At 40.2% G+C, this 144,179-nt stretch overlaps 8 protein-coding genes across 14 annotated transcripts in view; 3 read left to right on the forward strand and 5 right to left on the reverse strand.

The window, feature by feature from the left end:
- Positions 1-5,207: 5,207 nt before the first annotated feature.
- gins3 (GINS complex subunit 3) lies at positions 5,208-10,744 on the reverse strand. The gene is made up of 3 exons (XM_068313823.1): positions 10,486-10,744; positions 8,175-8,408; positions 5,208-6,003 (listed from the first exon to the last, which is right to left on the reverse strand). The coding sequence occupies exons 1-3, from the start codon at positions 10,654-10,656 to the stop codon at positions 5,773-5,775; spliced, it is 636 nt and encodes a 211-aa protein (XP_068169924.1). The 5' UTR covers positions 10,657-10,744; the 3' UTR covers positions 5,208-5,772.
- An 803-nt stretch (positions 10,745-11,547) lies between these two features.
- znrf1 (zinc and ring finger 1) lies at positions 11,548-64,892 on the reverse strand. Its single transcript, XM_068312003.1, has 5 exons — positions 64,499-64,892; positions 30,329-30,424; positions 18,523-18,628; positions 17,463-17,546; positions 11,548-16,543 (listed from the first exon to the last, which is right to left on the reverse strand). Exons 1-4 carry the CDS (start codon positions 64,890-64,892, stop codon positions 17,489-17,491), a joined length of 654 nt encoding a protein of 217 aa, XP_068168104.1. The 3' UTR covers positions 11,548-16,543; positions 17,463-17,488.
- Positions 64,893-68,097: 3,205 nt separating this feature from the next.
- ldhd (lactate dehydrogenase D) lies at positions 68,098-82,925 on the reverse strand. The gene is made up of 11 exons (XM_068313882.1): positions 82,568-82,925; positions 78,067-78,179; positions 76,851-76,992; positions 74,913-75,054; positions 74,241-74,400; positions 73,964-74,163; positions 72,567-72,695; positions 72,006-72,133; positions 71,633-71,723; positions 70,493-70,604; positions 68,098-69,082 (listed from the first exon to the last, which is right to left on the reverse strand). Exons 1-11 carry the CDS (start codon positions 82,760-82,762, stop codon positions 68,902-68,904), a joined length of 1,593 nt encoding a protein of 530 aa, XP_068169983.1. The 5' UTR covers positions 82,763-82,925; the 3' UTR covers positions 68,098-68,901.
- Positions 82,220-88,778, forward strand: fam169b (family with sequence similarity 169 member B). 5 transcript variants are annotated; one of them, XM_068313886.1, is made up of 10 exons: positions 82,229-82,273; positions 83,433-83,520; positions 83,835-83,977; positions 84,667-84,769; positions 84,840-84,925; positions 85,779-85,941; positions 86,410-86,592; positions 86,957-87,082; positions 87,254-87,315; positions 87,825-88,778. In XM_068313886.1, the coding sequence occupies exons 3-10, from the start codon at positions 83,849-83,851 to the stop codon at positions 88,152-88,154; spliced, it is 1,182 nt and encodes a 393-aa protein (XP_068169987.1). In that variant the 5' UTR covers positions 82,229-82,273; positions 83,433-83,520; positions 83,835-83,848; the 3' UTR covers positions 88,155-88,778. The 5 variants fall into 5 exon arrangements, with proteins under 5 accessions (XP_068169989.1, XP_068169987.1, XP_068169986.1 ...); XM_068313885.1 differs by lacking the exon at positions 82,229-82,273 and adding an exon at positions 83,062-83,301; XM_068313888.1 differs by lacking the exon at positions 83,433-83,520 and having other exon boundaries at positions 82,220-82,273.
- A 5,549-nt stretch (positions 88,779-94,327) lies between these two features.
- On the forward strand, positions 94,328-99,711 carry arpin (actin related protein 2/3 complex inhibitor). Its single transcript, XM_068313889.1, has 6 exons — positions 94,328-94,562; positions 95,197-95,272; positions 95,513-95,645; positions 97,256-97,462; positions 98,153-98,310; positions 98,909-99,711. The coding sequence occupies exons 1-6, from the start codon at positions 94,471-94,473 to the stop codon at positions 98,915-98,917; spliced, it is 675 nt and encodes a 224-aa protein (XP_068169990.1). The 5' UTR covers positions 94,328-94,470; the 3' UTR covers positions 98,918-99,711.
- A 145-nt stretch (positions 99,712-99,856) lies between these two features.
- Positions 99,857-118,539, reverse strand: anpeplb (alanyl (membrane) aminopeptidase-like b). The gene is made up of 20 exons (XM_068313881.1): positions 117,685-118,539; positions 115,391-115,533; positions 115,079-115,215; positions 114,787-114,907; positions 112,830-112,984; positions 111,888-112,001; positions 111,534-111,677; positions 111,304-111,369; positions 109,855-109,920; positions 109,559-109,707; positions 108,261-108,340; positions 107,837-107,970; positions 105,578-105,633; positions 105,313-105,460; positions 105,022-105,110; positions 104,085-104,192; positions 102,811-102,978; positions 102,519-102,659; positions 101,233-101,296; positions 99,857-100,717 (listed from the first exon to the last, which is right to left on the reverse strand). The coding sequence occupies exons 1-20, from the start codon at positions 118,290-118,292 to the stop codon at positions 100,571-100,573; spliced, it is 2,838 nt and encodes a 945-aa protein (XP_068169982.1). The 5' UTR covers positions 118,293-118,539; the 3' UTR covers positions 99,857-100,570.
- Positions 118,540-119,391: 852 nt separating this feature from the next.
- On the reverse strand, positions 119,392-123,489 carry si:dkey-12e7.1 (uncharacterized protein LOC557553 homolog). Its single transcript, XM_068313454.1, has 4 exons — positions 123,253-123,489; positions 121,934-122,568; positions 120,484-121,112; positions 119,392-120,206 (listed from the first exon to the last, which is right to left on the reverse strand). Exons 2-3 carry the CDS (start codon positions 122,462-122,464, stop codon positions 120,525-120,527), a joined length of 1,119 nt encoding a protein of 372 aa, XP_068169555.1. The 5' UTR covers positions 122,465-122,568; positions 123,253-123,489; the 3' UTR covers positions 119,392-120,206; positions 120,484-120,524.
- Positions 123,490-132,834: 9,345 nt separating this feature from the next.
- The window catches only part of chka (choline kinase alpha), a 22,001-nt gene continuing 10,656 nt past the window's right edge, over positions 132,835-144,179 (forward strand). For 2 of the 3 annotated variants that reach the window (XM_068314031.1, XM_068314032.1), the window contains exons 1-5: positions 132,835-133,317; positions 134,256-134,364; positions 136,370-136,423; positions 143,486-143,599; positions 144,162-144,179. The exon at positions 144,162-144,179 is cut by the window's right edge and continues 116 nt beyond it. In XM_068314031.1, the coding sequence (XP_068170132.1) occupies positions 133,055-133,317; positions 134,256-134,364; positions 136,370-136,423; positions 143,486-143,599; positions 144,162-144,179 (558 nt within the window). In that variant the 5' untranslated portion in view covers positions 132,835-133,054. Of the gene's footprint in view, positions 133,318-134,255; positions 134,365-134,937; positions 134,999-136,369; positions 136,424-143,485; positions 143,600-144,161 lie in introns of all 3 variants that reach the window. The other variant, XM_068314033.1, reaches the window with a different exon arrangement.

A 144,179-nucleotide genomic window follows, 5' to 3' on the forward strand; every position in this document is an offset into this window, starting at 1 on the left:
AGGATTTAATTTGATTTTCTGTACTTCAGTAAACTCTGTCTCACAAAACATCAGTATAAAACTTTTATGCCAATATTGCTCTGCTTATTTGAACATTTAAAAAGTACATGAAGTGGTTAGCATTTTTGCCTCATAGCAAGAAGGTTCTGGGTTCACTTCCTTTCTGTGCTGAGTTTGTATGTTTTCCTATTTCAAGTGGGTTCTCTCCGGGTTCTCCGGCTTCCTCCCACCCCAAAAAAATGCAACTTAGGTGAATTAATTAATTCATTTTCAATACCTGTTTCTTCCACTGTTGCGGTGTTGCGGGTCATCGGGTGCTGGAGCCCATCCCAGCCCACTGGGTGCGTGAGGCAGGGCACACTCCAGGCGCGATGCCAGTGCATCGCATATATAGGTGAATTGGTCCCATCAAATTGATATACATTAAGTGTGAGTATGTGTGTTTGTCCTTACTCTGACAAGAAAATGGATGGACAGAAGATGTCACCAAGGTGGGTTCTCTCCGGGTTCTCTGGCTTCCTCCTACCTCCAAAAACAAGCAGTTTAGATGAATTAGCCCCAAATTGATGTAGGTGTGAGTACGTGTGTTTGTTTGTCCTTATTGTTGACAAGAAAATAGATGGATGACTGAAGTCACGAAAGAGGTTTTCTTTATTGAAACATTCATTCCCTGAACAAAATGCACATCAAAGTTTGTAAAAAAGAAAAAAATACAAAAGATAGAAGGAATTTGGTGAAAATAATGAAAAATAGCAGAGGGCCCACGTATATTGTGTACAATTTACATGGGTATGACTGATCATATGTATTGTATGATTGGTCATACACTGCTTTGGTTTTTGTTATGGTCATACAGATTACCCTCCTCTGTTCACTCTATTTGTACCTTCTTCTGTGGTCTCTGCTAAAGTGGTATGAACTAATTGAGAGACAAGTGCAATCTGTTCACTTTCCTGTCTATGTAGCTGGTGAAGCGAATGCCAACAACCACCGATGTTGCAATCAAATAGCTGAATGATGAATCCTTAATCCTAATCCTAATCCTAACCCAAAACTAACACCACTAGTTTCTCAAACAGCCATGGTGAAGCCATGGTCTGATCCCTTCAGATCTTTCCTAGCACCTGCAATAGTAAGTTAATGGCTAATATTTTAAACAGTGTCTTGTTGAACACCGTTGATGCCAAAGATGCCCAGCACCAGTGCTCAGTTATCTTTGCCTTTCTCTTTTGTTTACTTAACCTTCTTCACTTCTGTAATTTTGGCAAGCGAGTACCTCACTCATTGCTATACATTTTTCCGCAGTAGTGTTTCAAATGTAACTTTTATTTTAAAATGAGTATTTTCCGCTCCTGGTTTTGAATACTGATGTAATGTAATGTCTTGTTCTAACTGGTTTAATGACCATATATGCCCCTAAAATTGCTAATGTGAACCTATAAATGTTACTTTGACATGTGGGTCCAGGAAAATTTAAGAAACTTTTCAATTATGGAGTTTAGACTTTCCCTATAACAGGTTAGGGAGAACCTGAAATGCCCTGTTTGCTGATTTATTGCTTAGCAGTATTACTGATGAATGGTAAGATTGATCATGTTTCTTTTGTAGTTTTTTTTAATTATTTATATTTTCCACTAAAAAATAACATTTTTTCACTCATGTTTATGTAAAAATGACACATGTAAAACTGCATGCACGAGCACTGTGCGAGTGTTGTCATGCTTTCTTTATGCTTTCTTTCCTTAGGGCTGAGCAGCGTGACAGGGGGACCAGCTATCTCATCTTCTCTGAGACAAGGTTGGGCAATGGGCTCGACGCTAACATCAAACTAAGCGGGTTCTCCTCCATACAAGCGGACCAGGACACAAATAGAAAGAAGGTGAACTAATTATACGAACAACAGATGGTGCCACCCAGGACATGTGACTGAAAACGAATCTATGTAATCGAGATCTGAAAATAACATCACTCATCTATTCCACATACAGGGGCTCCTTCTTTTCCTTTCAGTTTTTCCCTTCAGGGGTTGCCACAGTGAATCAGTTGCCTCCATCTAACCCTGTCTTCTGCATCCTCTTTTCTCACACCAACTACCTTCATGTCCTCTTTCACTACATCCATAAAGCTCCTCTTTGGTCTTCCTCTAGGCCTCCTGCCTGGCAGTTCAAAACTCAGAATCCTTCTACCAATATTCACTATCCAAACCCTCTCAGTCTGTCCTCTGACTTTGTCTCCAAAACCTCTGATGTACTCATTCCTGATCCTATCCTTCCTGGTCACTCCCAAAGAGAACCTCAGCATCTTCATCTCTGCTACCTCCAGCTGTTTGTCTCTCTGTCTTGCCAACCTGTATAGATCAGTCTCTCCCTCTGTACCAGGGCTTTGAACCAAAATTTTTTGCCAATCGGTTCGTTCCGAACAAACACGGAATTATAACGTTTCCGGTTTTGTGTTCCACCCATAAACTGACAATCCTGGACCGGTTAGAACAAAAACATAAAGTTCCCGAACCGGTTAATAACATTCCTTGTAAATATAAATATGTAGGTGCCGTATTTTGCGCACCATTAAACGTGCTTAAAAGTCTTAAAATTTCTCAAAAATCAACGCTGCACCTTTTAACATTAAGCGTCTTATGTGTACACTGAGTTCAGAAATCTGAAAAAAAAAATTAGTGTGACTTTAGTCAGCCCTCCGCCAGATCGGCCCTTGTCCACCGACATAGGACGTATTACGTCACTACGTACGCCGGCATCGATAGACCAATTAGAGAACATGACGCGAGGCTACGTCCAGCACACCTCCGGTAGGTACCGGCATAGGGCATATGATGGTACTGTACCACAGGCATGCTGATAACCACATTTTTTTGGCTAAAGACCCCCGATAATGACGTCAGCGAAGAGACACGCGTAGGACGCAACATGTAAACTCCAGGCTATCAGTTCCGGTTATTCCGGTTCACATAAAGAGACCGGGGGGCTTTTTTCACGCTTAGCCATCTCCCTTGATCGTGACTCCATGCACACCCACACCACCGCCTCTGTCAAAAACCACGTCAAGCGGCTGAATTCGGAGCTTGTCTTCCTCCTGGAGGATTAACGAAAGAATCCCAACCGCTGGACATCGGTGTAAACAGAGCCTTTAAGGTTAAGCTGTGTGCGTCGTGGAGCGATGGATGAGAGAGGTATCAAGAAGAGGCAAGATGATCAGAACTGAAGGGGTTGACCTACCAGGGGGCAGGATAGAAGACATCAAGGACAGCTACAAATACCTTTGAATCCCACAGGCTAATGGCAACCATGAGGAGGCCGCAAGGAAGTCATCCACAGCCAAATACCTCCAGAGAGTAAGGCAAGTCCTGAGAAGTCAACTGAATGGCAGAACAAGGTCCGAGCCATCAACATGTATGCACTGCCTGTCATCAGATACCCCGCTGGGATCATAAGCTCGCCAAAGGCGGAGATAAAAGCCACAGATATCAAGACGAGAAAGCTCCTCACCATGCATGGAGGGTTTCACCCCAAGTCCAGCATCCTGAGGCTGTACACTAGGTGGAAAGAGGGAGGCCGAGGACTAGTGAGCATCAGGGCCACTATCCAGGATGAGACATCAAAAATCCAAGAGTATATCAGGAAGATGGCCCCAAAAGATGACTGACAGACAGCACAGAGGCACTGATCATGGCAGCACAAGAACAGGCCCTAAGAACAAGAGCAATAGAGGCCAAAATCTACCACAGCAGATCTGACCCAAGGTGCAGGCTATGTAAAGAAGCTCCAGAGTCGGTCCAGCATGTGGTAGCAGGGTGTAAGATGCTCGCTAGCTCAGCATACATGGAAAGGCACAACCAAGTAGCTGTCATAGTGTACAGGAACATCTGTACCCAGTATGGACTAGAAGCACCCAAATCCCAATGGGACATACCACCGAAGGTGGTTGAGAACGACAAGGCTAAGATCCTGTGGGACTTCAGCTTCCAGACTGACAAACAGCTGCTGGCTAACAATCCAGGCAAAGTGGTGATGGACAAAGAGCAGAAGAGAGCAGTGGTGATAGATGTGGAGATTCCAGCTGACGCCAACATCAGGAAGAAGGAACACAAAAACATTGAGAAGTATCAAGGGTTGAAAGAACAGCTGGAACAGATGTGGAAGGTCAAGGTTAATGTGGTCCCCGTGGTAATAGGAGTACTTGGGGCAGTGACCCCCAAACTGGAAGGCTCCAGCAGATTCCTGGAACATCTGAAGCCTCAGTCCAGAAGAGCGCAGTCCTAGGAACAGCTAAGATACTGCGCAGAACCCTCAGACTCCCAGGCCTCTGGTAGAGGACCCGAGCTTGAGGATGACACACAGATACCACCCCACAAGGGTGAGAGGGACACTTCCTTATATACAGTATACTGTGTATATATATATATATATATATATATATATATATGTATATATATGCATATATATGTATATATATGCATATATATGTATATATATGTATGTATATATATGTATATATATGCAATCCTAATAGGGTGACATTGATGGTAGAGCATCTGAGACCTCTCCCACCGCAAGCTCACATGCTGGTCCTGAACTGGTCACCAAGCCCAGGTCTGGAGGAAAACCTCAAGAAATGAAGGCACCTCAGCGATTAGGAAGTCTAAATCTGAGTTTCATTTAAAGTGAATCAAAGATGAATCAGGTGTGACCTGATTTTGAAACTGAGAGGTACTTCATGGGTACTGAGTCACAAAGTACGACCAGTTCTCATATAACTGCTTTATTTGTCTTTAGTGACACATAATTAATAATGATATTAACCATCTATGTGAAGAGACTGACCACATTAATTAATTTTCAATCATTATCAACATAATGTTGGAAACAAATTTCAATATTCAGCACTTTATTCCTATTCATCACAGTAATTGTTAAATTTTCAGATAATCACTTATGTCACTCCCTTTCATAGGAAGTGTCCCATTTTCACGAGCCACTGACAAACCCCCTTATAAATCATGAACTATGTTGTATCAAGTTTCAAAAAAGAAAAATCTAATAACATTTTTAAATAAATCTTGTAGCATTTTGAGCTAATGACCAACTCTGGGATTTTTAACAAAATTATAACCATTACATATCATGAACACTTCAATATTTTAACTTTTCTATTGGACTGTCAGTGGACAATTATGACGGTCTCATCCTTAAGATGAATGAATAAATGAATTAAAATTTGCAGAAATCTATTGATCAGCAAAAAACTGGCATCTTTGATATTTAAAGGTTAACTTTTAATATGGTGATTGATACTAGCATTTGATTTCTGACATGTGAAGATCACACTCCTATCCATGCAGCAGTCAGCTTTCGGAAGTGACCTCTACCTATCTGCACAATGCAGCTGCATTTATGTGGTAATCATTAGACAGAGGTATATCTAGTTTATTACAAAAGTTTCATTTTGACATTTTCAAAGAAAACAATCATGATATTAAACAGAAAAAACTAACATTTTAAAAGCTCTAATCAGTAAATTATTACAATATTTATTTGATGGTGAAAACAACTAAGCAATACTCAACTACAAAATTACAAAAAGTGAGTATTTATACATCCATTATCAACTTTTCCATTGCTTTCAAATTTCACATGCACCGCACACTTAATTTAATTTCACAGACAAATGGTCATTATTCTGTGAAATGGCCATTGCTACTGTGAAGTGCTGACTATGCCCTGACCACTGTCCGTTTCTTTAAACTGGATGCTGAGGTCATTGCTGTAAATCGGCCATCTTCCTCTTGCGGTAGTTGAGAACCAAATTGGAGGCGGTTAGTTGTGACGCCTGACCTTTCTCCCAGCTCTGGAAGCCATTGAGGCCGCTCTGCCCTGACCTGAACAGAGCTTTCTCCAGACAGTCCAGACGCTCCACCAGCACAGACGTGTCCTCATTGTATGCATTCTGAGAAGAGTCCATGGTCCGTCTGAACCGACCAATGAATGTCTAGATAAAGGACAACATCAAAATTGTTACCAAATACAGAAGAGGAAGAAGACTGTCCATACCACTGCCAGAGTAACTTAACATATTTTACACATAAAATATGAACATATGAATATTTCCTCTTTTTTATCAGGCAAAAGTTATTTGTCAGTTTGAGCAGTATCTGGGACACAGTTTAAAGGGTCTCTATAGAAACAGATTCATGCATCATTTACACAATTGCCAGAAAAAAACAAGATGCTTACAGTCAGGAAACCTTCAGAACAAGTTCAGTTTGCAGAGTAACACTGCATCAACATGTGAGCTGAGAAACACAGGGTGCTAGACAGGATTGTGGATTCTCTTATGGAGTCAATGTGGGTAAAGACAACTAATAATAAAGGATAAAACTTGGATGTGTATACATACATATCTAAGATAAACAGTCCTCTTTCTGTTTATCTGCCAGACAATAAAATTAGATTCATCCTGCCAGTAAGAGCAGCAGCACCATCTACCTGTAGTAGTGTGCTAACACTAAGGGATTTAATGTGACACCAGCAATGTAAACACTGTCAAAGCCTTTTGGTTGAATGCGCAGTATGATAGTAGACATTCAAATTGCAATCAATCGATTAATGAGTATAATTTATCATTTATTTAACTAAAACCTCAAACTGCTTGGTTATTGAAAATTGTTACATACTGTATGTCTCAATCATCACACAATTAAATCCATTTCCATCAGCTGAAAACCCAGAACCCCTCCGAGACTAAAGTCTTGTTTCAAAGAGGTGTATTGGTAAAAGACTTCATTATATTCATCAGCATAAATACATTCAGATTCAGTAATGATTCTATGAATTTTGTAAATGATCTCTGACATTATAACTGCCACCATCAGGAAGGGGCAACATTTCTCCTGAAAAAATGACCTTCATGAAATGATCACTCCCAACCGTACAGGATGCTGTGGCTGCACCTGGCCACAGGTAAGTGTTGTAACATTTTGATTATATTTGCCTATGAGCATGAGTGAACTCAACTTGTATTTGTCTAACTAGTTAGCTCAACTTCAGTCTGTGTATATACTGTTGGAGATGTGCATATGGAACGGTGCTTCTCGGCGTGGGTTGCAGCAGAAATGGCAACTAGTCAGATGTGGTGTCAGACGTTTGTCTCTTGAGGTGAACCCGGTACATCCATGCTACCTTAAGTCACATCCTCTCTGTGACAGGGGCATGCAGCAGGTGTGGACAGACAGAGCTCATTAGCATTTAATGGTGAAGGCCGGAAACAGCCTTTTCTGAGTAGAGATGATTTGAGTAACTTTTAGACAGCTGAAATTCAAGACCATGGATCAGTTTGAGGCAAAATATTTCAAATATAGTGTAGCTACACGTCTGACAGGTGAGTGAAACAATACGGGACCTTTAATTATTGAAAAATACCAGATATTGTCTGGAACATGTCCAGGGGTATACTGTATCTACATACTAAAAATTATTTTTTTATATCTATGACATTAAATCCTTGCACTTTATTAGTAACTCCTCATGCTAAATGAACCCTCCTATCTTAGTATAAGTCAGCACTTCTCAAATAGTGCTAGTGCAGAGCTTCAAACCTCGTTTTGAAAAGCTGTGTCTAAACAACCTCATTGTAACCATTAATCCTGACTTCATTTTGATAAAATATGAAAGAAAAAATCAGCACAAATTGTTTTATTCATTTGTGTTTTGTAAGTTCAAACGTTTCAAATATTGTGCTCCTCAGTTAATGTTGCTGAACTGAATTTGAAATTATTTATTGATTTTATTAAATTTTTGAGTATGAAACGGTGCAATAAGATAGTCAAGAACATTTACAGTTTAAACAAGGCTTTTCTTTAAATTTCAGGCAAATTGTTGCACTAAAGATCTTTTCTGTTATAGACTAAAAAAATAATAAAATTAAAATTAATATTTATAAAAAATTTTCTTTATCAATTGAACTATATTTCTTTTTTGTCTTCTTTAATGTTAATAAGGATACAACGTTATGCAGAGGTGTACTTATAACAATTTTATAGACAATTGATATTAATTATAGCCGCAGCGGAGAGTGGGGGGGGGTGCATATTGTTTTCCTCTTGATAGGGGGGCGTAACAGAAAATAATTGAGAAGCGCTGCTATAATTGAATAACGTTCACCTGCAGCAATGTCTGTCCAATCTCTGTGTTCTCTGGGCTGTCAAAGTGCAGCATCTGGGATCCCAGGCCATAGTAGTAGGGTCCCATCTTATGTAGGTCCACCATCTTGGGATCAGCATTGAACACAGTCCTCCAGACCTCTCTGTACACCTTTGGAAGCTCGACTGACAGCACTCTCCTCTTTTTCTCCTGCAATCCCTTGGAAAGCCACAGAGGCAGCTCCATCTTTGTACCCTGAGATAAAGAGAGCAAACTTCACAATGGAGGAAATGTGAGGACACCTGGTTTTTGACAGCCACACTGCAAGTATTTGAGTTATTCTTCATAAACAATAGTTGCATTTTTTCACAGAAAATATTTTGGTCTTAACAATCCCTTTGTCCAACTCAAGAATCTAATTGGCTATGATAGTGAGACAGTAACACAGCATGAAGTTATCAGAGGCTGCAGAGATCACTGAAAAAGTCATGCTTGTATTAGGGTTAGGGTTAGTATCAGAATTGTATCAGAATTGAAGGGGTCCTATTATGAGAATATTTTTTCAGGTCTCTACAAATACATAGTGGTCTTCCTACCAATTCCTAGAATCCGGAAAACAAATGAGCCCTGTATCAACTGTACAGCTGCAAAGTTGTTCAAGAGTCCAAAAATGGTTCATTTCAGATCAGCGGCCATTGTGACGTCATCCACACACACAAACACACACACATGCGGGTTTTATATTATTTACAGTTGCTTATGAGCGTGACTAAAATCAGTTTGTATTTGGCAACATATTTAACTCCGCTTTGGACCGGGCACACACGCACGTCTATTGTTATAAAGTAACTAGCGGGAATGCATGGAAATTACTCAATAGAAAAATAGTAGAAAAAAATAGAAAAAAATAAAACTTTCTTTTCTTTTCTTCTTCGCTGTCACAAGAAAACATACCGCTGTGTCCGACGAAGACGTAACGGCTCCGTGTGTGTGGGACTGACCAACGCGAAGACTAAGACCGCTTTGGACTTATGGTCCGGCCATCCGAGTAGACGTCGGCTTCATGAGTTCTGCATCGGGGTTCCCCAGATGACAGCGTGAGGTCTGTCACGATTAAAGAATATTAACCACTATGTTTGACAAAGCCAAAACTTCTGGGTAGACGCCGGAAGGTGACAGCGTGAGGTTTTCAAGTGAGCTTATTCAAATATATAGGTAGGGAGGTAGGTAGGGAGATGGATGGATGGATGGATGAATTGATAGACAGAGAGACAGATAGATAGATAGATAGATAGACAGACAGATACTTATTAATCCCGGAGGAAATTGTACATATCCATGATGATGATGATTTAATGGGCTGTATCTCATTCTTGAGTATGAGTTATTTACAGTATTGTTAGCAACGTTTGTCAATTGTTGTTTTTCCATTTGAACGTGAAAATTTTTTTTTTTTCCTATATTGTATGTATCAGGGAGGGTGACTAGAGGGAGTGCAGGAAGGTGGTGATAGACTGTGTGGGATGATGTCAGCAGAATGAACTCCGGCTGAACATCTCCAAAACCAAGGAGATGGTGCTTGATTTCCGGCGGGCACCCCCCTCCCCACAGCCGGTGGTCATCAGGGGCAAGGAGGTGGAGGTTGTGGAGAGTTAGAAGCACATGGGGCTGCAGCTGGACAGCAGACTGGACTGGTCATACAACTTGGACTGTGTGTACAAGAAAGGTCAGAGTAGGATGTATGTCCTGAGGAGGCTGGCCTCCTTCAAACATCAGCTGATCTGCTCAGACTGATCTACCAGTCCTTGTGTCCAGTGTGCTGTCCTACGCCATTGTGTGTTGGGGAGGTGCCGTCAGAAAACGGGACACCAAGCGCCTAGACAGGCGGAGGACTGGTTCTGCGACCGGCCTGGACCTGGACTCCGTGGGGACTGTTCTTGAGAGGAGGACCATGTCCAAGTTTAGATCGATCCTGGGTAACACCACCCACCCCCTGCACACTTTTGCCCAACACAGGAGCTCCTTCAGCGGCAGACTGCTGTCACCGAGCTCCTCCACAGAGACTCAGGACCTCCTTTGTGCCCCCCGACGTCAGGGGACACAACCACTCTTTCAAAAGGAGGGGGGGCAAACAGGGGGTGAGGGCAGGGATACACTGTGGGGATACTTAAGGGGTTCCTTGGTGTTTATTTTTGTCACCTTAAGTCATTTGGGACTGCCGAGTATGTATATAAGTTAAATGATATACCGACCGAAAGTTACGTTATGTACCTGTCATAGACATTTAGCATTAAAGAAATGCATATCGCCACATCTGGTGGTCGTTACCAACCTCTGGGATGTCCTGGGAGTCACTCGACTTCTCAAGGAATCCAAGCCGGGGGAAAGCGCACTCTGTCCGGACAGGAAGTCTCTCATGAGACAGCAAAATATCGTCAAGAGACAGGAAATTCTCCTCCATCCCCACGCCGGGCTGTACGGGTAAATACGACCGGGTGTCCATTCTGCGCCCACTACAAATCAAACGTAGATTTATAGCCGCTTACTTCACTGAAGGACGTAATAAATCTCTCATGTCGTGTTTACCACAGCGCTTCCTCACTGTTTTGGCGCCTAGGATTGCTAACCAATGAGAGCGCTGCTATTGTCTAGACAAGAGCAATCGAATCAAGTTGCGTCGATTGGTGAAAAAAATCCTGTTTGTCGTGTCCTGAAACATTTAAAATAAAGATAAACATTTTTTAACCAAACGATTTCTGAATTCAAATGTGATCTTGTATAAAGTTCAATTGTTATAACTAATATAATCAAAATAAGGTAATTAATTAAAAGCCGAAAGGAAAAGAAGTAGTATTTTTCTATCTATCTATCTATCTATCTATCTATCTATCTATCTATCTATCTATCTATCTATCTATCTATCTATCTATCTATCTATCTATCTATCTATCTATCTATCTATCTATCTATCTATCTATCGTCTTTCAGAGCTATCCATCCATCTATCCATCCATCCTCATCGTCATCGAGGTCAGCTGCAATTCCGTACATGTGCTTTAGATGGCAGCAGGATTCCATCACCAATTCCACTTGCTTCTTGTTACTCAGCAGTTAAAACACTTGAAAATTCAAAAATAATTATGGCAGTGATGATGGGGATTAAAGGAAACAACAACAATGATAGGATGTTTGTCTAATAAGATTTACAAAAGCTTAGAATTTCATTAAATATAGCTGAAAAACAGTTGAAAACTATTTAAATGATTATTGTATGTTGTTTTTATTTTGTGTTTTCTTTGATTTTACATTGTAATCTTGTGTTTTCCCACCTGCAAGGGTGCTATCTCTTCTTCAAATGTACACAAAAGGATAAAAAACTCAGTCATCTTTCGTATTTGACATTTTTAATATTATATATTATTACATGTGTCATTATTATTACTCATCCCACAGGTTGCACATCAAATTCATCAGACATGTTAGTCAGCACGCCTAAAGAGCAGGCAGCCATTTACATCCTCAGAAATGAAATGTCACAAACGGAAACAAGTCAAATTAAATTAAGTCACTGTCAATGAAGGTACTGTGTTTACCTCTGTAGCTGCGTGTCAGCGCTTCAGGGGCCATATTATTGAGTGTAGCAGTAGTCTAAGAGCCTTTTTAAATATTTTCTGGCAAAAGTAATTTGCCAGAGAGATCTTCCCCTTCCCCTAGCTGTTGGCCATGAGCCACAGCGAATGTTCTGTGTCACACAAGAAGGCAGTGAGGTTAACAGTTAGCTTTATAATTTGGTTTGCTAAGATCTTACATTCTTCTCCTATCACTGTTCTGCACCTTCATGTTGGTTTCTATTTATGGTGAAACAACTCTCCCCTCTGTCTCTGACCCCCCCATGTGCCACGGCCTTGAAATAAAAAAATGGACGATCTCAACACTCACCATTTGAAACACTTAATTTGTAGAAGTACTTGGGAGGCTTTGTAAGCACATCATATTCAAGAGGGCTTCAATGTTACACGCTAAGAAAACTGAACATTAAAAGAAAGATCAGTCTCCACTGACAGCAAGAAGCAACTGTTAATGGCAAATCATGGGTGACCTGACATATTATCAACTTAAGTTACAATGGAGAGCTTTTTAGGAAGTATTTTCATACACTTCCATCAAACACAATGCATCATTGACCCTAATTTGGAATCATTTGGAGCATTCACTCTCATGTTAATTTACCTGTGGGTTATCAAAACCAATTTCTGAGAGAATGTAAATGTTAAATCCACTATTAATTACCATCAAGAGGCATAAAATGGGTGTATCAAAGATTTCTCATAAACTTCTGTCTTCCATGGGTGGAAACAGGGCTGGTCCTAAATGTTAAAGTGAAACAAACCTATAATAGAAGTGTAGGGGCCAAATGATGCTCCTACAAGAAGAAAAAACCAACAAACTGAAAGAAGCTAAAAAAAAAAAAGTTCTGCAGAGCTTATGATAGCTGCAGAAAGTGCTCTTGTTATGTTTACTTCATCATGCAACATCTCTATAAATGCATGTATCTATTTTAATCTATTTTTATTAATGATAAGTGTCAGTGCAACATTAGCATCAGGCTTTTAGCTGATGTTTGACTTTAATCACCTGCTAGTTCCTAAGCCATTTGGGTCTGGGCCGTTTGCACATGGTGGGTTCATCAGAGGGTTGGTTTTTTTCATATAAGTACAGCTGCCTGAGAGTTGGCTGATCATTTTTTGTGGACTCCTGTTTAAGAGTGACTTCTTTAATATACTCACACATGTGATTTATTGAATCCTTAATAACAGCTGACAAACTGATATATATCTCCAGTATCGATCAAACACTTTTGACTGCTACTGTCTGCACCTGCATTTGTTGTGATCCCTTGTAATGCAGTGCTACGCTGTGGCCCGTGTTGACTTAACATCTAGATTGTAGGGGAAACTGAAATCCTCAGTACAGCCACGTCGTGTGATGGTTAACAGGCTCCACTAGGAGTTGACTGCATCCATTTGATTTTAATTTTAAACTTCCTGGTATTCACGCCCGTAAAGGTGACTGTAGGAAATAAAACACAGGGACCAGTGTAAGTGGTGTCACCTTCACTGCGCATCATTTTACTTTAGTGCAAAGTTATACCTCAAATCATATGGTGATGAATAAATTAAAAGGTCTAAATATAATGAACAGATATCTTTTGCATAAACACATACAGCCACAGCTCTCAAGGTTACACCCCAAACAGAAGATGACCAATGACCTCTGAAGATTTTGGGAAAACCTCTGATGAGTGATTTGCCAGTGATCATGGTTTTCCAGAGTAATGGGATTTCACCGACATCATCTAGGCATCAAGTTGGGCTTTTACAGATTAACAAATAGTTTGAAACTGACTAGCGTTTATATCATCTGTATAGGTCCAGTCATTCATGAGGGAAGGAAAAAGTGGAATGTTTGAGGGAAAATTCCCCCTTATCACAATTGAATTGAACAATTTGATATACAATGTGCATTCCTGCATCAAAGCTTGCGACTTCATTGTGGATTTTTGGTAGGCAGTCACGTGATGCCGTATGCGCATCCTATTGGCTGACGGCATTCAGAAGTGCGCTCGGTTCCGTGAGTCTCGGACTTATGTGTGACACAAAAGTGCTTTAAAAAGTGGATGAGTGTGGGAAAAGGTAATACAGATGGAAGGTGGTTTAATATCAGTATGGGGTCATAAATGTTTAAATTACTGTAAATAATAAAATAGTTTGTAGCTCTATCGCGGAATTTATTAATCAAGTGTGGTTCATGGAAAGCAGTAACCGCAAAGAGCGAGGGCGCACTGTGTATGTTATACTCTATTTCTGGATCAATATTTGTTCTGTTGATATTTATTCAAACTGACTATAGCGTTATCAGTGATATATCTCCATTAAAGTTGAAGGGCTATGGTTGGTTGGCTTGAGTACAGGGAAGCATGAGGAGAACCATCAACTATGACTACAAAGGTGTATTTTGACTATTAAATCCTACTACGGCTTGAAATTCTGTTCCGTACTCAGAACTCATTCAGTACATTGAAGTTCGCTTTGGAATTCTGGATCAACTTAAGATGAAACAACAAAAACAAACAAAAAAACAAAACATCATTCATATCCCAACAAAAATGCTGTCTGAAGTGATTACAACTCTGATTAGTATTTCTCATTTTGTCTCTATCATGGTGTCAGTTTTTCTTTCCTAGGATGGTGAAGGGATGGCCTTCCCCTTAACATGAGTTGTGGTCATGGCCTTTCTTGGTTGGCTTGTTTTAAGCATGACAGCATGAATGGAGGCAAATAATCCTTTACCATGGTGAAAAGAAATTCTCCTTCTTTGGCCCCATTTTCATTGCAATGAGAGCTAAGGCTTATGGGTGTTGTATTGTTTAGAGCAGTCTGCTTGCCATATCGACACAATAGACACAATTTCTTTCCCTAATGTCCCCAATTTTCAAGATCAGTCATTATAGTAACCACGCAACTTATGCGATACCTACACATACATACCACAGATCAATTGTGAAATGGCATTCTGGGGAATGCAATTGAATGATGTGAGATAACATTTTTGAAAAAGTTGACACATTACATTCAAATACCAAAATAGGTCTAAGTGTGTTAAAAAATTGTGACTGATGTAGGAGTCCGAGATGATTCGAAGGTGTGTTTTTCCTGAGACTTAACACTATGTCCCATTAATGGCAGGTGTATATATTAGCAGATGATGGGAAACCCAGGGCTGATTGACTGTTGTCTCTGGGTCGCAGGATGAAGGTAGACAATTTAGTCCATTCTATTGTTCACAGAAGCATTGTGAAAGTCTTCATACATCACCTCTCTGCATCCTGGAGTGTCAATAAAACCTCACATTATTGAAATAAGATATAAAATTATTAAATATGAACAAATGAATAAAGAATCCCTATTCAGTGGATCCACACTGGGACCACTAAGCCTTTTGGGTCTGGGTTCCTTGTGTCTCCAGTCAAAATCAGCTAGAACTACTCTACCAGAGACACAACGTGGGGAGCTGACAGTAGCTTAGACCAAGAGGTTCCTCTAGTTATCACACACACAAACTCACATGCACAAACAGTCATATGCGCACTCCGATGCTGGACGCTTTCGGCAGAAAGTGACTCATCATGATCAAGTGAAAAATCTTGCAGAAAACCCCCCCCCAAAAAAAACAAAAACAAAAACTGAGAGAGGTCAGGTGGGTAATTTACAGTGTGTCACGTCATCACTTCTCTGTAGCTGTAAACATCAGCAAAGTAAAGGGAGGACTGCCAGTCGCACACACTGGTGACACGGACATCTAAACTGTAAACATTTCAATAAACACTCACCGCTGTCACACTCATCTTACACACTATGTCACTCACACACACACTCACACACAAAACACACACACAATGTACATACACATACAGAGTGAAGCCTGACACTGACGTCCCAAGCGCACGTTACACAGTAGGAGCGTAAACTACATTGCTGCCCCTTCCTCCCAACCTATTACAACTGGGCATGCTCAGATCCCTTCTCCCCACCCCATCCGTCTTTTAGTTCCAGACTCCATCTTGATCACACAAGACGAGCCAGCGTCCCAGTTTTTTACCCTCCGTCCCTCGCTGCCTGCTCAGGTGTGCGCAAACCAGATCCAAGATGGATTTTGAGAACCTCTTGATTTGGTTAATGTAAATCAAATCATTGAGGAGGGACAGAAATTGAGGTTGGAACAATGAGAAAGAAGCATAGCAGGAACCGGTCTGTTAATGTCACCACTAAATAAGTCTGCTTCTCAAAGCAAGCTTCTGCAACTGAACAATCCTCTAGGTGTCACGTTCTTCATTGTCCTTCTTCTTTGTGTGGTGTCCTTCCTCTTCCATCACACCCAATCCCCGCACTGCTTCCTCTCTACTCCCCAGTTAAGGCCATGACAGTGCTGGACACAAAAGACTGACAGGCCTGGATCCAGATACAAGATGGAGTCCAGCTGCTGGAAACCTGAGCATGTCAGGGAGGCAAATGGCCACTTGCGTTGGAGGCAGGTGCTGAGGCAGATGAAGCCCTTTAAGGGACTCTGTTAGCTTGAAGAAATGGGAGGACAAGGAAGGAGGGCAGGGTGGTTATTAGAAGTCTCTTCAGTAGATGAAATGCAGGGTTTGGGAGAGGCTCTCCAAAGTACAGTGGTTTGAGAGTCACTATTTTTTTTTTGGTTCCGTTTACATGGATTAATTAGCTTGGTTAAGATGATGGATTTGGTCAGGATAAATATTGATCGCTTTGATTGTTTCATCAGATTTGGTTGTGTCTGTGTCGAGACATCGCTGGCAGGACAACACTGTCCTGGAGAGAGACAGGCGGAGGAAACAGAATTATTTGTCATTAGTGGCTCACAATGTGTAGAGAAACATTTATTTATAGACGAAAACTGTCATTTTACAAACATTTTGTATATTAGTATAAATGTGTACCCTGGAAAACATTTTTGAACAAATTAATTTCAGATCCATAACATGAATATCATTACAGTAATGTATACATTCATAATAACTTATATCCATAGCAATGGGGTCTTAAATGATGAAAACGGTGAAAATTATATTCTGGTTCTGGACTGACATCTCAAAAATAATACCAGATTGCAATGGGTTTTATTTATTTGCAGCAACTGCAGGATAAATCCTAATGATGACCCTCCAATTTTCCAACAACAACACAATTAGGTCCAAATGTTCACTTATCATGTGAATTATCTAATTGTCTAAATCTGTTTTACCTTATTCAAGTTCAAATATATTGCTACACAAAGAATGTCAGACTCTAAGTGAAGATGGACAGACTGTAGTGACACTTGAATGATAAATTCAAGGATCCCTCAAGACAAATTATGGGGAACAACTGCAAATTAAAACAATAGATTACATAACATTATATATTATATATGTTTTGTCTCTCTTTCACAAAATTTGACATCAGCTGCTCGATAAGAAAAGCACTGACGTGGAATACAGCCTCAAAGGGCTGTTAGCATCTTCCTACTGTATTTATAGACTCTTATTTCAGAGTTATTATTTACATTATTTTTTAATATGTTTGAGGACCTCCTATACTCATTTCTACTATTAATTTATATTCAATAAAATGCATGAAATGCATCATTTGACAAAAAAAGGTTACAAATGGACCCAATCTCAATATTAACAGATGGCTGAAACATGCATAGTCTTATCTTGCAGTGATTAAAATACGGTTTAGGTCTCACCTTGAACGGTGTAGTGGGCCTGATGGTCAGTCAGACGGGTGTTCAGGACAGGACCGATTGATCTCAAACCATGAATCTATACAGCTACAGGTATACACAGACGCACAGACAGTAACACAGTGAGTTATTCAGTCAAATGCTATGTCAGCGTTAAGTTAGGTGAAAGATTCACAGTTGATTAATAAAAAGTGTACAGGGGTGAAGAAAAGCCATTGCTAAATGCTAACGAAAGATGGAATACGTAAAATAGTAAAATAACTAGAAATGTGATGCAGCCAGAGATATCATAAGATAACGATGGTGTTGAAGTTGTAAATGGATTGAGTACAGTGGAGAATTGCTGCTAAAGCAACACAGACATGTTGGAAGGCTTCCATGCACTCCTTCATTAGCAGAATACACAAACAATATACAAACAAACATTACACACTCACTTGAGGATATATAACTTGTCAATTAGCATTGTCACTACGTTTTATGGATCCAAATACCCTTATTTCTCTCGCATTTGCACGTGATTGGAGAGGATTTTCCAGTTAACGGGAGGTAGGATACCATGAAGAAGAACTAAATGAAAGTTCTGCATTTAATATGTGATTTGAGTAACATGGTGTAACCAGAAAAAAAAGAAAAAGAATAACGCTCCATAAGAGAGTTGTTTAATAATAAAACCAAGATAATACATTTATCATGTGTCATGTTGAACGTGAGCTCATTTTAACTCATCTATATTCGTACGGCACATCATCTAAAGTGACAGGAAGTACTAGTGCTGATGGGTAATACCACAGGTAGTGACAGATAGACACTTGAAAAGCAAGTTGCTCCCATTTGTCTGTGTGGTAATTATCCATAGATATCAGGTACTTAATGTGACTGTGATTTATCATAGTTTAGAAATGCTATTCACAGCTACTTGGTATACTACGCTTTTTCTTAATTAACATCTACATCAACAGCAACAGGTATTGTTCATCTTTGAGAAATATCTTTACTGGAGTAGAGTTAGTGGATTTAATTAGAAAGAGTGCAAAATCATATAATGGGCAACGGTTCAAACCTTTTGTGGTAGATGCACAGGCACGGCAGTCTGGCTATGGTGTCTCCTTGCTGCAGTTCCTCTAGACAGATCACACACTCCCCAGCATCCCTCGCCAAAACGTCATCTACAGTACACACACACACAGACACAAACACACACGCACACATTAGATATATTAGTATGCACCAACAATTTCAGACTACATTGGCATATCAAACACAGGAGAGAGCAGTTAGGAGAGCAGACTGATCATGCAGAGTGTGCTGGTAATGTTTTGCAGTTTAAGCCTTGAGTGGTGAGGACAAATGAAGTAACTCCACTGGTGGGCTGTGCATTTCATGTCCAGGCCTTCAGTGATTTCCTACTTAGTCCTACCTAAATAGTACTGCTATATAAACCCCTGATAATACCATCAATATGAAACCAAGGCTTGAGAATCCAGACAGAATCACACTTTTCACACTGCATCGACCAAAACGAAGACCAGATAACTAGATCACAGATACCCCCAAAACTCTATATAAAAGGCAGATTTTAGAGTTTAGTCAACAGAATTTATCAACAACAACAAAAGTACGTTATACAACTTTAACTAGTTTGTCCAATAAACTGCACACTGTCATCGTTTCATACAAGAAACCAATGAGATGATAAAGAAAAAAAAGTATTCATTGAAAATAAAAGTAAAGAGATCATTTGCCTTTGTTTTTCAGTATATGCAACAGCAAAACAATTAAAGATGTTGTACCACATGATTTACATTGTAAATTGCAGATGATTAGAATTTACTTCTTCCTTTTTAGTGTCTTTGCCAATTTATTTTGTTACCATTGATTTAATGCTAACAAAATAAAATGACACAGACATTAAAAATAAAAATAAAATACTTGCACTCACCAACACAGATCTCCTCCAAAACGCCTGCTTATTTGAAAAATAAGCAGCTGTTTCAATTCCATCAGTAAGTCTTTTTCTATCAAAATGGAGGCTAATTCTGAAAGACAAGTCTGTCCAGTCATGTTTCTGCCATAAGTTTAATAGACGATAATGCTGAGCATGACAGCTAAACAGGAGGAATGGATACAAGCATAGTCAGAGCCAAACAGGCCTGTGTGTAAATTGTCCCATATTCTCAACTCAGACTTCTGATCTGAAGAAAATCGTGAAGATCAGCAGGACTTTCCCCCTTAGAATCAGCCATGGCATACATTACACTCATTTCTATTTTAAGTTGGGGATGATCAAACATCATACCCTGTCTCGGGGTAAAGCTGAATGCAGGTATTTTTTTTCTACAGTACTGTAGCCCGAAACTTTGTGATTTTAAAATCTATTGTGAATCTGGCAAAAAATGTTGTTGATATGTCAAAGTCATTTTTAGCATGCCCACTCCGTGAGTCCCCAGATATACACAACGGACACCAATGGTGTCACAACATGCCGACCCCGGAAAATTTTTTAGAAAATGGGGTCGTTTTCCTGCATTCTGGTGCATTCTGAGGGCAAAATCTTCCGTTCAGTTTACCTACAAAAATACACTAAAGTCAACAGTTCAAGCTGAACTATCTTTATTTCTGTCCTACTTTATGCAGGTATGAATGTGAGATTCAACAATTGAAAACTTCAATTCACTATGTGAAGATACGGTCATACAAAATATTACTCAATGTTTACTTGCAATTTTTACTTAGACTAGAAGACATTTTAACTTTGACCACCACCAACACCATTGGTATGCCATAGTTTAGTTTTTGGGTTTTTTAAATACGATAATATGATTTTTCATTTCAATTTAAAAAGGCATGAAAAATAGCAAGCGAGGTGAATACACATTTACATGCATCAGTGGTTATTCCTGCCGGTCATAGAGATCACCACTCCTACCCCCTCCCAGCATTCACCATTTGTTGTTCAATTAGAATTTGAACACAAAATCTACAATAAAATACTGGATTCTTAATTTCTTTTGCTCGATCGTCCTCGCCTTGTCGTACACCAATTCGCGGGTTTAGCTTGTAAAAATAGAATCTTTTTGTTTTTCATTGGACGAGAGGCGTTCATGACGAGTGCATATTTAATGATCGGGAGCGTTCGGGACACTTTGGCTATTTCCGTCGGCTATTTCCATCGACATCCAAAGCTCTTTGTATCAATCCATCTGTGTGACTTTTAACTGAATCAGAAAGAAGTACACCATCACAAACATTCAACTAAAGTCCAGTGAGACGGATGTGTACAGATCCTTTCTAAAAAACACCATCTCGTCTTGGTGCTCTACACACAAATAAATAGGTGGTTTACCTGAATTATCGTATTTTATCTCCATTTAGGATAATGAGCTCTTTATTTCTGGTAAAAATGACAGTATCTCTAGAAAAATTTGAAAACAATTTGACCAAAGGGACATCATCTTAAACTAAGGTATATCATCTATGTACCATCACAGCAATCTATTTAAAGGATGACAAGTAGTGCAGTTTGATGACATGGTGTGTACCGCACTGAACATGGCCCACAGGAAGCAAAAGAGATTAGACAAGCAAAGGTAAAGGCTATAAGTCCATCTCCAAGGAGATTGATGTTCCTGTGACCGCAGTTGCACATATTATTCAGAACTTTAAGGTCCATGGGACAGCAGCCAATATCCCTGGGTGTGGCCCTAGGAGGAAGACTCTGCCTTATTCAAATTGACCAAACGGCAACAAGAAGTCTGCTCGTTTTACACGCTGCACTGATAGAGGAGTTAATCAGATGCTCCAGAGCAAACTCAAGCGTCCTGTTGGGTTTGTCCGTCTGTTACAGCGCTTTGAAATGTCTGCTGATGTGATTAAGCGCTAAACAAATAAAGATCGATTGATTGATTGATGACATAATATGGATAATACAAATGGTAACCAGAAAGGTCAGGACAACCTCCAAAGACATTCAAGGGGAGTCCAACAACAAGGTACATCAGTGTCAGTTCACAACAACCATCATTGTTTGAGCCAAAGTGGATCTGATGGGTTCTGTGTTCACAAACACAGAACTGGAGCATACCAAGAAAAGAACACTGTCCCTATTGTGAAGCAAGCAGAAGGCTCGGGTATGATCTGGTGCTACTTCACTGCATCTGGAACAGGATGTCTTCAATCTGCAGGGTACATTGACTCCTAAGATTAGGAAACATTGGACTACCCTGAAGTGGCTTTCTATTGATCCCTGATCTAAACCCTATTGAACATCTTTGAAACAGTCATATCCACACTGCTTGGCTGGTGCTGAATGTAATCAACTCTACTCAGTTCAGGTTCGGGAGCAACCACATCTGATAGTTAATTGCTGAGGGAACAAAATAGTTGAAGAGAAGATACACTTGACCAGGGAGGAGGGCAGTAACAGTAGCGATGTACAGACCACAGGGTCTAGTGGGGATCCAGCCGCGCAGCTATAGTTCTATCAGGCTCAGCTGTACTTGTAAAGCACATGTGTCAAAGTCAAGGCCCGAGGGCCAAATGTTGCCCGCCACATCACTTAAGGTCGCCAGCGACAGCATAAAAGATCAGTGTCTAAAAATAAATAGATCAAAAGTGTGCTTTGAGCAAAACCACATTTGATGTTATTATTCTTTATTCACTTGGATAGTTTGACCCTTGATTGATGGATTTATGTGGGGGTTTTTTTCACAATCTGACAAATGAAAATGATTTATATTATAACAGAGAAACAAATAGACACATTTTTCTGTGCAACTGTAATGTTTGTAACTTGAATAAGTAATAAATTCTGTTATTTTAAATTAAGGAGTAGTTACATGTATTTTACATTACATTGAGTTACATTTATAAGCTATATCTGGGCCTTTGAGGACAGCCATTATGCTGATGTAGCCCTCAGTGAAAATTTGCAGGGGTTTGACACCCCTGTAAAGCATCAACATCCGCCTTAAACAACTTGTAAGTAGTGCACTGTCGACTTAAACTTGGAGAGGGTGATGGTGAGGAGTGGCCGCACCTCAAGGCGAGAAGGCTTGGACTTGAACAATCCAAATTATTGGACTGTTTTTCTTTGTTGTTTATCTTTGTTTACATACATGTAATATAACTTTTGGAAGACTTTGGTTGCACATACTACAGAATCAGCACTATGATAAATAAAAGCTTGGAAAACTGATTCATAGTACTCTCACTTATGAGCGCTTCAAGATGTGGCTTTACTGCATCGCAGATTTTTAGTAGGTAGTTACATGATACCATACACCTATGCTATAGGCTGACAGCATCAGTGTGTGTGCTGCGTTCCGAGACTCAAAGAACACAGCGCACTTCCGTGTACTCAAGAAATTATGAGAGAAACATTTTTTCAGGTCTCTACATTTACATAGTGGTCCTCCCTAACCCTACCACCTCCTAGAATCTTGAAATTAAATCCTTCCTGCATCAATTAATATTTGGAATTTTAGGAATTCATGGCCCGGACAGAATCAACACGATTTGATTTACTAGAGCGCCAATTGTGATGTCACAAATGATGCTGATTTGAACAATCCTGAGTCATATTTGACTGTCTACCCGGATATGGGCGAATGAGCAGTGTGTGGTAAAGACATGGCTCAGAGCTACACACTGAAAGTTCCTCACAAGCTGTTGAAGTCAGCTAGCATTTGGCTAACTAGTTAGCTCCGCTTCAGTCGTGTGTGTGTGTCCACTAATGGCATATCTTCATCGTCATAGTGAACACAGCTGTGTGTATCCAAAGCAACTGCATCGCTCACTAACAAACAGCTTCACCCTTTCATTTACAGCCTAATAGATATTTAGCTGCTGTGCTGTTAATAGATGTGCTGGCGCTGCATCCAGGGTGTACCCTTCCCTCCGCCCGTAGTCAGCTGGGATGGGCTCCAGTAACACCCATGACCCACAAAGCAGAAAAGCGGCTGTAGGTGAGATGATTACGGTCATCTCCTCTAGAAGAAAATGGTTGTGTGGATTTATTTTTCTACCACATGATCCTACATTCTGCATCTACAAGGCTAATATTAAAACACAGGGAAATAAGAATTTGTTTTTGGTTAAATGTTTTAATCAGTTGCACAATTCATGATTAATTAATTTCTTTAATGTAGCTCAGCTCAGTAGAGTAAACATATTAATCAGTTTGAGCACATTCATGAAAAGAACATTGACTGGATAAAAAAAATACTGGCCTCAAAACACATGAGCAAACATAAAAATTGCTTGTGCAACGGACATGGGATGTGGAAGTGGAAAACCTTGTGGGGGAGCGTTACTGCTTTGTGTGCATAAATGTCACCTTGTTAGCATGGTTGGTGGCTTTCTCTAACAGAGAAAGACAGCAGTTCATGGATATATTGAAGATGATGATTCTGTTTAATGTAAGCATGAAAGCCTTACAACTAAATGTGGAATTTTCAAGCTTCCCAATCTTTTTTCCTCTGACCTGAGATGTGGAGCTAAATTAAATTCTGAAGTATAAATCTATGAAAATTAATTAAAATAATGAGGTGGGTAGAGCTGTCGCAGCACAGCAAGGCAGTTCTGGGTTTGCGTTCCGCTCTGTGCTGAGTCTGCATGTTCTCCCCATGTCTGCGTGGGTTCTCTCCGGGTTCTCCGGCTTCCACCTCCAAAAAACATTTAACTGGCTGTTCTAAATTGCCCGTAGGAGTGGATGAAGCGGTTGATGATGAATGAATGAATGAATGAATGAATGATGAAGTGCAACTTCAGATATACTGTTTCAATAATTATTTCTTTTCAGTATAATTTATGTATAAGCAACATATTGACGAATGAGTCTCATGTATTTTGTATACTAAATTACTTAAAAGAGAAATTTTTTTGAATGAAAAGAGCTGAGACAAAAAAAAATCATCCAAACATCTCATGAACCACTGATGTGTGTGATAGCAAAAAAATAAAACTAAGGAAAAGACTCAGCAGGTTCTATACCTCATCAATGACTCGTCCAAACCTTGCTCAGATGTTATTGAACAGGAAACATTGTAATCCCTCTAATCATTTAATCATGACTTTATTTATTGAAACACCAATGAAGCTTTTTTTTTTTTTTTAAACTTTTTCCAAAAGTACAACCAAGTAAATGACATTTGAAACTGAGCATTAACCGTCTGGTTGCGATTAATGATTTTTTTTTTTTAAATCAACTGATAATTCTGGTATTGCACAATATTAACAATTATATTACAAAGGTGTTACAAGTTTCCATTTAACAGATCCATAAAATACAGAATGACATGACATTAACATACATTTAAAGCGGTTTCTGACAAAATGATCAATTTTAAAACTGGAATTTTGCTTGAGACTGGGACATACTAATTAGCAGTAAGAGGGCCACATGCTGACCAGGACAGACTACTGCCTGGACCAGGAAATCATTTTCCATTTCGGACTATTGGGTCCTTCTGCTGCTAGATGGCTTCAGTTGGCTGCTAACAGATGCTGCTCTGTTTGTCCATGAAGAATGGACAAACAGTATTTAGAAAAGTCAAAGTCAATATTTAGAAAAGTCAATGGAAAAAATGTACTCATTCACTGATTGATTGACTGTACTGTTTATTCTGCATATGCAGAAAAAAATTAAAAGCATATTGAAAAAGAAAATGAGAAGAAGCATAGCTTGTTAGCTCTCAACCCTTTGTCTAAATATACAGATTGTTGTGGTTTAGTAGATAAATATTATAATCCCCACACATGAATATATTTTTGTTACCCATTTTTAATACCATGCTTTCCATCCCTTCCCTGACCTTGTTGGAATGTACACAGATCATATCTGATGCTATAATTTTGTATATAAACTTCAGCAATAGAAGTGGATTATGGGTAGTTTATCCTTTCGTTGTCCTGATCATTATTGTAGTAATAACACGTGTTGTTTATGCTGGAGAAGAAGATATTGTCTGGATCGATATCCTGTTTCTGTCCAATGTGCTGCTGTCACTGTATTCCTGTTGCTCATGTTCCTGTACCCACTGCTTTACATGTCCATTATCACTCAGAGCCTTATTTTTGTATTAATTCTGGTTCCTCCACTCAATTCCAAGTGCAGCCTATTAGTATTAGTATTTTGACCTCCTCTGCTGATCTAATCAGCTGGATAAATATCTTACAGTCTCTAGGCCACATGCTTTTTTTTAAATTTTATTTTTTTAATTCTCCTCAGGTAATGTGCTTTTTTTGCGATGTCAGAATTAGTCTTCATCAAATGTTCATTAATATACACATGTGTGCCTTTGAGCATCCTGCCCAGTTTTAGGAAATCAATTAGCAAATCTCATGGTTTGGCATCGTTGTTTCTTGCAAGTATCAGATACAAACTTCAAAAAGGTTGTGGTCCAGATCAATCTGTATGCATGTAGGCACCTGTTTCTTGGTGGAGCTCTCATCCAGCACACTGCCAGGTTCCCCCTCTCTGCTTGCAGACACCGCCCTTGCATAGGACCATTGGTTAATTGGTATTCCAGTGAACTCAATGTCATTTATTCTGGTGTTTTGCTTTAAGTCTAGGATCCAACTTTTGAGGTAGGCAAGGCGCTTGCATTTTTAATACATGGCACCTTCTCCTCGTCAACCAGCGCTAAAATGTTTTTCTGCTGCTTCCTCACAGCAGAAACTTCTTCAAAAAGGAATGAACCCTTATTACACTATGAACGCGCCACCGTGTTCAGGTCGCATGATGTTTTTAAACCATACGTAACAAATAAAGACTGTCACGTGGATTGCTGTGCACATGTTTACACAACAGTATAGATGTGAAACTGTCTGGTCAAACTTCATGCCTTTGCACCAAAAAGTGAATGAATATAACTATCAATATCAAGAAGCCCACAGCAAGTATTTGCCACAAGGGTCTAAGATCACTGAAAGTGCTCTGTATATATAGCAGAACAGAAAACATGCATGTATTCTTCTTGCAACATACTCTGTGAGGCTGGTGGAAATGAGAAAACTTAACACTAGCACTTCAAGAAAAGACACCCACAGAAATCTAAAGTTGACAGATTGCAGATAAATGTGAAGCCTTTTGGGCATTTAAACGTTCAATAAAAGTGCTTGGTACATTACACATAAATTACCACAACTTAAAATACATTTATGATTTGGTGGCAGCTGTTCATTCTTCATACAGGAAGTTAGATTTATTTTTTTTTAAAGTAGATTTCAAAGAAGACTGTAAACATCTGACCTCTGCATACGTTTTGGCAACTTCATCCAGAGAAAGCAGTTCCTTTACAGTCAGATGATGATTATTTATAATGTACAAATGTTTAGAACTCATTTTAACTAAATAGAAATACTTTTTCTTCCTGGAGAAAATATATGCTGATATTTCCAAGTATCAAACTGTTCGCGCCCTAACTGCAAAGGACTTGTTTTACTGCAATATTAAGAGAAGACCCATGCTCCTGAGGAGCATTAAAAGAGTGAAACATTTACTTCTGGGTACATGCTCAGCAATTAAAGTCCTTCTAATATATTTGACCTTTTTTGTGCATAATTTACCTTCTGAAGATACTTAAAGGAGAGCAAAGAATGTCTCTCAGGACATAATTAAGAATAAATCTGAAATGCTCACTGGAAAGAACTTCCAAACTATTCTTCTGTCGAATAAACTGTTGTAGAAAATGGATAAACATCTGCGATGTATAGTTAAAATAATTATACATATGAAGGCATCAGTTCTTAGCTATACATCAGAGGTGTGTGTGTGTGTGTGTGTGCGTGTTAGACGTTGGTGACTACCACCTGGAAATCAGTTATGAGTTAGAGGAGTTTCTCTTTGTTTCTCTGAACAACAGCACTTATTTCCTGCTGACCTGCTTCCGAGTCCTCTGATAACCTCAGCTGCAAACATCTGTCCTTTCTCTTTGTCTGGTGTTTTACTCACACTACCTCCTACCCTCCAGCCTCCATAACATTCACCTGACTCCGCAATGAGCATGTGGCCCCACTCCCTCTCTATGAGAGGGCTATATTTAGGTAGAGGCATTAAAATATCATCATGCAAAGTCAAAGCTTAGAAAAGATACAGCGGTCAGCTCACGTGCCGCCTTTAACCCTCATCTGCTTCACACAGACTCATTAGAGGTACCGCTACACACACACCACAGATAAGATGGCAAATTTACAGACACAAATAACACTGTTGGTGTGTGTGTTTAAGGATATTTAGAGAAATTTAGAATGATTGGAAGATTCAGAGAAATAAATAAATATGGGTTATTTACATATGCATTCATACTGTATTTTCAACATAGCATTCATGAAATGCGGGGCGAGAAGTAAAATGCGCTCTTTGTAAAAGTCCTAAAGTCGTCTTACAGTAAAAGTTCACGATGACCTCACACCTCTTCTCTCCTTACACGCTGTCATGTAGAGCAGGGCTTTGTGATCACTTAAAGCTGCAATCGAGTTACGTTCTTTCAAACACAACACTAAGCCAAACACATTACAAAAACTAACAACATGAACTGAAATGTGTGTTGATATCAATCTCATAAGTCTATTAAAATGACGTATCTCTGTTTGAGCCCAGCTCAAAATGTTGGTCCAACTCTTCTTCTTCTATTGTTGCTGCTTTCTGCTGACACCTGCGTAAAGCTTATAGTACCGCAGGTGAGAAAGTGAATTTGTAGTGGTTGGCTGGTCTGCTGGTGATTGACAGTAGACCCCTGAGCATGCTGGGAAATGAGATAAATCGCTGCTCGGCCCATTTTATGGGGCTCAAAAACCCCAAAGAACAGAGAGAGCGACTAAAATTGCAATGATTTTGCACAGTTGGCACAAAAACTCACAGACAGACACAAAAACCAAAGAGACAACATGAATGGGACAGACTGATCAGCTGGAAATAAAGAGCGACTGGACATAGAGAGTAGTAGGAACAGACAGGAATTATGGGAGACTTTCTCCTTCTACGCTGTCTGCTGTCAAGCCATCGAGGTACACCATCATTCACAGTTTCACTCTTCTCTCCGTTTCTCTCACTAAATCTTCTTCCTCTCACAAGCTCTGAATTCAGCTGCGGATTTAAAATCCACATCTCAGACCAGCTCCTCCACAAGGTGACCTCCAGCCCGTAAACCTGACGTAAATCCTCACAGTCTTGAATGAAACAACCAACTGTCAACCAAAGAGTTGCGAGCAGCAATGCACAGACATGGCTGCTGTCAATCATGTGTCTCCAGGCAACCGGGAGTGGCAGCCCAGACCATAATGAAAAGAGCTGCCAGCTCAAGGAAATGAACAGCAGTCTGGAAGGTAGACAGCGTGTTGGCAGCACTATTTCTGACTTATTTCTGCTAGATTTGGTCATTTTGATTTCATTAATTAGAGCATTGAAGGTTATAAAATAAATACGAACAAAAGCCATTTAAAAATCTCTTTTAGAAATATTAAAAGTTTTCCAGAGCTGATCTATATTTTTGATATTTGCACGTTGGGTCAGTCCGTTCAAGACAAGGTATTTCATCTTGAAGGTTCCTTCAAATGTGGCTTTCTAGGAATCGTTGCGGCCCCCCCCATCACAAGACATTACATTGTAATCATGGTATTTGATGAGCTCAATCATTTTGGCATCTCATCACCGGTCAGTTGACAAATTGACATTCATTTGTTGTAGAAAATCACATCAGCTAACAGCAGGCATCATCCCTGCACAGACCGTACAGAAACAGAGCGATGACCATGAAAGGTGTCAAGTTGCAGTGGATTGATTGAGAGAAAGGAAGCATGGAGAGACGGTGAGGGAGGAGTCGACAGTCACAAACAGCAGCACAAACACGGGCGATCGATAAAGCAAAAAATGAAAAGACCTTGACACAACAGGCTCGCACATTCCTGCTCCGTTTCACACAACGGATGTTTTACATAGAGTGAGACTGAGCAAAGCTCTAAACATCAATGCTCCTGGTTGTAAATTTAATTTGCAGTGTGTTGTGTGGATCAATTCAAATATTTAATGTTCTAAAACTATACCATGAATTACAAGGAAGATTTTCTGGATATTCATTTTCCTTTTCTTTTGTCTCCTCTGATTAATTAAGGTCAGAGAATTTCATGTGTTATAAATTATTGATTGGAGTATGTATTAATTTAATTATTAAAGTTAATTGTCCATCATTATTAGGGAACCTGGACACCCTCCATTGCATTATTCATGTGGTCATGAATAGGCTGTTCAATCATTCCATTGTTTGTTCTTCTTACCAGTCTGTGTTGATGAGAAGAACAAAACCTTATCAATTTGTGGTTGGTCATTTGTGATCTAATATTTCTTTATTTTTCTTTAGACAACATTTAATTATATTAATTCTGACAAACTGGTAATGAAAACTTAATAAAGATCATTTGACTTCCAAACCACTTTCAAAACAAACAGAAAGCAGAAAATTACATTTTAAATGTCCTGGTTTGTTTTTTTTAAACACATTAGGAAGTAAATCATAGTTTTCCATTAGAATTCCACAACTGGAAATTCCAGTGTTTTAATAAGGTTTGATTGTGATGGGTTAACTATTTTTAGAAGCTACACTGAGCACAACATTAAAGTGATTTGAGATACATATGAAATTGATTGCCATATTTTGCAAATCAAGGAGTAGGTCAACAATGCCTGTCTTTAAATACACCTACCAAATATTTACCAGCACAGCAGCAGTGACAGGAGATTTGGCACAATGTTTGGAAGACTAATACATCTGGAAAAAAATCATCTTAATAAGTTATAATTACATGTGAGCAGATTTACAGTAGCAGCCTGTTGAATATCTACAAACCAGTGAAACAAAGGCCTCCTTTACCATTGTAGGAGAGGCGAGGCTTGCTTAGACACATGATGAAGTGAACTTCCATTTCATTGGATGCCACAGACTTGGAGCAGACAGGACACTTGAATCCTAGAAGGGACAGCAGAAAACAGATCAGTGAAAATTGGAAAAATAACAAATGAGTCATGATGTGTTTGTTGAGCACCTGATGCCCATGTTTAAAAAGCACATTTCATGTAACGGTTATTATAAATGTCTTGAAAACTGTTTCACATTTAAATGGTGATCCCTCATCTCATCTCATCTCATCTCATCTCATCTCATCTCAGGAAACTAGTTTGAACCAACATATCACCCTAATTGCATCATGTTTTCCTTCTCCTACACCAGGGCTGTAGATTCTGCACTTCATACAAGGAAACAACACTAACACCCGACTTACAAACACTCGTAGATACGAACAACCGCGCGCCGCCATATCCAACTATTGTTCCCCCCTTCTGCAAACCACTGTGAGCATCTTTTAAAGACGCTGGATCACCACAAAGATATACTTCAACACAAATTAAACGTGCAAAGGGAAATCGGTTTGCAGCTGTTAGTCAAACACTTTGCTGGCTGCACCTTCGTAATTGCAGCAAAGGTTTAGTGATTGTTCAGCCAAGAAGATTATTGCATGCACACTGAGGCCATAGTTAATTCCCACACTAGCCTCTCATTCAAACCTGATGTGCATGCTCAAGCTTAATTTCCTGCTGTCACTCTCTGGGGCTATCGATTGAGATAAGAGCTGTTTCCATCGGCCGATCACATCTATCCAATAACACAGCGACACACCTTTATTCTTCATCTCACTGTTGTCTGCAGATATTACATATTTCTATCCTCTTCTTTTCCATCACAACCCAATCTCTTCAAATTCACCTACTTCATCATGACATCAACACGGCGAGACTCAGCAGGGTAATCGGCCGCCACCACTGCCAGTACATTGCCCCCACCACCGTCGAAATCTTCCTGAAGAGTTTGAGAACCAAAGACCTTTCGACAGACTAATTATTTTCATCTGTTACAACAAACTTTTATTTTACATTTAATTTGACTTGCCATGTCTCACTTGATTGGAATAACTTTTTGCATTTCTTCATTAGATTTGGAGAAATTACTTTTGAATCTCGGAGACAGTAATAATAAGTTTTATTTTTATCCCCATTCTTTCAATTAAACTATCAATACATTCGTGAAACTGTGTAAACATTTTGAAATTGCTTACATTGATTTAATTAGCCTTAATATAACATGTTTTGTTTGCGATAGTTTAACACAGAACACAGAATTACATCAATCACCGGTTCACATGGGCCCAGTTTGCACAAAGCTGAAAGCAGATATGACTGCTGGTTGATGAAGGAAACATCTAGCGAAAAGGAACACACCTTTTGTGGTTTGATTATGCAGATTTAGATTTTATGGAAGTTTCCATTATGGGACCAACAAGTTCTCAAACTATGTGGAAGCTTGATTGTGATTTGAAACCTTGGTGCGCCTTCATATGCATTAGAGTCTTTTTCACACAGCCTTCGGTCACAGACTGGGTATATAATGTAAAATAATCGTTAGCATTATACATTTATAATTTTTTTTCCGTGCTTGACCTTGAGAAAACTAGGTCAAGGTCAAATTTCAACTTTTATACTCATCGTGGATTTTTGGTAGGCAGTCACGTGATACCGTATGCGCATTCTATTGGCTGACGGCATCAGGAAGTGTGCTTCATTCTGTGAGTGAGTCTCGGACTGACGTGAGACACAAAAGTGCTTTAAACAGTCGATAAGAGTGTGGGAAAAGGTAATATAGATAGAAGGTGGTTTAATATCAGTATGGAGAGGGTCATAGACGTTTAAATTACCGTAAATAATAAGATAAATAGCTTGTCGTTCTATCGCGGAATTTGTTAATCCTGTGTAGTTCCTGGAACCCATTAACCGTGAGGAACGAGTACCTTTTTAGGGACGCACCTGATGAGATATAATCACAAAACAAAAAGCAACATTTTCAGGAAGCCAGGGGCACAAAAATGCGTAGGTCAGGTAAAATGTTGAATTCAGGGGTGTCGCTGGATGTTGCAGTCTCTGACTTTCTTGTTATATATTTTTAATAGTCAGCAAAAATGATGAGATATGCCATGTTAACATAACAAAAATAAATCTGCATCCAGCTCTGCCTCAAACCCAACTCTTCTTTGGCCTTGGTCCCATACCTCCGATAAATGTGAGATCTCTTTATTACTTTATCAAATAGTGAGAACAAAGCTCCAAAAACCACTTGATCCTACAGTTCCCAAAATGCAGCAGTCTTTTATGACAATAGTTACCCTCAGGGTGAATCTGATTTTTTTTTCTTCTCTTAACTGTTGTGCGTGTGGTAAGGCAGATGTTTACCATGTACATTTTTTGCTTTCTAGCGTTTTGACTCATCTCCTTCCACCTTTCATTTTGAATTTTGACCCTGAGTTTAAAGATAATCCCAAGATTCTTAATTTCCCTTCGGGGATCAAACCAGTATATAAAATTTAAAAAAAATTTTTAAAAAAAAAAGATATTGGAGAATTTCTATTAAATGTTGAAAATTTATCGCAGGAATAGTGGAGATATTTGTTGATCAAATGTTATATTTTCTAACGTCATCATCATTTACAGTATGGGAGATGGATGGGAATATGAGACCTGGATGGGAGATGGGGGTTATTAACAGTAACCATCAGCAATAAATTTGACTTCCTCTGTCATCTCAACAGCCTAACAGTGTAATGAATCTTTATCTTCAAACAGGTATATAGGACCAGGTACAATTCCTGAAATGATTAGGGTCCTTGTATGCCTTCCTTGTTTATTGTAGACTTTCAGACTTACCATCTTGATCCAAATGTAAATTCTGAAGCAACGCCGAGACCAGAGTCCAGATAAAACTCCTAAACCTTTAGTTTTAGTCCAGATCAGATAATGTAGTATCCAAAATATCAGGCTGTCAACTCAGTGATAACAACACACTGCATCACCATGACAAACCAAAACACAAACGTATACAAAGTAAGAACACCAGGTGTCAAAATGCTTGTAATAATAACTCACAGCTTAAACTGCCGATGATACGGCAATTCAACTGCTGTTTTTTAATAATGTAATTTCAAATTTTAAGAAATCAAAAAGGAAAATTTAAGATGCAAACTGGAGTTGTGTGAAAATCTGACTTCTAAATAAATGATTTCTACACAAGCGTTATTTGTCCCTGACCTACATTACTCATTTTTATGAGACAATGAAAGAAAAGCAGGAAATGATGCAGAGTCATAGGCGACGTGCATACCAATGAAACGCTCTAGAAACACGTAAACATGCAAAAAGCTGCAGAGTCTGAGCTACAGAAGTACAGTAGTTGTACTATTTGTTACACACGCAGACAGATTCACTACACACTGCCCCCCTCCACATAGCATCTGACCCACTTTTCCCTTGGCTTCTATTTTCAGATGCTCTATAGGGACGAGCATAGAGAGAGAAAGATGGAGGAAATGAGAGGAAAAGAGGTGCAGGAGAAAATGAAGGAGTGTAGACATTTGAGGAGAAGTGAAGTGTTATGATACAGGGCCCAGAAGGACTCTAGCTGTACAGTCTGTGTGAGTGTGTGTGTGTGTGTGTGTGTGTGTGTGTGTGTGTGTGTGTGTGTGTGTGTGTGTGTGTGTGTGTGTGTGTGTGTGTGTGTGTGTGTGTGTGTGTGTGTGTGTGTGCTCCTCTGCCTTCATTGCAGCACCACAGATCCTGGAGTCCTTCAATTAAAGGGGACAGTAAGGTTTGATGACGACAAAAATAAATCACATGGACCGATCTTAAATTAACTTTAGGGGACGCCCTTGTGAGAGGGTGGACCCCTAGCCGGTTTTGATGAACCGAACCGTGTACAGGAACGGTTTTACGTCAAGTTTGACACATTTGTGTCACCCAGTTTTCTGTGTCATCACTGTGTCCTGCAGCTGATGTCATTCAACTACACACAACACGAGTCACTTCAAAAAAACAGACCCATGAGGTTGTGTGTTGCTTTCAAGCAACGCAGCGTGGACACCACATGGAGACTCTGGAGGCAGCGGCGGTCAAGGAGCAGTTCAGGAATTTAACGTCGGAATATCCAGTATATAGGTGGAGGTCAAGAAGAACACTCACAACGGATTCCAGACAGAGTCCAGAACACACACAGGTTCAGAGCAGGAGGTAATAAATACGGAAACACCAAGAGAGTCACGTCCATGGAAACGGTTTATATTCACAATTACAGGAAGAAAACATGAAGAAAAAGGTTTGAACAGGCAAAATATGGATCAGCCACAAGGGGATTAATAATTCATTAATAATTCAGAGCCTGTATCCTTTGAAAGATAAAAGTAGTGGATGTTAAACACCACCAACACCAGCTGATCGATTAGCTGATTATTGGCTGTATTTAAAGTTGTTGCACTGAGAGCTGTGCAGTGGAGGCAACCGAGATAGAGTTGAGGATTAGTAAACACACTTAGTTATAGTAAAGTAGTGGAAACAGTTACATGTGAAACTGCTGTCACTGTAGAATTAGTGGCAACAGCAGACGACAGAAGACGCTTCATGTTCATTACTGGAGTATGGGAAGAAAAATGTAACCCCACGGAAAGACCCATCCCAACCTATCCCAAGAAAAAGGAATCTTGGGATAGGTTGGGCAGCATTTGAGGAAGTCATTAAAATGGAACAGGCCGTGTTGCGCTGCTGTGCTGCATCTGGTTTTCACATGCAGCCCTCTGGCGATGCAGGCCTTGAAGTAGGACACAGCTAGAGACGACGCATAGAGACACGGGTGAGGACGACGAACAGGTGGAAGCAACCAACTATCCCACAGGGGGTGAAATAGGACATGGAAAAGAGGTGGAAAATGGAAGATGACACTGGAAACAGGAAACAGGAAACAGGAAATGAAACTCAAAGGTATAAACTATTATTTGAACGTTGTGGCAGGTGAGGGACTGGAAGCTGTTCAGGCAGACAGAGAGGTCCTTAGTGTGTGTTTGGTGTAGCGCTGATCACTCCGAATATTGCAGCAGTTGTGAGAGAGACCTGGAGAGACTCTGCCTGTTTGACATGGTCTATAAAAGAAAGTAAAAAATATCTTTTGAGAGCTGAAATAAAAGAAAAGCTATAAAATCAGAGTTTATGAAAGGATTTCCTTTCCCAGGGGCACCATGTGGGCTTTTGTCCGAGACAGGAAGTGGACTATTTAAGCCTACTGGGGTCCAGAAATCTCCTCTGTAAGTGGTTCATGTTCTGAAATCATCACTCAGTCACAATTGAGAATGTGTGGGTCCATTTAACACGTCTAACAGTACACAATCAATACAAACACGTTGGGCAGGTTGGTCTTCAGGCTGAACACAAGGGAGCAGGGCTGAAAACAGTTACACAAAATGAGTTCACCAGCTTTTTTTTATGAACAGGGCATTTGTCCCACAGAGATAAATTCTGTGTGGGAGCTTCTAAAACAGATCACAAGGCAGCCAGTGAAAACTGCCACGTGAGATGCTCACAAAACACGGCTGTTTCTAGCTGGTCATCCTTTATTGTTTGGCGTTTATCAGACAGATAATTTAGTAAATCAGTTGTCTGTATCTAATAGTCACTAAAGACAAATACACATGTGGATTTATAAATAGCTGATAAAGAAATATTTGTACATTTTTAGGAATTGTAGAAGAGTTTAAAAAGAATTACCACACCCATCCGGGCTCACACTATTTATATAGTCTAACTATCTGCAAAGATAAACGCAAAAAAGTAGAAAATATTGCTCCATAAATCGTTGATAAAGGTTTGCAGCACCGCGTCTGAACTGTCAAACACAACATGGAATAAACCAAAGGAAGAGTTTACATGAAGCTCATTTGTAATCATTCAAAGCGTTATTTCAACAGATATTTAATGACACTATTTTAACTATTGTCCAAAAAAAACCACGAGTATAAACAGCAGAAGTTACAGCCCTTGAGCTCACTGACTTTCTTTTCTCTTTGCAGTGACCACAGGTGCAGCGTTCATTTCGTCTTCTGCTTTGGGAGCACATGGTTGAACTTAACTGCCAGTTTTTGTCATCCTGTTTTCGGCCTTCCCTCGGTGACGTTTGGTGATGAAAAACATCAGTGAATCAAAGAAATATAAATAAATCAGTGCTTCACTCTGATACAATAATTAACATGCAGCCAGCGGTGGGGATCAAAGCTGGAAAATGGGCCAAACACAAAATTGGTTGTGAGGCTTCCAATTTGGATTCCCCTGCAGCTGGTTCATCGTGATTACATCTCTGTAAATCATGATTTCTGTCTGGAAGACCAGAGCAGTCCTCCTGATTGGTCATATTTAACTGCAGATGAGTTTTCACATGGTGGCACAACAAATGGTATATATGCATGCTGTGAATGACTGATTTTAAACCCGCATTAGATTTTTTTATTTCACTGCACTGTAGTATCTTCCGTCCTGTAACCCAACACTGCTTCCAGAGATGAGCACATACCACAGGATTTGAAAAAGAAAAATGTAATATTTATTTTGACAGAACAAATGTCATATTTCTTTGGTCTTGGATTTTTTTCTTCAACAGATGGATGCCTGAACTGCTGTCATTGCTTCAGATGGGACCAGGCTTTGGTAAATATCAAAAGAAGAAAATCTGCTTTCTCCAGTTATTACACATTGTGGAAAGAAATAACCTAAAAGTTTGTTATTAACTAATACTTCCAAAAATTGGCTATATATGAACTTAAAAAGACAATTATCATAAGTACATAACTACACTGGCATAATATTTTGAACATAAATACTGTCAGATATTGAAATGTCTTAATATAAACTCCCATTCATTTTATAGCTGAGATGTAAATGAAGCACTGAGAGAAATGCATTGATGCTGTTTCAACACTGACAGGTTGGTCTTCACAGAGAAGGAAAAAGATCCAATGCGACTCAAATGATGAAAATGATTATATAATGAAATTGAATTCTGAGAAGTGTTGGTCCAGAGAAAGAACTGCTTTATTACAGATATTCAGAATCCAAGATTCAGTTTAAGCCCAACAGGTGAATACTTTAATAATCACGTCCATATGCATAATTAAACAAAAAAGAGACGACAGTAACAGGCTCATAAATCACATGTGATTTACCGAACAGCTTGAAAGCTTAGATAGATTTGTCTTTAATAACCAACAAACGTGTGGCAGCTTCAGGGTTAACATTAGCATGACATTTCCCACTACAACATATTGTTCTGTATTGTTACCATATGTGCTCTATAATAGAGAGGCTACAGATTAAACATGATGGCCCTGTATGTTTTGTAAGACAGGATTGACTCCACTGGATTCATAGCGTTTGTCTCTTAGATTGTTTCCTCTGTGCTCCTCAGCGGTTCACATTTTTTAATCTCTCTCTTACATTGTGTTAATACTGTAATTTTTTAGAATGCACAACAGAGCAAAATGGGGCACTAAATTACAATACCGTAGCTGTAAAGACTGAGAGCTTTCCATTGTTTCCTTATGTGGATTACAAAAAACACATTCATATCAATTTCTTCACTCCTATTCCAATATTTGTTGAGTGACAATTTAACTGAAATATCATTTATTGGCTTGTAAATCTTACTGAAATGTCTTTGCACTTTTTGATGTGAGGAATGTAATTCGTTATATGCAAAGCTCCCATTCAGACCTATATGCAATCAGCCTTTGGCAGCAATTCTCTGAGACACCATCTCACCACATAGGAATTGCATGGCTATGCAGTAACAGTAACAGAGGCTGAATAGATCGAGCCATCAAACACTGTGAGCTGAAGTGCTATTAAATGGCACCATGGAGACTTATTCTTGTCAAACCCTGCACACACACATTCACACACACAATTCTCGGGCAAGGTTGTTCAGCTCAATCTCAGGCCAATGCATATTTCATCAATGCTTGGCAGCCCAGCCTGAGACCCCTTCACAGCTCCAAATAACCGCTGTCCCCTGATGAAGACTTCAAGACAATTGTGCATCGGAAGTGCAACGGAGGGTCTGTCAGCAGAAGGTGAAGCTATGGTCCAACAGTACAGCTACACTGGAATTGAAACGTTTGCACCAATGGCTCATTTTTTATTAAACCTCTGTCACTGGAACCAACGTTTTTTGAATGATATATGACGAATAATGTAAAGGTGAAGATTGAAATTAATTGAATCTCCAGGTGAATCCAGATCTGGAATGGGCTTCATGTTACATGTGAGCCAACAAACTAGTCGCTATCCACACATTCAAGACCCAGGTGCCCTTTGTAGTACACTGTAAGAAAAGGCTTCTGCTGCATGAAGGCGCCGACACACAGGTTTCTGGTAGATGCATATGCGAAGATTTGTTTATGGGTTGTCAGACAAATCCTACTCACAGAATGTGCCTAAATTAAATTTAAAATCCATGTGGAGGAAAAAATGAATAGAGCATCAAAGCTGAAAAGCTAAATGCACCACTTCATTCTTTGAGTGTTGTGTGTGGAAGTTTTCTGATGAAATATTTAACAGTTTTTGAGTTATGCTCCCATAGAAAAAATGATTTGTCGAATTGAGCCCCCCTTTAATTTATTTGTTTTACTTGTGACAGCGGATTAAAAAATGCATCATAAAAGTCATAGGATTTGACCAACAGTGTTTCCGTGAGGAGGGAAGGCCAACAGAGCAAAATGAATACAAACATTTTATTGCCACTTCATTTAAATCCAGCATATTAAAGCTTTATGGTTCCACTGCTGCATGGCTACCCTGGCAGATAATTGTATCTGACTCCATCATTTTCGCTGAGGGTAGTGCAGTCGTTGTTTAAACACCATTGCAAGTCAATCAGCCGCTAACACACACTCAATAGATAATAACACAGTGGTAGCATTAGCTTTCAACATTTAGCATTAGACACTGGTCAACAATTTACTGATGAACCTTTAGATGGTAGAATCACTTAATATGCCGCCTCACAGAAGTGCTTTATTCTACGACTGTTAATGGACAGCGCCCTAGCATGAGAGACTAAGTGAAAGCTCCATTTAAACCACGATATGTTTCAGTTGTTACCGATCTATATACACCACCTATATGAGGTTGTATTTGAACTCATTGGATTTCGACTAGCCTTTGGTAATGGTAGGTTTTAACGAAATTCTTTTGTTTCGTTTTTCTTTTTTCCATAGGACGATAAAAGCATGTCTATTGCGTTGAATGTACTTGTGTAACTTCAGGGGTCGTGAGTCACTTCAGCCGGACTTGTTCTACTGTGATCGCTGGCTTACTTCACCTCATCCTTGACTGAACATCTCTGAATTACCTTAGAGTCAGAGTTCCTAGTTTAGATAATGTTAGTGGCTCTTATCACTCAGCAGAGTAAGCCTCGCTGGGGCTAATAATCTGACTGTGCGTGCGTGTTTGTGTGTGTGTGTGTGTGTGTGTGTGTGTGTGCGTGCGTGCGTGCGTACGTGCGTGCGTGCGTGCGTGTGTGTGTTCCATCATTTAACTTTTTTTGACACAATTTTTGTTTGATCGTAGGAGAAAGAAGAAAAGGTTATCACTTTGGGTTTGACTTTATAGTAAGCATTCCAGTGCAGACAGAGGTTTACCCATCATGCTTTGAACATTTAGCTCCAAGGTCAGGATGCCCCCCCCCTCAGTTCACAAATTTCTGCCTTCAGAGGTCCAACGTTGCAGCAGCTAAGTGCTACAGTCTCTCTTGAGCAGTGCCTTTCTGACCAACATGCACACCTCTGGTTGAATAAAAATGCTGTTCCACTCAGAAATATTGCTCTAAGTGGTTGTCATGTAAAAGTAATCAGCAGTTTTTGTACACAGTGACTAATACTGCTGCTACTGTTTATGGGTTTTTGCGCACCGAGTTTTTCTCGAGGGGAGGCTACCATAGCCCTCTGATTACAGGGTCATGTTTAGGCCAAGGGTCAAAGAACTACAAAGACAAAGAACAACTATTTTCACCTCTGTTGTTCTCATTTTTTAATGTAAAATTAGCTTTTTTTGACCTGACCTTTGAGGATGAGTAATGCCAATCTCTTAATAAGGGTAAATAAATATCAGTTCTTCATCATTATTGATCATTTTCATACACTCCATACAGACAGACGCTGTTCGGCCGGCCCCCCTGGCAGGGACAGCATCTGTTTGAATGCACACACACATCGGCTGTCACACACTCGTCACAGAACCTGACCGCTTTTTCTAAAAAGAAAAAGTAATGAAAAATATTCTATTGTATATTTTGCATTGTATTTATCGTTTTTTTTATTTTTTGTGGGACCCATACACACACGCACACACACACACACACACACACACACACACACACACGCACACGACAGATATTACTTTTCCTTCATCAATGCAACAAACGTTCTTATTGGCTTTGTTGGGCTACTGCATGTTTTTGAGTCACACAATGAATAACGTGTGACAGATTGTCGGACAACACAATTAGACGAATATACTCCAAACAAAAACATCTGTGATGCCAGCTTAGCCACAGTGTTACTAGTCACAGGACCGGCCTGGCTCTAAGCTGGTCTAGTCGGGTCTGTTAAAAGTTGTTTTGATGACAAAGATTAATAATAGGCCTCTCTTCTTTCCTGGTATGTCAAAAGGCCTCGTCGTCAGGATGGAAGTGTGATGTGGTCTGGATCTGGCCCAGGGGCTTCCAGACTCCTGGTGGACCAGGACCAGGAACATGTGTGCTTCAAGCTGAACCTGAGTGCTGCAGCAACTTGCTCTGGCAAAGATATATTTTTAAATGAGATGAAAAGACATCAGTCAGCAAACACTGGCTCTTCGTTAAGTCTCTCACCGACTGAAGCTACGTCACTTTTTCCATGGCTCAACACCTTAAAAAAGACTTTAGTGAAGACTCTCCTAAGAAATGAATGACTGTGAAACTGTGCAACCCAGCAGCAGACTAATATGATTAAATCAAGGATCAGACTGTCTAATAATGATGAGTAATGTTAATAAGAGTATGCCTGGACTAGAGATAGACAGATCGCGAGGAGCCAGCCTAAATCAAACCAGTGCCTGGGAGGATAATGTCTGCACAAACAACTCCCCCAGATCAAACCATAGTACTGTAAAATCCTATCTGTACTCAAACCTCACATAAAATATCTACACTACAATAATTTAGGAGCAGATGAAGGCTTGGTTATTGTTTCCAGCCTGTTTTCTGTATTAACTAGAGATCCTGTGGTTGAAAAGTGTCAATAGCTGCAAGGTACAGAGAGACGCTGGATGAGGAAGGGGTTGTCTTTTTTAACTGTGCAGTAAAATAAGGATCACAACAGTCCGGGGGCAGAGGGAGAGATGAATCATCCAGCCATCTACTTCATGGTGCAGAAGTGAGGAGGAGGAGAAGAGGACAGAGGGGGGAAATACGGAGGACAGTAAAACAGAAAAAGAGGAAGGCGAGACAGAGAGAAGATGAAGGAGAATTTGATGAAACACAGTTCACAGGGGAGCGATAAAGAGGAAAAAGCAAGGATGTGGAGACTAAACATGGCGAGAGAGAGTGAACTATGGGACTGGGCATGAGGAAGCAGGAGAAGGGAGTACAAGAGAAACGAAGCAGGAGAAAGGGTGAAACGACAAAGGACTAAGGAGCAAAGAATAGATTTAATGAGAAAAATAAATACTGAAAAAGAGAAAATAAGTAAGAGTGGTCCAGCATACAAACAACAACCAATTTGTCTGAAGTAGAAACTGAACATCAGGCTGAAATCAGTGATTCAGCTCATTGTATTGAAGTGCTTTGTTCAGTGCAGATGTACAGATGTGTATCATGCATGTGTTCCATTATTCTGCCAAGGCAAAAAAAAAAAAAATCACTTTCCCCATACACAATCATCACTGAGTTTTATCCTAATTTGATCCATTTGGTACATTAATTACAAATTCTAAACTGAGACGTTACGGTAGGTAAACGATCAATGAATTTTATCACATTTTATTCACTTGGAGTCATGATCAATAATCTGTGATGTAATTTAATATAAAGTCAAACCTTAGACAAACTTGAAAGAGCCAAGAATGTTTTCACATGCACTATTAATTATTAACCTTTATCACCACAATCTTCGTCTTCGGCTTTTCCCTTCAGGGGTCGCCACAGCGAATCAGTTGCCTCCATCTAACCCTGTCTTCTGCATCCTCTTCTCTCACACCAACTACCTTCATGTCCTCTTTCACTACATCCATAAACCTCCTCTTTGGTCTTCCTCTAGGTCTCCTGCCTGGCAGTTCAAAACTCAGCATCCTTCTACCAATATATTCACTATCTCTCCTCTGGACATGTCCAAACCATCTCAGTCTGGCCTCTCTGACTTTATCTCCAAAACCTCTAACATGTGCTGTCCCTCTGGTGTACTCATTCCTGATCCTATCCTTCCTGGTCACTCCCAAAGAGAACCTCAGCATCTTCATCTCTGCTACCTCCAGCTCTGTCTCCTGTCTTTTCCTCAGGGACACTGTCTCTAGACCAAACACCATCGCTGGTCTCACCACAGTTTCATTATCACCACAATATTGTACTTGATTTTTTTTAGCACAAGCTCCTTGTTAAATTAATGTAGCCATCCAATTGGCTGATTATGTAAAGCTTGAAATAGAAATTAGGATATTAAATAGAACAATTTTTACAAATCACCAGCAATGTATATTGTTGAGCCTTGAACACTAACCATGATCTGAGACCATCACTTTGCCCACCCCTAGTCTGTATAATCGTTCTGTGTGGATCACGTATGTGGCCCACTCTTGACTTCAACTCCTCATAAATATACGTGTTTAATAAGGATAATTCACACAACCAGAGAAGCCAAAACCACTGAAACTACTTTGTTCATTTAGTATCAGACCTGGTCTACCAATGACGACTTTCTCATCAGCTAGCAGCTCAGATCAGACAGAAAGGGACATCACAATTAAATGTTGCTTCAACCATTCACTGTCCCACACAGTCCAGCAAGGGGTTCACCCTCTAGTACTATTCAGAAGCTTGTGTCTGCATTTAGACACTCTTCACGAATATTCACTGTCTCGATCGCTGCTTGAGAATTGCTCAAATTCTGAGAATGCTGGCAGGGTAGTCTAAAGCCATGCTACTTTTCTGTACTTCTCTGATTGAACCTGCAACTCTCACATTCCAGTCTTCGTCTGTGTGCTTTACCATATGTTTCTTTATTATTTCAGTAAATTTACTTAGATCTGTCTTAACAATTACTAATTGACTAAATCTATTAGTGAGCTATCAGTCAATAGTTGATTCATCATTAAACACAAAATGCAATCCCAATATTAAGATCCCGTGTGAATTACTGGTGTACCCCCACAACTCCAAGTAAACCATGGGAACCATAGCGGTCTCTGGACAGTTTCACTAAGGTCGATCTTATAAAACTGTTGAGACAAAACAGATGATAATGCTTCAAGGTAAGTACCAGACTTAAAGACAATTAAAAGGCTCGATAAGTGACACAAGTAGAAACGCTTCGTGGAGCACGTCAGCACGCTAAATGAAAGTCAATGAGGGCAAAGTCAGGTTAAATGGGATGTGCAGATATAAAGGATAGTTGCTGGTTTATTCTCTTTAAATAAAATACTGAAACCGTTTTTTCCCCTCTCTCTCTATTAGGGAGCATCAACCGATTTCTCGAAAGAAACTGTTTGGACAACTTTGATCGACGCCACGATATTCGGCAATGGTGAAAGTGGCCTTTTATAGGGAAATGCATTTACATTTTTCCTTAAAAATTGTAAGTTTTGTTGCAGGCTGGCTGTTTGTTTACCTGACTGTGGTGTTTCAGAGGCTTGAAGAGGCAAACCTTTGTAAACCGGTTCTAGAATCATTTGAAAACTCCACAACTAAAACACAGCAACCTGTGAAAATGATGATAGCACAGCTTCACTGAGAGCAAACAGATAGCAGATACTGGCTAACATGTGCTAACAAACGCTATAGAGGAAACAACAACAAAACAAGGTTGGACTGTCTGACTTATGCTATTCCACCATCTACTGCCTTGTCATGCATAATACAACATTTTAAACCATTTTGCCAATTGCTGTGAATGATGATTGTTTCAAAAACTTTTCTGTGTGAATCTAGAACTTCTTTAGAAGCAAAGAAAAAAACAAAACAATCAAACTTGCTGTCATGGAAACACAGGTTGACTCTTCATTTGATAGTAGCCTCAACTAGTATCAAACGTCAACAGTCTTAATTTAAATATGCATTGTAAACACTGTTAGCTTGTGACCAACACTACTGCTGACATCAAGACAGTGTAGCTACAGTTGCTACGGTGACCCTCATTTGAGGACATAAACACGACTATATGAAGAACCAGGGGCCAAACAGGAGGTCAGTCTTCACTTTCTGTGTGACAAATTAGATGTTGTCTAATACAGTCCGCCCTCGCACATCTGCGAATCAAAGCGCGACTTCATCTCATCGCAGATTTTTGGTCGGCAGTCATGTGATACCATACGCGCATTCTATTGGCTGACCGCATCCGGAAGTGCGCTCGCTTCCGTGAGTCTTGGACTTTTGTGCTTTAAACAGTCTATGAGAGTGTGGGAAAAGGTAATGCAGATAGGTGGTTTAATGTCAGTATGGGGAGGGTCCAAAATGTTTAAATTACCATAAATAATAAGATAAATAGTTTGTTGCTCTGTCGCGGAATTTATTAATCACGTGTGGTTCCTGGAACGCATTAACCACAAAAAACGAGGGCGCACTGTGTACCTTACTTACAAAGTTGGTTTACAAAAAGATCCAAAAACTATGCATGATTCTCACTGCATGAGTGCTGAAATATACACTCCATACTAATTCTTTGGGTTACTATGCCCTGTTTTATTATTGTCGTTATTTTGTAAGATCTACCCAAACCAAGGGAAACAGTCCATCCGGCAATGCAATAAATCCTCTATATCATTAGTACAAATTAATCACAGTACCTGTTGAAATTCAACTGGAGTGTTAACAAACTAAAATGAGATGAATACATACATTTATAACTTCTCTTACAGCAAATTATAAATGCTTAAAGACTTTATAGAACACATTAATAATTGAATAACAAAGCACAACAAAAAGCACAACATGAAGTCATTCCAGTGCCAGTCCATGTAAAGCTGAGGGGACTTTGCAATCTTTGGATATAGAGCAACCAAATGTTAAGAACGCATGGGCGCGCACACACACATAGTTCATAGCGACACCTGAATGCAGATAATCTCTTGAGGTGCAAAAAGCAGAATAAGAATAATAAGATTTAGTTATTGAATGAAGTCAAACCAGAGATCCGACCATTGAACAATGGAAAACAAACAAGAATACAAATGTCAATTGTGGCTGCACTGTGTTTTTATTTAAAAGTTAAAAATATTGAACAATAAATAATCTGAAAAGCAGTTTAATATTTTCCTGTCCATTAAAGGGTGAATAAACGGGAGAGGGTTGTGTCTGCTGTGTCATTACTGGAGTGATCTCACGTAGCAGGAGAAGCAGCAGCTCCTACATCCAATATCCATATCAAACATTATGTGTTTGATATGGATATTGGATATAGAAGCTATGGAATAGAGTTAGCACTGACAGCAGAGGTATATCCTCCCAGGGTAAGAGGCTCCATGAATGATGTGAAGGAAGTGGGGGGGGGGGTTGTCAGGAGTCTTCTTAATACTTACTATCTTAATTTTCAACAATAATATAAGAAGAATGTTGCATACTGCTCATTACCCACCTCAAATTTCAGGTGAAACTGCTAAACAGATTTCTACTAAAGGTGGTACTGTGTATTGATGAGGCAGGAGTCAGGAGAGAATCCATTTAATTATGGTGGTGATCCAGGCAGACAGATGGCTCCAGGAATTTATCAACTTTTACGTTGAGTTGATCACTTTCCTGTATTGCACAAAAGCTATTGCACCAGTTTGTATGAATCTTTATTGAGGGGTTTATTCAAATTTACCGAAGGTATGCATTTCATTCTAATTGAGCCATAAATAAAGCCTTGCTTGGATTTGCCAGCTTCATGCGAAGATGAAGGAAACTACTGTATATACTTTGCCCTTTGTTGGCTGGTGCAGTCCAGGTGCAGCACTGCTCCCACAGGTGAGTTGCACGCTCTTTCATCCTATAAACAACATCAACAAAGTAACAAACACCAAAATAAATAAAAACGAGACATGTTACAATAAAAACACAGCAAAACCTCAGATTGTAGTCTATTTTGTTCAATAACATCAGGATTTCTGTCATTGTCACCTCATTTTTTCCAGTATTTGGCAATTGTTGGGGCTCTGGCATGAAATAACTAGCAGTATATGACTCTGGAGCATTGACTTGTAAACATGTAGACACAAACACAAACAGAAACACTGCCAAAGCAAAAGAAGAGGAAGTATGACCGTCACCACTGTCACCACCATAAATGGTCCCAGAAACTGTTGTCTTGATTACGTCACAACCTATAACACATCTCTCTCCAACAAACTCTCCTTACCTTACCAGAAAGACTAGCAGTTTCCATGGGAACAGGACAGAGCATGAGATGAGAGACAGATGAAAGGATGTATGCTGGAGGAGTGAGGAGAAGAAATGAAAAATTGAGAAACGTCTATTGTTTTGTTTGCCAAACAGGAAGATAACGTGACATTGGAAGAGTGTGAAGTAGCTGAAGAGAGAAGGGAACTGGGGACGATGTCTGAGGGACGAGAAAAATATAGGAAAATGTTGAGAAAAAGAAAAGACAGCTGGATCTGTGTTTCAGGTCTTAACGATTCAGGGACACAGGGGTTAAATTGGGATGTTTGCTCCACTGAGAGTCCCTGAATGCTCAATTAACCCCTAGGAGCTCTCCTCTCCAGAGAACACAGTGACAGGGACCTGTAAACAGCATGCCGAATATAACTCAGAACAACAATCAGTGTACAACTTCAAACACACGCCATGCTGTTCTCTCAGCAGTCACCAGGAACTGGTACATGAGCAAAACTGCAACACGGGCTTGATTAACTATTTCCGTCGTGAATTACACTGAACTTCAGGTTAACAATATTTTTTTTCAAAAGGTACCTTTTATTAATCAGAATTTTAGAATATTTTAAAATTACTATAAAACCAAGGTCTGAAGAAAAAACATCAAGAAAGAGAGCAACATTTACCTTTTGTCCTCCACAATGTGAGTTAGTGATAGCTACTGTATGTTAGCTTGTCAGCAAGTTATTTAACAGAACTTGATATAGATTAGAGCACATTTATGTGCATGAAAAGATCATTATGTTGGCGATAAAACAACTGAACAGTCAAACGTCCACTATATTTACTGTACAATATCATACATAGTGAAGATGAGGAGGATCCCCAATGAGATGATGTAGAAGTCTGACCTGTGTGAACCACGTATATACTGTAGACGTACTTCATTCTCAGTTGCTGCCAAGAGCACTTCTCCCCTGCTGGATTGCGCCTACATAAAAAAAAAACTGAATATACTACAGTACATTCAAGACGTTGTCCCCTGTAATTTTTTCGTGATTGCAACGGACTACGTTTAAACGTTCGCATTGACTCGAGCATCAATTTCCTCCCACGTCATCTCCCTCTTCTTTGCAGCTGCAAAGCCGTTGCTCTTTCTGTTGGAAAATGTCTTCAAAGTTGGCCTGCATTTATTTTAGATCTGGACTTCGTCTGCCATAAAGTACGCAAAATGTTTTTAGTCTGTCGTCATAGTGACGACAGACAAAAAAGATCGGGGTGCAAAGCTCAAGACATTTTAATTTCTCAACCTTTCAAATCAAGGGTGCAGGAAGGGGGAACAATAGGTGACCACTATGGTTGACAGATCATCTGTTTGACATGCTGGGATGTCTTTCCCCAGAATTACTGGTGCCCAGAAACATTCAGGACATATCACAACAGGCTCTCAGAGAAATTATTTCAAACAAGCCCATCCACTGTTTATTAAAAAGTCTTTAACTAAGTCATTCCAGCCACCTAAAGCTGAACACAATCAAATATTTTATACATTAAGGGTATCCTGTTTTCTTTTTGATAATAAATGTTATTTTGGGAAATGCAGGGAATAACTTAGTGGAATAAAAATGGGCAAAACAAGGTGAAGTGTGTGTAGCTGCATTGACGCAATACAAGATGACCATTTTTTGCTGATTAAAATCAAAGACATCCGACGCTGCTTGTATGTTTAATCAGAGTCAATTTCACAGTTGTGAAAATGTGACCCTTTATTACATGTGGAACATTACATGGCCATCTCTGAAATCAGCAACCTACCCTGATCTGCTGACTGCCCAAATCAAGATGACATTTAGGCTCTGTCCATAGCAACAATCACCATGCCCACCGACTGGGGCCCTCACAGCTAATTATTGGCCATTCCATCGTTATTACTGTGCATATGGTGTTGACATGCACAGTAGTACCTGATGCAACCTTTGTGGTTATTATGAATGCTTGTGTGTAACATTTAAATATCTACAGTCTGTCAGACTGTCTCTTTACTCCTTTTTTCTCTAAAAACATGCTTGAAATTGTCAAAGTCATTCGGGGTTGAGATAACATTTGTGAACGTGTAGAGAATGTTATGTGTTTCTTTGGTGATAGTTTTCCCATGAGGCTCCTGAGTTTGTCTAGAAAAACAGCAGTGACGGTTATCTGCGTGGTTGTCACAGCAACAACAACCCAAATCTCGCCTGCCATCTGAACTTCGTCTTTGTCATCTCGCTTTGTCCCTGCATGAACGCAATATTAGCATGTGTGTGTCCTTACATGCCTTTTCTGCACTGCACCGAGTTAAAGTTGAGGAAAGATGGGGAGAGTGTTAAAGAGAGAGAGAGATGCAGAGGAAACTGAAATAAATTGCAGTGCTGACCTATATTCTAGAATCCCGCAACCAATTCAGCAGCACAGATGTTCTCCCATTGCCCATGTTCCTGAAACCGTCAGCTGTGAAATCCAGCCACAACACTCTGCTGTATGGAAGGGAGGCTGTGTAATTGTGCCAGTGTCCCTGTGTGCCCCACGTACGTTACGCATCAGCTGTGTTTTATTTGTTCGTGTGTTGTTGCAGTCGTCGTACGAGGGTCAGTGTTGCTTTATTTTGCAGCTTAAAAGAGTGCTTCACTGACTCCCATCTCCACCTATATGCGTGAGTGCTCCTATGGACACTTCTGTACACTTGTTAATAATCTCTATTTGCCAGGAAGACTCTTTTCATCCCTTCAAATCTTAAACCTGATGATGCAAGCATCGGCTGAGCAACCGCGAGGAAGACTTATTTCAGACATCAGACCTCTAATCATCCTCTCCACCAGACTGGAGCGTTCTGCATGAGCAGGAAGAGACGTGGAGTAAAAAATAAAATCTACATGTCTGTTCCAGACTATGTCGGGGTTTAAAATATGTTTCAGCTGTGTCACATTTGGAACTGTTAGATTGTCTTGTAATGCATTGCATAGTTAGGTAGCACGCACATCAGATAAAATTGGTAGAATGGGTTGGTTGCCTAAAATAACAAAATAAAATTGTATTTTTTTCCACATTTTCACACTTTCTAACAAATAAGTGTTAAAACAGATAAAAGTCTGTATGACAGAATTTTTCTATACAATAGTTTCAGCTGCGTTAGAAATGAAAATTATATGGAGTCTCACAACTCATACGGAATGACGAGATGAAGTTTGAGCCTGCCTCAAAATTAACTGTAATAGGTTATTTTGTCCAACCCAGGGTCAGGATGTAATACAATAAATAATTCACTAACTATCATGTGATGTAAGATGTGAAAATGTTAGTTAGTATTTATTTCACGTCAAGTAAAATGAGACCAATTTTCACTACAACTAGTTAGCCTTGATTCTCTAATGTTTTTATTAAAAGAAAGAACCTCAAGATGGCGTGACTTTTTCTTCATATAATTTTCAGACAGACTGTAGATTTCAACCTTTTGGTATTGAAACAAAGTGGCAGTTAGTGAACAGTCGTTTTAGGATTCATTGGTGAAGTATCTTAATATGGTTGCTATTTAAAAAGTAAAGTGTTGACCTGCAGGGTTCAGAGCCATAATGGTTCAGCCTATCTTAAGCTAATATGAGCGTTCCCTCATATAGTAGCATTATTAATATCTGTATTAGTGTCAGAACAGAGACGACTAAAATAAGTATATACCTCAGTCATCCCTTGGCTTTCTTTCTGTTTGTGCCAGCGTTGAAAGATAACAAGGACACAAGAATCGTATGAGTCAGCTGATCCTACATATAAGCTTGATAATATCTTATTGGAATGAAAACAAGATGGCACTATGGATCAATAAACAATGACAGGACGTTGGAGTTCTGTGAGGTTTAAGCTGTTAAAGGTCTGGCGTTTAATGTCTCACAATTTTCATGTTTTTAAAGATCATTTTTAATGAAGATGTGCACTGGTGGCGGCACGGTGGCGCAGTGGTTAGCGCTGCTGCCTCACAACACGGCGGACCCAGGTTCGAGTCCTGCTCTGTGCGGAGTTCGCATGCTCTCCCCGTGTCTGCGTGGGTTCTATCCGGGTTCTCCGGCTTCCTCCCACCTCCAAAAGCATGCGCTTCAGGTTGATTGGCCGGTCCCAAATTGACCATAGGAGTGTGTGTGTGAATGGTTGTTTGTTTGTTTCTATGTGGCTCCGCGGTACACTGGCGTCGTGCCCGGAGTGTCCCCCGCCTCACGCCCTGAGACTGCCAGGATAGGCACTGGCTACCCCGCGACCTGCGTTAGCGGATTAAGCGGGTTGGAAAATGAATGAATGAATGAATGTGCACTGGTACTACTTAAAAAAGATAATAATTTTAATGAAGACCACGTGTGTAACAGTATGATGTTCTGTATTTAAATGTACATTTTCAGAATGTATGAATTAAGAAAGAGAGTTGACCTCTGTTACCTTATTCAGAAAACCTCATGATAACCAGTGGGAGCTGCTCAAGTGTCAAATCATATGTAAATTTTATTATTATTGACATTGAATTAAACAGCAGCAGGTAGTGGATCGATAATGTAAGTTATGTGTCTGAGAACAATGCAGATGGAAGGGGACAGACAGTGATGGGGATACAGTTAGTGCTTTGCAGCTCAGATGGTTGAACTCTCAGGAAGAAATGCATCCTTTGTGAAAAGAATCATCAGCTCACTCTGTAAGTGACAGCGAGCTGTTTGCCTGAGACAGCAATAGTTTACACATTGGAATGCCATTGAATGAGACTGGAACTCAAACCTCAAACAACACCAAACATTTGAATTCAAATCACCTTGCCCTGTAACCATACTTTAAGATTAATGGATAAACAATCAGTAGACCATTTGAATGTGACGGTTTCACACCAAATCTTCACAAACTTCAACTCATAAATTTACCTGATTTTACTTTTTCCATAGATATTCTTGCACTATTCCTTGAAATCAAAATTTAAAGGGGTCCTATTATGAAAAACACATTTTCAGGTCTCTATATATAAATAGTGGTCCTCCCTAACCCTACCAAATCCTAGGATCTGGAAGACAAACACTTCCTGCATCAATAGATATAAAACGAAATGCAATTTAAAGCTCCATTTCATAACAGCCCAGTACCTGATGTCACACCCAACAAAGCCAAAGTTTATGGTCTAGCAGAATGAACAACAAACCTAACGCCTGGAAACAAGTCAATGTCAATCAACCAAAAAAATGAATGTAAAATACAGTGATGGATGCAAAAAGATGCATCACATTCCCATTTGCCAAGCCTCAGGGTCTCATCCCATTAACAAGGCATACGATGCTACAGAGGTAACATTTTATTACAGCTGCATTAATCAATATTACTAGTGTACAGTGTGAAAAAGAAAACCTAATGGTGACAACCCCACAGAAAATTCTGATTCAACTTTGCAGCTTCACAGCCCTGTGATGACAACGGGCTGATGACTGCTTTCTTTACTGCTCTGATTCTATTTTAAAGCTTTCACTGGTAATTGTTTCCAGCTACATCAATACTTTCCCTTCTTCAAAGGTTAATATTAGCAACCAGCTGCTGAGCCAAAACTAAACTAAAAGGGGAAGGGGAATGAATGTTGATGCTATGTTAATCATGTTGCCAGAATAGTAATAGTCATATCTACATTAATTTTGAACAAATAATGATCCAAATGTCAAAACAACATCTTGACATTGTTGTCTTTTTGTGGTATGATTGACACTAAACAGCACACAGTCCCATCCGATCGAAAGTCTCTCCTGGTGTGTCATGTATATGTCATGCTTTCAGTGCAATACCATCTTTTCTGGTTTGTCAAATGAACAGCTGGGCTTGCAACTGTGGTTAACGGTGTGGAAACTTTATTGTCTTGAATGCTTGATTCATGCTTTCAAGTGTGTTACACTGAAGTCCAACAATAGAGTCTGATCTGTAAATGAGTCAGTCCAAAAAGCACATCCACATGAAGGTATTATTCAAATGTCCACTGCTGTTACAAACGGACTTGGTGATGACACTAGTTGTGGGTGCTGATAGAAGTCATTGAACTGTGAGGGCTATTCTGTTCAAACATGCAAGGTGATTAAGCTTTTCCTGCTTGCGAGTTAGCACTTGGGGATCTTCAGTCAAGGTGATCAAGGAAAGACATGTCGGCCAGAGGAAGGGTGGAAATGCTGTATTGATTAATCACTGATGCTGTATCGACATGACATGTCAATAAAGAAGCAGAATGAAAGGCTTGTCGATCTGAGATGACTGTGTTTAAGTGATGGATATAATGATCAGATGTTTACTAAAACACTGGTTTGTACGGTAGAGTACACTAAACCCATCCTAGTGTTGGTCTGTTGGTTTCTCTTAGCTGCTCTGCCTCGGTGCTATTATCCCGTGAATTACTCAATTTTGATAACTGAGAATATAAATAACCAAAAACCTACTTTCACACCATTTCCAAAACTCAGATTCAACTGGAATCGATAAAACATTGTAATTTTCAATTTATAATAACATATAATAAGTGTACCGAGCATGCACGTGTACAGATTGGTAATAGTGGCAGCCAGTTTACTACTTCTAAACTAGTTGAAGTGATTCCACAATATGATCCTAAAGCAGCAAATAAAACCACAGCAAAGTGGGGTGAAAATACTGAGTTGAAAACTGTCGTGTCCCAAAGCAAAAATTAGCGTTGGGATCCTGGTTTGGGGTTGTCGATTGAAATCTGAGGGCTGTCCTCATCAGCTGGTCACTTCTAAACGATAGCAGAGTGAAATATCTTCATTATGAGACAGGCATCCCGCTGCCGTCCTTTTAAATGACTCTCTGTGGAGCTAAAGTTCATTTGTGCTCATCAGTATTCAGTCTTTACAGGTTGAACAGGTTCATCCATTCAGTCTGAGCAGAGCCACCAGCCACCACCACCATCAGTTTCAGGCGTGTCTGTCTTTCGCTGCTGCTAAAGATAGACACACTTTAATCTTTTTTTTAAAAAAATCCATAACTCTAGAAATTAGGCAATCAACAAAATAAATCTTTGCAAAAATGAATCTTTCTTCATTACTTCCCTTCTTTGGATGGAATGTCCTCATTAAAGAGTATGAAAAATAAATCCCCTCTTAAATCACTTGTAAATGATTTTGGATGAATGTAAATATAAATTAGCAGCTATACTGGCATGAATTAGCAGGTAAACATAGTCATTCATTCATTCATTCATTCATTCATTCATTCATCAATTCCTTGAGTATCTCGAAATATTAATAATAGACTTAGCAAAACTTTGCTGATTTTTTTGGTCCAGAATTGAAGCAATCAAGCTAGTTGTGAATTCATTCTTCACTGTTATAAAGGGGGAAAAAATTATCACTCAGTTCTACATAATTGTATAATTTTGTAGAAGGTGTGAGCGTTGAGGAATTTAGTTAAACCAAATACAACTGGCTTTCAGCCAACATTCTTTGTTCATACATGTGAGGCTCGTGAATGATTTGTTATCATGGCAACAGCAGAAGCCCATGTTGGTAATTACTGTATGTCTAAATGATGTCTTATATATCAATGGAGCATGAGTGGAACAAGGTTTACAAACAGCACATGACGGTAAGATTCATATTACAATTTTTCATCACGTTTCAACCAACAACAAAAAAACAACAGAATATGTTGAAAGACTTTTCCCGCCGTCCAAACCTCAGACGTTATTTTGATAATGATATAATGGCGCTTCTTTCTGAAAAGCCATCATCATTCACAGACACAACAGTCCCTCTCTGCGAGGGCTGATTCACACACATGCAAGCAATCATACATTCGGTAAGCAGCCAGAGATGAAAATAGGCTCTAATATGAATGTGGAGTAAAAGCATGAATGAAAGCTGAATCCAGAGAACCGTTCATGTTCCTGAACTAAACAGCAGCCATTTAATGTCATTTGTTTGATCTCTACCTGCAGCGGACCAAAGATGGATGGGATGCTATGGCAACCTGACTGCTGCTGCTCTGTGTGCGTGTGTGTGTGTGTGTGTGTATGACAAGATGAAATCTCAGGGCGACAAACACTGATACACACGACGATGCCCCAAGGGCAAACAGTGAGGAGCACCTGTGGCCTGCCTGATTAACAGCCGCTTTAAGGAGCAGAAACCTGGAGTGTTTTCAGCACAGTAAGGACACAACATCGACATGATCAGCATGAAGTGACTCAGACCCTGGGCTTTTTGTTTTTTATTTTTTTGCCTTAATGTGACAAATCTGATTTCTTTCAAGGCTGTATGAACATTTTTGTGACCATTAATTTCAGTCCCACATTATGTACTTCCACTGTGTGACCTGCAGAGCATCCTTGACCATTACTTGTATCAGGAATCACAGTCACATCCTAAAGAAGTTCCATTATGGCTCAGTAATATTCCTCTTTTTGTGATGCTTTGGGATTTTTTCAACTTTAACATATACGCCTTAATCCTAAAGAATGTCTGTCTACACACGCCAAAAAAAGGAGGCTTTTCTTTAGCTCTAATTTGTCAGTTTTGACTTTAATACTTCATAATGGCATCAACTAGTAATCCTTAATCCTAAAAAATTCTCCAAAATTATGCAAAAGTATACTGACCCCAAAAACACTGCTGAGGTACAGCTGAGGCTCCTCCAACAGCAGGTCATTGTTTGTCCAGGGCAGACGAGAGCTTCTCTCTTTGAAACCGAGATGACCTTAACCTTACTTTATGAAGGTGTGAATGCAGTGTCTTTTGTGTGTTAATAATACCCCTCTGATGAATTATTGATCCAGGACGTTTAAATTCATGAATGTGTCCAACATGACTGAAAAGACAAACAGCAGGCTTTTGTGTGTGTGTGTGTGTGTGTGTGTGTGTGTGTGTGTGTGTGTGTGTGTGTGTGTGTGTGTGTGTGTGTGTGTGTGTGTGTGTGTGTGTGTGTGTGTGTTTATTTTACTATGGAAATCAGATTAAACTGCAGACCTGAGTGATTGTCGCCAATGGATTGTTTTATTCAAATTAAGCGTGGCTGATGTCAGAGGGTAGTTCAAGGTGGCATGGTTGTTGTGTGTGTGTGTGTGTGTGTGTGTGTGTGTGTGTGTGTGTGTGTGTGTGTGTGTGTGTGTGTGTGTGTGTGTGTGTGTGTGTGTGTGTGTGTGTGTGTGTGTGTGTGTGTGTGTATTTTCATATTCTAATTATATAACAGCGATCCATCCGTCCCATTACTCTCCAGCCCTGCTCTGATGGTAACTATGTCAACAACACTCTCCACCATAAGAGTCAAGGTCTGACAGTGACTCTTACTGTTTCCCTCAGATGCCCACGAGAACACACTGCTGCTGCATGTGATGTAAGACTTCTCCTTAACCTCAAAGTACATTCACTGAACCATTTATAATTAGAAAATAATCATTTGTAACCATTCAGTCAGAGGGTTTAGGGTCATATGAGGTTGTGTTCCCTCAGGGCTCTGCCAAGATTATCTGGACCATCATCATTACCCCAACCGACCAGGAGATGTGAAGAAAAAAGACTACAGGTACCAGGAAGAAAGCCAGAGAACGCAGAGAGAACCCACACAGACACGGGGAGAACATACAAACTCCAAATAGAAAGAACCCAGAACCTTCTCGCCGTGAGGCGACAGAGCTACCTACCCACTGCACCACCGGGCCACCTATTGTTTCTTCAAATACTGCTTATCTAAGGGGATAAAATCTGATCAAAGTATGAATTTGCAACATTTGAGTCACTGTACTGTACTTTAGGTGTTGATTGATGTCTAGACACGTACAACTGTGACATGCATGATGATGGAGGAAATGCAGCAGCGGTCAGTGCAGAAATCAGCGCATCTCTCTGTTCTGAGGGTCATTCTCCATCCCAGAAGCAAACTACAGCAGCGTATCACAGTTTCTATCTCCAAATGATTTCCAGTCTGACCTGAACATAAACACACACTAGTAAACATAATAAACAACACAAAAACATATTAGTATCACATTACCATAAGAATATAAAGAAATATGTTGGTTCTTGGGTTATTAATTATGTTGCACAGCATTTAAAACCCTAATAAACTATTATTGGAAAAAAAACCCTACCGGTTTCAACACAGTGCGTTCACAATTTAGCAAGATGTAGTTACCGGTCTACTTTGACTTTTTATTTGTTCTGTTTCGGCTGAGATGTTGATATCTCGTCCCTTTATCAGTCCCTTTATATCTATATTGTTGGATAAGTACCAATTATAAATGTAACAGAAAGCCTGATTGATATATTACATTAATGAGTCACACACACACACACACACACACACACACACACACACACACACACACACACACACACACACACACACACACACACACAGGAACATAACCTGGGTAAAGACTGATTTCTGAAGACAATGAGTTTCCACAGAAACATTAATTGAAAATAAAGAATCAAGCTGAACACATTTTGACTTTGAGTAAAACTTTGAGTCAGACTTTCAGGAAATAGGTGACTAAAATTATTAATTAGTTCTGAAATAATGATCTTTTAACAGCAAATACACATAAAAAAGCAACATACAAATAAATGATTCATGACAAAAACGTTCCCTTGCAGCACAAATACACATCCATCCATTTTCTAATCACCGCTTTATCCGCTGCGGCGGGTCACGGGGAGCTGGAGCCTAACCCAGCGCATGTTTTTGGAGGTGGGAGGAAGCAGGAGAACCCGGAGAGAACCCACGCAGACACGGGGAGAAACATGCAAACTCCGCACAGAGCGGGACGCGAACCTGGAACCGCCTTGTTGAGCGGCGACAGCGCTACCCACTGCACCACCGTGCTGTCCTCAGCACAAATACGTGTTTGTAATTCATCGACAGACAGCTCTCAAATCAGATATGACAGAACATCACGATGCATTTTTGTCAGTTGACAGATACCACGGATGCTGCTGATAGAAAACAGTCAAGTTCAGTCTCCAATCAGAGGGCTAGGAGAACAGATATAACTGGGCCACTATTTGGCAAGCAACATATCACTGTTTTTATGTAATGAGTTAAAGCATCCTGTTAATATTAGCATTCCAACTAAAGGACTTATGTGATCTCCACTCCATACCATCACACTGTCTCTGCTTACCGCAAATTAAAGGCAGTAATCAAACTGAACGTGGTGTTTTCAACCTAATAAATTAACTATCCCAAGGAACTTGTAATGCATGCAGATTAACTCCTGTGTTATTCAGCCTCTGTGCGAAAAGTCAGAAACCACATAACTCCTATAAACTCAGTGTTGGCTGAAGACAGTCTTCACATGTTTCTCCCTACCATGAAAGCTATGTGGCGCGGTCCATTAAGACAGATCTTTAAGGTAAGAAGATAACATCTGAAGAGTGGGGCCTCACCTTAAGTATGTGAGGTGGTCATTCAGCTACAGCTCATCGCTTTGTCCGGATTTAAATAGACATTTCAAAAACAATAGCAAAATCTTCATGGTTCACAAGAGAGATTTCTTCCAGCATAAATGAGTACGAAGCACCAGACATGTGGAGCACAACACTTCTGGCTTACTAAAATATTATTCCTGTTTGAGGATTAGGACTTTTAATAAATAATAGATGGCTCTTCATTAAGTCTGTACAAACAAGGTTTTTACAACTTGGACAATAACCAAATGCATATGTTGGTTGCATTTATGTTACCCTACAGTTCCTAAGGCTAAGTAGGATTACAACTACATCAGTTCCAACAGATTCACTTTGGATGTGTCTCTAACACCTTCCTCTTGACCGGCGTTCCTTCCAGTTGTCCTCCTCAGTCACAGACAGCAAAAATAAACTCCCCAGGGTGGGAAATGACTCCATGTGATCATGCATCATGCCGCACAACATTTCACGTAAACATGCCAAAGTGAATTCTTAGGATTACCAAACCATATATACGCACTATTTATACTTCCATTCAGCATCATACCAGCAGTCCAACGGTTCCCCCAAGAGTTAAGGATCAGTCTGCAGAACTCTTCCCTGCTTCATTTAAACATATTGAAACACTATTTTTGATCAAACCAACACTTTTTGTCTGATTGCAAATTGCTGCCATCATTATTACGATCAATGTAATTGTTAATATTGTTGTCTTTGTTGTTATTATTCATTGGTTTTTGTTTTTCTTGTTTTAATTGTCATTATTTTTATCCTAAATAAAGTAGAATGCTTTCCTAGATTTTTGTTAGCCGAACTGACATGAAATACATCCGAGGGCTAACGCTAACACATGTTTTAAGAGAGCCAATATTCTGCTTTCTTTTGAGGCCCAATATTATTCACAGCTCCAAGTTCTGTCTTATGAACCCACATTTCCAACATAATGCAGGGTCACTACAGTTGAGCATGCTCATCACTTACTTTCTGCAGGAGCTCTTTGACTTGGCTCCATCAGACAAATGTAGATAGGGTATTGTGGTTTGTTTTTCAAATAGGGTTCTATTGCCTCTCTAACTTTATCCTACAGCAGAAAAAATCTGATTCACATCCAGAAACCCTCAGTGGATGGAACATTTCTGCCGGAGCTAGACATGAAATAAAACGGGTTGAGTGGGGGAAACAGATGTCTAGATGGACGAATGGAGACAAATCCTCCCTGTGGTCCACAGGCCAAGGCCCACAAAATCACTTCTTGGTACCACCTGAGGTGGGAAAGTCTAGTATTTATTTTTATAGACATATTCTGACACAATAACTTTTGCTGAATGGCAGCTAAGTTGTATAAATCATGACTTTTTTATGCCCAAACAAGATGACAGGCATCTGGAAAAGTAAAACCTACATTAATATTGAGAGAGTACCAAGAACAAAGGCATTTATGATCTTCACACAAATAAACAATGGATATATAGAATAGTGGAGGCGGCAGTAGCTCAGTTCACCATGTCTCGGTCTGGGCACCGATGGAGGGCCAGTTCAAGGCCCATGTGGACCAAAACTTTTTCGGAGTGTGAACTGACAGTGGAGAGGTGCCAGTTCACTCCCTGAGCACTGCTTGGGTGCATGACATCGTCCCCTTTATAAGCTACTCATTGGGTCAATGGAATTACTATATATCCCCACCTATAGTATGTATTTGTATAAGCTCACTTGAAAAGTCTCACGCTGTTACACTGTCACCAACTCCACCTACTACCTGTCAATCAAGTGCCCAACCAATCACGGCACCCAACCAATCACAGCGCATCTGCCAGAAGGAATCACGTGAACAATAAGGCATCTGCTATGTTAAGAGAAGAAATAACTATACACGGACTTCCAAGTTAACATAATTTTAGACTGTCATGACTGTTCCAACAATTTTCATGTTTTTGAGCAGAGTACAAACACCAGGAACGACTCAGAAAACAGCAACAAATTCTGACAGGTGCCTTTTCCTTTAACGTTAGCTCCTTTCCCAACCTCACCATTAGTTATCTTTCTTTCTCCAGTCAGCCTGCTAACATTCATCCACAGCTTCGCAATGCCCGCCCAGCGCAATCCATGATTTACCAACACAACAAGTTGTTACGTCACCACGTTGATTTTGGCTACATTGGGTGCGCTTGGTTTATAATACCGATACATTAATTTTCATATGTTTGGTATGAAGTCTGATATTATTGTTTTATCAAGGAATTTCCTCGGGTTCCTGCTAGTATATATATACATATGTGTGTGTGTGTGTGTGTGTGTGTGCGTGTGTGTGTGCATGTGTGTGTGTGTGTGTGTATGCATGTTAATTACAACAACAACAAAAATCAGGACCAACTCCAGAGTGGACCAATAAATGGGGATGAATATAGTCGATTTCTACTTCTTCCTTCTTAGTCACGAATACCAAAGTCATACAGGAGAATACATAAATGTTGTAAACTACATTGATGTCTGCATAAAGCTGGTCAATAATACATATAATCCCGTGATTGGTATATGTAGGAACAGTTATGTTATTGTCATCAAACTCGCTGAATACTTAGATGATGTTAGCAAGATTAAACAAGTCCAATATCACTAAACAATGTTTATAAGACTTCCAGTAATACCACAAGAGTCACTCATCAAACTCTTCATCTACCTCCTCATCTGACTCCCCATTTTCAAGTCAGAGTCCAGGTCACCCTCTGCTCAGTCAGTTTTGCTGACTGCAGGTCTGTAACCTGCACACATCTGTGCATTCAGTCCATTTGACAGGCAATGTGCAGCTAGGCAGTTTGCTTATAATGTAATTTAATGAACTTTATTAATCTCATAGGAAATTATTAGTCCACTCTAGCACACACTGGTGGTTAGTCACATGCATATATATATATACAGTATGGTGGGTACAGGCCCGTAACACACTCACACACAAGGGGCTGGTAGGCCATGCAAGTGGTGAGGAGGTAGAGCAATGAACAGCTCCTTTGCGGTGCGACCCCAATGAGCAGCTTATAAAGGGGATGGTGCACGCACACGTTTATATTCTAGTAGTTCCAAGACTAAGTATTGTGCAGGTGGGGAGCTCATCCAGTTTTCCATCATTGTCTGTTCACCCATATTCAGTAGGGCTTCGACCAACAGCTGCTTCTTCATTTGCTTGTTGAACATGCATGAACAGAGTCTCTACATTGTGGTAGCTGACTGGATTCAACCTCTCCCCTCTTAGTGCAGCAGAGCTGGTAGTGCAGTTCATTCACCTTAAAAGTGTAGATATTTACAACATATATGTTGCATTTTTTGGAACAGTTCATCACTCACATTCCATGACTGGCCATGTTCAGTAAAAATCTCTTGGTAGGAAGCTTCCATTCACGCCATTATCAGGGCATTCTGCTTCTGCTTTGATTTCAGGTGACCTGGATTAAGGAACATCTTAACAGTTGATGTCTCTCTGACACCCTTTAGGGTCTTCACTAACCTTCGGTTACTGGTTTTCCTTGGCAAGTTTCCTTCTGGACAGGCAATCTGGTTAGACGAAGAGTCTCCTTTTGTTAATGCTATAATGGATAATGCTTTATCAAACTCACGTTTAAGGTCTTGCCTCATATGCTACTTGGTTGACTCCATAATCTTTACAATACCTTGAGAGTTCATTGAGTCACAGATGAGAGATGAGACATCACTTGAGGTTGGCCAAGAAGTAGTGGTGGGCGGCTCGATCCAAGTATCTATAGTATGGATCGGTACGAGCCTGGTGAGATCGATTCTTTACTTTAAGTTCCACTCTTGTTTGCTATGCTGCGGTTTTCGCAATGAGCAAAAAGCCAGCTCGCCTGATTCACCGTTCCTGTGACAAAGCAGAGCAGGCAAACTTTGCTCCTCCCTCTAGTCTTTAGATGTTAGGTCGTCACATGACGTGGAAAAAAAAATTGATAATGAAGCATTTTCTATTTTGTTATAAACTTTGTCCTACTTCTGTCCCGGTTTTTAACTGCTTGATAATAAAAAAGTAAACATCTATTAAACATCTTATTTATTGAAACGTATCAGTTTCAGTATTGGCGATACCAATATATTTACTTGGTATCAATCAATACCAAAACATGCAGTATCACACACCACTACCAAAGAGTTCCATCCTGATGAACAGTGGATGCTGTACTCCAATTGTGTTTGCTTCGGTAGTTGGTTGCTACTTGTTTACCTGTGGCCATCTTTAATTAGTTTTCATCTGTGCATTATAATCACAAATCATCATTAATCCTAACTGACAGAAACAGAGAATGAAAATCTAAAAGCAATCCACTTAACATTTATAAATAGTGTTATTTGTCTTAACTAATCAAAAGTAACTCAGGCAAAATTATCTTAACAATCACAATAATATATCAGGGGTAAGGTTAACGTTTTAAAGGCCTTAATTGACGTAAATACAACCTGCATAATATTGAACCATCAGTGCTTGCCTCTCATGTGGGGAAATTATCACTAACAATCAAGCTGCTAGAAACAGAAGGAAAACAGATAGTGACAATCTATTCATCTAGGTAACTGCCATTGAAAGCCAAGTGATAATCAATGAAAGACTAAGTATGAAATCCATGCCCAGGAGCTAAACATGCCGTCTTTATGCTCTTTTTTGCCATAGTTTAACCACAAACCACTGTCAGGCAATATCTGTAGCACCAGTATAAATAAATAGAGTAGTGACAGATGGAGAAACATGTCTGCTGCAAGAAAAGTGAAGCAGCTGCTCCTTAGGAAAGGTTGTTTTATTTTAGTCCTATAGTGGAAACAAATAAAATGGCATCTTTGAGGTTTTGCCACCGTGGGCAGTACCAATAAGTCCTCCGCCCATAGACGACTGTACCCATATTTATTTAGAGCAGCCTCCACCTTCATATGGATGAACTGTCTGCCTGTTCTGATGTCATCCTTCTTGAACTCGAGGTGTGCAGCCTCACCTTTGACGTATCTCTGTTCTTGCTTGCCTCCATTGTTGTGATGTGTCCTTTTGTTCTCTGGCTGCTATGATCTTTTTAGCTATGACAAAGCAGCTTCTGACCACACCCATGTGTCAGCCAACAGTAGCATAGGAAAAAAAACTCCTTTACTACTTTTATTTTAAGATGACTTGGAATCTTCCAAATGTACTATATATCCATGTGGACAATAGGTAGAATAAAAGAGCTGAGCTGATGATACCCAACTTCAGAAAATTGTGACCTCAATGAGCTGTGTGTGTGTGTGTGTGTGTGTGTGTGTGTGTGTGTGTGTGTGTGTGTGTGTGTGTGTGTGTGTGTGTGTGTGTGTGTGTGTGTGTGTGTGTGTGTGTGTGTGCGTGTGTGTGTGTGTGGCTGTTGGCCTGTCAGGTTGTGTCACACACAGAAATCCTGCAATAAAGCAAGAACAGCCCTACTCTGCATTCTTCTCTTTGCCTCTCTCCTTCCTCCTTCCTTCCCTGTCTCACCTTCTTCCATCTCCTCTCATCCTCTCTAATCGCAGCTAATTGAATGAGCCGGATTTGGCAGCAGGCTTATTGGTGTCGTTTCAAACAACAAGGAATGACCTACACTGACAGGACAGAGAGAAGCTACAGTGGTCCATTCACCAAGTCCCACTACTGTACGTCAATTTGCTAAAAACGACCCAATCTCACTACGTTCATGAAAACTCTAAAATAGACCTTTATATTTTAAAGTCAAGCTGTTTATTTCAATGTGTTTGATTCTTGATCATCTATATCAAAGTCTACAAATCTCCCAAGTCCAGTTGGACCCACCTCAGCCAACAGAACCAGAGGGAAACCCAGTTTCAGCTGTGCTTTATAATTGCTGCTCTGACATCCAGAGACTGATCCAGAGGTAATCTAACGTCACCGCATCGTCTCGGTCCTTCCAGGTAAACAAGGTGTGCGTGATGCAGGTGTCTGCTGACGTCGTCAGTCCACTGGCGCGTGGATTACTCACCAAAATGTGTCTGATGGGTGTATGTTTGCGTGTGTGTGTGTGTGTGTGTGTGTGTGTGTGTGTGTGTGTGTGTGTGTGTGTGTGTGTGTGTGTGTGTGTGTGTGTGTGTGTGCGTGCGTGCATTCCGCCCTTACCGCTGTGCGCGCTGAACCAGCGGGGTGCGATGTGCAGGGGCAAGGTGTCAGCCAGCGACCCCCGGGACCCCAGATAGAGCACCCCGTCCGTGTGGTGCCCTCCACCCCCAGTGTCCTGGTAGCCGGTACCGTGGGTGGCGGCGGTGGTACCCCCTGAACCCCCTCCGGCTCGATCCGAGTCCGTCCCCCTTGGGGTGTAGAAGCCGAAGGGCACGGCGGGACTATGCTCGATACCCATGCCGGCCACGGAGCTCACCGACCGGCTCCGCAGGCCCATGGTACCGCTGGGCCGGTAGTGGCCGAAGTGGGCCGAGGGTGGCACCGCGCTGTCATCGGTAGAGACACCGGGAAAAGCACCCCGGGGCCGACCCGCCGTGCTCTGCTTTCCCCCCATCCAAAGCGGGAGGGAAGTGAGTGGGGGGGGGGGGGGTTCTGGGTGGGTGGAATCAGGAGGGGGGGCTCGGCTCGATCGGCGATGGGTCCAAAGAGCCGAAACAGGCTTCCGCCGCCCTCCCCTCGCTCCTGTCTGTGTGTCTGTCCGTGAGTCTCGGCAGGTTCGTCAGCTCTGACTCTCTGCAGGCTCCTCAGCTCTGACTCTCTGCAGGCTCCTCAGCTCTGACTCTCTGCAGGCTCCTCAGCTCTGACTCTCTGCAGGCTCGTCAGCTCTGACTCTCTGCAGGCTCGTCAGCTCTGACTCTCTGCAGGCTCGTCAGCTCTGACTCTCTGCAGGCTCCTCAGCTCTGACTCTCTGCAGGCTCCTCAGCTCTGACTCTCTGCAGGCTCCTCAGCTCTGACTCTCTGCAGGCTCCTCAGCTCTGACTCTCTGCAGGCTCGTCAGCTCTGACTCTCTGCAGGTTCGTCAGCTCTGACTCTCTGCAGGCTCCTCAGCTCTGACTCTCTGCAGGCTCCTCAGCTCTGACTCTCTGCAGGCTCCTCAGCTCTGACTCTCTGCAGGCTCGTCAGCTCTGACTCTCTGCAGGCTCGTCAGCTCTGACTCTCTGCAGGCTCGTCAGCTCTGACTCTCTGCAGGCTCGTCAGCTCTGACTCTCCGCAGACGCAACAGCCCGCTCCCCAGCTGAGCGCAACATGAGCCCGCCCTGACGTCTGGATTCACCTCACCCGCAGACAGAACCTCCAAACTACCAGGGGTATGGGGGTTGGTGGGGGGGTGGCAGCAGCCGACAGACCGGAATGTCAATCAGATGCGCGCCTCGCTCCCCCTGGCCGTCCCAGCCGATTAGGACGGCTGAATCATCGCAGGCGGGTTCGCGGCGACGACACGTTTCTCCCGCCCGGCCCGAGTCACCGCAGCGCCGCAATGTTCCCTCCGCTGCTCTCCGCTCATCTGCTCTCACGCATCGTGACAACTGTTGCTGAACGTCTGGCCGCCAAAACAACTGTCTTATCTTTGACCTAGGAACGACGTCCAACCCCTCCCTTGGTCCGTCCGATCCGAACGTCCCCAAACAGCAGCAGCGTTCCCCGTGGAACAGGGTCACAGTCTCGGCGATCCTCTGCGCGCAGATGGCGCTCCGCTGATCTGCGCTCCGCCGCCGCCGCCGCCGCTGATACCGGCCAGACAATGGAGGAACCCAGTGCGCAAACTCCAACCGTACAGACAGGATGGGAGACAGCGCTGGGAGAGGGCAGCCTACACTTTATTATGCATTAATCCATAATCGGACAATCAATAATGTTGTGCTGTAACCTTGAAAATGCTGGAATCATGGAGTATTCTAACATATGAGGCATCAGGGAGTCCTTTTTTTCAAATCAGCGAAATGTGATTCGTTTCATTTTCATCGAATTATCTGAGAGACTAAAAATCTCAGGACTTCATCTGGTAGTAAAATGAAATAAGATTATGACATGCCCCATAACGTCATTCCCCCCCCCCCCCATAATTTTCTGGGAAAAACTTCATCTTGTGGGAACAAAGTAGAATCTTTTGGGAACAAGTTACAATAAATAATTATCTAACACCTATTTTCGAACGTTATCCTCATAAAATCATATCGTTTGTTCACAAAATAAAAGTCCTTATTTGTAGAAGATTTATAAGGTGATGTCTGAATATTTGAATATTCCACCAGTGGCGACTGCCTGTTTTGCAATTGTTTTGTTCATTTTATTGTATGGTGAAAATTTAACAGATAAAGTCAGTCATTGTGTGGTGCCTTTGTTCATCTAGAGTTATTTGAGATAAATGTAAAAGAACAATGTTTTATCTTTTAAGCACAATATAAAAAATACTTTTTTCATGCCTTTATATCTATTTATATTTGTGATTTTCACTGTACAGTATTCACATAAACAAACCCAAGATGAAGCAGTGAATCTTCTTGAGTGGAGCTGAAGCATAGAAACGCAGATAACCTGTCTTTTCTCCTACCCATGATGCCCGTCTGCTTCCAACCACCAGGATAATGTAGTCAGTACCGAATCATTTTCCACCATATGCTGTTATGACCATATGTTTGGGATTAGTGGGTCACACATTTGTTTCCTATACATTATTAGGTCTAATCTCTGAAATTGTGCGTGTGTGTATGTGTGTGTATGTGTTTGTGTGTGTTTGTGTCATATTAGGCTTGCTTTGCTCCTTGATTCTTTTCCACTACTCTTTTATACTCCAGTCTTCTTGGCCTCGATACCCAATAAGGTGAAATACTTACTGCAATAGGTGTTAATCTATCCTGCTGTGATGACAGCAGGTCTATAAATGGTCTCCTCTCTCCTCTGCAGGCATGCAAACACACACTTATATACACACACACACACACACACACACACACACACAAACTCAGCAGCTGCACACATAAACCATACACACAATCAAGTCAAATGGTTCTAATATAAATATGTGTCCACAGGGAGGAATCCATAAGCCTGCAGGCTGCAGGGCATCTCTATCATCCAGTGGTTCCAGAGCTTCCTGCCATCAGGAATGGACAGGATCATCCGAGGATACAGGTGGAATTCTTCTCATGGCTCATTGGTTTAATAGTAAGTATAAGAACAAAAACACAGTGTTTTATTATCTAGTGGAACGGTAAATGTTACGTCAGGACATTCTTGAAGTGGATCCCAGTTCAAGTGCAGTATAAGCATCTTAATAAATATGAGGGTGTGACTTGAGAGTCACATGTTTAGAACCACTTTGACCTTTTGTTTAGTATTCTTCAGCTCATTGGCAATGGAAAATACATCATGTCCTAATGTTTTATACGTCTACTGCAAAACATAAGTCAGAGAACTACAATTGGATTACCAGTTCAGGTGAGAGGGTTTTTTTTTAAATCATCCACCAGGATGCATTTATTTTAAAAAATGTGGAAACTGCGCAAAAAGAAAATAATCCTGGCATGATGTCATGTCAGACAGTTACAAACTACTTATTCATTTCTTGATTAATTAAAAAAGGGAATAGTTTATTTTCATTGATTAATCGGGTGTACAACATTCTGAGTTACAACTCATAAAACCTTTAGAAATGAATTACGACAAGAGTGAAAAATTATTCAACCAATCAGACTGAATTTATGTAACTTTTGATTATTGTGATTTCAGTAAATTTTATTTCCAACATTAAATGTTAATTAAATGTTCAATCTGTTTTATTTGAGCTTGTTGAGAACAGGGTAAAACTTTTATTCTTAGCAGTGACAGATGTGTGACGGAGCCTCCACATGGTCAACATAAATAAGGACATGACCTTGTTGTCATCTCTGTTTGCAGCAGCCCCGGGAGGCAACAGCTGACTAAAAGTGACACTGTCAATCAATCTTCATGCACACACGTGACAGCATTAGCCCAGAAGGAAGGAAATAGCAACACCGAGAAGAGATTCTGGTTTATCCAGGCTATAACACCATGAACTCATTTCACTGGAACCTATACACAAAATTCATCAGAAGATTTAACCTCATTAACAGTAAATAGAAGAAAACTCTGAGTGGTATTTATATTTATACGGACCGCAAATGAACATTTAATGTCCCACCGTCAGCTGAGGGGAAGCGCTTCTGACACTCTGTGGTGGAACAGAGGAATCGCCTCGTTTCCATCCACAGCACGATGCTCACCGATCCAGTCTCACTGGACTACTTTTCCTATTAGACAGTTTGTTTGACCTTTGTCAGCTTTTACTTCCTATTTAATAATACATCTTCTTAATTCATTTATAATTAATTAATAAGCAATTCTCATTTAAACACATGATTGACTCAATCGCATCGATAACGTAGAGCCAATCCTTGGATGCTCTGTTTCATCCAGACGTCCTATACACACAAGTGGCTCAGAGAGGGTAATTGTCCTCTGACAACGGGCTCTGACCAGTGAACAAGTGCAGCGTGATGTGATTCTGCTTTCTGTCATTTTCACTCAGACTGACGCGATGTTCAAGGTTTTCCAGGCAACAAGACTTTTCCAGGATTCATCAGGTTCTTTGGATCGAGGACATCCTTGATCCCCTGCATGACCCTCATGGTCGCGGGTCCCATCTCCTCCTGCAGCAGGGCTCTCTTTCCCAAACCCACTCCGTGCTCCCCTGTACACGTACCATCCATGGCCAGGGCTCGCCTGCAGGGAGCACAAACCACACCATTTCACTGCAAAACATCTCACTGATATCAATGCTTGTATGCAGTTATATGTAGGTATAATATGTATATGTATTCACATACATTTAATAATGATGATCTTTCTCAGTCATCTGCTCTAATTGGCCTCCTGACAGTTTAAATATTCATTTTATTATCAGTGTGAGTCAATTGAAATTCAGAGGAGGTAGACCAACAACAGTTAATAGAGGAGGGGGAGATTTGTTCTCCAGCGGTGAGGCAGGCAGCTTGATCCCCGGCTTCTACAAGTAGGTCACCACACCTTAATATTCAGGATTGATTCGAAATGTCAATGTTGAAACTGGCCTGTCTGAAAGAACTGGAAGCTTCTTCAATGAGCCACACAAATGACTAAAAACAACATTGTTTGTGTATCACTGATGGTTATTAGCAAGCGTTCATTTGTCTGCTCCGGGCTGCTGTAGAAACGTGTCAATGTTGTGGACAAAGAACTGCTCCAGCTACATTTCTGCCAATAGACCCTCCATTTCTGATTTTTATTGTCAAAAAATAAGCATCAGTGGCTGCATGTGTGTAATTCTGTGTGTCATGATAATAATAATCTCCCAGGTCCCATCTGAATCAACTCCTGAATCATAACTATTCAGCTCTGCAGGTATTGGTGCCAATCTCCATCCACACCGCTGTGGTCTTACCCTTTGACACCCACAGATGACCCAGACCCTGGTCCAGCCAGTGGCCTTCAAAACAGAGCTGAGAAGATTGCAGATGGATTTACCCAAAACTCACCATTTATGGGCAGACGGCACATTATCCTGCAGCCTTATCAAAACACAACACTAAAAGCGAAGTCTTCTGAAATCAATAGCGTCTAAAAAAGATGGGTGAGATGGAGATCCCGACGGGGAGTTGCATTTGTCTGAAGGTAGGTGGGCAGACTGAGAGGGATTAGGAAAAGTGTGGGGAGGATTAGTGAGAAGAGAAAGGAGTTGAAAAGAGAATGACAGAGGAAAACAAAGACGAGTCGCTAAGAGGGAGCAGCGAAGCCTGTCGACCCGTCTGGCTTTGAGGCAGAGCATTCACCGGAGCCTGAAGCATCCCTTTTTGAACCATTTAAAAACAGAGATTAGTGTTATTATGATAATTAAGGATTTGGGTGTATCATTCATGCTTGTGTAAATAAATGAATTCAATAAAACTGAACCTTGTCCAACACTATTAATGCAGTGCAGTAAATGTTACTTCAGGACATTCTTTAAGTGGACCCCAGTTCAAGTGCACTAGTTTTCAAAAGTTTGTAAAACACCTCCAGAGAGGAAAAGTCCCCTCTAGTGGAAGGTTTGGGTTCCGAGGACAGGAGAGGGGAAAGGGGAGAGGTTCAGGGTGAGGGAGAGGGAGAGGACTTCACCTGGCCAGTCTCTCAGTGAACAGATGAACCCTGTGGACCTCCTCCTGGTCATCAGGGTCCATCAGCAACAAACAGTGGAAGTTCCCGTCACCCACATGACCCACCATCGGACCTAAAACGGAAACATGTTCCATTCAGTAGTGTGGAAAAATATTATCTACATCTAAATTTACTATCTATACCCTCCATAAAAAGCCATCAGTACCATTATTGTATTACTAGTATTATATACTAGTACTGTGTTAATGTCAATTAGTTGTCAATTGATATTGATCCTTATAATAATATTAATACAGTTCCATGTGATAATGCACTTTAAAAGTGAATGTAACACAAGAATCAAGACTTTTATAATACAACTTCAATCATCTGCAATTTCAAGTTATTCAGAATGAAAAAGCAAACAGCTGGATCTATTTTTGATCTCTATTAATAAAAACATTGGGATATACTATGTCAAAAATATGACATAGTTCAGAGACTGAACCCCAGTTTGGACTAGATTCTAAAATACTTTCTGTTGCATTGGGTTATATTTTAATACACAAAGAAGTTTCAGAGCACGTTTCTATATAAAATTTTTATGATTCCTATTCTATTGTGTATGAGTGCTCATTCAAAAAAATAACCTTAAGTGAATGTAATTAAATCACGTAATAAAAATGTTCTTAGTGTATATTATAACGTATGTATTACATAACTGACATTATATGTTATAGTATCAGTTGCAAAGAAAATTGAAATACTTGACAGCGTTCCCCACTGCACCAGCCCTCCCTCACATCAGTACACTGACATTAAAATGAATAATGGCTGGCCTGTCTGCTGATTCATCACTTTCTTGTCACTAAGGCCACTGCCACTCTTCACTCACTGTCCTCTCGCTGGAATTTTGCTCATTGTGGAAAAAGTGAAACGTTTTTTTTATTATATCCACCCAATGATTTAGGGAGGGTAAAGATGTTCCGTGACCCGGCTACACATCTACACGCATTCATGAAATCAGGACAGGACATTTCCAGCAGGCGATCCCTGTGATGTAAAACCATAACAATGACACAAACGAAGCCTTTACCCTTTTAATGACTCATCAGAGGTGACTCCACGCCATGTTAACAGCCTTCATAGAGTTCTCCTCACCTGTGATCCTGTTCTCAATCAAGTCCTTCTTTGTCTCCACTATGATCTGAGGAAGTTGGGAAAGAGGCACACACACGTCTGTGGAGTAGGCCTGTGGGGCAAACACACACACACACAAACACACAGAACATAAGGTCAGAGTACTGAAACGACATCAAACAGCCGTCCTTTGCAATCATTTGGATTCAAATCTTACTGTTACTCCACAGAGAGGAGTAAAAGTAAGATGAGAGATGATAACATGACACAGCCAGCTGAATATGGATTCAGCCTTTTGGCATTAGCAGGAATGAACAATGGTTCATTCCTATGACGCTGTAATGTACATCAAGCTGAGGGCTTCACACCAGGTGAAGAGACAGACGATCTCTACCTTGCAGCCAGGTCTGATGGCCAGACACGCGTACCAGGCGTTATGACGTGCTTTCCACAACCTATCCCGTGTTTCAGCATCCAGAGCCCACTGAAACTCTGCACCGTCATTACTCTGAGTGATGTTCTCTGCAGAAACACATGGAAACATACGATCTTCTTTACCGTGAACAGGGTGGTGTTTCAGCAAGTGCTTGATTTTTCCTCTTCAAAATACTGTACAGATCCAGAGCCTGAAAAATTAGTTTTCTTCTGTCCAAAAACAGAACTCAAAAAACATTCAGTGTCTGTCAGAAATACCCCCTCCCCCCACCAGAAGATGGGGGAGATGATTTTTTTAGCTGCAGGTTATTCTTTTACGGAATCATGCCTCAACACGTCGATGTTCCAGTTTGGGTAGGATACTGAACATCACCAATATCACTAAATAAGGAATAAATCCCTCTCCCAGGCCCTGCTCATGAATAAATCACTATCTACCTGTTTATTCTAAACATCGCATTTCTCATAACTTAAAGTAAATTCAGATCATGTTCAAAGGGCGGCGCCCGTACGCTCACACCTGTGGTCCTGATCTGTTCGTTCAGGCTTTGCTCAGAGCCGTGGAACTCCAGGAAGAGGGTCGGGGTGACCGGGTAGGAGAGAGAGCTGAACTTGTTGCACGCATCAATCATCGCATCGTCCAGAAACTCTAGACACACACACACACACAAGAAATGTCAGTGTAAAAATAGGCTGGTCATTTTTACTTTGTGGTTAAACCATTTTTCCAACAGCCTAAAAGTGATATTGATTCTTATCTTCAGAGCTAATTTTATGATACACCCCTCCCTTCTGTATTCTCCTATGCCTGTATGGCAGCTACTCGTTTCCCCCAGCGGATCAATAAAGTTTCATCTCTTCTTTGATTTGTCTTGAAACTGAGTTTTCCCAAACCCAATCGCTCTTTTCTCCATCGCTATGTGGTTGTTTACTTTCCATTAAGTCTAATGGCATCGGCTCCTGGAGAGATAACTGTAGGTCACTGAGTAAGCGCTGTTCTCTGAGTGAAGAGACCGTGTTCATACAGTAAGGGTCCGTTTTACACCAGCAGCAGTGTCTGCTTTTAAGGCTCTCAACAGGTAGATTTTGTTGTCAACGTTGTCTGTGAGATGGGTTCCAGCAGACAATGGAAGGATGGATGGACGTTTCAGAGACTTTCAAAATAATGTGACGTGTGTTGGTCTTAAATACGCTCTCAGAGGAGGCCGGTAATCAGATCTCATCACCGATAGATCTCTAGTTCAACACTGTGTTTAGGTTTCAAAAACATGACACCTGATGTCGTTTCCATTCATTTTCCGTACTGTTTTCCTCCGCTTTCGTGGGTCACGGGGGTTGCTGGAGCACATCCCAGCAGACTCGCAGGCGTAAGGCGAGGAAACGCTCTGGACATCTGATGTCAGTCAGTGTCAGTTAATTCCAGCAGACATCTGGAGCCACATTTAGACCAGAGTCCCATGTGGTCAGTGATGAACATTATCGAGGGGGGGGGGGGTGATGACTGATTATTTAAGCCTGTAGGACACGACTTTGCTGTTATTGTGTGACAAACAGCTAATTAATGAGCGTTTTCACCCTCAGTTGAATCGTGTCATGACCACACACTGGTTGGCACGACGTGTGAGAACTTGAGAAGGAACAAAATATCAGATAGGAGTCATGTGATCTGTCCTGTCTGCCATTTATTGATTCTGATGTTAATTCACATCCAGAGTTCAACAGGAAAGTACTGTCAATTTAAAGCAGCGGCAAGTGGAATGCATTCTTATTTGTCATAAAAGCTACACAGTTAACCCTTTCTCAGATGTAGTACATAATATTACTGTGTATTACATACTGTAATATACTGTATTAAAGTATATGCCATGAGCATGTTGCAGTTATGTATTGTATGGACGCAGTGTCTTATCTCCTTACCGATGCGAGCGATTGGTATTCCTGTTTGGAGAATCTGCACTGTGCTGTCCACAGCAGCCTGGACTGAGGGAAAAGAGCAGACGGCTGACACCATGGCCTCTGGGATGCCATAGAGACGCAGTGTAGTCTTGGTGATTATTCCCAGGGTGCCCTCCGACCCCACAAAAAGGTTTGTCAGATTGTAGCCAGCTGATGTCTTCCTTAAGATTTGCAAAGAAAAGACAGGATGGACGGATGAGAAGAGATGAGACACATAAAGCCGTGTTTTAATGAGTACCTGGAGCGCCGGCCCTTTCCTGCCGTGTGCATGATGGTCCCATCGGCCAACACCACCTCCAGGTTCAAAACGTTTTCCTTCATAGTTCCATAACGCACTGCGTTAGTACCGGATGCACCGGTGGCGGCCATGCCACACAGAGAAGCATCAGCACCAGGATCTGAAATATATACATGACATTCACAACCGATTAAAAGATTTGCGTCAGTTTTATCTTCCAGAATGTGTCCTAACCTCAACCAAGCAATGGGAAACAGATGTGCTATGACTGCATTTTAGTCCCACAGAAGATGAAAACATGTTCAACCTCCCAGTTCACCAGAATGGAAAACAGTTACTGGTAAAAGCCTGATGTGACTGACCAACAGGAAAACAGAAAAGTGAAAGCTGCCCCTACACTGGTCTGACGCTGCTGGCGTAAAAAAACTGACTAGACTGGCTGAAATGTTGGCAAACACAGAAATCCAAAGTGATCGATGGTGTAGTAAACACAACCAAAAACAGAAGATTTTTTTCTGATTATCACTCTGAAGTTCCAGATTGTTTCACCTCATTCATGCAGGTTTACAGTGTCGTGCTAAATGATGCTGCCATTTTAAAATCGTGGTTCATCTGAGCCTTTCCATTAATTAGCTATTGATTATTCCAGTGAAAACTTTTTGTGTGACCGACCAACAGGAAACCACAGGCCAGTGTCTCGCAGGTAGACATTGAGGGCCATCCGCGTCACTCCAGGCTCCACCGTCACGTCAAAATCCTCCTGGTGGAGATGGAGCACCTGATCCATGTTCCTCAGGCTGACACACACACCACCCTAAAGCCAGGAGAAGGACACACAGGGACATAGAAGGAGCACTAACACACACATATAGTAGTATGTGTAAAGATTACACACAGTCGCAGAAGGGAAACGTCTGTACATGGGTACAAACATAAACACTGAATGAATGAATGTTTGTAGAGGAGTGTAAAGATATCAGGTGGACGCAGTCCATTTATTGTTTCTGCCACAGGCCCTCATGCTGCTTCCTCTAGCGAAGGAAAGTCCGCTGGCAGCAGTGGACTTGTAGAACATCTCAGACATTCTGAGGAACCAACTGAAAGATCCGAAGTTCTGCTTCCTGCAGAACTTTTTCTGCAGCCACTCCACAAACCCATCAGTGTGTTATCATTAGTGATTTTGTTGGCAATTTTGTTTATGCAATTTTACTTTAGTATCATTATTAGATTTTATAATGTTTAGTCAATATTACTGTTTATTTACTGTTGGTCAAAGGAACAGTTTTGAATTGCTTTGTCATTTTTATTCTAGAACAGATCCGTCCAAACTTTTTGTAATGAGGACCCGATATTTAAAATAAATTAAAGGTGCACATAAATATTCTGTTATTTTACATTTTAATTAATATGCAACAATCAATGATGTTACCATACGTAGGCATTCAGAAGAACACAACAGGACGAAAAGTTCTGAAAATTCGGAAGAAACATTCTTCAATTCTGTAAACTACAACTGTGTGATAACAGACGTGTTGCTCTGGTAACACATTAACAGATAAACCACTCACAGTAACGTGAAGAGTAAAACTAAGCTCTGGATCTCAGTACGTGTGACAGGTCTGGTGGGAGTCACTTAGTCACGATCTCAAATGATTCTTGTTCAAGTTCACAACAAATAGTCTACTCATACAAAAATGTGGAGACAAACAAGTTTCAGCTTGTCCTCATCCAGCTGGTGGTAAAATGACACGAGAGAGAGCTGCCGATGATTCTGTCAGGGGTGTCCAAACTGTTTCACTGGGGGCAAAATACAGAAAAATAAACGATCTTCTGGTCCACTATTAGAGATAACATGAATGAAATCAGTCAAATATTGGTAAATTATTCAAGATAATTTACCAGTCTTTAATAATAATAATAATAATAATAATAATAATAATAATAATAATAGTAATAGTAATAATAATAATAATAATAATTTTTTTAAAACAGCCTACATCACAACTTTCCATTGATAGATTTTAATTAATTTTGTTACAAAATGGGTTAACAGCATCTTTTTCAAAAAAGCAGCCTCTGATTGGTTCTTAGTCACGATGGAGACCCCTTTTCACTCCCCTGTATAAAAAGGGAATATTTTTATACATGAGGGGATGAGGGGGTATATTTAAATTATGAAGATAATGTATTCTTTGATTGGGCACACAGCTGTGTCTCTGGACATTTGCTGCGGGCCAATTAAAAACTGTGAGCTGCAGTTTGGACACCCCTGACTTGGACTGATTTTTAACCACATCCAGCTTCCAGCCAGTGAAGACATCTAATCATTGGCTTGGGAATCTGAAACCTAGCTATCCCGAGAGAAACGTGGATTTGGATTATAATATAAAAGACATGCACATATTATAGTTTGGGTTGTATTTATGCATTTTTTTAAACAAAATTTTAGTACAATTTGTTCTTCACAATAAAATATTTCATCAGTAAAATGGGTCCTCAGTTGACGTCTCATCATTTTGTGTTGTCTTGTCATTTTCTTGTCTAGTCATGTATAAAAGGTCGTTGCTGGAGCACGCACACACACATACACAAGGTCTCCCTCTTTCTTACCTTCACTGCACTGACCCCGCCCTCCAGACCAGTTCCGGTACCGAACGGGATCATGGGAAGTTGATGCTTATAACAGACCTTGGCTAAGGCGCTGACCTCCTCCACACAGCGAGGAAACAACACCACATCAGGGGGGTGACATCTGGACAGCAAAGTGCAACACCATCACTGACTGAGCTTTTTATTTACAGTTTTTGCAGAATTTAGTGGGGAAGACGTGTGTTTTTACACATGAATCACTGAACTCAGTGCAAATAACACACAAAGAATTAGTACCATAATGGAGGTCCTTGTTATACACAAAGTCAGATAAGCTTTACAACATTTTAGTTTCATATTAAAAACGAGACACGAATGAATCCTTCAGGTTCTGTTCAATTCAGCTTTGAATTCTGGGCTCAGGCCCCAGGAGGATTCCTGTGTCCTCTTCAGGCTGACATGTGTGCTGTGTCTTCAAAGCCTTTCTTCTGTTAGTGCCTCAAGAGTCCTGTTTGCCTGTTTTTTAATATACATGTAAATATATTAATATTGAGTATGCCCAAATATGAGCTAGCATCTTATCCCGTCAATGGACAGATTTTATAATTAAGAGGAATCGAACACCACAAGACCTAGAACACGCTGCAGCTCTTCTGCTCTTATGCTTTATGGGATGAAAGGGAGGTAGAATTGATATTGGCCTGCATGGATGGACTTTAGTTAATAATGAAGTTTACTAGGGGTCAATGCCAAACTGTGTGAAATGATGCCATTCAAGCGTGATATGAGAATAAAATATCAGTGCACAACATAGATGGTCTGAATAGAAGCAAGAGACTTGAAAATATGTAGCGAATTGCCCGTCATTTATTATCAAGTGGGTGCAGGTGATGACCTAAAACAGGTCTGCCTCAAACCAGAAGCTTTTGACCTCAAATTCTATTATGGACTTCTGACTGTCACAGCATTAGATTGATCATTTATTATGAATAATGACCACTTTCTAAAACTCTTTCCATTTCTCACAGGACTCTTAGTAAGAAAGGATTTTTGCAATGACCTCTTATCTGACCCTGGACTTCTGCATTTTTTCTTCCACCAAACCACTGATGCCTGTAAAACCTTTTTCTAAAATGTTTAGGTATAAATACATCTTTATTTACTTTCCATAATACTGAATTATTTTTGCAATCTAGTACGGTTACAGCATGTCTGTGTGACACAGGGGGAAACTAACCTGTGTGCAGACTCATCTCTGCCATGTTGCTCTCTGACAGGCCGGCCCACTGACACTCCATCTTCACCACATATGGACCTGAATGCAGACAGCACACTGTCCACAGCAGCACCCTGGAGACACACGGGTAAAATATCTGTTCATTCACATCTCAATTGAAAGTGTAATAAATAAAAATCAAACTGGCTGCGATGTTTCTCTCAAATATCAAGAGAAATGCACCAAACTCTGTTACGTCTGATGTTTTCCTGCTTGAAAGTCATGAAGTAAGACACAAGCATCATCTGGAATTCTTCAGCACACTCGCATGTGGATGATCAACAGATCTGTGTCACAGGGGAACAGTTAATGAGTTCCACAGAGAAGTGACAGCTAACGTGGTGAAAAGGCTGCAGCCCTCATCTGGTGCGGAAAGTGGTTTTACCTTTGTAACTTAACGTTATGTTTGTTTTGTGTTTGCCAGAATATGATTTTTAGGTCTAGTTGGCTGTGAAAACAGGAATAAGTCATTTATATTGTACACAACTTATTTTTTTTTACTGTGAAATAAGAATGAGGAATATTTGCACTCCTCCTGCCCCTCCTCCTTTTTCACATTTTTCAACATTATTACTACATTATTACAAAGACGTCCTCCTTTGTCAGGGCTGTCCAGTCCAGCTTTTCTCTATCGCCCCCATTTGTCTCAGTAGACAGTAAAGGTAGATTTTCAACATGTATTGCCATTGCAAAAGGTAAGCGATCATCTGATGCTGTCCCATACAAAAAGGTCATACGTCCTAAAGAAGCATGTACGTCAGCTGTACGTCAGCTGGCCCAGGCCATGATGTAGAATGCCAGGCCTCACTAATGTAAGCGTAAATGCCCGTGGATAACACTTCTTTGCTAGACAAGATGAAGTTGTTATCCTGACAGAACTGAATCCTGTGATTGGCAAATTATTAGTTGCTGTCTGAAATATCAACATTCACATCCCAGTGACATTAACAATGGAAGAGCCTATTCAAAGCCTATTTAAATACTGGTGATATGCACATTCAGCATAATGAATTCCTTATCATTATTAGCAAACTGCATTGCAATAAACCAGTCAACATCTATCCTGGCCACATTGATCAATGAGTCAAACTTCTTATTCCATAATATATCTACACCCCCCTGGTATCCTGCCTCGAACTATTCCCATACTAAGATCAGTAGTAGACTCCTCAGCCCCGTGAGAGTTATCATTGAGGGACTTTAAGTTTTCCAAATCCTGCTTTGCTAAAAGTGTCTCTTGTTGACAGAGTTCTCCAGCAGACTGTTCACAACTATGCTGCAAACGCTATCCCCTGCACTGTGTCCCATCTGCAGGCCACAACAGTTATAAAACCCAAACACTCATAATTGTGGAGTTAACAACTGCCCATAGCACCAGCAGCAGAAGCAGGATTCCACCCAATAACTCCGGTTTATGCGGCTCACAGAAGCGCCGGACAAACGCTCCTTCAGGCCAGAGGTCCGGGTTCTACAGATCTCCAACATCGTCACATTCAGCAGTTACTTTAAAAGAGCCAAAGCTGCCGTGAGTGTCAACACTCACCAACTTGTGTGTTTTGATGGTACCCACGGCTCCAATCCCAACAATACCATTGCTGGATTACTTTTTTCTGCCCGTTGGCGCCCATCCGCGAACGCCTTGGGGCTCTGATGTTTTCCCTTCTTCACAACCTGACTCCACTGGGACGAGCATGGCGCAGATGCCATTCTACTAGAACAGGGGTCGGGAAACCTATGGCTCGCGAGCCAGATGTGGCTCTTTTGATGGCTGCTTCTGGCTCGCAGACAAATCTTTAATTCTAAAAAAATTGTTTCATTAGACTGCGCGGCGACTACAATGCCAGTTGGCTATGAGGCAAGCAAATAGACTATTCATTGGCAAACATACATGTTGCTGTGTCTATTTATTTAATTATCTATATGTCAATCACGTAGGTGCTGTAAACGAGGCAGAGACAGTCTGGCCGTATTTTGCTGTTGAAAATAGAGGCCGATGTGCACATGCGCAAAAGGGTCCGCACATAGGCTTTTTGTAAAATCAGGAAATAAACTTCCCTCGTTTTAATCACGTCAACAGCAGCTAATTTGAGAAACCATTTCAAGAAGATGGCTAAAGGGAAAAAAGCAGTGTTGTACTTTTCAGCAGGAAAAGACAGAGGACTTTGCCTTTGTGGAGAGAGCAGGTTCTGCAGAGTGTCTAATCTGTAATCATAAAATTGCATCCAAGAAACGGTCAAATATAACGTGGCACTTCGACACAGGCCATACTACATTTGTGTTGAGATATCCTGCTGGGGACAGCAGGAAGAAAGCATGTCAAGAGCAATGATCAAGACTGCAAGATAGCCAGCAGCAGCTCCGTGTTTGGACCCAACAAGGTGACTGCAATTTGGCTAGCTTTGTTGGCACTTTAGCAACTGTCAGCAAAGGAAAGCCATTCACAGATGAGGACTGTGCCAAAGCATTCATACTTGATGTTGTCAATGAACTTTTTGACAACTTTCCGGATGAAGACAAGATAATTAAACAGATAAAAGGCATGTCTCTGTCGGCATGAACTGTTCACTAACTAACTTCACCCTGACGGAACCTCCTTAAGGGATCAACAAAGATATACTCTACACTACTCTCAGCTATCGTACCATCAGGATGTGAACTCAAATTGAGGCAACGCAGGTGAAGGACATAAATGCGGCATCATTTTTTCTCTTGCTTTGCATGAATCAACAGACATAAACAATTTATCCCAGTTCAGTTCAATGCCTGCATGAAGCCTAACCTCACCACGTGTCAACCAGACTACACAGCCATCAGCTAAACCACATTATTGGTAAGAAATACTCACTATTGATTAGCAACAGCATAACAATGTTATGCCGTACTAGAACCTTTCGCAGCCATTGCCTTCTCCACGTCCAGGGCAGTCTTGGACGTCGGCGTCTGTCCGGCCCTTGTCTTGCTTTCCCCAAATTTACATGTCAGCTTCGGACTCATGACTGAATCTGGGCTGAACAGTGATTTTACGTGTGCTCAAACGTGATCTCATGAAATGCTGTATCTAAATGAAAACAGTAATCGTCACATGGAAAACTCACTCTGGTGATGTTCGCCCAGTTAATCTGACGACACTGTAGCAAGCAGCGGCTGTAAGACGTCACCCGTCTGCTTGGGGCCATGAGCAGTAGCATGTTGATGGAAGTCAATGCCTCACAACAACCCGAGCTGCCTCAACTTGACCACGACGTCCAGTCGAATCCTTTAAGAATTAAACAGGAGATGCAGATCATTATCTATGAGAAACCCTTTTCTAGTTTACACATTTAAGGTCATTTCTGTGGGGGCTAAAATGTTTTCCACTGTGACTTTGAAGAACTTAAAAAAAACTGTAAAATACAATAATTAAAACTTCTGTTTGCTCGCTAATGTCAGCTAGGATCGTCTAACAGCGGCTAACATTGTCCAACAGTGTCCTGTCTTCTCTGCTCATTTCCCTGTTTTCCCCAAACTCAGTCAAAGCAGGTGCTTCTTGAATTTTCCAGTGTTTTAAAGGAAAGTTTGAACAATCCTTTCAAAGTTGTAGATATTTCCTGAGTAACAATGACACTGTTCAGGAAAGAGACGTTCCTTTATTTATGTGAAAATATATAGTCTTTTTTTTTTTTTTTTCACGAGTGGAGTAGTCAAGAGGATCGACGGGTGATTTGGGTGATTGGGAGTCTTTACCATTCATAAGGGGGTCGTTGACCCACCCACCCTCGTGTCAGCTGTTATGGTGACCTTCTGTTATGGAGTCTTCCTCCTCCTCCCCTGTTCAGAGATGGTTTCCTCTCCCAAACCATCTGTCTTCCCTGATGAAACCTGGATTTTCCTGTCCTCAAAGCAGTGGCGTATCGTCCAGGGGGGGGGGGACTGTTGAGTCTATCCTGACCAGACTTCTTTAACTCCTCTCTCTTGAACCATTTTGTCAAACTGGAGAAACCCTCTCTGAACAGAGGAGGAGGTGAAGACTCCATTCATCAGCTGCCACCTTCAGCCCCAAAAAACTACAACAACCATTCACACCTGGGGCAGCTGACAGATCACATGGGGGTGGGTGGGATCCAGCGGATCGTGTTCCTCTCCTGGACTCATCTCGACCTGGACGACCGAGCACCGACACGGACAACAGGTTTAATCATTTAGTGGCAATCCAGATTATTGAAAGTTTCGACCAATTCTGATCAATTTATTCTCGGTTAAAAAAAAAAAAAAAAGCAAATTGCAGAAACTATAACAGTTAACAAAAGTACGAAACTTCACTCAACGCGACCTCCACAAACAGGTTTCTAGCTGAACAACGCCGAGAGTCTCCAGGAGCGGTGCCGTGGGTTTTCACGTCATGACTGACTCTGGGTCGTGTGCTCAAACCTCATGAAATGCTGTATTTGAATTTAAAACAGTAATCGTCACATGGAGAACTCACTCTGGTGGTGTTCACCCAGTTAGTCTGACGACACTGTAGCAAGCAGCGGCCGTAAGACGTCACCCAGCTCGGGGCCATGTACAGTAGCGTGTTGACGGAAGTCAATGCGTCACGCAATCCAAGCTGCCTCAAGTTGAACACTACTTCCGGTCGAATTCTTTCAAAATTAAACAAGATGTAGATAAGAAATGTCATTTCAGATAGTTACAGTAATAGATTTACTGTATATTTGCAGGTGTATCTCTTAAAATCAGATTGTAATCACAAAGTAATTTTTGCCAGTTACTGCAGAGAGAGAAAACTCTATATATTCTATATTGTACATGTAAACTAAACTCTTTGAAGCATTTTTTAATTAAATTTGCTAATTACCACCTCAAAAATATAAAACGATGAAAAATGAAGAAAAAAAACCCCGAAAATTATTTATTTTTTTATGTCAACTTAAGTCACGATTGACGCAGGAAAACATCACGAATAAACTTTTCTATGATTCCAAGCTGGGCATTTTAGCGTTTACTGTTTTTGGTAAGACTTTTACTGTCCCATTATTTGTCGACTCTTATTGTGAAGTCGATGATGTCGTGTACTTCCGCTCGTTCCAAAAGTCGCTGAACTCGAAAGCGTTTGAAATGACGTCACTACGTCGGTCCGGTCGGACGATGGCGCTGCAGTTCAGAGAAACTCTAAGACAGCTTGACGAGTGGACAGAGGCTCCAGGTGGAGGAGTGAAGGTGAACGTAAACATCAGATCAAACCATGTCCTTTTGAAACTTCCGGTTTCGGGTCGTGAAAAGTTCAGTTGTACATATGTCTGCTTTACTACACGTTATAGCGATGCTAAGCTCTCCATTCCACCCACTAGTGCCACACGTACTGTTAGCAGGAACAACACGTGTGACAGTAGTCACCGACACGAAACGTGGATTTAAAGGCTTCTTAACAAAATAAGTGTAAGTACAGAGTACAGAGTTACGCCTTGTTATCTGAAAGTTAATGTTTAGCTCAAGTCAGGTTATCGCGTTGATTACTGTAACTTATGTTGACCGATGTTTCTAATCACAAGGAAATAGCAATTGTGTTAATACCTCAGGAAAATACATGAAAATAAAAGGAATCTTCTGAATCCTGAATGTCGAAGGATATTTGTTCTCTCCTGATGACTGCTTCAGTTTGCATCCCAGTCATGACTGATGTTATTCCTTGCATTAATGCAGGGGGTGTGTTGGTTTTTAACTGGTGCTCATATGTTATTACCCCTAAACAGGTGCATCTGAGAGGATGTACCCCGTGGATCTTCCAGCTTTGGATGAGACTGACCTGACATCAGCATCTGAACTGTATCTGTCTGCTCTGGAGTCACCAGCTCATCATAACAATGACGTATTCCAGTCCTCACAGACGTCAAAGGTACCATCTCTCATAATGTACCCTCATAATGATGGTGAATGTGGTTTTTACTGTGTAATTATAGCATCAACAGCATCAGTGTTAACTACCTTTTAGTGTTGTTAAAGGATGTAATGATGCAAGGAATTCTAGAAAACATACTGCTAAATTAATGTCATGCAGTAACATGTTGTCAACTGGAGCAATGCAATCTAAGAGACATAAAAGGCCATTTCTCCATTTTAATTTATTAGAAAGTATTGTAGGGGTATTGCGTACAACAGAGAATCATGGGAAGGTGACGAATGGGAGCTCTTAAATTTGAGGCCACTTGTAACTGAAAATGCAATTTCTACTGAGTGACATAGGCTACCTTAAACATTCATTCATTCCTCTCCAATGCTCACTTCTTCCATTGTGCTGGAGCCCATCCCAGCCGACTTGTGGTGTGAGGCAGGGTACGTTCATGGCGCAACACCAGTGAATCACAAGGTCACATACAAACACGCACGCACACACTCACACCTACGGGCAGTTTGGAACGGCCAATTCACATGAAGTGCATGTTTTTGGAGGTGGGAGGAAGCCGGAGAACCCAGAGAGAACCGGGTTCCAAGCAGTGTATCTGCTTGGAACATGATGGAGGAGGTTTTTCACTATAGATGATACAAAAAATGATGTGAGTGAAGAACGTCTTCCTGTCTGCTCAGGTAGTGATAACAGCAAGCAATGTGAGGCGGCTGCAGCTCTTTGAAGATGACCGGGCTGACTGCACACTGCTGGCTCTTCACCTGCCCGACGACCCGACACAAGGTTTGGAGCTGAACACATCAACACTCATCGGACACACGAAGAAAGACCGACAGTCTGTTTTCGTTTTCAGTGGTGGCGTTATACCTGCATGAGCAGTGGTGGGATGTGAAGGACATCTTAAGAACAAACAGCAAATCCAGAAGTGGCTTGCTGATGGTAACTATGCTTTGGTTTATCTGTTTGTCAGTCACAACACCACAGATCAGGCATTCCTCCATGAGTTTGAAGAACATGGGAAATGTATTACTGTCTGCTTTTCTGATCATTTAGTCAATAAAATGTAAAAGAATTAGTATAAGAAAGAGCACATAAACATTAGTGCACCTCAGTCTCTGCCCAGGGAAAAGTCTAACCAGGACATTTTGGTTTTATGTCTTTTTGTGTTTCGAGTTGAATTAGTGTTTTACAGCAATGTCACACTTAATGTTTCAGTGATGTCTGGTGGCTTGAGGAAAAACGAGAAAACTTCTCTTTAAACAAACAGAAACTTCATTGTTTGTAAGGATTGTAGTTATTATGTTGTCAGATGCTTAAAATAACAATGTGAGTCTATAAATGAAAAAAAACAAGGACTTTTATTGGATTTACTTCGACCGGCACGTTTGCCCCAAAGGACTTAATTACAGCCTTTCTTTCATGACTTCGGACTGAGGCAATCGACTGGACGAACTCCAAAGGTGCTTGTGTCCAAAAGCATTTTACTCTGCAGCTGTTGATATCAAGCTTTGGAAATCCAGAATAAACAAGGAGGTTGTAGACGCATTAATTTGGAAATCAGTCTTGCCATGTCAGGCAATGAATCATTGAACTGCAACCACGGTAACTCCCTGCTTCCATAACCAGCCTGTGACACTGAACGATTTCTCATCATCTGTTGGTGTGCAAGGAAAACTGAATATCTTCTCATTCATCCTATTTGTTCACTGCAGCCTGTTGATTTTTAGGACTTGTTTTCACGTTTGTTTTCATCTGTGCTCTTTATCATCTAAAGTTAGCGTGTTTTTTCCAGGTGCAGTCGCTTATGGAGAGGGTGATTGTGTTCCTGCTTAGTCAAGTATTGGAGAGGTCCTCAGAGGAGGAGGCATTGTTCTCCCCTCACCCCCGCAATGAGTGCTGCAAACTGCTGTGGAGAGAAGGCCAGGCAGTCGGCTTTTACACCATCAAACATAAAGGTATGATGGAAAAGTAGCCTGAGGGAGGGCTTGTATGCCTTTCTGTTGCCCCACTTTCATAGTTGTTCCTCCTGTAGGTCCAAATTTATTTCGCTAATCATGTGATCTTGAATATAAAGTAAATAATTGTGTTTTGAACTTATGCAGCGCATCACAGTGATTAGCTCAGATTTGAAACTTCACTTATTTTCACGTCAAAGTGAATCAAATTACAGTATTATTATTAGTTTTGGAGACGATAATGTACATCAGTATACTGACAACAAATTTGCAATGAATGTACATGAAATACCTGTTAAAAAATACTGACCATAAATCAAAACTAGGTTTGAATTGATGACAGGATTATTATGTTGGATCTGTCTTTTCGTACATTTGTCTAATAAAAGCAGCCAGCAGACGATGTCTTTACACTGGATTGATCCGATGGTTGTTGTCTATGACACGATTCTCTTGCCCATATTTCAGGCAGCCTGTGTGACAGCTGGAGCAGCCAGAGCTACCTGCTGCCTGTTCTGGACACAGTGCTGGTGAGGAAGAGCTGGAGGAGGAGAGGCTTTGGCCTCCAGATGCTGCAGGACTTCTGCTCCCTGTTTAACACAGAGACGTTTCTAGGAGTCAGCGCTCCATTGTCACCAAGAATGGCAGCAGGTCAGCTGAGGTTCTCCTTTATAACCCCTCATCCCCCCACAAAGGTCATTTATTTATTTACATTCTGTCTGTCAGATAGTTTTTTATATCAAGCACAAAAATGCACATTTCCCATCATCCTTTGTCAGCACTGCACATTTGTGATGTATATGAACAGAAAAATTAAAAATGCCCTCATGCACTCAGTGAGGGCATGTCAAACAACCAAAAAGCTTTTCATTTTAATTTCAAATCCCAAACTTCCCGACTATGCAGCACTGTGGGGACTGTGGGTATTTTACTAACTGGACTTCCATTTTTAAATGAGCTCTCTCTTTACCAAACATATCATCCGGCTGTGTGTTTGTGTCTCCTGTGTGCTCAGTGTGCCGGAGGTTCCTGCAGCAGCATGAGGAACATCAAGAGCGTCTCTATGAGGTGGAAGCACCAGGCTGCTGGTCTCAGCGAAGAAACATCTGGCTCAAACTCCAGCTGGGCAAATATTCCCTCTGTAAGAATTTTTAAATATCAATATCAATTTAAAATTTTAAATATCAATTTTTTTTATTTTTTAAATAAATCTGTCCTCAAGATTCCAAAGATGTTTTTTTTTCTCCACTGATCTACCTTTAATTATACCCTGTGTTGTATACGTGGTCTAATTTGAAACTTGTCTCTCTAGATGTCAATGAGAAGAGAATTTCAGCATCAGTAGAGAGGAATGAAGAAGACTCATCTCAGAAGGTAAATATATCATTTATAGTCCGCTCATATTCATAAGAACCCTCTGTTAGTGTAATACTTATCCGTACAGCAGAGACTTCTGTTACATTTTTCTTTTATGTACTATAACAAAAAGATGCTTTCCCATATTCAACGTCTATTAACATTTAGTTCAAACATCAAACTAAAAGATAGCTGTTGTCTAAGGCTTTTGTACACAAATGGGTCATTGTTGGTATATAGTGCCTTCCTTACATTGATGTGTGGAATTGCTATTGCAATGTGATAGTTATTGTTGCCCATGGTGATGCCATCATGATGCAATTATTGTGTGGTTGTCCTTAAATGAAGTAGCAATGAAGCTTAGTGTGTTGATCTCTGAATCAGGAACTGGGGTGGGTTTAGGTGATTTTTCTTCTTTGTTTTTGTTTGTTTGTTTGTTTTTGTCTTTTTTGTTTTTTCCTTGCCTTGCCTGAAATAAATGAATAACTAAACTAAACTAAAAATCCTCCAATTATGGTCTGTATCAGGTTCAGGCTGACAATAGTAGACTGAAGTCGGCGTCTCTCCACATCGACATTGAGGACATTCCACCACCTATAAGCTCCTCTATGGAACAAATTAAAGCTTGTGATTCAAGCCAGGGAGGAAGGTCCCCAAGCAGCAAGATCTCTGAAACAGGATGTGACCTTCCAGCCCACACTGATGATCTGAACTCTGGGCCTCCCACCAGACCAGCGAAGTCCCGAAACACAAAACAAACTCCAACGTCCAAGTTATGTCACTCTGCAGAGTCCGGCTTAGAGAAATCAGAGGCAGAGAAAACACAAAGAAGTGTCAAACGAGTCAGAAGGTTTTGAGTTGAATCACGGGACACAAACATGGGCATTGAGCTCAGAACCGACCTTCAATGGGAACTGTTCTTACACGTCTAAACCCTTGGTGTGTGGTCAGTCTGTGTGTGTGTGTGTGTGTGTGTGTGTGTGTGTGTGTGTGTGTGTGTGTGTGTGTGTGTGTGTGTGTGTCACGGACTAACTTGACAGCTGACGCAGAACATGACCATGTAAAATGTCAAATGTGGTTTGTAAAAAAGAAGTATTTGGATATCTGTAGAGTTGCCTGAATTAGTTTTATGGTTTTATTTTCTTTAATGTGTTTTTTTTTTAAATTCAGTTGGTGGACACCAAACAAGTGAAAAAAGAATTGATGCAATTTTAAAGGTCCCATATTATGCTTTTTTTAAATTCATGTCATTCAGATGCCAGATGTCCAACTACACTGTATTTGAAATGTCTTGCCCCAAAGTGATCTGTGGTCCTAAATATCTTTGATTGAATATTGATAAAATTACTTCCGCCCCGAAACGCTTGGTGTTAATGGGGTGTGGCTCTGAGCCTCAAATGGAAGGAGTTAAAACTGGCTATTTTCTAACGTATAACAGCTCCACGTCGAAGACACGTTCATAAACATGCTTGACACTTGAATATTTGTTCATCTGTTTATTTCTTTGAGTCATGAAGTTTATATATTTACTTATTCATTCATTCATTCACGTTCCACGCCTAAGATGCCATCACCAGTTCTGGGTCAGACCGAGATGCGCTGCCTGCTGGTGGAGGACTCTGTGATGGAGCCTCATCCTCCAGGAGGAATGGCGTGAATTTCCACACGTCCCGGTCCTATCCTGTCGTTTTCGGAGTTGTTCTGCGTATAAACGCGTTGATTAACGCACTTGCGGGTGGATGGAGATTTTTTCCAAAACACTTGTCTTGTGGACGCAAATTTTTTCTATATGGGGTGAAAAATTTGCGTTTTCAAAAAGTTCCGGTTACGTGTTCACACGTGGTGCTTTATGAATCCAATCATTTTGATTCTGTCCAGTCATGGATTCCAAAGGATTCCAAATATCCATTGATGCAGGACCCGTTTGTTTCCCCGATTCTAGGATTTGGTCAGGCTAGGGAGGACCACTATTTACATGTAGAGACCATACGAGGTCCCCTTTAATATGTGTTACATTAAAACAGGGTATTTCGTGTTTGCTTCGTAAAGTAGCAGCATTGTCATTTTTCAAATTATCAACTTCATTTATGTTAATCCTACGTACTGACTACGTAAAGAAAGAGGAGGCCTTGGAGTGAGTTAAGCATATCTACTGGTCCAAGATCAGACCACCACAGACTGACTGGCTCCTTCAGATGTTCAGATGAGCTGAGCTGGTCTCAGGCAGATGCAGAGATGGGAGTAAGTCCCATACATGCAAGTCTCAAGTAAGTCCCAAGTCTTAGCCCTCAAGGCTCGAGTAAGTCCAAGTCGTCTCTTAATTCAACATAACACTATGGTGTCTGAGATCAGCTGCTGTAACGTACCTGTACACACACGGGGAGAGAAACTACTTGGAGTGGTCACCATGGGAAACAATGGCTATGGAGAACGAGGATAATTTCTAAATTTATAGCCACTGTAGAACAGGTGAAGTTGAGACAATCAGTTTTCTCACAAGTTGTTGAAAATAAAAAGCAGTGATAGATTTTTAAAATTCTTTCTTGTCTCCTGTTGTCGCTATCTCTCTAACTCATACCCAGACTGACTCACTTATTCTCTGCAAAATGACGAAACCAAAAGGAAAATCGGAGGATACTAAAGACCAGATGGTCTCTATGAAAGAGTTAAAGAGTGAGTTAAAGAGCAACTTTGATAAGTTAGGAAGTGACTTTGATAAAAAGTTGGACGAAAAGCTCAAACCGGTGCTAGACGCCTTGGAAGAAATGAAGGACAAAATGAAGAAAATGCAGAAAGACATGGATGAAAAAGACCGAAAAATTGTTGTCTTGGAACAGGGACAACAAAGAATGGATGATTTGGAACAAAGCATTCGTATAAATTATGTGATCATCACTGGAATGAAAATCAAGCCGAGGAATTACAGAAATGCTATGGCTAGCGCTGACATCGAATCTCTGGAGCAACAAGTGAGTTCTCAACTGAGAGACCTGGAGATGACTATAGATCCGGACCAGATTGAGACATGTTACCCATCTGGAGGTAGGAGACCACCTGCAGTGCTGATAAAGTTCAACAATCGTAAACACAAGATTGCTCTTCTGAAACAAGGCTTCAAACTGAAAGGAAAAAATGTCTACATTAATGAGAATCTCACTAAAAAGAATCCTGATATCTCTAAAAAAGCTGGACAACTGAAGAAGAACGAGCTGATCGACAACACCTGGACAAACAACTGCAGGATCTTCATCAAAACAAAGGGGCTTTCTCCAGACCAGATAAAAACAATGGTGATCAGCAGTGCAGAGGAGTTGGTGAAATATTAGCAATAAAGACGGACAAGAATTGTTACTACACCAAAGATCAGTACAACAGAGTCACTTCAATATTGGGAGCTCTATAATTTTGGACACGTCAAGTATTTCATGGAAGTCGAAAAAATCAACATCATTGATGTCAGAAACATGGATTAATGAACAAAAAAAACCCAACATGTATTTGTGATAACATGGGATAACTTTAACTTTGAGACTTTGAAGAGCACGTTGATATCTTTTGACAATATAATACCATGTGGAGTTGTTAAAGTGTGCAACAAACTGGTTATTCTTGTATAAACACTGTCTGCTGAAAGAGGTTAATATAATTGTTATATTCTTGTGGAGAACAATGGCAAGGTCAACTTCTTATTTTGACTATCCATGATGTTAACAAACCTTGTGTTCCTAGGAAGAATGTAAACATGGTTATACTCTAGGGTAAAAGGCTAACATCTGGAAGTGGATAAGGGTATGAACGTCTGTCAAAATTCAGTGTATGAGCTGGTTGAAGACTTTTAATGTCTGAGTTTGTTGATTACACATTCTAATGTTTTGATGTTTTGTTTTGTTGATAATTTAGGGGACGGGAATCTTACAAGCCAATGGCTTCTACCCTTTTTTTTTTTCTTTCCGGATGTTGTTGATGATGTTTCAACACTGATGAAAGGGAAATATGTTGTAATAACATGTCTGGAAAGAAGAAAAATAAACTGAATAAATAAATGAATACAGGTAAATAAATTGCTTTTATATGTTCTTAACCTATGAATTTGTATTTTTAGTTTTGCTTTAACTGATTCTTGATGCCAATAAAGCAAATTTTAAATTTCGAATTTGAGACAGAGAAAGTGAGTGCAGGAAGTACGGACAATGAACAGTAGTTGTGTCTGCATGTCTTAACCTGTTAACTACCAATGACTTTTATAAACTATTCATATCATGTTTCAGAAATTTGGATACATACACTTGCCTCCATTCATTCTGTTTAATATGAAAATCCGTTACCTTGAGTCAGAAAACAAGTTATTTTTCTGTGTGTGTGTGTGTGTGTGTGTGTGTGTGTGTGTGTGTGTGTGTGTGTGTGTGTGTGTGTGTGTGTGTGTGTGAGAGACAGAGAAAACAATGTGAACATACACTAACAAAGCATCACGATATCTTGAGTTGTGAGCCATTACCAGTGGCCATTACACTTGCAAAAGATTAAACTAGTTAAAACCTTTGCACTGAGTTGTGACCGATGCGGTCTCATGATCACACCACCGTGGCTAAACACACGCTTAACCGGGGAACTGGATGCAGGGATATGCAAGTCTTGCCACAACCTTGAAGAGAGAAGGAAGGGTGTGTCTGTTCAGTGTCCAGAAGTGGAGGCAGTCCTGTCCACTACAGATGACCAAGAAGTTATCCAAAAGCTGTTTGAGTCAATCCACTGGACGTTAAGAAAGTTCTTGAAGAGGTTTCGTCTGTCATCCAAGAGACTTCTTCAGAACTGAAGAAGTCTCTTGGATGAGAGACGGAACATCTTCAAGAACATTCTTAACGTCCAGTTGATTGACTAAAACATCTTTTGGATAACCATGACCTGGATGACTGATAACCTACACAGACATGTCCAAGAAGTGTGTGAGCTGCATATGAGGTGTTGAAGCCGAGTCCTTCTTTTGTCTCTTGTTCTGGTAGGATGCAAAGAGGCTCTGTCGCCTGGACCTCTTCTTCCTCTTCTATGCGTGGGTTCGTTGGAGTGACTTTCACCGCTTCTTCCAGAATCAAGTCTTGAGCAAAAGTAAAAACAATATCACTCAATAACCAAATAATATGATAATGTGTATACTGTAATATTTTTTATGCACAGGTTAACTTGACATGTTTTTACGGTAAAGCTGTAACACACCTTTGATCATCTTTGACACCTCCTCCTTAGTGTTGTCAGGGACCAAAACATCATGCATGACCCACATGCTGCCAAAAGAAGGATGCAGCATGGCTGCCTTCAGATACAGTGGCTCAGAGAAGGGCAATGGCTGGCAATCAGATGATGAGTTTTCTGCCATCTTCACGTTTACAAAAATCCCCTTGAACCTCCTTTGAAGAAATGTCTGGAGGGTTTTGATGAAGGCCCCCAAGTAGCACATACTGACACATAGTGCCTTTTAAGTTTTCCAGATGGTGATTGAGGGAGAGGACACAGGGAACCACTGCACTTATGGTTACCACTTTTTCACCTTGAATGAGGCCAGTGGCCTCAGCAAAAGGCTCAAGCACACGCACCAACTCTTGAATTTGACTCCATTCCCTTGATGTGAATGCTGTCTCTTTGTGGCCAGACTCTTGAAGAATGGCTATGAGCTTTGTGGCGTCACATTTCAGTACAGCTTTCAACTGCTAAAGCGTTGAGTTCCAACGTGTGACAACTGAGGAAGGGATGCCAGATTGCCCAAACTCTCTCAAAAATGTCTCTGAAAGAAATGCTGCTGTGGAGTAAATTGCTCAGTTTGCAGGCCTTTGCAAGAGCTCCATAAGCTATGTTGGTGTCTTTTAAGCCATCCCCGACAACTAACTGCAGGGTGTGGGCAAAACACTGCTGTCTTGTCTGAGATTTATCTTGGAAACAAAGATCCACCCTCTCTTGGTCTTCGATTGGCAAGTCAGTCCACAAGTTGTCGTCCTCAACTCCTTCATTTTTGTCATCCTCTTCATCTCCATCTTGTGGAAAACAAGTGCTGAATGCTTTTCTCATATTGGCAGCATTATTGCATATGATGTGCGATAGCTTCTTTTCGATTTGGTACGCTTCACATATTTGCTCAAATTCCTCACATATTCTTTCCACTGTATGGGAACCGCAGAACCTATTACAAGACAGCAAAGCATATTTCAGGAATATTCCACCTTCTCCATTATCCAACCAGTGAGCAGCAACTCCTAGGAAGTGCCGCATTTTCCGATCTGACCATATGTCAACTGTGACTAATAGATTTTCAGCATTTGCAAGACTGTTCTTTAGTTTTGTCTGCTTTTCCAGCACTGCACCATCCAGTTTTGAAGAGTTCTTTGGCTTACAGGGTTGTACCTTGTGTTAACAACAGACATGAAGCGCCGGAAACTTGGGTGTTCTATGATAGACAACTGCTAGCTGCAATCAATAACCAGGTCTGAAAGTATTGAACGTGTGATGGCGTACTGCTGGGGATCGGTAGAAGTGTAGTGTTGCTTATTGATTGTGATGAACTGGGAGATCTGGGGATGACTTGAGTCTGTCGTAGGAGCTGCTTTTGAGCGAAGGTACTCGTCATATCTAGACATTTGGGACAGAGGGGGGAGAAAAGATACATATTAAACTCAAGTATTTGCTGCACACAGCTTGCTATTGCTGCCTACAAAGGAGTCATAACATCTGAAAGTAAAGTTCTAATAAAACCTCATTGTATGCATAGTATGCATACATCTGCCACAGATGTCCTTTTTTGATGTTGTGTGCAGAAGTAGGGAGTAAGGTTTTCTTTTTGTTTGTTTTTTTAAAAGAAGCTGTGATAAAACAATATGTTAAAAAACCTTAAGGAGTTCATTCTTATTACCCTAGACCTAATTCCTTGCAGTTTAACACTTGAACTACTTCCCCTTCATCTCACATCGCCGCCTTCCGCCGGTACCTGCTGTCTTCCCTTTCATCTCACATCGCCGCCCTCCGCCGGTACCTGCTGTCTTCCCTTTCATCTCACATCGCCGCCCTCCGCCGGTACGTGCCGTCAAAACAAAGGAGCGCACCTCTCACGCGCCTGGCTGCACGCGCTGCGGGATCAGCAAAACAGGAAACGGGATAAATCTGGGAAAGTTACTCTGAAGCTTACGAAAGATGAGCCGAATTTACCACAACACGTCGTTACAGAACAAACCAGTCCACAGCGAGACGTTTACCGGAGCGTGGTCTCCCTCCGCCTATGAAAGGTAGGGCTCGACCAGAACTCAGCCGAACCGGAACCGGAGCTCAACAGCGACCCACCCGAGCTCAGCTGTGTCACTGTTAACCGGGTGGATCAGACGGCGCTAGCTAGCTAACGTCCCGCATTCGTTTCCCAGCATTCCTGCTGAACTACAACACAGTCGGCGCGAGCCCCCGGTACCCAATATCATTGGTTGTCAACACAGCAGCTGATGGTGGTGCTCCTCCATGGAACACACTCACCACTAACATGCTGTATGTTAAGCAGAGAGTAAAAGCTACTCCGAAAAAAATAACAAAGTCAGTTGGTGACTGTCACTTTTTAATGGGCAATCTTGCATTATCATTATACCTTGAGTTATAACGTTTTATTTCATGACGTGAAACATTTCATGTATACTTTTCAGATCCACGCGTAGTGAGTTCCTGTTGTAATGGAGAATGTTCACAAGCTAATTACACATCACAAGTCCTCTGCCACCAGAGACTACCTTACATGGTTTAAATACCTTGTGATAAATATCACATTCAGATAATACAATCTTCACATTACGATGTGATTCTGATGAGTCTCTGAGTGAACACACTCCAGTAGAACTGACTTTTTTTAAAAATATTTGATATTTTTCTTGCACACAGTGGCGAAGGTTTGCTTGTTGAAGGAAAGCTGCTGGATGTCTCCAGACATGTGGTCAATGACAGCAACAATCAAAAGGTACTTTTCTTTATTCAATAAAAATTGCTTGAGAAAGCTGCCTCTTTATATAATGATTACACAAATGAATGTAAATGAAGTGCTTAACATCCCCTGAACAAGGGTCTCCTCAGGCCTTGATTTGTCGCCACCTGACAGAAACAAACTTTAAAATATTACCAATGTCCTCATCAGTATGAACATTTTGAAAAACTAACATAAACTGAATGTAACTTTCTCTTTTCCCGCCGTTGCTGGCAGGCTCGTTTTTATGTGCTGTACCTAAAACCCAGCAGAATCCATCAGAGGAAGTTTGACACCAGTGGGAAGGAGATTGAACCAAACTTTAATGACACCCAGAAGGTCAACACTGGTTACCTCATGTCCTCTTACAGTGAGTAGAGAACAAGAAGAATTGATGAGATTGAATGAGGTTAAGATTTAACTTTGACTCGGCTGCTCGATGCAGCAGGAGAAATGAACATTTTCACGTGCTGTATGTTATGTTAGATGCATGCCCACATTTCATCAGTATGTTCTTGCCATAACAAATTAGAACAAGAAAAAATACAGTCAGAGACTGCAACATCCCGCGACACCCCTGAATTCAAAATTTTACCCTGACCTACTTGCATAAGTCAAAGATCAAAGCTAGTGCTCTGACCTACTTTAATAGATCAAAGCAGTAGCTTAGATCTATGGTCTTACTAACACTGGCCTTCTCCCTCGTCTTTCTATCTTATCCAGTTCCTGAGTGTACAAAAGTTGAAATTTGACCTTGACCCAGTTTTCTCAAGGTCATCATCTCAATTTCATCCCCTTTGCCGTCCGAGTGATGTGCTTTTTGTTTCATCTTCACATTCCGCTTCAAAGCGGTGATGTTTTGTAATCGTTTTTGAGTTCGTTTGTTTGTTGCAGATAGAAAGATGAAACCAAAAGCAGAATACTTGAGCAGAAAAGGGGATGAAAATGAGATGATGACCTTGACCTTTGAAAAAAGTAGGTCAAGGTCAAATTTCAACTTTTGTACACTCAGGAAGCGGATAAGTTAGAAAGACGAGGGAGAAGGCCAATGTGAGTAAGAGTAAGTAAGCTACTGCTTTGATCTGAGTGTGGGTCAATGGTAAAATTTTGAATTCAGGGGTGTCGTGGGATGTTGTAGTTTTTGATTGCATTGGTTCTAGTTTAAGAACTGAAATTCCTTCAGAAAGTAGGTGTTCATCATAATGAATGGGCGTGGAGATAATTACAGCATACAGATACAGGTCAATGTCTTAGTGAACGCAGCAGGAGATAGTGAACTTTTTCTATCACCCTACAAATTATTTTGTGATGGCTTGCCCACAATTAATATGTTTAACCTCGCAGCAAGACCGATGGATGGATGGATGGATACTATTGTTTATTATCACATGACCCATATATATCACACATCTGTAATTGACTGACATAGTCTTAAGCAGGACGTACAGCTTCAAGAAGTCGGATGAAAAAGAAAAAAAAATTAATGTAGCAGAATTCAAAATATTTTGGCAAGGTTTACCCTGGGTGCTCCAGTTTCCCAGTTTATATATTCAATAAAAAACAGTACAGTGGTGCATGTGGGCAGCTCCGGGTTGGAGTTCTGCTCTGTGCTGAGTTTGTATGTTCTGAATGGATTCCCTCCGGCTCTCTGGCTTCCTCCCACTCCTAAAAACATGCACCTCAGGTGAACTGGCCGGTCTCAAATTGTCCGTAGATATGAGTGGTTGTTCATTTACCCAAAGGAACTCTAAGGCACAAAGTCAAATTAGTGACATTTTTGAAGGATGAGGATGTGACAGTTAATAATTTGCAGATGCAAAAGTGTGGTCATTTAAAAAAAATGGAGGGAAAAGCATAAATAAATAAGGGAGAACATAAAAGTTTTATTTAATTGTTCATTTAAAAAATGAGTAATTCTAAGATATATTGTTGGCCCTTTTTCCAGCGCCCCTTTAGTAAACTAACTTTGTGTATTTGCAGAGGTGGAAGCTAAGGGGAAGTCCGACCGGCTGTCAGAGACACAGCTCTCAGCGATGGTGAATAAACCAGAGCTGGTGAAGATAACAGATGAGCACCGGCCTGATGGGACCTGGGCTTTCTGGTACCCAGAGTCAGAGATGGACAAAACGGAGCTGGAAACAGGGCAGGATGTCCGGCTGAAGACCATGGGAAACAGTCCTTTCATTTGTGAGACTCTAGAACCGCTTTGCTGCTTAATATTATAATTTTCTCATATGATTTGATATGACATGAAGCCTAAAAGAAAAGCACACACTATTGTCTGAGCTCTTCAGCTTCAATCTTTTCTCTTTCCTACCTAGCCTACCTGAAGCAAGTAAGTTTTTCTCCTTATGCTGTTTTCTGACGACACCTGATGTTTTTCCACACCGGAGGATCCTTTTGGTTGTCTTGACCTTCATCTTGATGAAGTTTGTCCCACAGCCGACCTCTATGGCAGTGGGGAGTGGAGGACATTAAACGTGAACTGTGTATCTCTCACAATTTCATATGTGAGAGATACACACAGGAGGCGTAAACAGAATTTGACCTCTCTTTGTTTTTAGAAGAGTCATCCAAACTGTTTGTATTCAATATTCCTTTCTGACTGTGATTGGTTAGCTTTGGTCTTGTCAGCCAAGATTCCCTCTGAGGTGATGGGCATGTTGAAGTTTGTCCAAAAAAACAGCTAAAGTAGACACATTCATCATGAAGCAACTTAAGAGCCAGTGGTTTAGACTTGTGTCATATGCATTGGTTGTATTTAGTGTGGCTGGTTTAATCTGTGTTTAATGGTTTCAAGTCTTTCTACTGTTGTCTTGCTTTTGGAAGTTGCTACATGAATAAGTGTTTTATTCTTGACTACGTCTGTGCTTGCAGTCTCCTTAGCCAAAGTGGATGGTGGCACGGTGACAAAGTGTAACTTTGCCGGTGATGAAAAGGCCGGAGCTTCGTGGACAGAGAAGATTATGGCCAACAAAGCTGACGCAGTCGACGCACCTAGAGGAGAGGGGGAGGGAGCGGAGGAGGATGAGTGGGTGAGGACGCAGAGAGAATCTAACCTTGTAGGGAGGAGTTAAATACAACAAACTTGAACTTTTATGGTAATTTTTTTGTAACATTTAAGTGTGTTGTACATGGTCTTGACATATTCCATGTATCTTCCTGATACTGTTGACATCATTCTGTGACTTTTTGTTTTGTAAGCTGACTACAGAATCCTGAAGCAAAAGCAAAAAATATCAAATGCATTGTTTGAGGTTAAATTACATGTGCATAAACCCTGGGGGAAAAAAACTAAAACGAACAAAAACATCAAACTGGTGTCACACATTATAACCACTTGAGCGTTGACTACTCCCTGCATCTGTCTGGTAGCAGGAAGCCACTCACATCTCTCAAACTGCGTTCAAATCCTTCACATTAGACATTTCGACTCCTCGTCTCTGCTTCACATTTACAGCCATCACCGAAAGTTGGAAGCAAGCATAAATCTCTCAGTTTGTGTGGCACCTAACTAGATATGAAAAACAATGTAGAAACTCTGGTTTGACAAAACAGGAAGTGTTCAGCTCGTTTCCCCCGAGTCAGCTGCTGGTGAGTGTAGATTGAAGCTCACATCTGTTTCTCTTTCAGGACGACTGAGGAAACATCTCTCGCATCAGTTCAGTTCCGTCCTCCAGGTGGAACAGCTTCCACTCCATTCCTGTCTCTTGGTCTTCTGACTGGACTCAGATGTTTCACTGGGTACTGAACTTCTCATGTGGCGTTGGGCCTGGAAAACTCGCATCAGTTCTCCAGGATGGAAGAGACTATTCTAGCATCAAAGAGTATCTTTGGATTAGGTTCTGAGTTTACAAAAACTGGAGCTTTGCCTTTTATTCTTCATCTGTCGGTTTTTGTATCCAAGTGCAAGTCTTTTCTATTTTGTTTTTATTCAGGCTTTGGCGTTACTTACAGTTCTTGTTTTTCTATACATCCTCTCCTTTTGTAATTTGTATCCTTTCTAAAGCGTCAGGCTGCTGAACAAGGTTGTGTAAACTCTTTCAAGGGTTTGGCTATCTAATTATGTATTTAATAAAATCTGGTTTTTAGCCACATCAGATAAAACATGTCATGAGTCAGGGAGACTTTTAAATGAACCAGCAGAAATATTTTCATTTTGAGTTGGTGTTTCCATCAGGCTTGGTCTTCACCTTGTGTTACTTGTTCCTTCTCTTTGACATGTCAGGTACTCCCACTGAGCTTTCCATTGGGTCACAGCATCATGGTCCTTGTTAAATCTCCATTTGTTTTCTCTCAAATGAAACTCTCAGAAGTACAGCTGCAAGCTAAATTCTTCAACCTTATTGTGTATCAGGTTAATAGCAGTTAAACTTTTTTTTATTAATAAACTATTAATACAAAAAAAAAGCAGTTGAACAGGAGTGTTTTTCATATTTGCCGCAAAGCGGTCTTATTGATGCTTCAGTCTTACTTATTCAGGCCTCTCATAAGTGTATGTGTTTACAACTAAAGTCAATTCAAGTCTTTACAATTTGACCAGTAATATGTTCACTAGGTACAACAAAAACAACATAGAGCTCATTCAACACAAATTATTTATTAGTAAAAAGAACAGTTTTAATGACATCCAAAATAATTGTTTTCCTTGATTACAACATATATAGGGACATAAAGACACGCTCCTGCTAACGAACAAGAGTCTCTCCTTTGTCTTTGATTTGTGCTAACGCTAAGAGGCCAGTCTCACTATTAGCAGCATTAAAATACTTGTAAGTTGTACCAGGAAAGGTTAACTCGTCATAAATCACTGTTTTTCCTTCAAAGACAAACTTACCTGTAGATTAATAAAACCAATGTAAAATATAAAAATATTTCATGATGAAACACTTGTGAGCAACAGCAACAATAAAAACAAATCAGGAAAATAGTTATGTTCATTTTCAGTTTTTAAAACAACACACGAGTGCGTCATACAGTCAGAATCCTTTCCCCAGGAACACGCTGTGTGTGTAATGGCTCTATGTGCTGCACAGAAACACTGACAGGACTGCATTGTCTCAGTCTTGTGCACAATCATTTTTCAGTTTGATAAGTTGTCTGATGGGAACCTGAATCTCATCTCATGACCATGTCTCGTGATCATTCCAGCAAAGTGAGATTTATTGTTCATTATTCCTGTTGAAGAGGATTTAGTGGAGTAGGAGAGCCCCAGGGGTGTTCGGCAGTAGAATTGGAAGCAGCAGGCATCTCTGAAGGTCAAGTTCTAAATCATTTCAAAATGGTCTGTCTCATCTACGAAGATGTTTCCCTCTCAAACCACTCCAGGATAGTGTCTTTGTACTCGTTGACCCACTCGATGTTGACCTTGGTTTGCTCAATGGCCCGAGTCACCGCACTGGCAGAACCACCTAGCCCGTAGTCCGATGCGAATCGTTCCAGCTGTACACAGACACAAACAGATTGGGGTATGACGTTTGCATATTGATGAAAAAAAATTGTGAGTCGACATCTTTCTCCTGAAGGAATTTTAGAATCATAGCTTAGTAACCATAACTGGGCACAGTGTGGACTATTTGATACACCACTATGGGCAACAAAAGAAGCCTTCATAGGTCCTTCTATGTTTGCTTGTTTGTTTGGGCCAGAGTGTAAAAATTATATATATATATATATATATATATAGACAAACACACCAACATAAAGCACAACCTCCTTTATGGAAGCACTTAATAACCTCTGAGCCAACGTCACAGAAATCAATTATGATTATGACTCATTTCTTTATGACTGCCTTGCCTGTGTATACAGTTAAAAAAAAAAAAAAACCATATCAAGATGTACCCTGTGACTTTTCTGATATACCAATAAATAAATTGATAGTGCCTGACTGGAAAGACCAGAGTCTCCTTCGACATGAGCACACGTGATTGCTGTAATCCAGTAAAACAAGTTACCTCCTCCAGTTCAAACTGTTTGGAGAACCTGCCGGTCACTCCTTGGATCATACTTGGTCCACCACTAGAAGCAGACGAAAGAGACAGGGTGGACGAAACAATCATTTTATGGGTTAATATCATGTAGCCGCAACACCACAATCTACAACATTCAAAAGACAAACGAATGAATTTGACGTTCACAGTGTTAGAATATATTATAGGACATCTGTGTTTGTCTACATCGTTTTAAAGGTGGACGTAATGTAATATTAGCATGAATTGGATTATATTCTGAAAGAAACAACAGCTAAATCTGGACGTCACTGTTGATCACTGGACTGACAGTCTCAGGTGAATCTGTGTACCCATGGAATTAGATCCTGCCTGTTATGTATATTGAAACTTCGATAGGGATCAGTGTGTCTTCCCGGTAATGAAGGCGAGCTAATGATAATCACAAAAGACGACCTTTGTACTGCCACCGTGCGTGGTTTTTATAAGTGACTGTTGCTTGTTGTTTGTTCTTTTATGGGTCTTCCTGCTTATTCAAGTGATTTTACCACAGGTCTTTTCAGTATCAAGAGCCTCTATAAACAACAGCAGATGGACAAAGTGTTCTCGCATCTCTGTGTTGAGTCATCAACAACAGTGTGTCCACACAGACGCCACTCAGGATGTAGTCATGTGGCCACTCTCCAATTTCTTGCCTTAATGTGATCTTTTTGAATCACATTCGAGGCATTTTCACCTGATGCCCTAGCTTGGATCCATATCTGATCTGTGCCCATGTTTATCAGTCAGATCAGAATTTATCTGGCTGTTTGCACATATACCTATGACTCATTCAAATGCGTATAAAGCCTACATGGATGTCGTTTCGTGTAATGTCAATATTCATTCTTATTCTGACTGTGATAACAACCTTATTTCTTAAATATGAAACTTTTTGTTCAAACTAAAACCAGACTTTCTCACAGTGGATTCTTCCTTCACTTCTCATAGCATTTAGTATTTTCTACGACCTGTTCTCACGGTGAGGTATCTGTCCAACACTTAACAGCAAGAAAGCTAACGATCAACAGAGCATTTAGCAGCTGAAGATCTGAACTAAAGTTATTTTCTGTTTAATGTCACCAATTTTAGATTGTTTTTCCTCAAAATCGCTGAATTTTCACATTTGCCGCTGAAATACTAAGAGACCTGCGGTGAGGCAGCAGCCATCCGAGCCTCACCATACATAATCTCAGATCCTTGACTCAAAATATGATGCATTGTTTAAAAAAAATAAATAAAAAGCAACCTACAAATGTCTGAAGTAGTCCCAGTGTGCTCGGAGAAAGTTCCAAGCCAGTGCTTGCCCCGCCACATTCTTGGCTATGTAGTTAATGGTGGTGTCGGTTTCCAACGGACGTATCTTCTCAGGGTCCAAAGTGTACTCCAGGTATCTGCAAAAGAAGAGAAGATCCAACTACCTCTTCATTAATAAAAACAAGGTGATGTTTCATTCACTTTATTACAAGTGTTTTTCTAATCCGAAAATCCCAAGGTTAATGAAACCAATAGCATTCTGATTAGGGATGTGAACGTCGACTCCACCTGTTGAGCAGCCAGATCTTGTTGGTGCACGACAGACCATATAGGAGCTGGTGCTTCTCTGAAAAGTTACTGCTGTTCAAAAACTTGTTCCACATAAACTCCCACTCCACTCTCCCGCCAGCAGCCACAGCGTGGCAGTAGACGGAATACCGCAGGTTGGGGTGAATGCTGAATCGCAAAAACACAAGCAGCAACAGTTATTGACATTAAATTTATCTTTTTCTTCAATTTGCACATCTATAGATACATGTTCATTGCTGACTATTGCACATACAGCTAAATTTCCAAAATGTGCTTTTATTTTGTTATTTCATCTATTCCACACATATATTTCTTGTTGTTTGGCATTCATTGTGGACAGCAAAGAAATATTTTCATTGTAGGTTAAACTTTTTTTTTTTTACTGTAGTTTTGACAATAAACTACTTTTAACGCTTATTTTACCAAACATCAGGGTATTAGGTTTTCCTGTTTCTTTCTGGACTGTTCACAGTTTCCTACCCATCACTTTTTTGTAGAAGTACCTCTAAGTCTGTCTTATTTTCTCCCATCACAACAAACCACTGGGTTACACATGCCAAAGGTCAGCAATTTGTCTTTATGGTCTATCAGTAGTCTACAGTCGCTGATGGTAATAATTTCAGTACACAACATCTCATTTATCCACAGCATTTTTACGACTGAAACATAGACTTACGAGTCTGTCTCAAACCTGCAAGGCTCTGATTTTGATTTCAAATGTTTCATATATTTTAGTGTTTATGCAAACACGCTGCAAAGTCAAGTGAAGTCAGTTGTGTTTACACAGCCTGATGTCACAAATCACAACCTTTCTAAAGGGCCATATGACATACATTATATTTCATTTGGAAAATGAGTCATTGATTAGGGAATTATTCACATCTGTGAACAAATGTGGGCAAATTCAAATCCACTGCAGCACTCACATCAACGTACATACATTTAAATTGAAGAACATACTGTATACACGTTTAAGGAAGAAAGTCTTTCTTTAAAACTGTATCTGTATTCCGAAAGGCTGAAAATAACCTATGTTCTAATTTAAAAATACTGCTAAATGCAGCTTTAAAGAACGGAATCTGTGTGGTAAAACCATTAACCAGAAAATAACACAAAAAAAGATGAAATGACACATACCTTAACTAAAACAGCTACTGAATATAGAATAAACCATCTCACTAAAAGGGCATTTCTTAGAATTCTAAAGTGGTAAGGAGCAGAAATTATTTAAAAAAAAAAAAAAATGTTCATACAAGTTAGTGCCGTTGTTCATCCAGATGGAAAACCACTTTGAGGCCATCTCAATGCATTCTGGAAGTCCAGCGCGACATGCTACCTCCACTGCAAGGACCTGGAGACTCCTTGAAATGAAGTGATCACAATTTGGTTTGATTTAATATCTACAAAACAATTCAAATACATTACAGACAAGAACAAAATAATAAGTGGTTTGAAAGTTTGAAAGACTATGTTGAAACTTCTGAAGAAAATGGGTAAATTCACCCTGAGTTAGGAAACTGTTGATTCTGAGACAAAAATAAAGGGTTATATATTTATTTGTTCATTCATCTCCTTGAAGCCGCTGAGTCACAAGGTTACACCGGAATCTATCCCAGCTGACATTGGGCAGGAGGTGGGGTACACCCTGTGTTTGTCGCCAGTTTATCGCAGTCTCACAGTCATACCTATGGACAAATTAGAGTGTCCATGGTACTTGATAGATTGTGTGCACTTGATATATTAGAGCTTTTCTTTGTTATAAATTTGCTGTGAGAGGACATAAGGTAAGTGGGTGGGGACAGAAGAGCTGGGTGATAATCATCCATCCATCCATCCATCCATTCATCCATCCATCCATCCATCCTGATTTTAGATACCCTTCACACTTAGACATTCTAAAGATTAACAGAATGATTCATATATTGAGCTGTTGTGCTTCCATGACTTCACAAGATGTTGACAGAGCGGGTCAACACATCTGTTGCTAACATGTGGTACGATGACGGTGCAAAAGTCAACAATCCAAACTTGCGCAAGTTTGGATTCTCACAAGTTTTGCATATGCACTCTGGGAATAGACTGAGTTTGTAAGTGGAAACATGCACAGATCTGTTGAACATTAAGTGAGGAAAACATGGACTAAAAAGATGATACTTCTCTTGGAGAGTAAATGCAATTCATTCTCCTTACTGTAGAGCGTGGTCTTCTGGGATTTCTGACTTGTCTGTGTAGTTCCTCAAGGAGTTGTACAGGACCGTAACCTGCTGCCTGAGGTATGCCTGCAGAAAGAGTCATTTTACCACAGTTTTGTGGAATATGTGCAGCAAATCTTTATTGAATGTCTTTATGATGTGATAAGTGAAGAATGCCAACAGGAACCCTTTCCCCTCCTTTCCACGCACTACAGTAAATCCATGTTCTATGTGAAGCAAGATTTGATTTTAAATATCACATGTCAGACAAGATGCTTTAAAGACATGCCTGCATGGGTCCATACACCTCAGTGCGGTCAAACATCTGGACAAAGTACTTCAAGTTCTTCATTGCTGATTCCCATGGAAGGTATTCTGTCTCACTTCGGAGGAAACGGGTTGAATTCAGAGCCAGAGTCACATCAACACTTTTGGCCCTGATGGCAACAGATAAGAATAAGGAGGATCACGCTTTCTTTGAAAACACGACAGTTATAAAATCACAGCAGATTAAATCTCAAGAAAATTGGGATCAAGTAAATCCAATTCATTACCTTGCCAAGTTAAATGCATCATCAATAAGCTGCCCTCTGTTAAACAGTGGGATCCGCTAAAAGATAAGATGGGTGTTAGATGCTATCACTTTACAAAACCAGTTAGCATTCATAAAAAGATTACAAATATGAAGACATCTCCAGCTGTAGGTCTGTAATTCTATAGTCATTGTAATAGTAATGGCTTTGATAATTTAATAATAATGTGTAGAGTTGTAAGGAAAACTCAAAACAAAGATTGAAACCAAGGGATTATATATTAATAACTACTTTTAATGTCATTTATAATCCTGACAGTACTACTGCATTACTTTAATTTATGGTGACTTAGCAAGGAGCTAATTATTGTTTTTATCTGACTTTAAAAGTCATTTCATCTACTAATCAAGGGCATTAAAGCAAAGGCATTTACCCATGCAGAATCTAGTGGTGCAAAATCTCTTTCTGAATAACACACTTATTCAAGTTAATGTGAGCAGTTTCATGTTTCAAGCAGCAAGGTGCATACGTCTGCTGATTATAATACTACGAAGCCGACAAACAAGGCTCACTAATATTACAACCCAGCCCACGGGACATAGTTTTAATCCTGTCCTGTCATCAGCTTCAGCCACGTGAAGATCAGGTGTGGAGTTCACTGAACAGGAAAGAGTTCCTTCCAAACACATTTCATCAGAAATGCCTTGGAGCGCTGAGTACCAAAATCAAAATGCTGTGGGTTTGTATCACATCTGAGAGGCCTACATCACATCACGTCTACATCACAATGTAACGTAAAAAGCTAGAGATTCACAATAAAAGCATGTCCACATATAAATAACACAACAGGACTGTTTCAAACTACAATATAATCCAATGGTCAAGTTTAGATCTGATTCCCGGTCCCCAAAGGATGGATTGAAATAATGCTTTTCAATCAAACTAATGGGGGTTCTTTGTTCATTGATTCTTTTTCTCTGGAAGGATCATTAAAACAAAATCTAAATTATTCATTTTCCTACCCGCCTCATCCGCTTGCGCGGGTCACGGGGAGCTGGAGCCTATCCTAGCAGGCTTAGGGCGTGAGGCCGGGGCAAACTCCATGACACGGGAAGAACATGCAAAGTCCGCACAGAGCGGGACTCAAACCCGGACCCGCCTTGCTTGCGCGGCTACAGCGCTACCCACTGCGACACCATGCCGCGCCTAAATCTAAATCGGAATGTCATAAACTTTCATCCAATTATTGGTAAAAAAGTTTCATAGTAATGTAAATACAAGTAAGCATGGTTGTCTGTACCAACTGTCATCCATCCTAGGTAAAGGAATTCTGTATTGCCAAAATTTTAAATATGTTTACCCATAATTTTAAATATGTTTCGCTAATATTTTTAGTGTGGCTAGAAATACTATATATGTTGGACATGTAGTTAAGATTGGCTTAGACTAAGTGAGCAAACAACAGCGGATTTTTAGATTCTGATGTTTGATACTGCTAACATATTTCCTGAGGAGGCCACATCTGTGAGATCCTTTTATTGATGGGTTTTAGAACTCTCAAAACTTCTCACTGACATTGTAAAAGTTTGAGTTTCTTGGTCAAGTTTCAAGTAGTCTGGTTTCTTTTAGCCACATCATGTAGTTTTGTCCAAACATTTGTTCTTACTCTTCTATAAACATCATCCCGTCCTTGCAATATGAGAATGGAAGCACATTTTGTATTTATTTCTTTATTGTTTAGTATTAAAGACTTCCACTGAATCACAACAAACCAACCAATCACATATTTATGGGAAAAAGCTTTTGCCAAGCAAAACAAAGTTGAGAGACAGATCAAATCTCTTAAATTTGATGATGATAAGTTAGGACATGCCAGCAGATGTTTCCTGGTCATGTAGAGTCTGTTTAATACGGTATGGTCAATCTGAGTTAAATGGAGCCTGTGACAAATTATTGGCCACAGATTCTGAATCTTGTCAACTGTTTTCATGGAATAACAAATGTTTGCCACTACACAAGATGGTGCACTCATTAAATATTTTATCCACATGCAGCAGTGTACATAGAGAGGCATGAAGCAATTGGATTTTACTACCTGAACTGATTGGCTGAATGTTTTTCTATCTGACAATCACGATTTAAATAAATGAACCAACTAAAAGCTTTTAATCTGTGAACTCAAAAACTACATTTTCATAGCTAATCTGGTATATTTACTTATAGTTATTAAGCAGCTTGTAATTTTTTTTTAACATATTGAGTGAAGTAGTTCACACTCACGTTTAGATCGGTCTCCATTTGTGTCAGGAGGCGCTCCCAGTTCTCCAGGTTATAATTTACTTTGAAGTATCCAGTGCAGTTGACATTTGCTAGGATCCATTCTCCTTTCTTGGAAATTAATTCATTTTTCTTTACTTTAAATAAAATAAGGGTCAGAGGTAAAACACTTCATTGGTGGGAATCACATAGAAATGGAAGAGTATACTGTATATTAAAAATGTAAAACTAGTATAAAAATGATTCCGCTCATCTGTTCTCTAGCCATGAATCATTAAAGTTCTATCTGATTTTCATCCAATCAAAAGTCATCACATGGCTCCAAATAGGAAGTTGGTTCGTGAATTTGTTTGAATTGTTCTTCTACTGAGTCATTTAAATGACACAGCGAAATTTTGTATGAGGATTGTGTGTTGTATTTTCTTACCTGGGTCCTTGGATGTCAACAAGATTATAGACGGCTCAGATATATTCGACATGACTCTGATTGGAACGTACCACCAATTACTAAACAGACAAAAACAGTAAAAAAAAAAACAGACAAACAAAAAACACTGATGATAAGTTATGACATGGCCAGGAGGAGTTCATGATCCAGGAAATAATAATTCAACTTCTATACATAAAGGAATAAAGATTCAAAAAGGTTTTTTAGGAAAAGGATTCGGTGACGTCTACATGCAGCATGAACTCAAGTCAGAGTCATTATGGTCTTGATATGGCTGAAGCAAATTAAAACCATGTCAAATTATTGTGCAACATGACATGGGTGTTTATAACTTCTCGTCAAAAGGGAGTGGAATCAGCTTGAATCAGCTAAACTGATGTCATGACGGCCTGGCAGAGGAATGGTGGCACTGATTTTTGAACAATAACTGCATACATCTAAAGCAGATGCAAGAAAATCACTCATGTCTTATGGTCCAAAGGTAAAGGATCTTCTCTAGTCCCAGTCTGAATAGAACCTTTTCCTGCATAAGATTCCAATAGTGTCCAGTTGGAACTAGTTTTGCACTGTTTATGCTACACTGCGGTTGCTCACATCTCCCCACTAGATTATAGTCCGGTCAGACCTTCAGCTACTGGGAACATCAGCTAAACCTAGAAGGAACACTGTTATATTCAATAACTGGAAAATATTGCATTATAATAATTTCAAAAGGATTATATTTTACAGTACATTTCCCATATATAGCTAATTGGTTTTGTCTGACTCTACGAGGTTGTGGCAGATATCTGTATTAGCATGTTTATGTGGATCATTTAGTTATCACTCATTTTAAATTGTGTTTATGTCTAGCTTATGAATGCAAATCCAGTATTAATTTTAGTTTTTGCTCTCTGATGTTCTTTAACAACTCCTGAGGTCAGATTTGTTTGCTCAGTCTAAATATTCCACCCTATATACAGATGAATTGCTAACTTTATGGCTGTGTATTGGTTCATCAAAGCTTTTAATTGAAAATGGCAGATGGTCGGAACATTAGTAATAATACTAATGAAAGTGACAGGATGGGACAGAGAAGCCAGGTAAAGAACTGTGTTGGGTCATAACTCATGGTGGGTATATACACATTAGACGCACCATACACATTATGCATAATCAATGATCCATCATGTTTAAAGGATAACTGGATATAAAATAAAATAAAAGATCATTATATCATCATTATTTTTAGCAGCTCAACTCCTTCTAAGGTAATGGGCGTTTAGCATGTACTGTACCTAGATTCAACAGAGTCATTGAATAGGAATTGTTTCTGACATATTTCGCCATTGGTCGTGTTGATGGTGATGATAGGAAAGCCAGTTTGTTCCGTCCAGGTGCTCATCACCTTGGCAACGTCGATGTGACCAGCATCCTCATCAACAGCCTGCAAACATGACGTGACTTAGTTAAGGTTAATACCATAATCTGATCAATAGTAAAGCGGACACTTCCATTAGCATTGCCATAATTATCATTACAGACGATACATGCCAATTTAGGTATTTTGTTCCTAAAAAAACAAAACCTTTACCTTTTGTATTGATTTCCAGAGGTCGTTTTGCTCAACATTTTTATATTTAAAATCTGAAAGGTACGTCTAAAACATAAAAACAGAGACACCAAGACAAAGAGAGAGGTTAGAGTTAATATCATTTCATTCTGTATTCAATAATTCTTTCCAGATGTTGAGAGCAAGATGAAAATATCCACACACAGCTGTAACACCGGAGCCAGTGATCTTTTGGCGAGAGACAGGTTTTCTGTCATTTTCTGGCCAGTTACACTTGAACTGCAACGATGAACCAGGTGCTGTCGGCCTGTAGGGGAGTGTTTGTCCTGCATACTCCCAGAGTGACTCTGATAACATTTGCGTGCAATGTAATTACCCTTTATCGATTTGTCTGCTCCATCCCACAGAGAAAATACACCACTATTCATTTTGTTTTCAGCAATGTGAATGACAACTTAACAACTATTGATTGCAGACTTATTCCTATTTCCCGTTGCATTGGATGTGAACCAGATGTTAGACTTCAGCCCAGCAGAAATGTTGTTCTGGTCATCAGGTCAGATTTTGAGATCACATGGGAACTGTGTTCATTGATGTTCCAATAATCAATACATAAAATAACACAAAATTATACTGACTACATTAGCTGTTGACTCTGTGACATTTTTAATTAAATTTATCCATGCGATTTTAGAGCAATACGTTTCCTAATGCCATAAAATGGAGAAAATATAAGACACACATTTTCTGTTAATCCAGTAACATGTGAGAGTCCTGCTACAGCCTAAAGATGTAACCATAACGATGAATCAACATCTCTGTACCGTTAAAATATAAACACATTTCAACTGACTTTCCAAATTTTAGAAGCAAAATCAATGAAAAGATGAAATATTAACGTGAATTCTGTCAGGACAGTGTGTGTTCTGTCTGAACGCTATTTACAGAACACACACACACACACACACACACACAAATGAAGACACAGAGTTGGTATGGTGGTGGTTGGTTAGCTAAATACAAAAGTGATCAAAAGACCAACATGCTGCTGCTGGGTATGACCACAGAGTATATACTCAATGGAAGTGGTCTATCCACATTTGTTCAAAGATTTGTTCAGAATTTCACAAATGCTTCGTAGTGATCCTAAAGGTGTGCATCTCATTATTTCTTTAATTTTAGCAATTTTACATTTTTAGACACATTTGTTGAATTCCATGTTTTGCAGTCAGGGCTTATTATGGTTTATAACCACACAAAGCTGTTTCTTTTTTTTTTTTTCTTTTTTTTTACAAATGCATTGTAGAGGCTCCAAATTTAGACATTCCAAATGGATATGTTTTGTTCACATTAGCACAACTTGTTCTTGGACAAAAATGTTGTTGTGAATGTCTCTTCCCGTTTAAAAAAAGAAAAAAAAAGAATGACATAGAATCAAAGAGTTTGTTCTGATTCAAACGTATTGCTTACTTTGATCCCGTTCCGGAAAATCCTGTCACCCACAAAGTCATGCAGCATTCTCACCACCAGCGCCCCCTACAGAGAAGAGCAAATACAAAGTGTATTTATTTTCATAGTACTGTACACTGATAAGGTTTCCCTTTAAATGTGATTGACTCCATCATTATGTTTACCTCTCTGTTGCAAACATTTGCTGCGCTCATGAAACATGATGGGTATTCACTCATTTTATTCCTTACCTTTAGGTAGGTTATATCATCAAACAACTGAATGATGTCATCGTACGTCTGGATTTCTTCCTCTGGAACACTCAGAGGATGGGATGAAACCAGAGAATCTTCTTCAAATGCTCGGTGCAGTTCATTAACTAATCCTAACACTGTCTGAAAAAAAAAAAAAAAGACAAAGCAAGAAGGGTTGTAGATTACGCAAGGATGATAAAAATGTTTATTTAAGCTAATTTAATCTTCTTCTTTTTTTTTCATTTTTATTTGTCAGCACAAGGAAAACAATATATATTCATAAAGCTGATCAATAAAGTGGAATAAATTGACAGACCCTTCTATGGAAGTTAATGTTTAGACCAAACTTACCACTTGAAGTGATGGAGCAACGTGGTCCACTGTGATGTATGACATGTATGTGGCGAAGCCCTCGTTCAGCCAGATCTGGTTCCACCATTTCATTGTCACCAAATTTCCAAACCACTGCCACAACAAAAGAAAGCTTGGAGAGTTGGGAATAGTGACACGCATAATTTTCTTAACATGTGGAAGAATTAATAACACCTCGAACAAAGTCTGTTGTTTGTTTAAAAACGGGGTTGTGGAAAAAAAAATATTTAATAGATTTTCACATTAAAGGAAACATTAAATTTTAATTTCTTGACTTTACTTTCAATTACCCATAAGCTACTTGGTGGATAACCATGAAACTAGATGAAACTGTAAACCCTGTGTCTGTTTTGTTTTTTTTGTTTCCTGCTAAATTTTCTCATGTTTGCTGTGGTCCATGTTTTGTTTGTTTCCTGTCTTGTTCATGTCTCTTTATTCCCTCTGTTCCAGTGTGGTCTTTTTCTCACACGTGTAATTTCTTCCATTCGAGTTTGCTCTCCCCATGACTCCTGAGTGTCTGTTTTTTCTCTCTGTGTTTCTTGTGACTCAATTCTGTTTGTTTTTTCTCCCATGTGGCACAAATTGAATATGAATTACAAACATGAAGCAGAAAAAAAAAAAAAAAAGCCTGAGGAATCCTGTATCTAATCTGTAATACAAACAGATCATATATTCCCTGTAAGTGGGAGTCTTGAATCATTGTAAAAAAAAGCACATGCCCACGCTCCAGCATACATTGATCCAGAATCAGTAACCAGTGTAGTTCAGGTTCAGATGCAATTCACAGGTCACTTTGAAAAGTAGATGAAATGCTCTCCTTGTAACTCCTGGTATGCATATAAAGTCATTAACCAGTGCTAATGGTTACAGATCCTTTGCTCATGTTTAACTCACATCAGGAAGTCTTGTTTTATTTCTTACCTGGTGTGACAGTTCATGTGCAATGATGGTGGCGATCATTCGCTTCTGCAGTGGTGAGGAAACTCCTTCCTCATAAAGTAGAGCTCGTTCCTGGTAGGTGACCATCCCCCAGTTCTCCATGGCTGCAGGAGGTAAGTCTGGCAGCGCAATTTGATCTGGTGGAATCACATCAATAAAAAAATTAACAATTACTGTCGTTGTTTTTTTTATCATCCGCTCATTTCTTGTCTTTGTTTTTCAGGAATGCGAACTATTTTCTGAAGGTAGGACAAACAGTATTAGGAGAGCCCCACATGAAAGCTAATGTGTTTTTAGCTATTAAAGGTAAAAAATTTGAGAGTGGAAAAATGATTTACACCCGAATGTGGTCGATGTCATCGCTTCAATGGTTTGCTTTTATTTAATTATGAAAATTCTAAGGATTAAGGATTAAATTTTACTAACATATAACACTTGAGAAACATTTTTTCTTACTTTGCTGGGGTCGAGTTCTAAAGAGAAAATATCCCAAGAGGAGAAAAGTTGAAGGTCATAAAACAGCTTTAATAAAAAGTGCAGGAAAAAAAACAATGAAGAGTTCTGTGAGTGATTAGTTTACAAGGACGCCAAGACACTAGTATGATCAGTATGTAGTTAAGATGTTTTTCAGAATTGTTTTTAGTAGCCTCAGTGTTTTATGGTTAGAATTTGGAAGCTTTAAAAGACCGGGACACATCCAGGGGCCACACCCTGGGAAAGTAGTGGGGGGAAATGAGGCCTCCTGGAACTGGACCTTAGTGAATGTACCATCGTTCATAGTCCATCAAGTGTGTGTGTGTGTGTGTGTGTGTGTGTGTGTGTGTGTGTGTGTGTGTGTGTGTGTGTGTGTGTGTGTGTGTGTGTGTGTGTTGTGTGTGTGTGTGTGTGTGTGTGTGTGTGAGTGAACGAATGGGTGTGGACACGGTGGGGACAGATCTGTTGACAGTTACAGTATATTGTGATGACTCATCTTTCTGGGCAGTGTGGTGGTGAAGAGTCCTTTCTGTGTGGAGTTGGTGTGTTCTCCCCGTGTGTGTGTGTGTGTGTGTGTTCTCTCTGGGCCCCCCGGCTGCCTCCCAACTCCAAAAACATGCAACTTAGATGAATTGGTTCCACCTGCTTGTCCATAGGTGTGTGTGTGTGTGTGTGTGTGTGTGTGTGTGTGTGTGTGTGTGTGTGTGTGTGTGTGTGTGTGTGTGTGTGTGTGTGTGTGTGTGTGTGTGTGTGTGTGTGTGTGTGTGTGTGTGTGTGTGTGTGTGTGTGTGTGTGTCTTTTGATGACCTGTACCCTGCCTTTTGCCCGTAGCCATTTGACAGAGGCTCCAGCAGAACTCAAGGCCAATAAGAGGTTGGAAGGATGGATGGATGGATGGATGGATGGATGGATGGATGGATGGATGGATGGATGGATGGATGGATTAATCTTTCTTGGGGACATAATGCATGTGATTATGATAAGCAATAATGAAGTTTCTTGTGTGCATCGATACTTAATTGCTTTTTACTTACAGTTTGTTATGTCAAATATCTGCTTGAATTATTATTTGCGAACCAGCCCAAAGAGGTTTTAGTGGTTTTAAAGTTTTATTTCTGGACTTTCCATCTCACTCCATGGTTACTTAAATGCTGGTGTTGCTGGACTTTTACCTTTTTGTAGCGTAAAAACATCCCTTCGTTTTCTTGTCAGAGAACGGAGTGTGACCAGTTCACCTACGCAGCATGTTTTTGGAGGAAGGAGGAAACCGAAGAACCCGGAGAGAACCCACACAGACACATACAAACTCCACACAGAAAGGAATTGAACCCGGAACCTTCTTTAGCTTAAAAAGAGACGTGTCACTATCCTCACATGAAGGAATCCATAAAGAAAAACCAAATCTTTTCTGACAATGAACCAGCGATGTGTAAATCTATGAAAACATGGGTCCAGTCCGCCTTACCCAGTGATCTCAGTTGGTAATCACTTCCCAAGTAATCCTCCAAGAATGTAAGAATCTTCCCTGTGATGCTGGCTGCAAAGTCAGCATGTCCTGCTTCCATCGCCTCAGGACGAGCATACGTCTGTGTGAGCAGGAAACAGAGCTGTGTTGTGTGTATTTACCTCAGAAAAGACCAGGAAAAAGGATTAAAAGAGCCCTTTTTGCTGCTTCACATAAACTTACTAAAACTGCATAATTTAAAGAAGAATTGTATATAATTTTGATGTGACTCATCAGAGAGAGAGAGACGTACTTTAATTTCCACACGCTCATGAGGGGAAGATGCTGATGTTGTGAACTCTGACACGGTGAAAGCGAATAAGTAGGTGGACATCTTCGGCGTGGGATTGAAGGTAGTGTACTGCCACTCATCATCGATTATGTTGGTAACTGAAAGAGTCGAGACAGGACAGACCAGTATCAGGACGGACGTGTTTTGTTCCGTTAATGTAAGGCTGTTTAGGCTTTTGGAGCGTGGTTTCCAGAAGCCCAGTTAACGTATGCAGATTGTTTCAGTAGATCTTTAGCAAACAGGAGCTTCAGAAGGAGCTTGTTTTGTCCTCACCTAACATCTTCTCATTTCCTAGAGCTACTGTGTTTCGTCTGTGGATGATGGTGACATTAAACACAGCCTTCATTTCTGGCTCATCAAAACATGGAAACAATTTCCTGGCATGTGTTGGTTCCATATTGGTTGCAGCTAGGTATCTGTGAATACAGATAAAGAGTCAGTCTAAGATCAACTTACCAAAGTCTAAGTTAAAATGGTCCGCTGACCTCTCTCTCCAATATATCCGAGTATATATGAGTAAAACTTGATTCTACGGGCATCGATAAGGATTCGCATTACAGTACATTTGTGCCGTCTTCGTGTTCGTCTCATGCAGTTTCATGCAGGCAGGATAAAGCTGCAGCTTTATCCTTTTCTAAAAAATGTATTTTTGAAAGTTTAAGCTCAGTGGATTATCTAAACATTGTTTGGAAAGCTGAGAATTATGGATCCAATAACCCAAAATGCTTTGACACGATGTCCTTCTCCTTAGTAGTACAAGTTGAGATGAAACTGTTTTTCAAACTTGACTTTGCTGAATTCAAATGACCTATTGTGGCTTCCAGGATAAATCAAAGCCCCATGAAACCGAAGACTTCAACACGGACAGTAAGTGGTTTTCCATGCAATTCCAGAGTAAAATGTCCCCATTCTAATGAAATGAAAAGTTCTTGATACCAAACCACAGTATCATGTTTTCTATGGCATTCTTCCTGGTGTCTAAAAGGGTATTAACATTTTTTATTATGTTTAAGCTTGAGTGGTAGAAATTCAAAATGTAACAAAAAACATTTAAAAAATGGTGCCATACCATGAACAACTCAAACAACATATACAGTAACACATAATGACACAGGGGAAAGGTCATCAGATATATCCACCTTGTTTTTAGAAGTGCTTCGTTCCTGGCAGACAAAAGTGTGTCAGCACAAGTGTGTCTGCTCGGTGATGTCACTGGTTACACAAAATCTTTGTCCTTATTAACACTGACACTGAACCCAGAGTGTAGCAATAGTGATACGGGTCACAAAAAGAAGTGGAAAACATCATTTTTGTGGTAGTTTGATATTTTTTTAACTCTCTTTCAGGCTGATTAAGCATCAACAATCACTTCAGGTAATTTCTGTATAATTGTAATCACACAACAGGGTCCATTACTAGACGTTTTTCAGTTATGTCAGAAGGCTTTGAGATTCAAATGGAAGTCTCTTGTGGCCCAGATTTGGCCCAGGGTCCACCCGTTGGTGACCTCAGGCCCCAACCATGAAACATCTCGATTCCTAACAAATCTCCTCCTCTTTCAGTCTAGTATGCTCTGGAACAACAACATCGAAAGGGCTGAACTTGATAAAACCTACAGCTTTTAAACAGCTAACATGTTTTTAATGTGACAAAAGACTGATACACATGTTGTTGTTTTTTATTTCAGTTTCTTCTAGATTATTTTATGATTTAGAAATCGAGCTTTAACTGAGTTAGTCCTGGAGTCAATTCATTACCTCACACAAAGTGGATGGGGTAGTCATTTAGGACACTTACATAAGCTAATAAATATGCTGAAATGCTCACTCACATGAATTATTACAACTATTGTAATGCCTTTTTCACTGACTTTCCTGGAGAATCGATAAAAATGTTAGTAATTTTTTGGCCGATGTTTTCATGGACGCATGTTAAATCGATAATAATATAAAGTGTTTTCTAAGACAGTGCCCTCATTCCCTGCCATGTTATTAAGTATGTTTTACTCAGTTTATCTGAATGAACTTTCTCCTCCAACATGATAGACTTTCATGTATTTTATGTTCCATCCACATGACCTCAGTCCTCCATACCTGTTTTCTAAAGTTTAAGTGTTTAAAACATGGAACTCATCGACCCTGCTTGTTTGAAAAGCTTAGATGTTATAAAAGGAAATGAAAACCTTGATTTTTCGACTTGGCTTTAAACTGGACTTTTTCATATTTTTAGCCGTTTTTTAAAAAAAAAGATTTTATTGAACTGAAACATTTGAATGCTGTCTGTTGCTTGTTGTTGTGGTAACAACAGCATTGATTGAGAGAACCAAAAGTGAATTAATTTGTCTAACATTTTTGTCCTTTTCACTTGATTTTGCATGTCTAAAAATGTTTTTAAAAAATTTTAAAAAAGAAAGAAAATCTTTCCTTTGCCTTGTTTTCTGTGGCATAGCCTACTTCTCCTTTCTACAAATAAATTTTTACTTCAAATACTTGAAATAAACTTTCATGAGAAATTCATAGGAATACACAAAATCAAACTTTAAATGTTTTTTTTAAATTATTACTCACCTCAGTGTGTTGGTATCACCTTCACTCGCTCGATCACCTTCTTGGTAGGTGCTTGCATATAGAGCATCGACCATGTAAATTTGTCCTGTGAAAGCCAGAAATAAACTGTGCGTTTCACCTGCCTCCAAAGCCTTTTCCAACTGAATCTCCAGGAAGTTACTTTGGTCCTTTTGGTGGATCACTTTGAGAACATTAATCCTGTCATCAGTTAAAGTGTTCCTCACGGCTGCTTCTCCGGTAAGTGTCAGATCCAAGCTGTGGAGATAGATTGTTTGTGTTGACTCGACGCAGTCGAAGTAGACGGTGGAGTTCCCGGAGAAAGACATCGTCTGGTTGGGACTGGTGACATTTTCCACCTCGATGATTCGGGTGTACAGGTGAGGCTGCAGGAAGACCTTGTAGCTGTGAGGGATGAGAGTCTTCGGCAGCCTCATGACCGGTGGCGGTCCAGTGGTGGTGGTCCCGATGGTCGGACGGGGCGTTGGGTTCTGTGTAGAGATCTCTTCTTCATACAAAATAATCATGGTGATAATACCGCCGATGGCAGAGAGGGTGAGGATGATAAAGGCCGTGGCGAGAGTCTTGGATATGAGGGAATCTTTGGCCATGGCGGCTGCTTCCTAGAACCAGCCCTGAAGGTCCTGCTGCTTTACTGGTGTGATGAGTCCCCAACCTTGTATGTCTCTGGTCTACAATAACTTATGTGTTCATGTGAAAGTATCCTCCCTCTCATAAACAAGGCTTGGTCTGTGCAATTATAGGTCCGTGCTTAGATTAAGCATTAACTTGGTCATTGCAGAAGGAGCAAAGAGTAAGTTGTGGTGTTAAGAGGGTGATGCTCGTCGGTCTTGTGCAAATAAATAATTAGATTGTTCTGCTAACATCTGGAGGTGGTTACTGTGGTCTTAACATTAATACAGGCTTTAAGTGAACCACAAGGGACACTTTATCCTCACATTGCACTATCCAACCCAACACGTTCACACACTCCCTCACATTCCCTTTCTGTGATGGGCACACTGCCTGAGGCATCATGAACACACATGTCAATGGACACAAGCTGCAGGTGAAGGAAATCCCTCAGGAGAACATCAACATCTTTGCTCCTGTTGGTTCGTAAAGATTTTGGCTTTCAGAGTTACGAGCGAGTTTACCTCCAACCACAGACACGTACAAGTGTCTGCGGGGGGTCGGATGATGCACGAAGTCCACGCAAACAAGAAACACATGAAGGGAGGAGTGGGCTGGGGAAGAGAGAGAGGAAGAGAATGCAAACAGATTTCAGATATCATTGAATTTCTTGGAAAGCCTCAACCTCAGGGAATCCCGACCACCACCGTCGGTGCTTGCATATAGAATCCACACCCCTCACCTCAGGAGAGGAAACTCCAGGGACAAATGTGAGGAACGAGAACAGAACAACAGGAAACAAGCTGGGTGTGGAGGTTGTTGTTTGTACCAAGAACAGATGTTCCTGTTGTGTGATGAAGAAGATCAAACCGACGCCACCATAGTGAAGCTAAGATAGACCACGAATGAAGATATAGAGGGACTACAGACTAACGGAGGCCACATTACTGCTTTGCATTACACATGATTTATGAAATTAAGGACTTTACAGTTCATCCAAACCATTTGAGCCACAGTTAATACGTTTAAAAAGGAAAAGAAAAATAAATCTCTGCCTTAAACAATTTTCCACTGAATATTTTTATTTCAAAATGTGGTAACAGACATGATCCTACAACATTTGTTTTAAGGTTAGATCCTGTGAGTTGCGTTCAGGAAAATAATTCATGAGGTAAGTTCTGGGATCAAAGGTTAATTGTTAAATTATTCATTGTTCTCTGAAATGATGATGCTTGAACACAGCGCCACTGGACTACTAACGTATTCAAACATTCAAGTTTACAAAACACAAGTTCACACAGAACTGATGAAGACATTTGTGAAATATCCTACATGCATGTTTCATTCAAATGTCACACAAACAGTTTGTAGAGATGTTACCCTAAAGACAACAACTGATGCTTGTGCAACTCATAGGCAGTAGGTAAACTTAGGTTTCTGCAGCCAGAGGTCTCTTCAGTCCGTTTTGAAAATAGCGCCCTCTTCTGGTTAAGACAAACACTACAACCACTGATTCAACTTCCCACGTCATGAGAACTCGTACCTTAAAAAAGATAATAAAACTTCACATCTGTAAGAAACGTGACATAATCAATTTGTTAGATTAAATCTCTTTCTGCTTTAGAGCACACACAATAAAAAGTCCATCATATAACTCAACAATAAAACAGAGACGAGCATTCAAAGGTGGGAAACTGGTGGTCCTGCACTGGATGGCGTCCTAATCTGTGCTGCAGTCCTGGCAGGCATCATGAGAATCACGCCAGTCCACTACGACCAGTACGAATGTGGCGATGTCAAAATAACTTGTTCCTATTGATCCTGAATCAGGAACTATCAACGTGGTGGAGCTTTTGGTCCTGTCTTCACTTCTTCACTGATCAATCACATTTCTGCAACATTAACAAAAAGTATGTCATTTTAAAAAGTGTTATTTAGTTATAACAGAAATAATTCTAGGCGTGTATGATCAGTGTGAATTCATTATGCATACAGACTGCATACAGTCTCATCAGTAATTTCTGCAGTTCTCTGACCATAAATACAAGCAAAATCTGTAATATAACAGAGCATCGTCCATTTACAGTACAGTAGATATCAGTTTATTCTTGGTAATCAACACGGCAAAAATGTGTGACTTTGTGTCCCAATGCGTTGCTGTCTACCAACCAATCACAAGCTGTGGACTGTCTTTAAGTTCTTTGCGTTGTCTACCACAGCCAGCTGTCCAGATGCCGAACGCAGTAACAGGACTGCTCCAGGATGGCTGACAGCTCCCCGTAGCTCTGCTCCTTCCAGGTGGGGAGCAGCCTCTCATTGTTGAGGGCCTGGAGTTTCGGAGTCCCCTCCCTGAGGACGTGATAGAGGCAGGGCCAGCGGCTCTGGATCCTCAGCCTGGTCCTCCGGTCCAGTGTGATGCTGCGAACAATCTTCTTGGCCTGAAGCTCTCTCAGGGCAGGAAGTTTCAGAGAGGAGAAGACCAAGCCTCGGCTGGGAGACACGTCAAGGAACTCCAGTGACTGAGACTCGAGAGTGTACGAGATTCCCAGGTTCCTCATGGGCACCAGGATGTGTAACGTCAGAGACTTCAGGTTGGGCAGAGATTTGGTGAGGTTCTGCAGAGTCGAAGGAGTCACTCCTTTAAAGACCCAAAAGTATTTGAGCTCAAGGACTCTGAGCTGCTGGAACTGAGTGAGCAGTGACACGGAGACGTCCGACCAGTCGAAGTGGATCCGCATCTTGGAGATGCGCGGGCAGCTCTGTGTGAGTTTGGTCAGCAGCTCCTGGAAACTGGTCAACTAGTGAGTCAAGGTGAGAAAACAGAATTATATCAAACAGTATGTGGCTGCTGAAACTATAAAAAACATATTTTCGTCAAAACGGAGGACCCTTTTCATAATACGGTGAAATTAGTATGAAGAGCAGCATAAAGAAAGTCAATGTTCTGTTGAGTCCACATTGAACAGAAACTTTTCCCACAAACTTTTCAATAAATATTTTAATGATTTTTTATAATTATTATTTATGAACAATAAATGATTATTTATTTTTTATATACTATTTCTTATTTATTGACTAGATAATATTAGGACTGCAATTAATGTGTATTTATATTGATTTCCTTTTATAATGATCTTTTTTAGACGATAAAAGCGGAGAAGTTAGAGAAAAGAGTTTTTGAAATAAGTCACTCATTACACAGATTACTACATTTTTCTGCTTATCAGCTCATCAGTTTATTGACATTTTTGGAACCTTTAAATATGGTTAACACTCTGCTCAAGCCTTAGTGTCCAAAATTATGTTTATGCTTCCTGACTGGAAATCGAACTATCCACCTTTAATTTGTTTTCATTATTTTTGTACCGCAAAATTATTTTACGAGGGAAGCATTTATTAACTTTGCTTTTGAAACGTACTTCATTCACAATTTTTCATTGAGACTCTTACGCTCTGCTTTATCGGGTGTTCTGGCAAAGACAAGGAAATCTTCAGACACTGTTTACTATCGGTCATCAGGATGCAGATTACTGAGGTGAACAAAGTTCAGTTCCTGCAATCACAATACGTAACATGGCGACATTTTCATTTTTAAAACAAAACAGTAAAAACACTTCACCTGGTCCATCTTGGTGATGCTGTCCTGGTGTGAACTGGAGCTGGAGTGAACCCTGAGGTCCAGTGGCTCCAGGAGAGTAAAGGTCCAGTTCAGGTCCAGGTGGCTGAGGTCTCTGCAGTGGACGTTGTCCAGCAAGTGAGACAAAAGTTCTCCCCAGTTGTTGCAGCGATCCCCCAGGTCGAAGCTGGCCTTCAGCGTGAGCAGGCTGGCTCTACGGGAGATGAGGTGGTGGGTGTAATGGTGCACCCAGGATTTCCATCTCTCAAACTCGCGGTTGGAAACGAGCAGCCCCTCCTGACCCAAGTGGAAGACACCTCGACGGGAATAGTCCGCCACCCGCCAGAGCTTCCAGGAGCGGATGATGCAGCTCCAGCTGAAGCAAACTAAAGCGCAGCTGCATTTATCCACTTCGCTCAGAAAGGAAAAGACGTGCAGCTGGCATTCCACCGGCAGCAGGTTGAAAGGAAAATAGTCGTCCACGGGTTTCCGCCGGCTGCTGACAGGAACGAGAGGTCTTTTTCGTGGTGACATAACGGCAGAAGGAAATAATGCAGCTGACCAGTGGTGGAGGTCAGAATCTCCACCGGGTGGTCTTGTGGTCTGAGCGTGCCATAAAAGTCTGGTCTGGTGAATTCCTGAACATAAAGTCGGGAGACAGAAAGTTATTTTAACAGTTCACCTTTCCTTTCTCTGTTTTACATTATTTTAAGTACTAAAATGTATGTAGCACTTGGTCCACATAATTGTGTAAGAATTTGGATAAAATAGGAGGAAACTAAGGAGCTACTGTTGAAGATGACAACTATAAAACTGTAAATGTAAATAACGGTGATGTAAATAATGGTACTTGTGGTTTATGTGGTTTATTTCTAGTTTCTTTGTAGGTTAATCATCTTCTTCACTGCAACTCCATTGTTGATGATTTTAGTATTTCTATTATATTTCGTTGAATTGTGTGTTTGCGTAAATATATTTTCAATATGAACGAGTATAAAGTCGTCGCGTTTACGTAAATCAATTGGACTTCTACTCGTTCTCTCAGTATTTATAATTGATCATTGATCAATTCTCACCGTTTCTTTGACTGCTTACAGGCCGTTAATAAAACAAAACCCGGCCGTGCTGTTGTAAACACAGCCGGCTTCTCTGCTGCTAAACCAGAGTTCAGTGACAGGCCGGTTTGGAACGTGATTCCAGGTTATTTTTGTGACATTTTCCTGTCAGATTCTTGTGAAACAACAGCGCCACGTTTTCAGACTCTAACTATATTCACCCACGAAATCTCTTGACTATCACTAAAATAAAAATGCTGTCGTTACCTTTTCGACGAAAGCTCTCCCTTCCGTGATCACTTTAAGCTAACCTAGCTGGCAAAGATGCGACAAACCAGAAGATTAACTTTGAAACAACACATTGTTGAGTTCGTGGTGGTCGACACTCAAACCCTGGATACTGGTGACTCCACAGACACGTACACAAACCTCAACCTGAACGACGAGCTCTTAATAACTAGGCCGGCTAGTTAGCTGCCGAACAGCTGAGCTCTGTTGATAGTTTTGTGACTAGTGGCTAGTGACGTCATCAATGTGCGTTTGGCTGCGCGTTTTCGAACCACGGCGCTGCGCCGACGGGCGGAGTTAGAGAGGGGGAATAATTGTTACTAATTGTACTAGTAATGCTAGTACTGATACTAATAGTGATAGTAGTAATTCTATCTACTATGTACTACGACTAGTATTAGTATTGGTACTACTACTACCGAGTCAGAAGTGAACAAGGCAAATCAGAGACTGCAACATCCTGCGACACACCTGAATTCAAAATTTTACCCTGACCTACACATTTTAGTGCCTCTGGCTTCCTGAAAATGTTGCTTTTTTTTGTTTTGTGATTATATTTCATCAGGTTGCAGAAATGTCAACCTAAAAATTATAAAAGAGACAATTTGACCTTGACCTAGTTTTTCAAGGTTAAGGTTGTGGTGTAATCTTCGTCCACTAGCCTCCCTGAATATATAACCCCTTTTGTTTCGTCTTTCTTATCTAGTTGCTGAGATAATGTGCAAAAAAATGTACAAAAGTTTAAATTTGACCTTGACCTAGTTTTTTCAAGGTCAAGGTCATCATCTTATTTTTTTCCCCCTTTGCCGCCCGAGTAATGTGCTTTTAGTTTCATCTTTCTATCTGCAGTGGTTATGAAGATATTTGGTGGACGGACGGACGAACACATAAACACTGGCAATTACAATACATCACGGGATGTAATGATTCGCGGGATGTAATGAAGAGGCTGCTTAGGGCCCTCTTAGCCGCCAGGGGGCCCCCAAGAATAGGTTGACTAAACTGGGTTAGTATGAGTAGTGTCCACTTTTGTCCGTTGCATTGGCATCAAATAAGGGTAAAACAAAAACAAACTGAAATCTTACTTTTGGAATCATTTTACTGACTAAGCTGAAAAGAGCATTACTTTGATGTATCGTCACCTGAGGAATAAAACAAAAGGATTTGATTGAAATGTTAAAACACCAAAATGAACTGAACCGAGCCATTTATATGATTTAGTACTGAGTTAATGTCTGAATCTTATAATCTAATTTGGAAGCAGATGTATTACAATCTTTTTGGTTGCTCTGAGTCAGATGTGTGGAAGGACAGAAAGTCAGAATAACATAATCCAGCAGCTCAGAGCAAATGTCATGAGGCCTTGCCAAGAGATCCCGGAGGCATGAGAAATCACCCAAATAGAAATAGAATACCCAGAAATCCCAAAAGATCTGTATCTTTAAAAAGTAAAGGGAAACAAATGAGATGTCCATAGTTCTCAGAGATTAGCATCATGAACTAAATGTTCTGTCTATTGATTAAAGTCTGAATACAAAATGTTTCCTATCTGATGGACAGGGTAAGAATTAGTGCTCAACCATCTGCTCCAGGCAGATCAACCTGTTGAACGGAGCGCTACAGACACAGAGGTCAGAGGTCATGATGGTAGAAGATTTAATCTTAAAGCAGGGTCTCTCTGAGCTGATGGAGACAGGTATCCATCTGGTTCAATTGTTGAGTAAAAGTAAAGCAATGCTGTTTCTGCCCTAGAAGTGTGTTGTAGCAGAAACCTGACCTCACTGAATTAGAATGAAAGTAAGTACGATTTTGATAAATGCTGCCGTGACTTAGATTGAATTATAATTGAAAATGTTTGTTACAGGCTGATGCTTGTTCTTTTCTGTGCTGTCAAATCAATGCTCATGATATATTTGCTCAATAATAACAATAATTCTTACTAAATGGCCGATTAATAAATGTGTGCACTGGTTTTATTGTGGACACAATGAGGGATATTTTTGATGTATGTTGAAGAAGTTTGGATTTTGGTGAAGAAGGTCTTTGGAAGGCTGGATCACTGCATCGCCTGCTCAAATGTCCAGTGTCTCAGAATCCTTGGAATCCTGCAGTGTGTATCACTGCAGGATTAAAGAGTGTGTTTTTTAAAGACCATGGATTCCATCAAGGAACTCAAAGAAGAAAAGATGTCATTTTCAGAGAAAAACTTGAACCTCAATGGACATGCCGCTGTAGTTACTGTAGTTGTGGATCATTCTACTGCCACAGTCAAATGACTTCAATCCCATAGAAAATCTCTCTAGAGATTTCAAGAAGGCTATGTCACCACATCAACCCAGGAATAGAAAGAAAGCCAACTTTATTCAACCCCAACGGGGAAAATATCTTTACATTCTTACATGCATATATGTGTCAGACCATGCATGTAATAAATGTTCAGGGGCCTGTTGTGTACAGGCCCCTGAACAAACTCAACACACGAGGGGCCTGTAGGCATGGAATTAGTACAACAAGCAATACATGGGGAGACTAAGTGATGGGTTGCGACTTTGGGGTGACATTCTGTGTTAAATGTGAATAAAATACTTGTAATAGCTGATATATTGAGATGAATTTTGTTTTTTAACAGAAAAACAAAAATGTTATCAAATTGACAGCATGTGCTACTTGGCTGAACTACAATGTTAAATTTCATTATTTTAAAAAAAATCAGAATGTATGTGAAATATTTTTGAACAATGACTAACCCGAACATTTTCAAAGGTACAGTATTGTGTTCATGATCTGATGACATAGACTGCAGCCTGTTCCAAATGTCACCAGCAGATGACACTGTGAACACGGAGCATTGGGAAAGCTGATCATACCATCCTCTTGTAATGCAGACCCTGTTCTTTATCCTGTGAATCTGTCTGTGGCTTGAAGGAACTAATTAGGTCCAAACAGACTACGTTTCCAAGAACAAGTAAACTGACACCTGGAGATCACAACACTGCATTTGGTCAGAAATCCAGTGTAGGTTACCTGAAAATGATCTCAGAGGTAACGTGTCCATGCCTGTCCTTTTCTTTTAGCTCACTTGACATGACGGTATTCAGTGCAGACCGTGTGTACGAGTTCCTCTCTTTTACATTTTAGTAACAATGTAAAATACAAATGAAGTGCAAAACTCAAAGCTGCTTCTCAGAAAAGAAATTTACATTGTTTAAGTTGAATAAATATTTTCTCATTTGGCTCCAAATTTCATGTCAACATGTAACGTTTTCAACTGAATGGAGGTCTGTCTTGAGCAGCAACAAGATAAATGTCCCCATTGATTTCAGATACTGGCAGTGGTGGTGGATGATGTCTCTGCTGAGACCAATGAGGATGATCAAATGATGAAATTTAGTGACTCTGAAGAGATTGGTTGAGGTTAGATTAGAGGGAATTCACTGACAGTAAACAAAAAATCATGTATAAAATGGCTGCAGTATGAAAATAGGTTAACAATGTTTCATCTAATGCTAACATTGCTCCTAGCTAAGGTGCCAACAACACACACATGTAAGGGGCGGCTGTAACACAGTGGTAGAGTGGTCGTCTGCTTATCAGATGGTTGGTGGTCCAGCTTGCACGCTCCACACAATCACCGTGGTGATTGAGCTCACAGCTGACAGACGTGAGGATTGACAGGTGGATTTTCAAGAAGTGGGTTTTCAAATATCTATAGGTAAAAGAACGAAAATGCCCTCAGTGAACTCCCTCTGGCCTGTGGCGACCAACTCCCTCCAGAGCTCCTTTAAGCTGATGGCTTTGATTTCCTGTACTGTGTATGATACAAATAAAAGAGATGGCTTAACAGCACAATCAAGTTTGTGACTGTTGTTTGTAGTTATGTGGAAAATTGTTCAGAAGTCTGCCTTGTCTGTCTCCACTGAGTTGACTGGTAGAGTACAGTCTTAATATGGACCCTGGTCACACTCCATTTATCAAGTAAAGACAAAAGACACCCAACTGACTCAACAAAACACAAGAAACAAATGCTTCAAATATTGGCATTTAGGCCAGGTTGCATAATATTCTTACAGTTTATGCTTTCAAAGAATGCAGATTAAGACAGGACTGAAAGCCAATCAGGGCGCATAGGACCACATTCCATTTCCAACATACAGCCATGTTACCATGGTCAGCAATGGCTGAATTTGCCCTCCCCCAAGGGTAAAACATATTTGTTGAAAAACAGAAGTGGAAAACTCATCGTCAGGCTGAAACATTTCTGAGGAGATTGATTTACATCAGCTGACTGAAGGACTTGGAAGGAACAAATGCGCAGATTGTTGTCGTGAGGACTATTATTTACAACAAACTCATTCAGAATTGTAAAAACATCTAAACATATCTCAGACGTGATGTCTTTTCTTTTCATTAACTAAAAATAGCAACAAATATAATTTCAACATACGAACACTGTGGAGTGTCCTCTTGTGGGATTAGTTTAAACTGTAGGTACAATAACATTTGAATACGATCACCAACACATGCAACAGCTGCATGAATGGATTGATTGGTTAGAAGTAAGACATTTCAAATTCCAATCCTGGAAATAATTTTGTGTAGTATTTGTAGGATAATTTTATTAATACTATGTTAATAAATGCTCGTTTGATTTAGTTGAATCCTAATTTTGAAGTGCTGCTTAGCCGTACTAGAAAAAATGTCAGCATGACATTCAGTGTTCCTCAAACCTGCTGTACGTTAACCATGTAAACGCTAAGGCTTCACTAAACATGCTATGGTGGTAGGGTTAGAAGGTTGGCAGGGTTTGCTGGGCTGAAGCCTTCTGCAGGGGGAGGGCTAGAACGGTGGTAGGGTGTTTCTTGACAAACAAATAAACCAACCAACCAACCAACCAACCAACCAAGCAACCAACCAAACAACCAAGCAACCAACCAATCAACAAACAAACAAACAAACAAACAAACAAACAAAAAAGGAAGACACCATGGTACCAACTAAAGTACAAATAAAAGAGGAAAGAATTAGACCACCAATTTAAATATTAGAATAGTGAGGCAATAAAATGACAAAAAACATTGTCAAAAGATATACGGACCGTTGTGAGATGGAAATCCCATCCCCCCACATCATGTTGTGGGCACTTGGTACAGTGTGATTGTCCACTTCCTGTGTTTAACAGCTCTGCTGCAGCAGTTGCATCTTTTTCCGATGGTAAGGAAGGACAGAGGGAAGGGAATATGGAGGTAGGTGAGTTAACGCAAATAGAAAAAAACTGAAAGCGATATGATGACAATGGGAACCAAAGATTAAACGTGTAATGTTTGATGATCAGACATGAAGTTGCAAGTCAGATTAAGGACTAAATTGTTGATGTTGATGTAGGTGATTAAAAAAGAACTGGATTAATTATTGCTGGTTGTGTGCCACAGTCACAAATGAATAAGGCAATGGAAATTACTGAGATACTGTAAATCAGGTTACCAAGAGTCATGTTTCAGACTGGTTGTAACACGAGAGTCCCTGTATAGGACGTTGTTGATGGAAGGCTGCATGAAGTTAAAGCGAGAACATTTAAAGAATGTAAAAGAGCCGTGTGGAAATTTATAAGAATGCAAGGGTCATGGGACCTGGCACTGCCCAAAAACAGATAGATAAAAGTCATGGAGATTAGGAACAAAAGAAGCCTTAGTCATGAAGGAGCGGCCAGGAATCAGAGTTAGAAATGTTTATATTGCAAAGGACACACAAAAAAAAATCTTGTAGTGTCTGCTCTGTACCCTCCCTGCAAAGAAGCAGAAAGACAGATTTCCTGTCTTGATTTTATGTTGCTGCCCTGCATTGCTTAAGCCTGAGACAGTCAAAGGAGATTCTATGTCCACCTTTATTCTACCAGGCACAACACAAATCCTGTGCAGTTTCTTGGACATGGTACATCTAGTAACTATGGAGAATGATGGCAATTTTTAAAAAAATGTACCAATAAATGTCAATTTATTCCAAAATGTCAAAACAAGAATTTTGACATTTTGCCAGAACAGTGTAAAACACCTTTGTTATGCATTTATGGTGTCAAGCATGATACATATGAAAGAATTAATGCTACTGTCATGTCACACAGCATTGGCTGAAAGTATAGCGACTACAGTCCTGTCATTGAGGTCTGACGGAAGGCTCAGTTATGGAGAAGCAGCATTTTTACATTCTCACCAACAAAGAATTTCAATTGGTAGGCTGGTGAATACATGAAAGTTAACATAAACCCAAACATTGGTATAAAATAAAAATATCTTTAATAGAGGATACAAAATTGTTAGGCTTGGTAAAGGATTAGATCAAATGTGTTTAGAAATAATGTAGTTGTACAGGTTGCCTGTGAATATGTAACTAATGCACATGTTATGTAGAGAGTAGAGTAGGACTTTATTCATCCCTTCAGGAGGTTCCATCAGGGAAATTAATGTAACAGAAAAGTACAAATCCAACCTGAGGTAAAATTAAATGTGCAGAAACAAAGAGTGGATGCTAAATATTTTATTTTTTTAAAATATAAAAAAATTTGTGCAAACTAACAAAATACTAAACTAAACTTAAAAAAACTAAACTAAAAACTAAACTAAACAAAAAACCCCCCCTAAAAACTAAACACTAAATGAATGAATGAATTAATGAGTTGGGGGGGGCAGCACGGTGGCGCAGTGGGTAGGGCTGTCGCCACTCTGTGCAGAGTTTGCATGTTCTCCCTGTGTCTGCGTGGGTTCTCTTCGGGTTCTCCGGCTTCTTCCCACCTCCAAAAACATGCGCTCCAGGTCAATTGGCCGGTTCCAAATTGACCGTAGGAGTGAGTGTGTGTGTGCGTGTTTGCCTGCTCTCTGTGTGGCTCCGTGGCGCACTGGCGTCACGCCCAGAGTTCCCCCCGCCTCACACGCTCAGTCAGCTGGGATAGGCTCCCGCTCCCCGAGACAGCGGATGAAGCGGTAGAAGATGAATGAATAAATGAGTAGGTTTGGTTCAGACATTGTGGGAATTATCCACAAGGCAAGAATTTAATTTACCGCATAAATAAATACGAAAAAAAAAATCTGAATTCAGATGATAACTACATTCCACTTCCTTGTTTGTGCAACAGTGGGATTAATTTTGGTCATACAGTAAATACTAACTGACGTGGTATTTACTTTCCGCGCTTATGCCAATGCAAAAGTAAATAAGCCTGTAGCAGTAGCTTAGCTTTGACAAAAGAAGTGACAGAACATGAGGAGACAAAGAGAAAAAAGAGAGCTGATGAAAGAGGAAGAGCAGGTACTGTCCCCTAGAAACAAGTGTGTGTCCTTGAGCTGTTCAGCATGAGCAACAGCTGACCTGATCACACTGAAACAATGCAAGCCCAATAATCAAAAGGAATTACAGTGGAATAAAGGCTCCTTTTAAAATTAACACAATCATTTGCAACTGGACCTGCTCAGAGTTATTGTATGGCATGTTACTGAATAGTACTGCAACCACTTTGCTGTTTATTTGTTTTTTTCATACGCTGTGGAGCACTGGGTTATTATTCAAAGGTTTTAGTGTACTGTTTGTACTATGAGACTTTTACAGTACTGCATTGTACAAATGAAAAATTAAACAGTTTACAGTAAAAAGCAGGAAACAGGCAGGCAGAGGTGTACAACCTGTTTGTCCAGCCTGGCCTTCATGTCTGTCAAGCCAAGTATTTTCATCCATCATCTCAGCGGTTTCTCACACCCAGCTACATATGCGGTAAAATATCTTCTTGCATGTCATAATAATTTCCTGCATAAGTCTGCTGTCATGACTTCACACCCCACATCAACATCAGCCATCAGTCATCTGAGCATATGGATGGTGATCATATACCTTCGACCTCCCTGCAGAAACTAATTAGTCATTGAGATTTCCATTAGCGTCAAGTCATGTGCTGCAAACCGTTGCCTAATGGTGTTGGAGTGATGGAAGCTTACATTATCCCAGATGATAACATGTTATACATCTATATATCCTCTCCATATATCCTGAATAGGCCTCTCTCATCTAAAGGAAGTAAATATAGGAAAAATATCCTAGTAGGAACACTTGTGAGCACGCTGCTGCCAGGTGGCCACACACGGTGACCTTCCCCTCTCTTTGGCCCAGCACATCAACTGGAACTCTGTGGCTGATGAAATTTCCACCAAGCCTTATGCCTTTGGTTGAGTTGAAGCCGGCCTCATCCAAGCAGATGAAATGGTGAATGGGCTTCTTTTATTCCACCACCATTATGCACTGTCACCGAATAAAGGAAAGTATATGTATTTTCAATTTCCATTGCATAGACATCTTTTCTTTTCTACAGCTGTAGCTGATATTGATCAGTCACACTTGGTGTATTATACTGTATGTCGCTGTGCAAGTTTCTATATCACAAATGTCCATACATGTGTCACCTGTGCACACTGGTATTTATTGAGGAGAGGCTTACAGCTTGTATGTTCTCAAAGACATTTCTACAATAGCTCATTCTATCTTTCTTTCAAATGAATGAATATTTATTACCATCATGGCTTCTTGAGGGGAGTAAGAACTGGCCCTCTGCCACCTCTGCAGAGTAGTGGTGTAGCAATGTACATTAAAATACAGTGCAGTAATGTTCTATACTATACCACATTGTATAGTATAGAACATTAAAATGCAGTGCAGTAATGTAAAATACAGGATTGACATACAGTATATTTAATGAATGTGCTTTGATATTTTTTAGAAAACTTGTCGTATGTATGTATGTATGTATGTATGTATGTATGTATGTATGTATGTATGTATGTATGTATGTATGTATGTATGTATGTATGTATGTATGTACCTAGCTTGTCTCCTGATGAAATTTTGGGACAATCAAGGACACCACACTATCCTGTAATTTTCACAAGGGGGACACATTAAAAATCATTGGTGTGTCAGAGGATCACACTAATGATAACTGGAACTTAATCCATCCATTGTAACATTCACTAAATTAAATATTTTGAATAGCTATTACTGATTATTGAAAGAGTAGAACACTTTGTTAATATTTATATTAGGCTATTTGAAATTATGGTGTTTAACAAATGTAACTCGTGTGTACGTAATTTATGATTGCCTCATGTGGGCTGGACAGGGATGCACAAAGGGCCGGATTTGACCCGCGGGCCACAGGTTGCGCAGTTCTGATGTATTGGTTGGTTGTACCCTTCAAACATCATCAGCCATGATTTAGAACACAGTCAGCGAATCTCCTAAGGAGCCTGATATGTAAATTAGAGTAGCTTCTTAAAAAAAAAAAAATCAAAAAAACCACCGGTCCAATCCGGGGCTGTGGGCCCGAACAGGAGGAAACAACCTGATGGATGCTCTGCTCGTCCGTAAGTTCCGCAGTGTGCGGAGGCTGAGTCGGTTTGTTGTGGTCCTATAGGGTTGTGTCCGAGACAACCAATCAGCGACGAGGAGGGGCGTGGACGTGTCATGTGACACCCCCTCCCTCTAAAGCTCAACTCTGCACGTACTTTATTCATTCCTTGCCAGGCATCGCTCTACTGCACATCAGTTTCAGCTAACTGTGCTCCGAAAAGAACTGTAATACTTAGAATTTCGATTATTAAACAGAAACAACCAAACTATAACTATTTATATTTCATAAATTTACCGAAAGAAATATTCATTTTTATATCAAAATCCGAAATAAATCCTCCTGCGTCACAAACCAGAGGACACATTAGCTAAGTTCTCCGGGGGAAAAAAAAGATTTATGTTTATTTCCTCTCTTGTATTGAAAATGAAAACCAAATTCATCAACGGGGTGTCCTCTTCCCCTTCCCTGTCTCTCGGGCTGCTGGTGACTGAAAACGCCTTGCAGGTCCAGCCCGACGTCGAGGACGACTGCAAGGACTTAGACCGTAAAGACCAGCCCGACCTGGACACCCGCCACAAGGCGTTCATGTGGTGCAAAGAGTTCCTCCACGGAGCCTGGAAATGTGTGTCTGAGGACGACTTCTACATCACCGTGATAAGGTACACTTTGTTCTTTCCACCGCCCGTAGGTTGGGGCGGAAGGCTGCTATGATACCGCCCAGCCTCAGGACGCACTCAAGCCGCTGAGGGCCGAGCAGTGCGGGGTTTTCTCTTCTGTTCTTTTGTCTTTCCTGACAGTAAAAGTCTGTCATTATGATATAATCGTAGACAAAACTCATAATATATCAAATTATTTTTAAAAATGTACGGCTCTAAATCTTAAAAAAAAAATATTAAAAAGCCACTATCAGCTTGCCTTTAATTTCCTTAGAATAAACGGTTAGGGTTTATTATGAGATCAGTAAATGTGAGAGGGTTTTTATAGGCATAAAGAGATATTTTTTATTGTCTTCAAATAGATTCATTTTAAAAGATCTCAAAGTTCATGAGCTCTCAAATTCTATTTTAAGCTCAACAGGACATAATATATAATAATTTAAAAAAAAATTCTTCCAACCCTATAACAACAGTGTAGGTTTTTTTTGGTTGTGCTTGAGTTTTAGGATCCTGTAAGGAATGAATAAAGGTTTCGTGTTGCAGGACTCGCCTGTGACGCAACTTTTTTTCAGAAAAAAAAAATTAAAAAAAATCAAGAAACTTTCCTCACCCACCCATAGGTTACTGAAGTGGATCTTTTGTCTAACCAGGAAGTTTTCTTACTTTTATATCTTTCAAATGTCCCACCTGTTTTCATGTGAACTTGATGATCTGGCTTTTAATGTTTTGGGAATTAAGTTTTTATAATGTTTTTTTTTTCTTTTTTTGTAGTTATGCTGTTAAAAAGAATTGCAACACGACTAACTTCCTGTAACGGTTTTCTTCCCCAGCCGTCACGCCTATCTAATACCTTACCCGGGTTAATGAGGATGTCGAATAGGGGTCATTACAGTCCTAACATATTATTTTAAGCCCGACTGTCCTTCCCATCTGTTCTTCAGGGGTGGTTTGAGCAACAGGCTCTTCCTGTGCAGCCTCCCTGACAGCCTGGAATCTGTTGGGGATGAGCCGAGGAGCATCCTGCTGAGACTCTATGGGGCCATCCTGCAGGTGAGAGACACATCACTCATCAGTGGTCTTTGAGAAGCTGGTTTCATAATTTAAAAAAACCTACAAGTAAGCCAAACCCTCCACAGAGATGTGTTGTAGTTTCCCTCGGGTGTGTGTCATATTTAGTCTATAATTACTAAAGTTTGATTATTTTTACTGGAGTGGAATGTTACTATAGAACTCACACACAAATACCAGGAGAAAGGTAAAATCACATACATGTTTATTTTCTTTTCCTAAACCCGTAAGAATATTTTACTGATCCACTTTTGTTGTGGAGATGACTTATGTAACTGGTCAAAGTTTGCTTTTCAGCTTGACTTGATAATGACAGAAACCAGAAGATAAAAAAAAATAAAAAAAATAAAAAAATAATGCATATAACTGTGATGTGACAGCACCACCAGAGGATGTTGCATCTGCAGCTCAAGTGCTTATGTTAGTGTATGCATGCATGTGCAGTTATACCTTCATGCGTGTATGTGTGTGTATGTATGTGTGTGTGCGTGTTAGCCATTGTTGTACATGGTGATGTACCCCCATGGCTGTACATGCATGTGTTCTTTGCCGTAGGCTTCCCAAAGGAGCGTGCCTTGGGCACTCTTGTTCCAAGGTGAACCCACCAAAAATCACGGTACAGTATGAGATCTCTGAAATCTCAGCCTAATATAAAGACGTAACACACAGTCATTTAGCACAGCCTCGGCTGAAAAAAGCTGGGAAGATACAGTAAGGAGGGAAGTCAAGGCGCTGAAATACCTCTCCTCTCTATTTTCTTCTCTAAATCTCTGCTTTGTGAAACTTAAATGTTAGGAAGTCAGCCGATTTCTTTTATCCATTGCACAAACAGAGCAAGGTAATGATTAATCTGTGAAGTTGTGCACTTGCTTGACAAATAAAACAAACCAGTAATAGAAAAAATCAAGCCTGCACTTCAGCAGTTCTTTGCTCCAGTTTACACAAGAACATATCCAGATATGTTGCAGCTCCGCAGCGGCTGCACTTCAGAGAGATAAGGCCGTTTAATTTGCTGGAATGACGTGGCTGACGGACCAGAGTTCACAAACCTGGTTAGCCTAAATAGCACTCTCAGCAGTATTACCAAGAATAATTTTATTGCAAACGTAAACACAAAATATTTTGACAGGTGTTAAGGACGTCAAAACATTCATTCAAGATTTCTGAATATAATCTAACCGTGTATAGTTTCATCGTTTGTTCCAGCCTGATGTGATGAATAAATAATCAACTCAAAATGAAGACGCAGTGTCATGAGCTGCACTCGAGCTTAAATTAAGTCAATTCCAGCCCATAAATGAATATTTTTTTTGCCTTAGCCACAGCCGTGATGAGCCCCCTGCATTAAAAATTCATTAAAGTCCGTCTAATTGCTAATGGTCACCTGAGGGTTGACTTTTATTGCTAGGGATGTCTGAGACAACTGAAATACTTCGTCTTTCACCAAGGTAACTGCAGTCGTCTCTGTCAGGACAGAGCAGCCACCCAGGAATTAGCGATGTCTAATCAAAAAGCTAATATGATTAAGGAAGTCTGATGTCATTGTCACGGCGCTCAGCTTCTAATGATTAAACAAAGATTAACTGCACTGAAGACGATGTTTCTCAGCGATGAAGATATGTGAATAGCACTTAGGACAATTAGTAGAGTCACCAAGTACATACGTGTAATTTTAGCGTCCATTTGAATAATACAGTATGTAAACTAGAGTAAAATCTAATATCTGTAAACTAATAAAACCTAGTTTTGGCTCGTCCCGTAGCGCTCTATCTCTCTCTCTCTCAGGCTGATGCTTTAAGTAGGAAGCCGGAGGAGAGCAGCCGTTTAATCTGAATCACCTGCGCTCTCATGTCCAAAAGACTCGGCGTGTGTTTGAACTCATACTGTACTGTCTGCATTGCAGGCATGGTTAGGATTTAATGTTGGCACCACTAGACAGCTTCACATGTATTCATGGATAGTTCTTTCCTTTTTCTTTTGTTGATAGATGTCCTGTAATAAAGGAGATTCCCGACAGTCAAACAAAGAAAATCACTTCCAAGTAAGTAACTGATGATGGTACCGTCATAATGCATGTTCCTATACCATCAGTCACCAACATGTCCCATCTCATTCCCAGGAGTCTGAAAATGTTTTGTTTGCTTTAACTGTCTTGTTCATTTTGACCTCTCTTTTGAGAAGTAAGTTCAGCCTGATCCGCTCCAGTTTTCTTACCCCGTCTGGCTCCAGAGAAAGCTGAATCTTTGTTGCACCATGTTAAATTTCAGAATAAAATCTGACACCTTTCTCCACTGACTGGGATCTGGCTGAGCTGCATTGTAAATAATGACGTTGAATGAGCTTCCCGCAGACTAATTGGAGACAGTAAAAATTAACTTAATTAAAATTGTTGTATTTTTATGAAAATGAATAAATCAATGAATAAATTCTGTTTGCTGGTTAAATAGAGGAAGCCTCATGTTGGGAAACACTGGACCTGAAGAAACACTCATATTTTATATTTACAGCTAGCAGCTCGGAGTATTGCCAAACTTTATTGCCCATGACCTAGAAACCTTTTTACTGTTCATCACATCATGTGATGAGGGCTGTTGACACTCACTGTCATGTGATTCAGGTGAGGTCATCAGCGAGGAAAACTGTCCTAACCCATCTTTCATGTTCCCGTAAGAATGATTCTTATTCCCGGTGCTTTTTCCCAGCAGCTTCCTGTCCCACTAATCCGAGTTAGCCTTGAGGCTAATGCAGAACTCGTCCTGTGCCAACGTCTTAGTTTAACCCTTTGTTGAGGTGATTTGGTCGTTTGATTTTTTTTTTACATGATTTTTTACATGAAAAGTGTTTCAACAAAAGTAAAGTTTTGTTTTGTTATTTAAGGTTGAATTTTTGAATATCAGAGTATTTCAATGAGAGCTCTGTGAAGGTTTAAGCTGGCCTCTGTCCTGTCTGGACAAGATAAATCCTATTAAGAGCCTTTCTGAGTATTTTGCAGTGTTTACATTGCACCATAAAGAAGTAGCTCTCATCAGATACGCTGTATATATTAGTATTTACTAAATGTGCTTATTATTAAGTGTTTAAGTGATATAAATTCTCAAATAATGGCCTCATATTCAAATACTCATGCTTCTCACTGAAAGAACGAATAAACCTCAAAAATATGGTGAATTCTAGATCGTATGTTTGGATTTTCATTGGCATTAATTCATTCAGTTCAAACAACAAGCTCATTTCTTAATAACCATTGAAATTGATTATTTTTATTACTAATTCAACTGCTAATTTTTTAATGAGTCAAATTGTCGTTTCATTCCTGAACCTCAGACAATAAAAGTGCATATCCGTCACAGTTACCAAGAGCCCAAGTCCTTGTCTTGAAATGTAAGGCTGCAAATCCTCAAAGTAGAGAAGCTGGAACAAGCAGAGCTTGGTCTTCTTTTTCTTCAGTAGTGATTGCCAAAAAGGTTTTGATGGATTTTATTAAATCTCTAGCAAATGATGTGAAACCAGTTAAATGGTTTATAATCAAATGTCATGCAACACCCAGAGAAAAGTTTTAGTTGAAAACTACATGGTCTGACAGTTTATATTCATTCAAAAAGGATATTCAAATTTGCCACAGGAAGTTTTAGTTTCCTGTTCAAAAGCAGGAAATAGACAGAGGTTGGGGGCAGCTGTTGAGTATGTTGAAATTTTTCGGTGACTGAACTGTGAGGTAGACATTATTGACTTGTTGAACATTAACTTTTGAATGAGTGGAAGACTCGTCTTTCATGGCGAGCGACTTAAATCAAACAGGTAAAACAAACAAGAATTTGTTCAGGCTTGAAGAAAATAGACAGACGTTGATAGTGGACTTCAAAACTGTCAAACAGTATACTGGTTCACCAGGGTCACCAAAGGAACATTATCAGAAAATCATGGGGTGAGATCAGCGTTAATGGCCATGTTTGAACACAAGAGGAGTTTTACTCTGGGTTAACTTGCTTGCTAATTACAAGGTGTTGGGAATTTTATGTTAACAAAAAATGGAATATAAAAATGACAAAAGACAAGCTCAGTAAATGGTGTTTGGAAAAGCAGAAGTAAAATGTGATAGATGATGATGTGGAATGTACAAGAAATTTGCATGGTAGTCGTTGCAGTTTTATTTAGAAAGTTGTCCTTGACTATCAAATCATCAGAGTGACAGCCAAAGGACAGTGTTGGGTGGTTTTAGTAGGGAGGATTCCATCACGCCTACCAGAAGTTGGGACAGAATGAAGAACCCAGTTAAAATGAATAAGTATTTGATATAAAGACCATGACTTAATTTATACGCTTGTCAGTCTCTGCCGCGAGGGTTTGGATCCTGTATTGTTCTCTACTCAAGTTACAACTTCTGGGAATCTCACATGACCGTTCAGCATTTCCTTCTTTTATGTCCTGTTTTTGGTGGTTCAAAGGCATCCCTTGGGCCCCAGTCAGAGTAGAGTCTGATGACATGTGGTGACCAAACACTTCCAGTACATCCATGGTCCCACACTTGGTATCACCTTTTTTTAGCTGTCACTTTATCTTTACAGAGTACAACTGGAGTGGCATAGTCCATTGATTCAGATCTCTTATGCTAAATTTAAATGGTTGCACTAGCCAAGAGCTAAGTCAACACTCTTATTGCTGACATAGTGCTTAGGAAAAAAAAAGATATCCCCCTATCCTTGGGTGACCCATGAGGAAGCAGGTTTGATGATCTCTTGAATAGTGATCATGCATGAACTGAATACTTGCTTGGTACTTTGCTACTCCAGATGTCAGAATGCCAGTCAGGACTGACTAACTCTTATTGGCAGTGGAACAAATGTGGGTTACCGAAGCTCTGCACATGCAGCAGAGTTTGTCCACACGTGGTCTGGATTCTGCAAATCTGGGTCGGCACAGCTGCAATAATGAGGTGGTATGGATCGTGTCTCACTGGAAAACTGTCAAAGGAGTGATATACTCTATGAACTGAACCAGTAGGGGGTTGGGTCTTTGCTTTGTGGTCAGGCTGCCACCTGTGTTGAAGTTTAGCAATATGCATGTCAGCGTAATTCACGATAGGGATTAGAAAATGTCTGTTATCAGATAAAACATTACTTGGATGGGTAATATTCTTTCAGAAAATATACTGCATAGTATTCATACAAACAGACTTTGTAGTTGTTCCTGTGTAATTCAGCAGCCTGCTTATTTGCTTTGGAAGCTGCTCATGTGACAAAGTTTAAATTTGACTAGATTAAATTAAAATTCCCTTAATAAACTATTTTTGCTGCTAATGTTGTAATTTTTAATTGCTTTGGATCAACCAAAATAGAAATTTCCTTACTCCTTTATTAATGAACTCGTATTTTATTTGGGAAATGCAAATGAAGTAAAGATAATTATTTATAGGAGATGATATGTGAAAAGTAGTCCAGAGTCTTTTGAGCTTAGCTTGTGACTGAATGACACTGAGATAAAGGTGGTGGTGGTGGCTGATGACTCGGAATTAAGGAAGCTGATAAAACTTTTTAGTGATATTGACATGGCAGGCCAGCATAACTGCAGCAGGAAAATACTTCATGTAATAAGTTCTGAAGATCTGTTGGCGGATTTCAACCTGCCCTTCTAATTAGAGCAGACACATGACGTGAGTGACAACTCAGTAGATTTGGTTACGGAAAAGATAGCCAACTATTTGAGGCATGAGTAATTACATGGATTTTAAAGACAAAACTGGTTTGAGGATTTCGTGTGAGGATTTGTAGCTTTTATTTTTAAAATACAGTAAATTGAACATCTTTGGATTTTAGAGCTTTTTGAAGCTATTTGAAAAAACTACCTCGGTATTAACAGTAAGGAAATGGACATTTTTGCCATTTTCATTATATGTGGTTAGTGTCATAAATAATCAGTTGGACCGACTACAATAAATAGTTATTAACGTGCTTTTACAATTCAGTTTTATGCTCTTAAGAAAACTTGAACCATCTACACAACCTCCAATTACTCAATGATTGCAGTAATGTTAATAGTTTGTAATAGTTTTGTCTCCCACGTTACGGATCTGTTAGAGGTGAGGTATGTGCTTCTGTTGTTGCTGTGGTGTTATTTAGATAAATATAATGAGTAATCAGTAGAGGCCACAAAGCTGTCAGTGTTGTTTCCTTGAATTGGCTTCCTGCTAGATGGTCAAAAGCACATTCTCTGGCAAGTAACCAAAAATCCCGCTGTTCAAATTTAAAGCTTTTTAGTCTGCTGCTTTTCACTCGAGTGGTTTGAGATGGCAATATTTTAAACTGGTTTCTCTCTCAGCTGTTGCACCAATAATAAAATGGAATTGCAGCAGTTTGCAGCTTCAGGCTAATGTCATTATGCCATAATTGTGCCTGTACAGGAACCTCTGTATGTCCTGAGAACAAAAATGACAATGTTTATTTTTTTCAGTGGGTTTTGCTTCCATCCAGTTTCTAACTGACATAACAAATAATGTTTATTTTTCCATTACTTTAAAATAAAAAAACTTGCTATGTTACTCTTTCTCATGGTGGATCGGGTTTACTTACTAGACAGGTATTTAAACTTGAGTAAATTTCAGATTCCAACATAAAGAATTAAGGTTTTTATCAATTGCTATTATAAATATTATTATCAGTAAAGACTGTTTTTCTGATGTAAAATGTGCTTTCAGTAGAAAAAGGGATTGTGTCCCTTTGACAGCATTCAAAGAAATGTGACACAGGAAGGACTCATGGTGGGGAACCAACTTATCTAATAATCAGTTCAGTCGATTGTGAATCCATAAATTTTTGGGGGGGTTTTTTGTCTCTGAATTTTAAATTATTGATATTAAAGGGAAAGTAAAGTAAAGTTTAAGTGACAGATATGTTATTCATCATTATGAAAAATAGAAGACAAAATACATTTTATATGTGTAGCATCATCCGTTTGGTCAAAAAAGCTTAAAGTCTGCGCCGCAGCAGCTTCCGCATTCGGTGGTCACGTGGGCGTTACGTCACTGGAGCCAAACATAGTTCTGTAGCCATAAGAAATAATGCAGCTCTAGACGCGATTTACAACCGTTCACCTGCGTGGTGAACGGTTGTGTCAGCAGAACAGCAAAAAGACTCGACTTTCAAATAAATTCACTGCGGAATTAATAACAACTGTAGTTGTCCAGTAGTAATAAATGGCGGTTAGCTCAATGATAATATAATATGGACAATCCCATTGACGGGCTAGCGCGTTAGCATTTTTAGCGCGATACCTTCGCAGAAGGTATTCTAAAGAACGACAGGTCCTTGTCTTCGCGTCTTTTTGCTGTTCTGTTGACACAACCGTTCACCGCGCAGGTAACCATGATATTTTTGGTGTTAATCGCGTCTAGAATTGCATTGTTTCTTATGGCTGCTAAGCGACGTTTGGCCCCAGTGACGTAACGCCCACGTGACCACCGAATGCGGAAGCTGCTGCGGCGCAGATTTTAAGCTTTTTTGACCAAACGGATGATGCTACACACATAAAATGTATTTTTTCTTCTATTTTTAATAATGATGAATAACATGTTTGTCACTTAAAATTAGATTTACTGTCCCTTTAAAGTTGTACTCAAGTGTTGTGGTTCTGTGTAGAGAATGATGAAATTTAACAGATTAAGCTGCAAATAAAATTTCTTACAATCTAAGTGGAATTTTCCAAACATGCATTCTGTTTTCATGTGAAAAGATAACCTCTGACCCACAATCCAACTTGACAAAGCTTTAGCGGAACGGTTGAAGTGACTGACGAGGACCGAGCACAATGAGACTCGTGCATTAGTGACGCTGAGATTCAGATTAGTTATGTTGAATTTAAGATTCTAACCTATATGTTTCGCAGAAACTAATGTAATCAGGTAGATGTGTCTGTAGACCATCATTTATGTAAGTGGAATATCCGGAGGGTGTCGCGCTCATTGTTTGAGCTAAAACAAGAAAAGCCAGTTCTCTTTAGAAACCTCTAGGGCCCACTATCCAGTTGGCGAGTAAATGAAACTAAAAAAAAAAAGTTAAGAGTGGAAAATTTCTCTCTTGCCTCTTAACGTTCTCTTAGCAGACCAGCTGCAATGAAGGTATTCATAGTTTGAATTCAAGTAAAAAGTGATAATTTACTGTGGTTTGATGTCAGAAAGGCTCTGCTTAACGCATTGAGAGTTTCAGGTTTCCCTGTAATACATCACCTGCTGTTCAGTTGTGTTTGTCTTGTTGGGATTAGTTTCACATCTCTCTCTTACTTTTATGGTGAGAAGCCTGGTTTTCTTTTGGGTGAAGTCTTTGGTTCTCCGTGACTCGTGTTTTCATGAGAGAAAGTTTCCGAGTTCACCTTGAGCCCCTGTTGGCCTGAAGACAAGTGTTGGTGTGTGTGTGTGTGTGTGTGTGTTTTCAGATAAAGGAGAGAGTCAAGGCTATCCTGTCACTGCTTCAGCAGTGACTGGTGCTCTGAGTCTGCCCAACTCTTCCAGGAACTTGTAATCTACCTCCTGTGTTCCCCTCAGCCTGAGCCGACCCTAACCACAGCGTTTCTCCTCATCATTGTTCTTTTCACACACATGTGTTCACACACCGGTCTGCTTACTTCGAAATCATGCTGCCTTACAGAACTGTCCAACGCTGAGTGCAAAGTCATGTTAGAGAGCATCATGTTATGCATATGTTATCATTTAAAATGTAAAGTCGAACCCTTCCACATACCACTCAATTTTCATCTATGCAAATGTCCTTCGGGGTGTAAACTTAACAGGCTGTCGTCCTGTCGGATTCGACCACATAGGCAGAGCAGGAATTCAAGCGTTACGCCTAAAGATCTTGGTTATGCGTACTTTTTGTAGCTATGCGCCCTGTCATGGCAGCTGCCTTGGTACGGTGGCAGCGTGCTAAAAGGGGCTGACTGTGACTCATTGTGTCACGTTTTTCAAACTTGTGACCATGAACAGCTCTTTGTCCTGTGTCTCATCCTGTTCTTGCAGTGGTTTATAGCCCCAGTGTGTAGTGGTGGTGCTGTGGACTGCACTCATCTAGAAATGCCTTGCTGAAAAGTAAAGCGTCCCTCTGTTGTGTGTTTGCAGGGGGCGGAGGCCATGGTGTTGGAGAGTGTCATGTTTGCCATCTTGGCAGAGAGGGAGCTGGGACCGAAACTCTATGGTATTTTCCCTCAGGGCCGGCTGGAGCAGTACATCCCTGTAAGTTTCTGACCATAAAAAAACTCCAAAATTTCTCAGAGTAACTGAAATTTTTAAAATATTTTAATTTTGTATTAAAGTCCTACCCTTTTTGTGCCTCTATTTAAACACCCAGCCCTCCTTTATACGTCCCATCACAGATGACCTACATACGTGACTTTTTTTCCAGGTCTTAATAAAGATAAGGATCTTTGCTAACTTCCGACAGTGATTGTTCAAGTGGGTCACAGTCAGCCCAGAATGACTGATTCACCACGCTGTTGTTGTGGTCTTCTTTGATACATAATGGTTTGATGTTCAGATAGAATAAATTACTGTAACCATGAAACATCTGCATCTAATCAGTATCGTGTCACAAAATTAATTAATTGTACGAATCAGAAAATCATATCCTCAAATCACTTCTTCTTCTTCTATGGTAGAAGTAAAAACAAAAGACTTTAAAGTTGTTTGAACATGGATGTACGAAGAGCAAAGTGAAGTCCAATGAAAGTCAGCTACATTCATAATGGGTTGCTTTCGCCCATTATGGTCAGTAACTGTTTTTAACACCATGTTACAGAGCCATAAAGTGGAAACC

The sequence above is a fragment of the Antennarius striatus genome, chromosome 4 (assembly GCF_040054535.1).
Source record: "Antennarius striatus isolate MH-2024 chromosome 4, ASM4005453v1, whole genome shotgun sequence".
Classification (NCBI taxonomy): domain Eukaryota; kingdom Metazoa; phylum Chordata; class Actinopteri; order Lophiiformes; family Antennariidae; genus Antennarius; species Antennarius striatus.

What these genes read in the sequence shown, in the direction of transcription:
- gins3 (XM_068313823.1), bottom strand. Translation starts at nt 10,656, where the DNA reads ATGGACACCCGGTCGTATTTACCCGTACAGCCCGGCGTGGGGATGGAG. An exon ending in ACTCCCAGGACATCCCAGAG is followed by an intron (nt 8,409 to 10,485) that starts GTTGGTAACGAC and finishes TCTTTATCTCAG; the next exon opens with GGTACAAAGATGGAGCTGCC. An exon ending in TTGGACAGACATTGCTGCAG is followed by an intron (nt 6,004 to 8,174) that starts GTGAACGTTATT and finishes TCCTTTATCTAG; the next exon opens with ACATTCATTGGTCGGTTCAG.
- znrf1 (XM_068312003.1), bottom strand. Translation starts at nt 64,892, where the DNA reads ATGGGGGGAAAGCAGAGCACGGCGGGTCGGCCCCGGGGTGCTTTTCCC. An exon ending in GCCTCGCCTCTCCTACAATG is followed by an intron (nt 18,629 to 30,328) that starts GTAAAGGAGGCC and finishes TGTGTACTGTAG; the next exon opens with ATGACGTTTTGGCGAGGGAT. An exon ending in CTGTGCATCTACCACAAAAG is followed by an intron (nt 17,547 to 18,522) that starts GTTTGAACCGTT and finishes GTATACCTGTAG; the next exon opens with CTGTATAGATTCATGGTTTG.
- ldhd (XM_068313882.1), bottom strand. Translation starts at nt 82,762, where the DNA reads ATGACATTTCTTATCTACATCTTGTTTAATTTTGAAAGAATTCGACCG. An exon ending in GCGGGGTCAGTGCAGTGAAG is followed by an intron (nt 75,055 to 76,850) that starts GTAAGAAAGAGG and finishes TCCTGGCTTTAG; the next exon opens with GGTGGTGTGTGTGTCAGCCT. An exon ending in GGAAAGGGCCGGCGCTCCAG is followed by an intron (nt 74,164 to 74,240) that starts GTACTCATTAAA and finishes GCAAATCTTAAG; the next exon opens with GAAGACATCAGCTGGCTACA.
- fam169b (XM_068313888.1), top strand. Translation starts at nt 83,849, where the DNA reads ATGTACCCCGTGGATCTTCCAGCTTTGGATGAGACTGACCTGACATCA. An exon ending in CCAGAAGTGGCTTGCTGATG is followed by an intron (nt 84,926 to 85,778) that starts GTAACTATGCTT and finishes TGTTTTTTCCAG; the next exon opens with GTGCAGTCGCTTATGGAGAG. An exon ending in TTACACCATCAAACATAAAG is followed by an intron (nt 85,942 to 86,409) that starts GTATGATGGAAA and finishes CCCATATTTCAG; the next exon opens with GCAGCCTGTGTGACAGCTGG.
- arpin (XM_068313889.1), top strand. Translation starts at nt 94,471, where the DNA reads ATGAGCCGAATTTACCACAACACGTCGTTACAGAACAAACCAGTCCAC. An exon ending in TTACCTCATGTCCTCTTACA is followed by an intron (nt 95,646 to 97,255) that starts GTGAGTAGAGAA and finishes GTGTATTTGCAG; the next exon opens with AGGTGGAAGCTAAGGGGAAG. An exon ending in GGGAAACAGTCCTTTCATTT is followed by an intron (nt 97,463 to 98,152) that starts GTGAGACTCTAG and finishes CTGTGCTTGCAG; the next exon opens with TCTCCTTAGCCAAAGTGGAT.
- anpeplb (XM_068313881.1), bottom strand. Translation starts at nt 118,292, where the DNA reads ATGGCCAAAGATTCCCTCATATCCAAGACTCTCGCCACGGCCTTTATC. An exon ending in GGTGATACCAACACACTGAG is followed by an intron (nt 115,534 to 117,684) that starts GTGAGTAATAAT and finishes CTGTATTCACAG; the next exon opens with ATACCTAGCTGCAACCAATA. An exon ending in AACAGTTTGAACTGGAGGAG is followed by an intron (nt 100,718 to 101,232) that starts GTAACTTGTTTT and finishes GTCTGTGTACAG; the next exon opens with CTGGAACGATTCGCATCGGA.
- si:dkey-12e7.1 (XM_068313454.1), bottom strand. Translation starts at nt 122,464, where the DNA reads ATGTCACCACGAAAAAGACCTCTCGTTCCTGTCAGCAGCCGGCGGAAA. An exon ending in GCATCACCAAGATGGACCAG is followed by an intron (nt 121,113 to 121,933) that starts GTGAAGTGTTTT and finishes TTGACTCACTAG; the next exon opens with TTGACCAGTTTCCAGGAGCT.